This window comes from Populus trichocarpa, chromosome 2, assembly GCF_000002775.5.
Source record: "Populus trichocarpa isolate Nisqually-1 chromosome 2, P.trichocarpa_v4.1, whole genome shotgun sequence".
Lineage (NCBI taxonomy): Eukaryota > Viridiplantae > Streptophyta > Magnoliopsida > Malpighiales > Salicaceae > Populus > Populus trichocarpa.
The window spans coordinates 22,157,947-22,302,125 of NC_037286.2; the positions used below are offsets into that span (position 1 = coordinate 22,157,947).

The window sequence follows — 144,179 nt, forward strand, 5'->3', positions numbered from 1 at the left end:
AGCTGAGGGAGAGAATAGAGGAAGCAAATCATGGCAGAAACAACTCTCTTCTTCTTCTCTGTAACATTCTTTTCTCCCTATTTTTGTTAATTTTTCAACAGCTATGAACTAAATTTTAGTTTTTAGTTCAAGAGGAATACACATTATCTCCATTAGCAAGTTGTGAGAAGTAACGTTATATCATTGTAATTCTTTTAGATTCAAGTATTTATTTTTCCTTATTCAAAATTATGCTATTAATTTTCATTCAAACTTATTGAATTGTTTGAGATGACATGTATGCTTTCTAGTTTCTTTCAATCTATAATTGTTGTTAGGGACTAGAGTAAGAAGCAAAAGAATTAATTTAATTGCTGGAACTCTCATCTTGATTTATTAAGGAATAATAAACTAAGTTAAATTGTCAAGCTTTTTAATGTTTACTTAGAATAATTTCATAGACTTTACTCATAAGGCTACTGCCGAGTGAATAAGAATTGCTTTCAATACTAAATTCGCTTGATGGTAAAAAATTAATTAGAGAGCTTTGTCTAATTAGTTTACTCGTAATCTTATTGATTTTTCTCAGTTTTAAGGGATATCAAATTTATTTGCTTGACGTGAAAGAATTTTTTTTTATGATCAACAAATTTATAGGAATAGATGTGTGGACCCTTTAACTAAGTTAGTGACATATCAATTTATTATTTTTATTTTTAGAATTTTGTTTCTTTAATTTTTTATTCAAATCTCTCGTTCTTTTTTATTCAAATTTATTTTGTTTGTGATAGTAAAGTCAGAATTATATTTTGGAGGTTCTAATGACCGACCAATTAACCATTATCCAAACACCGACTAACCTCATTCCTAAGCATGTTAGATTTTGGGATATCATCAGTCATGCATGACATATAAATCGAACATGTATCAATATATTTAAGTGTTAATAAAAAAATATATATATATATATAGATATTAAGTTGAGAAAAGAAAAAATATAATGGAAGGTTTCAATTAAATACTTTGAATCACAATCTCTTAATTTAGGTTATTATAAATTATTTTTACTTAAATAAGTAGAAAGCTCATATTGTAAGCTTTATTTGAAGATACATACTGAATATATTTTTCATAAGATATAAAAGGAAAAAAAAAATCAAGAAACTCATCTCTTATTCTAGATGCTAGATTCAAGGTCTTTCAAGTTATTTAAAAGATTATGATAGTATAGGATTTCAGTTATGCATTACCTAGTTCCTTATTATTTTTCAATTAAATTATTTTTCTTAATAAAATTATGCAATCAAATGATATAATATAATAGTGTTACTTTAAGAAATTAAAATAATAAAAAAATTAAATTAGAAAAAATATATATTATATAGTTTTATTAACTTTTGATTTTAGTTTTAGGACAAAAAAATTATAAATTCAATTTCGATAAAAAAAAAAAAGAATTGATACTAAGTTGAAGAAAACAAAATGCTATAAAAATTATATAAAATTTAAATTAAATATTTTTATGTGTAAGATATCTATTAATATTTTTATTCAAATGTATTAACATAAAAAATATTATGATAATATAGTCAAATTAGTAAATAATTAATCATATTTAATCCTTGTAATATGCATCATCGACGTCACAAGGAATAGAGTGTCATCATCAAGAAATTAAAATCGAAAAGTATATATATATTCTTGGATTCAATCAATAATTCGATTGAATCATATTGAAATTGAATCAGTTCATTTATTAAATTCCAATTTCATCTTCAAAGTTATAAGAACTAATATTAATTTGAATTACATTTCATCAACATGATTTTAGCAGAAAAATTAAAAATGGATTTTACAAGAACAAAATATGCATGAAGGCTTTCTTTTTTCTTTTTCCTTTTTGGATTCGAGGAAACCCCACCCCCCGGAAAGCGCATTTTGTGGGCTTAGGTGAGCGAGTAAAACTCCGGCTGTCCAAGGCTCTTACAAGAGGTGCACACCCTGACTCGAACTCGAGACTTGCTGTGCAGATCTCAAGCCCTTTACCATCACTCCACGCCTCTTAGGGACGTGAAGGCTTTCTTCTTTCACTACAAATCCGATGCTTATAAAAAACAAATGCAAACCTCAAATCTCCGGCTTTTAGATCAAAACCTATAAAAATTGTTTGGATTTCAATTACTGATAAAGCCTTAGGTTGTGGATTAATTGTTTAAGTTTAAAAGGTAAAAATTGGAAATTTTGGATAGATATTCAAGCTTCATTATTTATTTTATTTTAGATTTTTAGAAAATTTATGATTCGAGTGATGAACTTTATTAAATTTAAAAATTTTATTTTAAAAAATTAAATATAATAATAAAAAAAAATACTTGTAAAATCAAACTCAAATCAAATCAAGTAAATGTTGAATGATTATTCTGATAAAAAAAATAATGAAAAAAAAAAAACTCACCTGCATGAACAATGTAAGTGAGTTGAGACCTATGTTGGGTAATTGATGGGTATATACGAAGACAACATTGCATGTACTAGAGTCAAAGTTACTGTGCATAGCTATTGTTTTCCCCTTGTGTTGAATTTTCAAATCTTTTAGATAATTAATGTAACAAAAAACGAAGAAAATGTCGCATCTTTACAGCATTTTAGGAGATGAACGAGAGCTTTGTAATTTTCTTCTCTTTTTTTCACAGATTTATCATTCTTGATGAGTTAGTGGTAGGCAAAAGCTTTCAATTTCTGTTTATACATGTATTACGTTGCTTTGAAGATCGATGAATGCAACGTAACATGCAAGTGCTTTGGACAAGCAAAATTAAGAACGTAGCGAGTACTTTAATTTATACTTGAATAAAGTATTAATGCTGGACATGCTTCCTTGAATGCCATTAGATATAAGAAAGGTGTTCTGGTGGATGATTTATTTATTATGAAATTGAATCTTCTTTTCTTCATTTAATGGAGAACAATGGGAAAAGAACATTTCATATTCTCAATACCACTTGGGCTTTAATGGAGAAAAGGATTCGGGCATTTTTAGCTCACATTAAATGTTTGCATCAAAATGTGCTGTAAATGTATAGATGAAAAGGAAATAAATAAAAAGATCATACCGAAACTCATGATCTGGATCATAAGTGAAGGGAGTTAATCCAAATACATCAAAATAATATCATTTTAAGAATTTTTTAAAATTAAACTCAGCTTCAAAAAAATTAATAAATTATAAAATGGCTCGATAATCCATCAGATTAATTTTAGATTATATTTTTTTGAAACTCTATTTGAACTAATGGCCTAATCTCAAGTGCCGAGTTAAGTCAAGTTTAATAAAAATGTGTTTTTTCTTTCTTTTTTTACCCACTTCTTTTCTTAAAAAAAAAATGATATTAAAGCTTGGGTTAGGCTTGGGCTAAATTAAACTAAATTGAGTGGAGCAAGCATAGAGAACAATCTTGAGTAAGATCAACCCAGCTCACATGAATTAAGCCCAGTCAAGTGATAATGTTGTAGGCACAAACGATGCATTAATTGGTAGAATCTACACCTATGCAATGGGCCAAGTAGTGCCACCAACACTTCGGCCATATATGACAACGTGACATGGCTCCCCACCACCAGATGTACAGATAAAGGAGAACAAATCTCCAAGATCATAAAAATTATTAATGAAGAAAAAGTTTTTTTTTTTTTTTTTTTTTGACAAAATCGCTAAATTTACTTCTAGTAACAATTATTCATTTTTATTTTTAATTTGATCAATTAGTCCTTATATTCTTTAAATTTATCCAAATAATCTAGTAATTAACTAACCTTTGTCAAATCTCAATAACATTTACCCAAAAGGTCCTGGCGTAGCGGTTAGGCGCGCTCTCGTCGCTTACGAGGTCTGGAGTTCGACCCCTCTCTTCGTTTGCAGCCGGTCTCTTGGGGAGCCCTTGCCACCCGGGGCGGGGATTAGTCTGGGCGAAGCTTGGGATACCCTGGTTCACACCAAAAAAAAATCTCAATAACAATTATGTATATAGACATGATATTACTAAATGTTTTTTTATGATAGAGAATGGTTCAATTTTTTATATAAAAATTGGTGGAAATCAGTTTTAAAACAAAAACTATGCCAAGTTGATAAAATAATAAAATAGTTTAACCAAGGAGTTTTTATTTCCAAGAATTTTATTATCTTTCAAGTTAATTTATTCAATGATTTAAACCCCATATAAATATAAAAATTTATCTCATATATAAAAATATTTAATAATCCTATATAAGTAGCTTTTGTAGTTAACATTGAGAATAGATGAAAATTAGTAATTTGATTAATTGAACAGTTTAAAAAATACAATGATTAATTTTACTAATAGGATTAATTTAATAGATTAAAAATATAAAGATATAAATGAATAATGGACACAACACATAAAAGGAATGTTATGAATCATGTTTTATATATAATATAGAAACAAATAAAAAGAAAGAGTTGACACTCAAGACTTAGAAATTATGAGTTTTGTGTAGCCCTTTATTAGAGACCAAACAATTAAATAATTTGTGATTTATGACAACTTAACCTTGTAAAATTAATCAAAGCTAAAAAATAAAGAATTTATCTTCATTCAAACTTAAACAACCATAGATTATTTAATTTGAGATCCTTGAATTCCTTAAAAAAAAATTAAAATTATTATTTTTATTATATCTATGTGTTTCTGAAAACTCAACAAGATATCTAGATATATCTCGATCATTAAACCCCATAAGAAAAGGCTTGATATTCATCCACAAAAAGGATGATTAATTAGTGGATTGGCGATACCAATTAAGTGAAGCTTGGGAGAGCAATGCTATAATAGGGTTTTCTTGTTTAGCAGCAATATTATTCTTTATCTTGTTTAGTAAATGAAGAGTAAAAAATTAAGACTTGATACCTAAATCTTATTTTAATTAGCTTGCTGACTATATTATGTAATTCTGATAGAGCATCAAATCAAGTAGTTGCACAGTCGCATCGAGGTTTGTGGCCCAGCGGCAGAGGCAAGGTTGGCAGAGGCAAGGTTTCCTTGTCTCTGTCACCTGGGTTCGAGCCTCAGCGTGCACGCCTGTCATCCCCGCGGTGTTTTACCTGCCTACTGGGCTTGCAGGGTGTTCAGTGGGTCCGGGAATTAGTTGTGGTGCGCGTAAGCTGACCCGAACACCCCGGGTTACCAAAAAAAAAAAAAAAGAGTAGTTGCACAGCCAACTTCATTCTACAGACCATCTCATCAAATTATGAAAGGGATGGTGTATATTTGATAGCTTGGCAAGATCCAAATCATGTGAAAGAGTACTCGTTTTGGATTCAAAACAATCAAATCATACAATGGAGGGCCAACCTTTTAACTATATGTCCATGCATGTGAAGTCATTGTACATCAAAAAACGTCTAGTTTATGGAGATTTAGAAGCAAATATAAACAAAAACTTAATGGTTGAGTTGTATATATTACATATAAATTAGGAATGAAGAAGAATTTGAGGGACTTGGGCATAAAGACTGACCTAATTAGATATGATAACTTAAAAGACTTTTTGGCTTTAACTTAGGGCAAGAAATTTCAAAAAATCAATCATTAGCTTTAACATTTTAATTGTGGGTGTAAATCTTTCTTCTTCTTTTTTCAAGAGTATACACATTAAGCTAATTTTGACTATATATAGTTACTCAGCAGCTGCATACAGCACAAGTTGAGCTGCAGTTTGCAATATCCTGGCCCATGTATTAATTGCACATATATCGATTGAAAAATTGCAGTCGAAGCACAGAACTGTGGCCTGTCTCAATATGTCAAGCATCTTTTGTATGTGTGTGTGTGTGTGTGTGTGTGTGTAAGCTGCCAACAATGCTCCTAGCTACTGCAACTTATATCTTGAAAGGAATCTCTTCAATTCCATCTCTACGAATATTCGTAGGAGTTCTTAATGAATACTTGCATTATCATATTTAGAACTAATTTTCTACTGCAATTAAATTAGTTATTGTGTTTAATTTGATTTAAATTAATAAATATTTTGAAAGAGATAGAATTCAATTTATTTTGTTTTTTATTTTACTCTTATCACCTTCACCTTATTTCTTTAAATATCTTTAAGAAAATAGATAAATAGATGGATATATATTTTGGAAAAGTAGTTTTAACATTAATCTTCTACTTTTTGGAATTGTAAATTAAAATATCTAATTTATTTTTGTACCATTTTTAAATATTGAATTCTTTTTTAAATTTATTTCTTGATGCTCTCAAAATTATTTTAAACATGAGATTCATTATAATCTCTGAATTAATTCAATTTAAAAGGTTTCAAAGTATTTGAATGCTTTAATAAAAGAATTAAAACAAAACCATGTAATGTGCTACTTCTTGATGTCGATCATTAATCCATTCGTAACTAAGGCATGCAAAGATAAGCGTTCTTATTGTTAAGACTTACATATAAAGAATATTATTGAACTTGTTCTTCTTTATTATTGAAAGACCTCTTTATAAAGAATATACAAGAATGTAGTTGATACAATTACAAAGACTTGACGAGTTTTTTATTATTATTAAAATATAAGTATATATAACAAATTAAAAATATACAAGGCTGGAAGACCAGCGAGTTTGAATACAAAGATATACAAAACGGGAACAAGTTCCTTAATAAAACTATACATCAAAGTCAAGAAAACAAAACTAGCAAGCTAAAAGAATTAGCTAACAATGGTTAGGAAATGAACAAAAAGGATAACAAGGTTCCCAACCTAACACAAAGCAAAAGTCAAGGCAAGGAGTCGCCTTGAGCAACAGCCAGAGCAGAATACACACAAAGAAATTTGAATCAAGAGGCAAAGCTACAGTAAACACCATGCACAACAGCCAAGACCAGCAATAAAGATCCATAAAAAACATAAGCGTAATCAGCTGTTGACCGAAGGGAGAAGAGCATCCCACAAGATTATTCCTAAAAAAAGCCACCAAAGCAATCATCCCACATGCATTATATAAGGTGGTTGCTATCATAAAACTACAGGATCATGTAAAATAACACCTGAAATTTTCGAAACAAATAGGCAACCAGTGAACAAGTGTTCTCAAAAACCCTTCTATTCCTTTTTTTTTTCTAAATGAGGTAGACAACAATGCTGAGGGAGACCCTTTTTATTCTAGCAACAACAGTTTCCCCCCTGTGATTGATGCCTCTAATAGCACTAGAAATAGTAGACATGCGCCTGTTAATCCAAAGCCAAGATTTAACCTTCAGTTTACCAAGTGATAAGTTTATAGTAAATCTACAAGAGATAAGATCAGCAGGTTAGTTATCTTTTAAACTATAGATCATCTTTAATACGCTCCCTCAAGATAGGCATGCTGGTGGTTAAGCCTATCTTGTTGACTATTGTCTGAAATTTAACATGAGGAAGAGGTTTAGTTTGAAAATCTGCAAGCTGATCTTGAGTACTAACATGGGAGAATTCTTAAATACCTTTCGAGATAAGATCACGAACAAAGTGCAGGTCAATAACAATGTGTTTCATTCAGGAATGCATGACATGATTGAGACTTAGTTGACTAACACCAATGTTATCACAATATAAACTTGGACACTTGGACAAAAGTTCTTCAAATGTAAAAGAAGTATCACAAGCCCTTATTGTAGTTGTTATGTCTCAAAAATTAGCTTTGATGCCATTGAATATGTATAGAGTTACATCATTTATAGAGATGATAGAATCAATGACGACAAGTTCATTCACTAATCTTTTGATATTATTGAGATATTCTGAAATTGATTGAGTCCCTCATTGAATAAGAGTTAATTTTTCCTTGAGTTGCATGACAGGAGTGCGTGAATGATTAGCATACACTCATTGTAATTTTAACCACGCATCGCGAGATGTAGAAGAAATGGTAATAAGTGGCAGAAGTGGTTTAGAAACAAAGGCAAGGATTGCATGAAGAATCAAACTATCTTGCCAAAACTAACGCCAAAATACATGATTTGAAATACCCATGGAGGATGATCCAATTGATGGATCAAACAGTGTTAGTGATGGACAAACAATGGTTGCATCAAGATATCCTTAGAGGTTATAACCTATAAATACGCACATCAATTGAGCACGCCATGAAGGAAAAATTGAGGGTGTTAGTTTCAAAGAAAGTTGAGAACTGGCATTGAAGGCAATAAGGTGAGTGTCATTATTGCTATGAAGATCAATGTTAATAATGACAAAATAAGAAGTCTCGTTAGAGAAAGAATAAGCTCTGATACCATAAAGAATATAAGTGAACTTGTTCTTCATTATTATTGAAAGATATTTTCATAAGAAATGTACAAGGATGTAGTTGATACAATTACAAAAGACTTGAAGAGTTAGTTTAACAAGTGATAAGTCTAAAGTAATTCTACAAGAGATAACATCGGCAGGTAATTATCTTTTAAACTATAGATAATCCTTAATAACATAGACCATGCACCATCCCTAGGCAACTGTATTTTTTAGATTGTTGCAACTGATTTTTTTAGATTGTTTATACATTTAATTAATATATGTGAATCAATTAGGAGGATAATTGATTTTTTTAAATAGATAGTTAAATCTATAAAAATATGATTATTTGTAGCTAAAGATTTTATATATGAATGTACAAACTAGCAATAAATTTTAAATAAGAAGTAGCGAATAATTATTTGAATTATAACTTTTTATTTAAGATTAGTTAATAAGTCTCATGTAGCTTTTTTAGAAATAAATACTTAAAATATTGAACAATTATAAAGGTTTAAACAATTATTGGATACTAGCGTACCTAGTACATTATTAGATAAGTTTTTCTTTTTTCAGAATGTTGTTTATAAGATGTCTGTAACTTAATAAATAGATGAAATTCTTTTAATTGATTGATTGATTATGTTAAATATTAAGCAATTTTATAAATGCTTTTACTCATTCATATTATAAGGATATATTTAATTAAAACTATATGGTTTTGCCAAATAATAATCAGAAGTTATGACTTTGTGAATATTCACAATTGTCTATCTTTCGTTTCTGTTTCAGGCAGTTTTAATATAGTTTTTTCTTATAAAAAAAGAATATATTTAATTAAATAGTTAAAAAAACAAAATACAATATAATTTTTATTATATCAATTTAACATTCATATCATTTTTATGTTAATGATTATATTTAATTTTGAGAAACAATGAGGATACAATAAACTAAATAAAAAAATTCAGTATATAATTTTTCTTTAATAAAAAGACCTAAGTTAGGCAACCTTTTCGGGTCGCATACTCGAGGCACTTGAGCACCATACGTATCAACGATGCTCTTCGGCTTTTGGCATCAAGACACCTTAACAACACATCCTAGCATGAAAGGAATGTTTATTTTTGTGGTTGATTATGTTTTTTAAAGTATTTTTTAAATGGTTTTTTATTTAAAAAAATATTAAATTGATGTTTTTAAGGTATTTTTTATTGTTTTAATAAACTAATATCAAAAATAAAATAAAAAATTAAAAGATCATTATTTTGATTTATTTTCAATTAAAAAAACACTTTTAAAAAGTGTTATGTATCATATTACCAATTACACATGATAAAAAAAAAAGTATGGATAAGAAAGATAAGAGTCAACTTATCCAATTGAGAGTTTTGAAAGTTTCAAAGAAAAAGGGGGAGAAGGATAAGGGTCAATTTATGCAATTGAGAGTTTTGAGAATTACAAAGAAGAAGGATGAGAGTCAATTTATATAAATTGAGAAGATTAAAAATTAATTATGAGAAAGAATTTATTTAATAATTTCTTTTGATTCTTATCACAAACAAAGAAGACATATAATCTCTCATCCTTAATCTCTTCTATCATCCATCTTTTTCTTGATTCCACTTGATAGAAAAAGAAAAAGAAAAGTAGAAGGAATGCTCATGACTCCCTTTTCGTTGTTGGAACAATGACCATTGTGCTTATGACATCCAAGAATCAAAACAAGAAGGTGTTCTTCCATGGACCCCCCAAGATGGTCAAAGGCAAGGATTGAATTATAAGAGCATCTTAGGGGCTAATAATTGTAACAGCATCTTAGGGCTAATAAGTGTATAAGGTTTTTTAATCGGTGTTTAATTACTATCTCATGACAAAAAGATAAAGATAATGAAGATAAAAATTATATATAAAATTATAATTAGTAATGATATACAAAATAAAATAATTATTTTTGTGTCTTGTTTGGTTATAGTGAACAAGACAAAATATAATAAGAAAAAATCTATTTTACCCTTAATATGTATTATTATTAAATTTAAATATTTCAAAAAATAATTAGATATGAAAATAATAATAATAATAATAACAGTTATAAAACAAGAACTGACATAGCAGGTTGACCCGAAACCAGACTGACCTGGGGCATGGACTGGTTTAAGTTTAAAAAAAATAGAGGAATGATTGACTCGACCTGACATGGTTAAAAACCTAGGTTAACTCAAGATAAAACACGGGTCAACAACCCGTTGACATTTAAAAAAGAAACTTTTTGTCAAAATAAGGTTGTTTTGATTATTTTTCAAAAAAAGATTTTGGTCAACCGGGTTGACTCTCTTGACCCGTGACTTGAACCTTGCCTTATGTCAAATCTCAAATCAGGTTTTAAAAATATGATAATAATTATTTTTATTTTTATGTTGACTCTTCCGATATGTGACTTGGGTCTTGTATTGGGTCGACCCTAAAGTCAAATCTTAAAATTATGATAATAATCATTTTTCAACCTCACTTGTGACGTGGGCCTTGCCACAGGTCGACCCTCAAAATTGAGTTTTAAAAATATGATAATAACCATTTTTATTATTACGTTGACTCAGGTGGACCCGACCCATGACCCGAGCATGTACTAGTGACCTAGACTTTGCCTTTGATCGACCCCGAGTTGGGTTTTAAAACTATGATAATAATCTTTTTTATCATTACATGTCTTAGTTAGAAAATTTTAGAATTGAGAGTTTTTTACAATGATATTTTAGAAATGAAAAATAATAAATACTTTCTCTAAAGACATGTCCCATCTGCACCTTTTATTTTAAAAATACAAAAATTCACTCCAAAATTATCTCAAAGATAAATTTATTTTTATGTCTCTATTTCTATCTCTATTTTTTTTATATCTTTTCAACCAAATATGTTTATGTCTTTATTGTCTTTATTTTTTTTATTTCAGGATAGTAATTAAATACTACCATTGAGAAAGTAAATTATTTTAGTAGAAAATGATACTCCTTCTTTTTCAAAGAAATTATCTTATTTGACTCTTCACGAATAAAAAAAAATATCATTGAATTGATATATATATTATATCATTATTTTTTATTCATATTTTTCAAAATACCCAATTTAATTATAATAGTATTACAGCAAAATATATGATTTAATATTTGACCAAACAATTATTTTAATAAAGAAAAAAAATAGAAATTCATGCAATCTCCTTCTCCTTAAAATAGATGGAGTAATAGAAGTAGGTGTCCATTTGTCTTGAGACTTTTTGGGGATAAAAATACCTAAGCTCGTATCAAAAGCGTACCTTATCCTACAACCTTCGCTAACCCATTTTCAAGTTCAAAATCTGTTTTAATTTACTTTAAACCTCTAAAGTTAACCAAATTAAAATTTTGTAAAACTTCACTCCCGGCCTTGGATCTTTAGTTTCCGATCACCAAGGAGTTTGCCATTACCATCAATCAACTCTGCTCAAAAGACCAAGGCAATAGGGACATTTCTAATGAAAAAAAAAAAAAAAAAACAAGAAGAAAAAACAACTCTTAAATAAGAAGTAAAAAAAAGGTTGGTTTTAATGGCTTCTCTCCCCTCAATTTTCTCATCCCTCTCCGTCAATAAAGTTTATGAATGTAATAGAATATACACTATAATGGCTTAAATATAAAAAACAAAAAAATATATAATTCTTAAATCCACCACAAAAGCCAAATTACTAAAGGCATGAGTCAATTTAACTATTCATATAAACAGTGAATTAATTAAATATAATATTTTAATCATTTTATAACAAAGTCATGTCTTAACCTAGTTTGTTGAAGCATGTGGGTCCAGCTAGAGGTCGTAGGTTTGAGTCCCGCTAAACACGTTATTTTCTTTAAAACAAACAGATATAACATGTTGTCTTTTTTTTTCAAAAAAAAAAGACAAGAAGATAGGGCCAAGCACGTGAGGTAGACAAACCCAGCTCAACGTGGCTAGGCTCTTTTTACTTGGCCTTTTTTTTATGTTTGGTTTTTTTTTTAATTTTATCATTTAGTGTGAGGTTTTTATTAAATTTTATCCTTCAGTATTGGATTGATGATAAATCAATTTTTATATTTTTATCATATAAAAAACTAATATAATTAATTCAGCCTACTAGAGTTCATAACACTAGTCACGAGTTTGGTAATTTGACTACATGTCAATCAAATTGTCGAGTCGGGATTTTTTGGCCTTTTTTTATTTAATTTGGTTTTTTTTTTCAATTCTGTCATTTCGTATGAGGTTTTTATTGAATTTAATCATTCAGTATTTGATTAATGGTAAATTATTTTTCATATTTTTATCATATAAAAAAACTAATATAATTAATTCAGCCCATTGAAATCCATAACTCGGGTCGTGGATTTGACAGGTTAACTAAATATTAATCAAAGAACTGGGTCAGGAATGTTTTCCCTTTTTTATACATATTTTTTTCAATTCATTATTTATTGTGGGGGGTTTTATTGAATTTTATCCTTCAATATTTTATGGATGGTAAATTAATTTTTATATTTTTATAAATTAAAAAAAATTAATTTGACCCAGTGGAGTCCATAACTTAGGTTACGGGTTTAGCATGTTGGCTAAAAATTAATCAAAAAGTTGGTTCGGGATTTTTTAAGTTTAAACCATTGTATCGAGTTTAACGACAATGCAAAGTAATTTATAACAAAATTTAGATAGTATTTTTTTAACTAAAAAATATATAAAAAGCTTAAGAAAAGGAACTCATAAAAAGCTTAGATAAACTAAAAAAAACAACAAAAAAATATAAAAAGAACCGTACATGAGCCTATCTAGATTATTAAACAACTCATTGCTAACCTCATATAAGAAAAACTTCAAAACAATAAGAAAATATAAGCTTAAGAAAAGGAAAAAAACCAAGAAACCTCAAGCAAACCTCCCAAACCTAATCTAATCTTAAAAACTTGTAACTTTTTGAATCATGGACTTGAGTTCAATCAAGAAACTTAAATTTAAAAAATTTAATTTTGAAGGATGAAATCGTTAAAAAAATATTAATAAAAGGCTTGTAAAAGAAAAACAAATAACAAAAAGAATGAGGAAAAATTTGAGAGAAAAACAACTAAGGAGGATGAAATTTGAAAAAAAATAAATAATCCCAAACATAATAAATAGCAATTAAAAGAATGAGTACCAAATTTGAAAGATTAAAAAATCAAAGGGAATGAAATTGAAAAACATTTGTAATTTGATAGATTATTTATAGATAAAACAATTATAAGGTTAACCCAATAGAATCAAACAAAAAAAAAAGAAGTAAAACCCAAAAAAAATATTAAAAATAAGAAGAATAAGCTCATAAAAAGAGGAAAAAAACCAAGCGAACCCAAGCGAACCTTTGGAATTATGGACCTGCGTTCAATCAAGAAACTTAAGTCTCAACAAATTTAATTTTGAAGGAACAAATTGCATAAAAAATATTAATAAAAAAAACTTGCAAAAGAGAAAAAAAAAACAGCAACAAAAAGAATAAGGATAAAATTTCATAGAAAATAAATTTGAGGAAGTTGAAATTTGAAAAAAAAAATTGTAATTAAAAGAATGAGGACCAAATTTGAAAGATTAAAAAAAATTATAGGGGGTGAAATTGAAAAATATTTGTAATTTAATAGATTATTTATATATTAAAAAATTAGAGGGGGTGAAATAGAAAGAAATTGTTGAGAGCTAACCCAATAGAATCAAAACGCAAAAATATAACAAAACAAAAGCCAAAAGAAAGATGATAAAAACAAACCAGTTTATAAAAAGAAAAAACAACAAAGCAAATCAGACGAATCTTTTAAACCTGGTCTAATCTCTAAAAATCGCAACTGTGAAATCTTTGGCCCGTATTCAATCAAGAAATCTAATTTTCAACCAATTCAATAAAAAATAGTGATGATAAAATTTAATAGAAAAACACTCTAGGAGGATGAAATTTTTTTAAAAAAATGATGCCAAATAAAATAAACAACAATCAAAAGAATGGGAAACAAATTTTAAAGTTAAAAAAAAAATTATTGGAGTGATATTGAAAAACATTTGTAAAAACCAAGTAAACCCGAGCAATTATCTTAAACTTGGTCAAATTTTAAAAACTTGCAACTCGTGAAATCCTGGATCTGGGTAAAACCAAAAAGTTTATTGTGAGCCAATTCAAAATTTAAAATTTAAAAACGTGTCAAAGCAAAAAAATAGCATTAAAAAAAATAGAGATTAATTTTGATAGGAAAAAAAACAAAGAATGATGAAATTATAAAATAAAATCATTTATGATTTAAAACAAAAATTTGTCAAGGCTAGAAAATTGATTATAAAAAGATGGATTAAATTTGATTGAAAACAAAAGAGCAAAGGAGGGTGGAATCGTAAAATAAAATCAATTGAAAAAATGATTCCAAACAAAAAAAATAGTAATAAAAAAAAAGAGAACCAAATTCAATAAACTATTCTAAATAAGAAAAATTATAATAAAAATAAAGGGGACCACTGAAGAACCAACAAATTCAAAGGATGTTCTTGATTTTTTAAGGGATTGACGCGAAAATATAGATGTGGGAGAAAGAAGAATAGAAAAAAAAAAATGGTTGTCATCGTCAAATCACGATGAATCTTTACACACAAATCATCTCATCTAGTTCAAGACAGCAAAACCTTTCAAATGTCACACTAAAATGTGGTATTTGATGGTCGGACAGCCCCTACACACTGCTCCAAAAAGTTTATTTAATTATATTTAATAAATGTAATTTATAATAATGCCCCTAACACCCTTGAAAACTATAATAAAAAAAATATAAAATGATGAAAAAAAGCTTTTAGGTGAGAGCTAGATTAATTTTGTCTTTAATGACAACAAAGTAATTATACTAATCTATAAAAATTAAAAATACAAAAATATTTTTGGGTGTTAGGTATTAGATTATTTTATTATAGGTTTAAATTTATAATTTTACTGTATAAAATAAAACAAAATTATCAATCTAACCCATACAATTTTTTTTAAAAAAAAAACAACCTTAATTAAGGTTAATTAACACTATGTTAATACTGTTATTATTGAATAAAAGCAAGCCCATCTACCATGGCGGCATCCTGGGCTGCCCTTTTTTTTCTTCCTGCTCTCAATCCCAAAGCTAATACCGAAGGCAATCCACCATTTCATTGCCGAAGCATTAAGACAATAATTGTATATGGTTGAAAGGCAAGTCATGAAAAAGAAGCAATGATGTGTTGCGAATCCGATTTGAACCACAAAGGTCAACTCTACACACCCAGTTTTCTTTATTTTCTCCTCTTGCACGTTCTTCTCTCACTATTTCAAGTCCCAAGTCTTTGCTTTTTCTTTTTTCTTTTTCTTTCTCTTGAGCCTTGTTCTTGTGTTGCAACTGCTAATTTTAACTTCCACAACTCCCCTAGGCCCACATGGCAAAACCAAGATTCGACATTATTGGTTCCCTTTTCTTGCGTTCCTTAATCAATCATCATCATCATCGTCTCCTTTTCCATTATAAAACCCTTCTTTAGAAAGGTTTCTCAAGCCCTGCAGGTGCCATAACATTTTACTGCTACCACTACCTTGCTAGCAAGCTACCGTCTTGGTTAATTCTCTCCTCATTTATTTTTGTCCCGAGAGATTCTGATATATGGAAAACTCTAATAATTATACGTCCATTAATAAAGCTGTTGTTGGTTCAAAAGAAACAACAGTCTCTGATCCTGCTGAGGAGAGTGGTTGGACGTCTTATTTTGAAGATTTGTCTAATCATAAAGAAGAAGGTCAGAGTTTATGCTCTAGTTTTGATAGCTCCTCAATGGTTTCTGATGCTGCTTCTTTTCCTCCATGGAAATCATCTCAAACAAATCATGTTGTTGCCTGCTCTTCCTTTGGGGCCTTGCCAGAAAAGTTAACTTCCAAGAAAACAAGAGCCGAAGAGATTTCTCTTGATGATTCCTTGGAGGATACTGCTAGTTCTCCTGTGAATAGTCCCAAGGTTAGATTAATTATTCTTTCTCTCCATCTCTCTCTTTTTTTATGGAGAAAAAAAAGTTCTGAAATGAGCTTTTCTAACTGTTCCAATGTTTTATGATCACAGGTTAGTGATTTGAGACAGATAGTTATGAATCCCAGGAAGACAAATGATCGATATTTTAACAGTTCTCTTGTAAACTACTGGTTCTTTCTACTTTTCCAAAATCTTCTTCCTTTTTCTATTTTTCTTCAAGTAATTGATACATATTATCAGTAGTTAACTTGCATAGTGAAGTCGCGTATATAATTGATTCTTATGATTTTGTAGGGTAATATAGAAAGCATTGGTTTAGAGCAACATGCAGAAGGGCTCGAGACAAGTGAAAGATGTGAAATGAATTTCAGTACTGTGAAAAATGACTGCATAGACTTAAAGAAGAGAGGCTTGTGCTTGGTTCCTTCCTCCATGTTAGTTAACTATCTTGGTTAAACTCATATATATAATCTCTCTCTCTCTCTCTCTCTATCCCTCTCTCCCTCTCCCTCTCCCTCTCCCTCTCTCTCTCTATATATATATATATATATCTATGTCTCTTCCTTACAGCAGAACTAATAATTTTCAAGCTGTATGAAGGGAATTGTAGTTCATCCATATATATATATATGGATTATCACCAGGTGATCTAAATGTATTTCTGTCTCTCGAGCTATCTTACGCATAATATCAGTGTTGTATATATTCAAATCCACTCCAAATCTTCTGTGTTGTATATATTCAAAAAATAAAGCGAAACGTTCCTCGGCAAATTAAGCAAATGCATGTGAATATCATTTTCATGAGCATGTAACTTAATAAAATAATATCAGTATTAGCAGAAGGAAAGTCATATATTAACCCTATAAAGAAATAAAATACGAGTAAAAGGCTAAAGTTATGGTAATTTAATAGTAAATGAAACAGCTAGATAGGCCAAATTGTGTGAAGTCATTGCCTGTGCATGTCAGAATAAATCTGTTTGACAGATGAACTTCGATGCCATTGTTAACATTTGTCTACAAGCATAAGAGAAAAAACACCTGCGAAACCTTGATCCTACCGCACCTAGATTGTTAGGGCTGCAATATGGATATTGTTGGACTCCAATGTGATATACTCAAGGCAGAATCACCTAGTGTTTAATTTACCCTGAAAGCTTCTTCATTAATATGTTAATTTCTGTTCATTTTTGCCATCAATTTTGTTTTCTTTGAAATTTATTTTGGCAGCATAGTTAGGTGAAAAATTGTCGTCTGAATTCCCTAACGTGGAGCTTTAATTAGGTCACAAGAAAGTAAAGAACTCGGTACAATTTTCAGTATGAAAGAGAATGATTTGGCCTTGACTGGACGTGTATATATTAGAGATAAACCTCTAGTATCGGCTTGAAATATGTCAGTAACCTTGGATGCCATTGCAGACATTTGTCTATCAATACGCATAGAGATGAAGCAACTGATATTTTTGTAGAAGTAAACCAATATGCCAGAGATCAGTCTATTTAGAGCCTTATAATGAATTAGACATTGTTTTTAAAAGTATTTTTTATTTAAAAATACATAAAATAATATTTTTTAAATTTTTAAATTTTACTTTTAACAATAATACATCAAAATAATTTAAAAAAACTTAAAAAATTAATTTTAAAATCCTACAAAAACACTTTTCAACCATGAAAACAAACACTACCGACAGCTTTCATTTTTAACAATTGGAATTACTAAATGCTAATTCTTTTAAACAGAAAAAAATCATGGGTTTAACTTATATATACAAGTTAAAAAGAACACTTGGCAGGTATTCCAGTTAATTTATCTGTGCGGGTGGCAGCAAAGAAGGGATAAGTGTAGAAGACATGAAAATTCAGTACTGGAAGCTTGAAAGCGTTAACGTTCCACCTACCTGGCATGGACATTATAGTATATATCTTCCTTAATAGTACCATCTAATAATAATGATATAGCAATCATAGCAACATTTCACGTGTAATGTTTAATAAATATGTTTATGAGCAAGATTAATAGTTTTAAGTAAAAAAAAAAAAAGTTCGAATGCATTAAATGAGTTTCTTAATAAAAACATTATAATTCTTTATCTGGGTTTTTTTTTTTTATCATGAATTGAGTTGAAATTTTAACACTGTTCTACATTTTATTTTATGAAATTAGATTTATAAGTTGTTTTGGGATTTTTTTATTTTTTAATTATTTATATCAATTTATTCACTATATAACCATTTGTGAAGCTTCTTTTCATAATAGATTTGATATTATGAACATTTAGAGATTATACAATCAGGTTTTTCTCTCTAATTTAGAACTATAATTTTGGTTTAAAAAACCCTTTTTTTTATCTTTCATTATATGCATTATACGTTGCGTCAACATTAATAATAATTTTTTCTAGAGTTAAAATAAATAAATAATAATCATACTTTGAAAGTGGGAGGAAACATGGTTGGTCATCTTCTATATATATTGCAAACATATTTCATTGGATTTTGTTAACACTAATAATTAAGAGAAATTGCCTCGCAAGCAAGAGAGATTTGGTTAACCCTGATTAAGAAATTAGGGAGCACGTCTTAGGTTAAAAAAGAGTGCAAATAAATAAATTGGGAACGCAATTTTATGGCTATACATGCATGCACTAATTGATGGTACATATCATATTGTATAGATATGTTTTAATTATAATTAATTAATATTTAATTAATACCACATACTTCCAATATATGCCAGCAACTAGTCAAACAATACCATTTCAAAAATTTCTTTTTTGCTCGAAGAAAAAAAAAAATCAATGCATTTGGCAGGATTTAAAAGCTATTATATTTAGCTAGTTGATAATTAATATACACTGACATACTACTCTAGAATTTTATAAATATTTACGCCATTAGTCTTTATGTCGCAATGAGAATCACAACCGAGTCTCAAAGGTTTTGAGTACCATGCATCTTAAATTCATGTTTGTGATAATGGATGATTATAAGTAATAAAATATAGGTATGTTATAGTTAGATAAGTATTTATTTTAAATATATTATGTGAATGATTTAACAAATATATTTATAGATGAAAAAATAGGTTTAGGTCCAAGAAAAAATCTAATCATACCAGATCAAAATGATAACTTAAAATAACCATAAATTTTGATCTGATTATTGGAACGCGTTTAAATTGTCACAAAAGTTTATTGTAGCCACTATATTGTCATGTAGACTGTCAAATCTTTAGCTGTCAAGATTCTCGTTCAGATCTTTGATTTTGATGGTTTTTATGATTTTCCTTATTATTTTCGGATTTTCAGATTTGCTGCTTTTTTTAATTTTCTGCTTTTTTGTTGTAATTTTTTTTGTTTTTTTTCTAGTTGAGGTAGGATTTATAACCTATTTAAGGCTTTGTAAATCTCCTAAGAAAGGAGAGTTCATTATTATTATTATTTTAAAGAGAATAGCTTTTTGAATTTAGGGTTCATATTTACAGTAATTTTTACTCATATAAAATTATCTGTTTTTGCTTGTTGCTATATTTAGCTAATGCTTGCATCACCCAACAGATAAAATTATAATGAATTGAAATTAAAAACAGACCAAAGAAAACAAGGGTTAGATTGACTAGTTTAAAAATTAATTGATCTCCATCCTCTTGCAGGTCATCCATTTAAATTATTCAGAAATGGCTGCCATTGGAAGACCCCTCCATGTGCATAAGCATTAAAGTTCGATGTGTCAGAGAGAGAGAGCACACACATTGCTAAGGACATTCTAATAAATCACAACCTTTTTACATTTCCTTCTGGGTTGACTCTTTTAACTTTAATATATATATATATATATATATATATATATATATATATATATATATATATATATATATATATATATATATATATATATATTCTTCTAGATGATTTTCCATTATAATTATTATATGAGTAAATATTTAATTAATCACTATGCAATCTTGAGTAAGATGTTAATGTTGCCATTATTCTCGCTTTGATTGCGTAAACAGCAAAGAATATTCATGAAAACAATATGATTACTTCCTAGACTTCAATTCTTCTTATTTTGGCTTAACAAGAAATAATTGCTAAGGGTTGTTGATAAAAGGAGAAGTGTATTTAGTTAGACAATACTTGTTTAGAGAGAGATAGAGAGAGAGGACATGTTTTTTGTTGTTGTTTAAAGCACTAAAAAGATATAAATACTAAAAAGATGTATTTATCTGTTTTTTCGTTTTAAAAATGTTTTTGAAAAAAATTTAAAATTTTTTATTTTTTTCTTTGCTTTAAATTAATATTTTTTTAGTGTTTTCTGATTATTTTGATGGGCTAATATCGAAAATAATTTTTAAAAAATAAAAAAAATTATTTTAATGTATTTCCAAGTAAAAAACACAACCAGAACCGCACTATCAGAATACTTATTTCTGTCTAATATAATTTATCATGCAAGAGTGAAATGAGAAATAGAGTCGCTGATGCTACCCTTTTAATTGTCAATTCCGGTATCCTTGGCTTTGGTAAAAATAGAAAATTAATCAAATTGCGTTTTTATAGTGTAGAGCATGGATGAACTGCATTGCATGTTTCAACGCAAAACAATGGTAGTCATGATTATCACGAGAATTGTTTCTTGCAATATGAACTTAAAATTAACGATGGGTTTTTGACTAATCGAGTCAAAACAAAGTTCATCATAGAAGAAGAATCTCTTGCCTAAGAAGTTCTAGATATCTCTCATAGGCATAGTTGATGTTTTCAAAAGTCATACCTCAATTTTCCTCTTCTACACACCCATTAATTATTGTAATCAGAAGCAAGATTTTAGCAAAAGTATGTTAATTGGATAGACGGCTGGTAGTGGTTCGAAGCAAGCGTTGGTAGAAACTTTGGAATTCTGTATGTGTTCAGTTTCGTAGCTTTTGTTAATAGAAACAGGAACAGTTTAATGGGCTGTTTAGAATTGTGGTAGTGGTGACGTTTTAAAGTGTTTTTCGCTTAAAAATACATCAAAATAAAAAATTATTTATTTTAAAAAAATTATTTTTGATATCAGCACATCAAAACCATCTGAAATCATTAAAAAAATTCATTTTAAGTTAAAAAAAATTCAAAATTTTTAAAAACACGGTCTGCACCGTGTTTCCAAACACATTCTAAATGTCCTAGCAATACAACTTATTCTAAATAACTCTTGATAAATGGTGGTTGATACGAGATTCAACATTTTTTTAACCATGAAATACTAGGTGATTAAGATTGTTTTTCAAAATATTTTTTGTTTAGAAATATATCAAAATAATATTTTTTTATTTTTAAAATTATTTTTGACATTAGCATGTTAAAACGATCTAAAAATTAAAAAAAAATAAAAAAATCAAAATTTATTAAAATTCCGGTATAAACATAGCTCCGTTCTAGACAGTAATCAACTTCCTTGCAAGGATGAGATACGATGGTTTTTCTTTTCTTTTCAAGTTAAGTGTTATTAACAGAGGAAATGAAATGACTACTATATCTCAAACTATAGTCATTATAATAATGCATGAATATGTTGTGAACGAGAATATAAAGGTATTTGATGCCATTATATTAGCGTTTGAAATATAAAGAAATTTCTTTTCAAATTTATTTAGTGATTTTGTGGTTAGACCTTATTTGATTTTGAATGATGACTTAATATGTAAAGTAATTTTTTTAATTTAATTTTAAAATAATAATAACTTTTTTTATTTGATTATATTATAGAGTAATATAAAGTTATTTATTAGACTTCATTAAATAACATAATTTTTTAGGTTGAGATTATTTTTGAATATGGTATAAAAAATTTAATAACTAAAATAATCAAAACTCGGGAGTTCAAATATCATCATTTTTGTTTTTAATTAAATTTGTAAAAGTAAACACCAGACAATATATATATATATATATATATATATATATATATATATATATTGATTACTAACACATGGTAGAGAAAAATTCAAAAAAACATATTCCTAACCATTTGGACCAGGAATAAATGATCGACATCTTAGTTATTAATGGCTAGGAATTATACAAAATGAAAATGCACATTTCTGCATTGTCGGTGCACAATTATGAACATTTCTCTCCAAAATAAATATATTATGCATAGCTAACCTAAATGCATTGACAGATCTAACGACCACCAAAGAAGAAGCAAGAAGATCTAAAGGCTGGGTTTGTAATCAGATCTAGTGGGCCAGAGAAAACGGGAAGCCACCACCTAACATAATTCAATAAGCTTCACACAACAAGATTCAAACACTCAACATTTGCATATACACACTCTCTACAACTTTATTCTATTTTCTCTTCCTATATATTTTTTTCTCCTTCTATATTTACCAACTTAAACATCGAAGTTTCCCCTACTTCTAAAAGGTACTTGTTTTATAAGTTCCCAGAGAGTAAATCTCTTATTTAAACCAACATCAGACATAGTCTAAAAAGCTTATTCTTCTCTGAAGTTTTCACAACTTTATTAATTGCATCATTTGTAAAAAATTAAAAAAAAAAAAAACTAGTTCATTTCTATTATACTTCTTACCAAAAAAACTTTTCATAGGTAACAAAACTCTAGTAAATAGAAGATTAATTAATCTATGTACTAAAAAAACTTCAACTCCCCAGATCTTCACCAGCTCTCACATCAATTGCAAGTGCTCAACAATGTTATTCAAGCTATACAAGAATAACTTCTCACTCTTTCATTACATCAACAGAAAACACAACACGTAGCTCCATTATATGCATTGGTACAAAGACATTGCCAATTCTATAAAGGAATGGTATAATATGACATGCAAAGTAATCACTATACTCTATCTCTCTAAAGAAATCATTATGAAGAGCACTCCTTAATAGGCCATTTCCACAAGCATGACTATTTCCATCAATCTTCCTTTGAAACCTACTTGTATACTCCCAACTGAAAAGGAACAAGAAGCAAGATAAGATCAGTAATTAGATGAGTTACTAAGAATGAACATCACTTTTACCAAATGGGAGACTCCACTATATCATTGAGTGTTACACAGAACATCACTTTTACTAAGTGGAAGACTCTTCACTATGTCATTGAGTGTTACACACTCGTCTCTTCAAAGATTGTGTCTTTATTAAGACCAATTTGGATAACTATATTGTTCTTACATATCTCAAAGAGCTCATATAAAATATCAGAAGCATCATAGATCTTGTAACACAAAAAAGTGATGTTATATGTAAATTTTTCTCGATAATATTTTGTGGATCTACTTAGGTGTGGTGTCACAACCTTGAATCTAGCTCTACCTTTGATCTTCACAAACTTTATGTTCTCTCACTTTAGCACTAGTATACATGTTGAAAAAGCATGCTTGAGCTCTTTGACATCACCAAATGAGAAAATGAAAGTACTAGAGCATAACTCCAAATATTTAACAAGAAAATCTCAAACATAGAAAATTGACTCAAACTCATTTTCGTTAAACTCCTGATCAGTGAATATTACAACTACTCTTTATAAAAATGCCAGTATACTCTAATTGACAAGACTTTTCTCAACATGAAATAAATAATGAAGAACCATATTTGATTAGAAGAAGCAAATGTGACCAGACAAAGATACCTTCGTTTCTAGATGGTCGAAACTACACAATGCTATTAGTCTCCTACCAGGGCATTCAAGAGGAGCATTAAGAGGTCCATTCATGATCTTCTGACATTCCCTGAACTTTTAAACGCACCTCTCACCACTACTTGTGTTGAGGCATTTGTTACTGTTTAGCAAAAAAGAATTTATATGATACATATCTCTTATGAACAGTGGCACAGGGAACCCTTACAAATTCTACTAATTTCACCATAATCACACATGAAGCTGAGGAAGTCATGCCCTTAAAAAAAGAAACAAATATTAATCTCTAAGCGCTATCTCTAATAATTTATAAAGACGAAAATGCAACTTGAACAAACAGGAAAAAAATCCCCATGATGCACTAACCGAGATCCGATAATTTTTAAAAATTATATCTCCATTATCTTTAAAACTTTTAAATAAAAGCAGTAATATTTCTTAATGTCTCCAATAAAAAAATCTTCATGGTCAGATCTCAATGTCTCTATTGAATTGTTCATGTCTCTAAAAGTATCTCCATGTCTCTAATGCAAAATCTCCATAACGAGATCTCTATATCTTTATTGAAATATCCATGCTTCTAAACATGTCTCCAATATCTCTAACAAAAATCTCCACATGAGATCTTCATTGAAATCTTCACATGTTCATACAGTATCTCTTCACATGGTTGTTTAATACATTTTTCTTTATCATTCTTCATTTTCTAAGCAATAATGTTCTCTACTCTAATAGGAACTTATAAACTAATCAAACTCAAATCTAGGCAAAACACTCATTTTTCTTGCAAGCATATTAATGAAAGCATAAAAAATGTAACATTTATACAATAATTACTTTCTTTCCCGCACTGTTGTTGGTCAAAGTCTTTCGAACATAATTATTTAAAAGACTTAAAAGGGCAAATAATGGTTAATAATAATAATAATAATAATACCCATTTGGGCCAAGCCTAAATGGTTAGACATCCTAGTCATTTAAGCTAGCCTTAACAACTAAGATTCCTGATCGTTAACAGTTAAGAATTATGCAGAATAGAAATGCACATTTCTACATTTCCCATGCGTAATTATTCATACTTCTCTCTTAAATACATACATTTTTTCATAGTAAACTAAATTTTATAGACACATCCAACGACTAAAGAAGAAGTAATAAGATCTAATGGCCAAGAGAAAAGGTGAACCAACCACTATTCAACATAATTCAACAAGCTTCAAACACAGAACATTTTAAAATACACATTTCATACAACTTCATTCTATTTTCTCTTCCTATACATTATTTTCTCCTCCTAAATTTATCAATTTAAGCATTAGAGTATCTTATGTTTCCTTAAAGGACTTGTTTTGCAGGAAACATTGTGCCTTGAGAGTAAATCTCATATTTAAACAAGCTCGAGACATAGCTAGAAACGCTTATTCATGTATAAAGTCTTCATGACTTCATCACTAACCATCTAAGTAATCCGACAAAAATCATATACTCGTTTTTTTTCTTTTCAGTTTGATCATTTTATGTTGATATATTTTGCAATTAGACTTGGTATTTTGTTTCATTTTCTATCTATAGACTTCTTGTGTCATCAAAAATCTAGGCATTTGATTTTCATTCGACCATGCAAACAATTGCTCAATTTTTTTATTTTCAAAGAGATTGAAACTAGAGAGACTAAAATTGACAAAAAGAAAAATGAGAGGTTGTAATGGAAGATAAAAACAAATTAGATTGCGGAATTCAAAGAATAAAAAAGAAAACAAGAAGAAGAAAATAGAGGGGTAAAGGTCATCAGCGCCATGTCATAGAGAATTATGCTCCACGTGTCGTCTAGGGAAGATGTGGAAGCCGAGGTAGTTCTAGGAACACCAAACAAGACCATCTTGGGAGGTATCAAGAGCCCACATGTACCACTCAAATTTTGCAGTGCTTTTTACACGTTGGTCTGTACTATGCATGTGCTAGCCTTTCCTTTTCCTTTTCTTTATTTTGGTCCTTAATTTTATAGTAACTCTTCAATTAAGCCTCAAATCTCATTTAACCTATATAATTTAATCCTTAATTCACTAATAACTCTTTAATTAGGTCCTGACTTTCATTTAATGTAATCTTTAATTTGATAATACATCTTTAATTAAGGCCCGAATCTTATCTCACTCGAGCCAAGTCCTTTTCTTTCAATTTAGCCTCTTATTCTCTATTAATATCTTTGATTTAATATTGATTTTCATATGATCCAAGCTCAAATAAGGCCAAAAAATTATAGAATAGAGAAATAGAAAGGAAAAAGATAGATGCACAACTGAGTTAGCGTATTATAGTCATGTCCATGATAAAGGTCGCACATTTGACATTTACCTTTATTGACCATGTGTGATCTAATATTTCATCATGTCAGTATTAAAACGACAGAAAAATGTCATCTTTTTTGTTGTAGGCCAACCCCTTTTTTTTCTAGTCATTCGAGTTGACTTTGAACTTTCCAGATCAATTGGCTCACTTCGTAGCAACTCTCACATGATAGATTTGAATATCGATCTAGATAAGAAATCAGGTCAAGAGTTTTCAAGGTTAGGTCATTGGCCCATGTTTATTGATATTGTCATTGAGTTCCCCATAACTTGCTCTTTTTTTTTTTTTTTGTTCTAATGAGTGGAGTTTGACTATCATCGACTTATAGTTTTTTAATTATACTAGGTTTTGATCGAGTCAACCTTATACGTTATGGGTTTACATCATTTTTCTTAAGTTCATGAATCTATTTGTTATGCCTTGAATCCATACTTGTAGTGAAGCAAGGGTAATGAAGGCTATTTGGAGATTTTCCACCACTTTATAATTGATAAATCCCTATTAATAGTTGGAAACGACTAATGCATATAATCATCCACTCATCCTATCTAAATTAGAAACATAACCTTGAAAGATCAAATTTGTGCATATGTTCAAATTTTAATTATGAATGTACTCAGTATATAAAATATTTTAAGTCAGCATCATAGAGTGGTGTGATATTAATTAGTATTTGGCTTAAAGCAACTTACTATAGCATTTTTCGAACGTGTGTGTTGCTGCAATGACCCTTCCCGGACGAGGTCTGAAAAGTCTTTTGTTTGGTTGGGGAGTCACCACTCACCACCTAGTATTACGACTGAACCCTAACCGTTTTCTTTTCCAAAAATTCTAGGCAAGGGACTGGTTGCGTAAATTGAAGGTATTGGCACCCCTAGTACATCTTACTTGAGGTAAGTTGCATTGTTTTTTATTATTATTATTATTGTTTGCTATGATCTAATGATGTCTATCTCTACTAAGTTACTATAGAGGATTTGCTATGATGAATAAACATTGACTTTCTAGGTCAAGAACTCGGTTTGATAAGGCAAAGTATCCTCAATTATTGTTTAGGCTTCTTTTGAGGGTAACACTAGAATTTTTACTACCACGTCATTCCAAATAATATTTCAAATAAAATTCCTTGCAAATTTTATCCTTATATTAGACGTGAATGAGTTGTATTATTTATAATAATATTTTGGATATTAACCTCATACATGATTTTTTATCCTTATATTAAGGTGAGAAATAAAATTATTTTTCCTAATAATATTTTGGATATTAACCCCTTTTAGGGTTTTTTTATCCTTATATTAAAAGTAAATAATATTTTCTTACAAAAACATTTTTAATTTTTTTTAATATTGGCCAAAATCCTTGTTGTAAAATCCATGCAATATATTGTTTTTAGAAAAAAAAAACATGCCAGAGTATTTTAAATTTTATTTGGAAAAAAGACATTCAAATAATTTTAGAATTTTTTTGCCATATGCAAAAAAATATTTTATTTTTATTTTTTATACTTTTATTTGGTAAAAACCCATTTTTTCTTGAAACAAGACTACCCAAAATAAGCCTAAAAGGTGTTTGTCAAACACACTCTTAAACAAAAAAAAACCCTTTAACAAAACATGGCAAACCAAATAGGGTATTAAACCCTTTGTCCCAATTTTTTTTTATCCAGCCCGACCGAGTTGACTTGAAATTTTTTGTTCGACCATAAACTGAACCTAAAATATTGGTTTAACTCGAAAACAATCTAAAAACAAAACCAAAGCCATAAAATAGATTATACACCCAAAAATACAAAAAAAAAACTTGAACAAAACGAATCAAATACCAAAAAAAATAAAGATCACCAAGAACAATCAAGAACACCGAAACGAACCTAGCAACATGGAACCCAAAACAAACCAAATTTGGTCAAAACAAAGGAACATACATGTTGGAAATCATGCAAGGATCAATAATATAACATCCATTCACTTCAATTATAATTTAAAAATCATGATTTTATCAAAATCGTTTTTAGTTCAAAATCAAAGCTCTAGAATTAAAAACTATCTAAACACATTATTGATGCGAATAAACACTAGATTATTAGTTAATCATGTGTAAGAAAGGGTTCTGCGCAAATAAATAAACTGAAATTGATCCAAACCTAGGAGATAAGGCAATGTTCTTCTCAACTACACGAAAAACATTGCCTAAAAACCTAGAAAAATGCCCAGCCAAGGCAGCCATTGCCAAGCCCAAAAATAGGTATTTTTGGCGTCTAAAATATGATATTTTTATCCCAACAAGTCATAGTATTATACACAAATATGTTTGAATAAAAAACTAACAAAAAAAACATCAAAATCAAGCCTGCGATACCAAATAAAAACCTATCATCTTAAAACAACCTATATGTTCATGCAACATGGATTCAAAATTGATTTTCTAAATCCATTTTATGCATGAACAATCCCAACAAACTCATGGTAAACACTCTTGCTTTAACATGCATAGCTTAAATTAAACAAAAACTAAAACAACATTATATATCGAAAAAACAAACTTAAACAACAACTTTAATATATCAAAAATATAAAAAGACTTCAAAAGATCATTAAATAAAAAACATATAGCAACAAAGAGGTGAATGCAACATCACTTGTTAAGCATCTCAAACCTTTTTTCTATACTTGTAAACATAAATATAAAACAAAACAAATAAGGAAAAAAAACTAGAGTTTTGGGAGGTCTTGAATCCATTTTGATCCCTTGATCTTGAGGGAAGTGTTGTAAACCCTTCATAAGAACTCATTGAGGAGCCTTTGTGTGTGAACCCACGTAAAGCAAATCGATTCTTGCTTGATGGTTGCACTATCGGGGTTGACTGAGTTGCTCACTTTCGAGACTTCATCAAAGCAATTCTGACATTATCGTTGCCTAAGGCCACCTGAAGTTGGTAAAGCGGGTGCATACCTTTCATTTAAATCCAATTTTGCTCAATTTAGAGGTCAGTAACTTCATATTCATTCGTTTGAAATTATCAACTCGATCAGTCAAAACTGTCAAAACATAGATGCAAGCTAATGAACGACACGTCATTCACCTTCTCTTCATTAAGTCTGAACGACACATCATTTAGTGTTCTTAATTTAGGATTGACTAATGTCAATTGAATCTATGTTCTTCCAATTGCTTTTAATTATACCCTTAATTGCCTCTAGACTTTTAATTTCATATAATTTTACCCTTGTCAAACTCAATTATCAGCCCCAAAGTTGACTGTTATTTTCATTTTAGTTATTGGTTTTGAATTTGTATATTTTAACCCTCAATTGACCAACAAACTTTTAATTTCTTCAATTTGACCCCTAATTTGATTAATTTCAACTCCTATATTCACGTTTTTTTTTTAATTTGGTCCTTGGTTTTGGATTTCTTCAATCAAGCCTCTAATTGCTCGTCAAACTTTAATATTTATACAATTAAGCCCCTAATTTAACCAAATTAACTCTTAAAAATTACAATTTTACCCCTAGACTTTAACTTCTTCGAATTAAAGCCTAAATTGACTTTAAAAATCAATTTTTCTTGCAATTAAGCCCTCAATAAATTCAATTAAACCTTGAAGAATTCCAATTGAGTCCTTAAACATCTAATTTTGATTTTTCCTCCTTAAATTGAATTTCTTTCTACCAATAGTGCCTTCATCAGTCGAAAATACGCTATTAAATTTTTCAATCTTGTATAATTTGATCTTTCTCTACCCGTCTTCGTAAATTTCCTAGGCGTTCTAGTGTATTCTTCTCATTGATATATTTTTTTATTTTCGTCCAATATTTTTTTGATTTTTTTGTTTATGGAGAGCTCCAAAATAATAACAACATTATCAGTGACAATGCTTGTGTTCCATTTTGAAATGAAAGGTCACCATACTTGGATTGCATTGTTGGATTAGAGCAATAATACATAACAAATTGATTGGATAACCATTAGAATCCAAATAAGCTACAAATTATTTGAACTAATCGCTACGAATAGATTAGGGACTTGAGTTAGGTGATCAATCAAATGAGTTAACGACCTCTGGTGATGTGATTTGAATTTTGTTGGAGTGGTAGATCACAGGTCTTTGTTGCATCATTACAAATCAACTTGGTGCATCTTTTTAAATTTTTTTAGCAGTTTTTTTTCTCGAAGATGACTCGCATCATTTGACCAGCTTCTCCCACATCATAAAAACTTAAAAGATCTCACGTTCAAAATTTAAGAGATATTTTATGGAAGTTCAGAAATTATGTGAGGGTGTCACCTTTGTCTATACCTAATTAAAAGCTGCTGGCCATTTCATGGAGAGAAAAAAAAATCAGAACAACGAACAAGAGTAAAACCTTTTTTACAACTTTAAGAGTAGGTTTGATAGCGGAAGAGATTTGCTAATTCTCTTTATTTTATGAATTCGAACTTTGAAATTATGTTTTTTAATGTATTAAATTGATGTGAAATTAATTTATAATATTTTAAAATTGTTTAGAAATTATATATACTCACACCACACGAGAAGCCATTTGGATCAATTCATTGCATAAAAACGTATCAATAGAGAGATTGTGGAGTATTATTTATTTATTTATTGATTATTATCATTATTATTATCAATTTATTATATATAAATAATAAAAGATTGAGCTCAGATTAGTCTCTCACCTATAACCCTTTTCTCAATCGGGTCCTCAACATATATATTTCTAACTAATCAAGGTCCCCAACATATCAAAAATCCTCAATTGGATCCTTTCTTCAAAAGACATGTATATATACTCTCAATTAGGTTCCCAGCCTGTAGATAATGGTGGGCATATCTGTCAATGTAAGGATCAGATTGAGGGCTTTTTATACATTTTGGACTCGATTAGTAAAAATATAGTGTAGGACCCAATTGAGAAAGGGTCAAAAGTTAGGTACTAATTTAGGCTATCCCAAAAAGTAATAAATAAGTAAATATTGAGGTACGTACTCATCACATTCATGACCCCTTTATTTTAAGTTCTTGAATTACTTGCGGTTTCTTAGCATAATTTTATTTGCAATGGAGCAAATTAACAACTTCATGTATTTTAGAGGTTATAATTAAATGAGTTGACTTGACAATATAGTTATAAATCTCGGACTGGTTCAAGGATCGACCATGGACCTAGTTGGTTTAGGTCTAGACCAATTTGTGTTAAAGAAAAAATATGAGGAAAAAATTAGTTCATCCTATGAAAAATCCAAGTTGATACATGACTTGGTTGATTTAAAACTAATCCTGTCAAATCCAGTCCTTTATTTATTGATTTTTAAAAAAAAAATTAAAATAATATCATTTTAATCTTTTAAAAAAAAAAAAAAAGAGGTGAGACTTCATCACTTATCTGGTTTTATAACTATTCTTAATTATTATTTCACTTTCGTTATTTCCATGGGCGTTTTTGGATGGTACGAAGAAGAGGGAGGAAAAGGCATCCTGCCAAGCTAGGCTCATCACTCTTCTCACTCCATTTTCTATGATTGAACAATAACTTAACAGCAATAAAGCCTCGTCCCAGATTAGCTGGATTTGGCTAATGGATTCTCCAACAATTCAGTCATAAACCAAAGCCATGTCAATATCTGAAAAAACCATAAAATACACGATTTTCACGAGCTGCATCCCGCGTAAACAAACGATCCCACTCCGGTTGAAAAAGAAGACAAAATTAAAACACGATGATCTGAAATGATGATACGTTAGGTCATGATGTATGTTATATATATATACATTACAGGTCGCATTCAGTTCAACAGAAATGATGAGTCCAGTCTGTGGAGGAATGAATTCCCGTCCTCATGTGCGTGCATGCTAGCTAGTACATATGGAGACTTCCTGCCCATCTTTACTTGTTACCGTTGAACTATGACTAGAATGTCCAAGCCATATATGCGATGCCAACATTGTGTTCAAAACTTCTACGCAATTGACATTCCAAAGAGAAGTGTAAAATTCTTACCTACCCAAATGTCAAGCCATATATCTCCCTCCCATCACGTACGTACTTACTTCTCGCAAAACGTTAGGTCTAAATGGAAAGTGATTACTGACTAGTATACAGCACAATTGCACGTTGTGTACAAACAGTAGCAGAAATGGCAAGTCCACAGGTCTAAATGGAAAGTGTTAGCTAGCTTGCAGTATGTTATCGTTTTTAGACAGCACAAAATTGAGCGGTATATTTTATCCCGAATGCAGTATATTCATGTGATTCAATTCTATTTTATTTTACTATGACAAATGTTCATTCCAATCTCTAATATTCTTAACATTTATAGTTTATTTCTCAAACTTCATTTACATTACACTTCGGTCCCTGGAGAGTTATAATAGATGTTTAATAGAGATGATTATTTTTGTTGAGAATCTTTATTTTTTGTATGAAAATAAAGGATCAGATGAGAGGATATTTTGATTTTGATAAAGGGAGAGAAAACATTTCAAAAGAAAGGGTCCAATTATGAAATTTTAAATGAATGAGCTACGTTTCTTCTTTTCATAAATAATGAGGACTAAACTGCAAGAACTTTCCGCAACATTCCACATTGCTAAACAGTTGTAAGTATAATTTTAATTGTAGTACCTTCAAGTTATAAATTATAAAAACTTGTATTTATCATGTCGTAATAATTTCTCATATCACTCAATAATTTAACTCATTATCCAAGTAATTTTAAAAAGACCAAAATTATAATCACAATTTCATCAACTTTCGAGTTGTGAAGTAATTTATAAAAAAAAAAAAAGCAAAGTTGTTTTATATAATTATCTTTTAAATGTAAATTATATATATTATTTTTCTAAATGTAAATTATATTCAAATTGTGTTATAAAATTTACAACTTCAGTTGTAAAGTAATTTTAAAAAGAGTAAAGTTTTTTTATACTTACGAGTTTCAACTGAAAGGAAAAAATAATATCAAATAAATTAGGGTAAGTGATAATTTAACAGACTTATTTAAAAAGTCTTTACCAGCCTCAACTTTCAAGAAACTTGTCCATAATATTGGACTGTGTCATCTTAAAAGTTTATCATAAAACACATACTTTTGAGGTGAAGTCAATACAAATTGTACTCTTTTTCCTTCGCTTAGGTTTTTTCCCATTAGGTTTTTCTTTGCAAGGTTTTAATGAGGTAATTTGATATTTTTGTGAATCCTGAAGTACTCAAATATAGATCTTGAAGTATCTATATAAAATTTTCTATAGAATTTTGAAATATTCAGAAATCACATAAGAATGTTGTACTCTTTTTTCTTCACTTAGGTTTTTGCAAGATTTTAATGAGATACATTTTAGTACATGGCAATTCAAACGAAAGTGTTATAAAACCTATAATTATATATATTGAATTTCCATTAGAATCTCTTGGATTTCATGACTCTTAGGTTTAGTCTCTTGGTTTTTCATGACATTTGAGTTTTCTAGTATCCTTTAAATGTTCTCAATTTTTTCTTCTATAAATAAATTACTTGTCTTGTATTCTAAGCATTGAGAAAAATATATAAGAAAATATATTCTGAATATGTATGTACAAGGGCGGAGCCAGAAATTTTTCCTGCCCTGGGCTATTAAATAAATATATAAATTTTTTTAAAGATAAATTATTAACTCATGTACATGAATTTTTAAAGTTAACAGTAAAGTTTTAATTCAAATACATTATCTAAAATATTAAAAAATAAATTTGAAAGTATATAAAATTAAAGTGAAAGTAAAAATAAATTCACTATTAAAGTTACATCCTTCGATATTTTGTGGAATATAATTCATCTATAATCGAATCTGAATCGATATTGTAATAACCCCTCAACCGGGATAAAATAACAATCTCATGTCAACTGAAAAACAAAGTAATTAAATTTTTTCCCTCTCTCAATTCTTCCTTCCTTCACTTGATTCTTTCTTAGATTAGTATTTATTGGACTTTGTAAGTTTACAAGGTTATTCTCTCACTTTTCTTATTTTGTTTTCCTTGGATTTTTTTTATATTTTTCCCTTACTTTTCTCTCTTTCTCTCTCTCCTTTTCTTTTCTTTCTTTTTCTATTCTGCTCTACCCAGTCGGCAACATATAAAAGGAAGAAAGAACTTATTTGTTTTATTTTTTAATAGCAAATAATCATTTTACCCTTAATGAGTCGTTTTGTTTTTATTTGACTCTTTTTTTGTTAGCACTACCAAAATCTGTTCATTCTAAAATTTTAACCAGATTTTATTCAATATATTTTAAGATCCCTCGTAAAATTTCAGCTCAATCTGATGGTCAGATTGAAAATTACACCCAATAACGTAAAATTGATCAAATTGTGATTTTTTATCAAATTTCTGAATTTCTTCAAAAATTCTGAAATTTTAACCCAAGCTAAAACATTATATTAAAAGGCTCCACGTAAATTTTCAGAATTTTTTGATACCTCAATTGAGAATTACAAATTTTCTTTATATAAAACTAGTAAAAAAATATTGATAAAATCTTGACATAGGCTATAGCCCACCCTAGCCCATGCATGCATCCCCCCTTGTGTGAGTGATTACTTGTTTTTTATTTTTTTAACAAATTGTTATATTTAAAAATAAAATAAATACTATTCACTTTAAGAAGTAAATGATTATGAACTGTTTAGTAGATTACGTATTATACCCTGAAAAATTATTTAATCTCTTTGTAATGTTGCTAATGCTATGTAATTATTATAATTACCAACAATTAAATATTTGCGCTTGTTTCATCATAAACATTATTTTATTATATCCCATAATCTTGAAAACACTATAATTACATTAATAGCTTCAAATAACCACTCAGTCAACGAGTAATTATTCTATTTAGAATTATACTCTCTGAACTATTAACAACTCCTTGTTTCGATAGAATAGGTAGAAATTATACAGCAATGACTTGTATGAAAATTACAGCAAAATTATTAGGGAACGGTAGAGCTGCATGCTTTCCGCCTAACGGGGTGGAAACCATCGTCCAAGTTCCAATTCCAAAAGGTACTAATGTGTCATATACAGCCTGCCGGCCGGCATGCCATGGATGGAAAAATATTATTTTTATTAGAAAGTAATATAAATTATATTTTAAAATTTTATTTTATAATTTAAATTATTAGATTAAAATGATTTTTTGATATAATATCAGAGTCTTAATAACCAAGTGGTTAAGAGTTCAACTCTCATCATCTTTATTTATTTCATAAAAATTAAGCACAAAATAATATGAATTTGTGCAAATTTTAAGTTTAAAGAACTTTTACTTGAGGGGATGTATTATAATAATATAAATTATATCTTGAATCTTATCTAATAACTTAAATTATTAAATTGAGATAGTTATTTTAACTGTTGTTAAAGTCGATATATACACATGGAGACTAAAATAGGGTTTTGTCCAACTTGATGTCCTAGGTAGTTATTGCTTCTGTAAGAATTAAGGTCCTGATTGATGAAAATGGCTTAGCGTGATTATCGGTCAAGGTACACTACATGCTGCTGGAGACTGCATTGACCCTAGCCGATTGACGAAACATGCATGGGTCGGGAGGAATAATTGATTGTTGAACATTTTCTAAGCCATGGTGTTAATATCATTTTTGAATTTTTATAAAAAAAATTAATAAATTCTCTTTAATTTTAACCCTAAGATTTCAGCCAGTGTATTTTCATTAGGCGACCCTTTGAAATTGATACCCTAAGATTATAGCCATGTGGTTTCAAATTCAAGTCATGAGTTCATTCTTCACCATGAAGAGAGAGAGCAGTGATAGATATTAATTTGGTGATGCATTTCCTGTTGACTTTATAACCAAGAAAACATGTTGCCAACATCTCGTGACATATGCAGGAAATAATTATACGTCTGGTTTCGTTTACAACATGCCCCGTGATCTCTAGAGAGAATGGATTCTAGCAGCTAGCTTCCTACGTACCAATATATAATCTTAATTAGTGGGCTAACAGTGTAACGAGGAATATTAATTAAGTTGCAATTACAAGCCATAATATATAATGCCAACCGATGGAGTATTTGGCTATTTGCTTTGCTTGCAACATTGTATAAAGAACTTTGTTTATTCATGAACTTCTTTCTTCTTCTATTTTGCCGGCCCGTATATAACATTACAAGAAGAATTAAGAATAGCATAAAATCATTTTGCCGGCCCGTATATAACATTACAAGAAGAATTAAGAATAGCATAAAATCAATCTTGAGGGATGTAGTTTAACTAGACAGATCCTAAATTTGCTCCCTTGAGATCACAAGTTCGAGTCCTATAAACCTTAGGGTCACTGGAAGGTTACATGATCTAATTCAAGGCCCGTGGGATTAGGTGCGCTCTAACTAGCCTAGACACTTATGTTAATAAAAAAAACATAAAATCTTGTAACTGAATCTCGTATCTTCAAATATGACGAGAAAATATTCATAAATATAGGTATTGATTTACAAGAAAGCAAAGTTGGTGCAAGATATGGTATACATTCAGTGATGCATTCACCACCACACAATTATAATTAGGTATTGAATACATGCATTCTAGAATATCAATCTTTCACCTCACACAAAACATGGAGACGTTTTAACACATATTTGTAATAAAAAATAATATAAATTATATCTTAAAATTTTATATAACAGTTTAATCTTTTAGGTTGAATTGATTTTTTGGTATTGGTATCAGAACCTTAATGATCAAGCAATCACGAGTTTGAATCTCATCATTCTTATTTATTTAATAAAAATTAAACATAAAATAATATAAGTTTTGTGTAAATTTCAAGTTCAAAAATCTTTCACTTAAGAGAGTGTGTTAGAAAATAATATAAATCATATATTAAAAACTTATATAACAACTTAAATTTTTAAATTGAATTCATTCTTTGACCATTCATCCAACACCTACCGATTAACTCTAAATACATAAATAAATACAAGAATTCTTAACGTACAAATAGGTTGATCGTATGCACGGCATATATGTGTGAGCATATATAGAAACCCATCGTTTTTTTTTATGGTGAGTTTTTTTTTTTTTTTTTAGTTAGTTGTTTCATTGTGGACATTAAATTCTTATAATTGTACAAGTGAAAGACAGGGTGTTAAAGTTGCCTGTCTTGGATTGTAGAACCTACGTAGCAAACTTGCCAATCACTCGTTCATATGGACATAACATAATCCTAAAATCTAAACGTGAATACCCAACAAAATATTAAAGTGCATGTTCTTGTTTCCAGAATTTCAGCACATCGTTGAATAAAAGGGTGTCCGTTCATTTGTACTTGATTGGAATGCCGACCACAACAGCAAGTGTGTGCTTGGAAAATCCTTTCACTTGCACATGGATGTGTTGATGATTCTGCAAATCTTGGAATCGGGTTTGTGTCAATGTCTTGCAGGATTTTATGGTAGTTCTAACAAGTTAAAGATGTGTCTAGTTGTCGTCCTGTCCATGCTATAAGAACGTTGACCTCGTAAAAGACTTTGAATTTTTAGTGTTGTTGATGGGTACAGCAAAATAGTTTCTGCTCATTTTGATCATTTCTAGGCCCAAACAGAGGGTAAGGATTGGGTTCAGAGAAACCTAAAATCATCTCTTCTACTCCTATTAATTGTATTTGGGCAAGCCCAAACCCAATTAAATATTATTGGATCCAACCTTTTAAGTCTATTTTATTATAATTACCTCTAAAATAGACTATAATTAGATGTTTTGGCAGCACGAGGTCTTGTGGCATACTTGTGCGTTGTTGTGAATTTATAAAAAAAATTATAAAAAAAAAATTATATGGAGAAAAACTGTTGCAATTCATAATATTTTTAAGGAAAAAACTATAAAGTTGAATTCTCAACCAGTTTAATATTTAAAAAGTAAAATCAACAAAGATAATTTTCAAAAAAATCATAAAAAAACAAAAGAAAAAAAAATCAAGCAGGGAAACACTGTAGCAATCTATAGTGTTTCATGAGGAAATCTAAAGTTGTAATTCTCAACCAGCTCAATATTAAAAATAATAAAATCGATGAAGATAATTTTAAAAAAAATCATAACAAAAAAAAATCATGTGGGGGAACACTGTAGTAATCAACGGTGTTTTAAAAAAAAAACTATGAAGCTAAATTCTCAACAAGCTTAATATGAAAAAAAAATAAAATCAACAAAGACCATGTTAAAAAAAAATCATAAAAAGAAAGAAAAAACCATATATAGAAATATTGTAGCAATCCACAATGTTTTAAAGAAAAAATTACATAGCTAAATTCTTAACCAATTCAATATTCAAAAAAATTGGTAAAGATAATTTTGAAAAAAAAAAAAAGAATAAGTCAATTTTAGATAGAAAAAAAAACATGTGGAGAAAGATACGGTACTTTCCCCATGTTTTTTAGAGTATTGATTAATATATCCTATCCCTACAAGGATCCATCTTGGGTATATAAATTCATCATTTATTTTAAAAAAAATATATATTGGGAATCAATCCTCCCAACTCATGATCCGCACATGGTTTGGATCTTATAACTATAATTAATATAAATGTTTGAGCAAAGCACTTATGAACACTGCAATCCGGGTACCTGATCACGAAAAATATTTTTTATATATACACACAACAAGTTTAGCAACTATAGCTTAATTTCAGACTTGCAAGAGGAGTCAATACTCAGAGAAGTAACAAAAAGAGTGATGTCGCAGGTGCTTAAAGCCGTTGCATGTAGTTTCAAGATTTTGATCACTTCCACTTTTCCATGTAAAGAAGATGTCGATACGAAGTTAAATCTCCCAGCTATAAGATCTTGCAAGAAATAAGGATTTTTTATCAACGCATCGGCCATAAGATCAACAGAAGTAGTGATGTTAACCTTGGAATGTGCTGGGATCAAGTCTGCCTGAATCGGAACTTCTGCCACAATGACTCCATGGTAATCAACATAAGCTGTGCTGTTGGTGAACTTGAAGCTCCCATAATTAGGATTGTCAATGGTGACAACCATGCCTAGGGTGACGTTCAGTGTCACATTTGGAGAGCCACCGAATTGGATGTTCTCGAGACCAACAGGGTTGGCTATGATACTGGGATTTTTAGGCTTGAATACTGTAAGTGCTAAGGTTGTGAAAACAGCAGCGAGAATTATGATGAAAATTGTCGTCACACCACAGCAAATCTTGAAGCCTCTCATCCGAGTCATGGTGTGATGAGATTGAGATCAATATTGACCTGGCTCTGCTCAAAGAGAAGATTTGGCAGAAAAATATGCGACTATGGAGATTGGAAATGTGGTGTTATCTAGCTAGAAACTGTGGTATTTACACATAGAGGGGTCATGTTGCTGTCGATTAATGCTATTTTGGCAAAGGTTGAATGCTAAATTTATGCCTTTAATGTGTAAGTGCATAAGAATCTGTGTAATTTGGACAGACATATCTGTATGGCCAAAAGCAGTCATCATGCTCATTTTGGATCAATGGAAAAACAATTGGACAAGAAAAAGAAAACAAACAAGGAGCCCAAAGTTTGTCGCAGAGAAATTTCTTTTAGATTTCGAGAAATTCTGCTAGTTGTAGGCTTGTAGTGGACTGCAATTCATGATTCAAGGGGGCAATAAAGAATGTTAGAATAATTTCTAGTCCATTGGACTTCTAAATCGGTGCCCCATGTTATCAAAAATGGCTTTTTTTTCTCTTTTTTTTTTTTTTTTTTTTTTGCTATTTTTATTGATAACTATACTATTAGTACACCATCTTTATATCTTTTCTTTATTGGGTATATGAACTTTAATTGTTCCCTTTTTTCTGACATGTACTTTGACATTTGCTAAAGAAAAATTGCAATGTTGGTGCACCAACTTTTAGTTTTTCTCAATTAAGTACATGAACTTTTATTTTTATTTTTTTCTTTTGATATACCAAGTTTTCCCATTATTTCAATCAAATATTTTTAGAGCATGATCTTAATGATCTTATTGCATGATAGAATCAAGTGAGTGCTAAGCTGGAAACAAATTGTAGGTGTAGAGCTGAGGTTTGGTCTTCAGACAATTTGTTTAACTTTAAACATTTCGACACTAAATGAATTTCTCCCAAAATTAAAATTCAAATATATTCGAGAATTTGTCATGATACGGCACAAGAGATATGAGTGCTATATATATATATTAAAAAAATTAATTAAGAAATAGTAATTGAAGTAGGGATAGAATGATGGGATAAGGGTCTTTTGTTTTTGTATTTTAAAAGCATTTTTAAAAATATTTTAAAAAATTTTATTTTTTTCTTTACTTCAAATTAATATTTTTTGGTATTTTTATATCATTTTAATATAATGATGTCAAAAATAATTTTTAAAAAATAAAAAATATTATTTTCATGTATTTTTAAACGAAAAACACTTTAAAAAACAACAACTACCATACTCTCAAACACCCCCTAATCAACTTCATATAAAAATAAAAATCCAATCTAAATAGAATGATATCGGACACATGATAGGCCACATCCAATTGTCATTCTTAAAAACTAAATTGAGTTATTTTGTTTGTTTTGATGAGTTTGTAAGAATTTTTAAGTTAATAAAAAAATCCAAGGTTCTAATCCTACTTTAGCTTTTTTTTCAAAGTCAATTTTTTAACCTAGTTGAAAATTGATCAAGTAAATAATTTAAACGATTTAATTAAAAATTTAATTTGGATTAGTTTTAAATTAATCTAACAAATCAAATCAAGTTTAACAAATATATCATTTTGCATTACTAGAAAGAAAAAATGGAAATAATAACATAAATTAGCCTATCAAGTTTTATTTTAATCGGATTAATATCTTAAACAATCATATTAAGAATTACTTGGTCTCTAAAAGGGGTCTCTTGCTGTCCCAGTGATTGCCCTCGTGGAGGCAATATGGGGGCTTGTAGGCAATGAGATGGCACATGTACCAACTATTACCAGTCTAAGCACTCAGCGAAGAGTTGGGGTTTACACAAACTTAAACCTTGACTAACAGTCGTAAGGTAAGCTGCTAGTCCCCCACTTAACTTAAAGTTTGTGTGTGCTCTCAATAATCAAAGTATGTGATGCATGAGACAGTTCTATATAATGTATGAACAATGTGTAAAAATATTTAAAGCATATACGCATGAGACAGTTCTATATTTAACAATAAACACACGAAAACAAAAACAAATCAGACAAAAACAAAGCTTAGTCCACAAGGTCCCCAGTGGAGTCGCCATTCTGTCGCACGTGAGCGACGTCGCGGCGATCGTCCACCCACAAAAAAAAATGTAATGTAATGTAATGGGGGATACATCTGGTCAATGTGGGGAGACAAGGAATTCGTTGTCTCTTAGTAGTGAAAAATGGTGTGGGAGTCGCCACCTAGTATTTTGGTCACTAGGAACCCTAACTGGTCTCAGAGATCGGGCACGGGGACTGGTTGCGTAAAGGGAAGGTATTAGCACCCCAAATACGCCCTACCTAAGGTAAGCTGCATTGTTTATTTGTCTGATAAAATTCAAGGTCTCGTTGTGTTTCCTAGTTGTTGGTCCGTCTACGGTTCAAGAAAAGTCCTCCTCAATAAGAAGGTCCTTATCTTATCGGGTAAAACCTAACCGTTCTAATGTCTATGTATGTTGGTCCGTCTATGGTTCAAGAAAAGTCCTCCTCAATAAGGAGGTCCTTATCTTATCGGGTAAAACCTAACCGTTCTAATATCTATGTAAAAAAACCATATTTTTAATATCAGGAATACGTTTTATGTATAAATTCATAATCCTAAATACTAAAAGAAGACAAAAAGATTTTTTTAGAATTTTTGAAATATTAGCCTAGTTCTCATGGCTTGAATAAACTGGTTATTAAAGCCAAAATGCATGCTAATACATATATCGTTTTGAAATTTCTTTTGTTGTGTGAAAATATGATGTTATAATATTTATATATATATATATTGGAGAGACTAGGCCGTATTTTAAAACAAAACATTTTTTAAATATGTATTTTTTGTACGCTTTGACGCAAATCGGGTATTTTAATATTGGGTTTGTATCCTTACGGTATAAAAATACAACCAAATATTAATCCACTTTGATAAAAATATGCAAAAAAATCAACCATATTTTTTAGATTTTTCCAAATATATATATATTTTTAATTATCATATTTTGTATATATATATATATATATATATATATATATATATATATATATATATACACATATATTATAACAAATTATAATATATAATATATAATATAAAAAACAAATCGGGCTGGGCCGGCCCAGATAAATGGGCCGGACTCAGCCCAACAAAGAAAGGTTGGGCCGATCTCGGCCCAGACTGGGTTGGGCCGATCTCGGCCCAACAGGCCATCATGCTTCTTCTGTGACGGGATACTGTACACAACAGTGACGGAGATACTGTACACAAATAGTGACGGGGTACTGTGCACAAATAGTAACCGGGTTACTGTACATAAGCACAGTAACCCGTTAATTAATTAGGTGGCTACTGTGCACCTGCACAGTAACATGTTAATTAATTAGACCTGCATAGTAACCGGGGGAATTAATTAGCCGGTTACTGTGCCCCTGCACAGTAACCAGCTAATTAATTTCTTGCTTGCAGAACGTGCACAGTGCACGTTCTGCATGCAAGAAGATGAACAGGGGAAGAGTTACCTGCGACGATGAGCTTGGGTAGAGGAGCTGACAGTGGTGCTGGTGGTGGTTTTGCTGGTGGTTGCTGCGACCTTCTTCCTCCTCCCTTTGTTTCGGCACTGCTTCTTCTCTTTGTTTCCTTTGCTCCCTCTGTCAACAACGTTCTTCTCTCTCTACAGTGGCGTCGTGGAGGTGCTGGTGGTGGTTGCTGACCGGAGGATGGCTGAGATGGTGGTCGGCCTTTGGAGTGCGGTATTCAGCCTTTCTTCCTTTTTCTTCTCTAAGTTCCTATGTTCTCCTCTGTTTCCCTTTCTCCTTCTGCTTCCAACTGTGCTGTTGTCGACTAGGAAGACAGTGGCAGCTGGTGGTGGTGGAGAGGACGTGCGCTGTTCCTGGTGGTGTTGTCGCGGCTGGGAAGAAGATGGGGGGCTGTTCTCAGTGTCGGGCAGTGCCTTGCTGCTGCTTTCTTCGCCTGCGTAGAGGTGCAGGCTCCTGTTTTTTCTTTAATAGTGGCGCGGCATGTGGCTAGAAGATGATGAGCTGATGAAGGATGGTGGTGGCGTGGGCAGTGCTGCTGTGTTCCCGATCCAGGTGGCGTTGGTGTGTTTGTATTTCCCTCCCTCTGTTTCAGAAATCCTTTCCTTCTCTTCTCTCCGTTCACTCTGCTCTCGTTCAACTTTCCAAAGGTTCCCCTGCTTTCGTTCCTTCTTCTGTGTTTTTCTCCCCTTCTTTTCCTATCTCGTTTCCTCTCTTCCTACCCTCTCACAGTAGCTTTCTTTGTTTCAAAACTTCCCTCCCCTTTCAGTTTCAAAAGATCCCTCTCCCCCCTTCAAAACTCTACCTCTCCTCCTTCACATCTCACCTCCCTCTTGTTTTAGCGTTGCTTGGCCCCTTGGCCCCTTTCTTCCTTTGCTTCTTTCCCGTTCCCCTCTCCTTTGTTCAAAAAAAAACTTTCCCCCTCTTTAGTTTTCCAGCCCCCTCTCTCGTCCCTCTCTCTCGTTCTTTTTTAAAAAAAACTCCCCCCTCCTCTCTTTTGCTAGTGCGCCTTGGGAGCAAATCATGCTGCGGCTGGTCGGCCATTGGGCGCGACTGTCGAGGTTCAGCTCCCTTGATTTTGGCAGGGCCCGCGGCGGGTAGAGGAACAGTGTCAAAACGACACTGTTCAAATTCTTTTTTATATATATATATATATATATATATTTATATTTGTGGGGACCCAAAAATGGGTTACAAACATCCAATTGTCATTCTTAAAAACTAAATTGAGTTATTTTGTTTGTTTTGATGAGTTTGTAAGAATTTTTAAGTTAATAAAAAAATCCAAGGTTCTAATCCTACTTTAGCTTTTTTTTCAAAGTCAATTTTTTAACCTAGTTGAAAATTGATCAAGTAAATAATTTAAACGATTTAATTAAAAATTTAATTTGGATTAGTTTTAAATTAATCTAACAAATCAAATCAAGTTTAACAAATATATCATTTTGCATTACTAGAAAGAAAAAATGGAAATAATAACATAAATTAGCCTATCAAGTTTTATTTTAATCGGATTAATATCTTAAACAATCATATTAAGAATTTAATATAAGCTAAGCCATTAAGTTTTTAGATTAACCTGTTGAATCAGATCGATTTGAACCGCCTACCTATCAAAGAATTATCTCAACCCAATAACTTAAACTGTTATGTGACGTTCTAAGATATGATTTATATTATTCTCTAACATTATCTTTAAGTGAAAGTCCTTTGAGCTTGAAACTTGCAAAGACTCACATTAACTTGTGCTTAATTTTTATCAAATAAATAGAGATGGTGAGATTCGAACTCGTAACTGTTTAGTTATTAAAGCTCTGATATCAAGTCAAAGAAATATGTAAACCTAATAATTTAAATTGTTAGATAATATTTTAAAATATAATTTATATTATTCTCTAATTCTATCTGTACGCTTTTAATTTGTTAAAATTGGATCAATTTTAACAAGCATGCCCATGGTTGTTAAAAACGAGTTTTGACTCGTAAAATCGCCGATTTTACGAGTCAAAAGGCATAAAACGTGTAAAATCGGGTTTAAAACTCGAAAACTGGTAAAATCGGTCAAACTCGCATAAAATCAGGTCAACCCGTAAAAAACGTAAAAACCGGTCCGAGTTTACGATTTCTGCTAAAATGAAAAACAATGTGAACTATCCTTTTCTGCTTTACCCTTTCCCCTGTCAACGTCTCCATTTTTCTTTTCTGCTTTACCCTTTACCCTTTTCCCTTTCCCCCCCATCCAAATCTGCAAGAACCCCAAAATCACCAGCAGCCAAGCAGATCAAGAAATCAGACTGAGAAGTGAGAAATTGGTTCCACTCTCCACTCACCAGCAACGCCTTTGATTTTACACGTTTCGACTCTTCACTCACCAGAATGTTCTTGGCAAGAAGAAGGTAAGAATTTATAAGGATGTTGTTGTTGCATGAGAATTGTTTCCTTCTTGTTCTGTGTTCTGTGTTTTATTTTATTCAATGGTGGTTTATTTTGTCATGTTCTGTGTTCTTGCATGAGAAAGAAATTAGTAACTGAACTGAGAAGAGTACCTATCAAAATACTTGGAATTTGCTTTACCTTTTGGCCTGTACCTAAAAATTACCAAAAGAAGATCAAGATCATCAAACTATATTTCATTAAAAAAAAATAACAAAAAGCAAGTCAGTTGAATCTCTGTCAATATTATGGTGATTATGGATTTATCATAGTTTTGAAACCCGACCCGGTCAAGTGATCGGGTCACGGATCAGATGGGTTGACTCGGGTTGACCCGGATCAACCCAAAAGAATAAGCTGATGCCAAACAGCCCATCCCTTTCCTTCTCTCCCTAAAAAATCCTTTATTAATGAAACTCTCCAATCACTTCATATCCATTAAAAAATCCTCGATTCTCTTCTTCACCACCAAACCACCCTTCTCCACCTAAGCCATAACAAAACCCTTTGATTCACACTCACCGAAACTCACTCCTCCAGCTCGCTAGTTTCAATAGTTTCTTAACTAAAAATGAAAAGGATAAGTTGATGCCAAATAGCCCATCCCTTTCCTTCTCTCCCTCAAAAATCTTCTATTAATGGAACTCTCCAATCACTTCATATCCATTAAAAAATCCCTGATTCTCTTCTCCACCACCAAACTATTCTTCTCCACCAAACCACCCTTCTCCACCAAAGCCCTAACAAAACCCTTTGATTCACACTCACCGAAACTCACTCTACCAGCTCGCTCACTCCAACTCGAAACCTTTAAAGCCTTAGAATGGAGTTTCCTCTGTAACCAACTCACTCCCTTCACTTCAACTTCGATGGGCAAATTGATCACTCGAAACACAAAAATCCTAATTGGCAAGAGCAAAGAAGAGAGCCAGAAGCTTCTAGACCAGACTGCAGCTGCATTGGCTGTGATGAAATCTTTTGTTAATTAGGTTTGCTCTGTGGTCAGTGTGTCCCAAATTCTGCTTTGTTATTCTTCATCGTTTTCGCTTTTTAAAAGGCCAAAACGGCGTCCTTTAACGTCTATATATATAAGAGACCGGGTCTCAGCCGGGTTTAACCGGGTGGCCCGGGTCCCGGGTCGACCGGGTTTCACCGAGCCAATTCCCAAGCGGGTTTTTGCCTCCACCCGGACCAGTCCCAGGCCCGGGTCGCTCGGGTCAACCCGCCGGGCCGGTCCGGGTTTTAAAACTGTGGGATTTACTATTGGTAATGGTTTCCGGGTTTTTTCTTTTCTTTCTAGATATTATACTAACCCTCAGCGATTTTAGCATCTATGTATTTCGTCTGGATCCTGCTGTGTGCATGTATCTTGGTGATTTCCTTCTAGGAGAGGAAGCAGATCAAAGATATACTGGGAAATTAATTATATTATGTTTCTGTTTGGGAGCTGAACAATGTCATCTAGTAATGAATTTCTTTTTATAATTGCACTATGTTGTTGTCGGGATATGGGTAGGCCTTCTACCTTCCCAAATGCATCTGTCTCCAATTAGTTTCATCATCAAAGTGGGCATCATAAATTTTTGAGACTTTTGAATTTAACTGCGGAACCATCACAGCTATGCGATTCTCTGCTTTTCCTAGCATTAAGAGGATGCATTCCTATCAAACTGCTCATAGGGTGTGTATGTGCCTCGTAGCATAGGACTGGCTTCCCATCAATAACTGTATTATGATTCTATTCAATTATTTTAATGCTCCAGATATTGAAGGAACAAATATAAGCTACTAAGGAAAACAGAAACTTATTTGAAAAGGAAAAACAACATCATGCCTGTGCATCAGTTATATGCTGTAAAATTCCATGATAATCTCGATTATTTTGGTTGTGATTTCTATGGCTAAAAAAGCTTTCTTTTATTAATTAATTGAACTTTCTTTTTTTTCTGGCACTGCTGCTTGCTTGTGTGTGAATTTGAAACGACGTTGGCACTAATGTATGTCGCCACTGCTGCTTATTTGCGTAGACATGCATGTTGTGGGAATTAAGTACATTTTTTTAGTTGTTGTGTGATTATGAATTGCTTTGTTTTGCACACTTATGGATAATGTATTTGCTTATTTTTAGAAACCTAACCTGTTTGAAACAGATTGCTTGACTCACTGTGAATAATACACATTTGCTTGTGGAAGTTTGGTGGGGCTTTGTGATGCTTGCAAAGGAGAATGGCATAGCAACTCTGCTGTATAATTGGCCATGGAAATCATTTGGTTGGGTTGATTACAAAAGATATTTCAGGGTTTATGGCTAGAAAAAGAGTCTTTTTATATTCTTGCTAGCAAAGAGAAAACTGTGTAATAGTTAGGAATGTATTTTTCATATTCTTAAATTTTTATTTGTGATTTTATAATTTTTAGTTAAAAAATTTTATTTATGAATTTACAATTGGAGTTTATAATTTGAGTATATATATTACATGTTACATGTCGTATAAAAAAAGTGTTTTTAATAACTTGAGCATGCACCTTCCTGCTACAAAAAAAGGCGTAAGTAGAAATAATAACAAGAGCAAAACGACGGTAGTGGCAGAAGTGTGAAGAAGTCTCCTACCACTACCACAGTGGAGAAGTAAATATCAGAATCTTTCGCATTTGTGGAGCTGTCGAAGTCAACGATGGAAAATTAAAAAAAAGTAAAAGACCAAAACCATGCATTATTGTATTGATAGGTCAAAAGAGAAAGGGAGGGGCAATAAGGGCACATTACGCGGCTAGCTGAAGCCTTGTCATTTCATAAAAGCGAGAGAGAGAGAGAGAGAGAGAGCAATAGGCTTCCTCACCGTTTTAGGAAAATTAATTAAAGGTCCAAAAGTAATTATTAATATAACAATGCTTTGCTTCTTCTTCTTCTGTTTTACTATTTTTAGTCTACTTTTTTTCTATGCTCTACCCACCCCCATATAAGTCTTTGTGTGGCCTAGATTCTAGTTCTAGGTTTAGAAAGTTAATCTAAATTAATTTAGGTTTTTATTTTTATTTTTTTAATTTAATATTTTTTATTTTATTTTTCAGTATTTAATTGATTATTAGAAATTAAACTTTATAATTTATTTTTATTTGTTTTCTATAGAGTTATCCCTATCTGGTTCATGAATTTATTAGGTTAACTCGAGTTGATTCAAGTCGATCTAATATATTATTATCTTACTATTTTTTAAAAATTTTCTTTCAATATATTATTATTTTAATATTTAAAAAATTATCTTCCAATATATTTCAGATTTTGAATTCATAATTAAAAATAAAATTTTATTAGAAAGCATGTTAGCAATGCTAAGAAATTATTTTTTATATTGAAAAAAAATTTGACCCGAACTGTTATACAGCGCAATTAAATAATCATGAACTATACTATATAATGATAAGAAATTATATGCGTTTGATGGAAAAAAATAATAAAATTAAAAATAATGAGAATGGGGCATGATACATGCCTTCCATATGTAGGAATCTGAATCCAAAGAAGCATGTTATATATATATATATATATATATGTTATTGCATTGCCGGTTTAAATGAATTAATAAATCGGTGTGGATACTTGAAAGGGGTAGGTGTTGAGGAGAAAGTGCTGAGAAGAATGGTGCCGAGCGGCCATTGCCGTGCATGTCGGCTGCTGCAAGCAAGATATGACACAAATCGAATGTTTTGAAGGGGAAAAAATGTTCCTTCTGTCGGAGCTCCTTGTTCCCTTTTTCTTAGAGAAAATAAAGAGGACGGACGTTGTTAAAATATAAAAAATAAAGAAAAAGCTTAAAAAGAATTTTATATACAGCATATTCCTAATTAAGAATATATGCCCCCTCCACGGATTTACAACCAAACTCAATCTAGTATATGGTATACATAAAATGCTTTCATATTAAGCTTTTTAAAAAAAAAACTATTTGTAAATATTAGGTTTTTTGGATTTCTTTTGTCATTACTTTTTCTTTTCCATGTAAGGTTGAAGTTGGAATTAATATTGAATAATTCCTTATCTATAAGTACTAGAGGTAATTATTTTTGATTCGATTCGGTTTTTATAAAAAAAAAATAACCAAACCGAAACCGAAACCGGTTCAAACCGACCGGTTTCGGTTCGGTTTGGTTGTTTTGGATAAAAACCGGTTTAAACCGGTTTGGCTCAGTTTTTTCCTGTTTTGGCTCAGTTTTTTCGGTTTGATTTTTTCAGTTTTTGACTTATAAAACCGAAACCGAACCAAACTGGTCGGTTTTTTTAAAATTTTAATCGGTTTAACTTATTAAACGTATGTTGACAACATTATTTTACAACTTGTTATACTTTTTTATCGGTTAAGTTAAGGGTCCAAAATGTAATATATATTTGCATCCTTCCCATCCTCTTTCATCTATAAATCCTAATATTTCCAATAAAAATATACAATTAATTATCATTTGATCCTATTTGAAAACAAGATTAGTATTTTTTTTATTACAAATAAGTGGTTCGAACTCAAGACTCTTAGAAGAGGAGGCAGGATTTAATATTCTATGAGTCAATCCAAATGGGACTCATTCTAGTTTTTACATGGGAAATTCTATGAAAAATAATAAATAACCAATAATTTCTTTGGATTTTTTTTAAGACCAATAAATTCATCATTAAAGTTTTCTTTTTAAATAAACTCACTTCCAAACTAAAAGAAAAGGAAGAATAAATAAAAATTATTTGAATGGTATTTTAAAAAAAAAAACATATTAAGAAACGCATTGTGAATAACACAATTAAATATGATTTTTCAAAAATACAAATTATAAAAATAAATTTATTAATTTTAAAAATATCATATAATTTAATAATAACTAGGTAGTTATTCACGGTCCAAGCCAAAAACAAATTACATAAAAAAGGATAATTTGTTTTTGCAATTTAGGTTATATACCCACATAGACAAGATAAAATGACTTCATCTAATTATATGATATATAAAAGAAAAAACACTATAAAAAATAGACCAAATTAAAAAATAAAAAACGATCATGATGACATGCATAAAAAGAATATTTTTCAAAAGAAAAAAAAATTGAAGCTTAATTTCTAAACAACCTAATGTTGGATGATAAACTTTTAAAAAAAATTAAAAAATAAAAGTGATCCGAGTCAACCCGAGTTAGTATGCAAAACATGTGCCCGGGTTGTGAAGCTAGAATAATCTCATAGAAAGAAAATAAAAAAATTACGATACCTAATTTTCAAGAATTCAAATGTAGAAGGATGAAATTAAAAAAAAAATTAACAAAAGGATAAGAAAAACACCAATAAACCCAGGTAAGGGAGCTAAACCCTATAAACCAAATCGTGCAAATATAATAACTTAATAGAAGGTAAAATGAGAAAAGTTATACCTCAATTCTCAAGCTAATTTTAACCTAATATTGACACAATGTTAAATGACCAAACAAAAAGAAAAAAAATTGAGGGAATAAAATGAAAAACAAAACTCAAGGAAAAAAAATTCATTCACAATGAAAGTTCTTCATGCTACATTAAATCACTAATGCCTCTTAATTTTTTTACTAATTAAATTATCTGTACTTTGTCAAATATAAAACTTCCTCTTAGCTTTAACTTTATCCCTTTTTGACAAGTTAAGCTTCGAGGGGATGGAAGGGTGTGGAAATAGTCAATTTTGCTTAGCAAGGAGAAAAAGAAGCTTTCTGTCCTTTTTGCGAACTCTATAGCCAATGCAAGCAGAATCATCGGTCAAAAAGATTATCATGAAGCTTTGGGCCTTTTTTTTTTAATTATTATTATTAAAAAAGAAAGTGGTGGCGTATTCCCATTTTGTCTACTCTTATGTGGGGCATACATTAGTTTATTTACGAAAAATTGTTTTTTTACGAGTTAATTATTAATAATATTCTCTGATTCGGTGATCAATCTAGTGGGTTTCATGTCAAACTATATAAAAATTAACTTAATTAAATCTGAATAATATAATATGTCAATTCACAACCTCATTCATCCATTCAAGTAAAATTGATCTTAAAAATTTTAAATGATATCATTTTATTTATAAAAAATCTTAAAATAAAATTAATTTAGATTGATTTATATCAAAGTTGACCTACTAAACTAATAACTGAAATCTCAAATAATATAAATATGCTTCACTCAATAAGCTAAAGTTTCTCCAAGAAGTAAACTTAAACATTCCCACTACCCCTCTCATCTAGTGGTGGTGAAAGCTTTAAACTTAAAGATGATGAAGTTTTAAAGTGTGTTTTTTTGTTGGGTAATAAAATAATATTTTTTATTTTTAAAAATTTATTTTTGATATTTTTGTATAAAAACAATTTAAAAATATCAAAAAATTAATTTGAAGTAAAAAAATAAAAACAAATTCAATTTTTTTTGAAAAAAAGGTTTTAAAACACAAAAACAAGAATTCTCTTTATGGTTTTCAAAGTGCTTGGGAGTGTGGTTGTGGTTGCCTTTCAAAATATTTTTCATTAGAAAATGCATCAAAATAATTTTTTTAAAAAAAAATTATTTTTAACATCAGTATATTAAAATGATCCAAAAATACTAAAAAATATTAATTTAAAACAAAGAAAAAAATAAAAAAAATTAAATATTTTTTAAAATACTTTTAAAATATAAAAATAAATAGGGATAACTGTTCCACTAGCTAATAATTATTGCTGTTGTCGATGGGTAATACAAAATTCTTCTATATAAAAAAAATTAATTAAAAACGAGACCATAAAGTCAACTCTTTATGTGGATGCATGAAGGGGTAAGAGGTGGATGTTTATGTCTCAAAATAAATAAATAAATGAGTCCCTCTAAGCCTTCTGATCGACGTCCAGGTTAATAATGGAAGTTAATATTACTCTAATACGTCATTTTTGCTAATTAAATCACAAAAATATTAAAATATTTTCCTATATTTTTAAGAATAAATTAGAAAGATGTCTGGCAATTTACAGAAGAGCGAGAATGACATTACTCATCATTGTAATTTTTTTTTAATGATTAGTTTTTGAAAACATTGATAATATTTTTAAATCCAAATCGATAAATCTAATGACTTGATAATCTAAAATTTAAATTAATTTGAGTTTTAAATTAAATAAAACAGTAGTTGATTCATTCCAATAAATTAATCTTCTTGAGATAAGAACTGTTTGATTTTTAAAAAAAAAAATATAATTTTAATTTAAAAAATTATTGTTTTAAATTCATTCATATCAAATCATAATTTAATCTTCAAAATAAAATAACCATTATTTTAAAAAAATCAGGTGTCAAAACACTATTGATTAAAAGTTTAAAATTTAATCGTTAATTTTAGAACTCGTAGATTAATTGAGATACATGCATGCTAGTCCGAATATCTATATTAATAAAAAAAATTACAACCTGAAATACGATGGATAATTATATCAATTGAAAACCCCGAATTTTAATTTTTTGGATAAATAATTTATAATTATTCAATTGATTTAAAAATTCAAAAATCTCTTGTACGTGATCTAAAATAGAAAGCAAAAAAACAATACACTTATTCAGGGAAGAGAGTTGAGGCATCAAAATCGCCGAACCTCTTTGTTTCCCTCACTCTCTCTCCCCAAAATTCAACGGCTGGAGTGAAGTTCCGCACAGAACCCGGGAACTCCAAACAGCCGTTGGTTGATCTTGATTCTCTTTTTGTTGGAGCAAATTCAATTTGGCAAAAAAACCTCTCTTTTATCACTTTCACTATCAAGTCACCTACTCAAATTCTATCACCACCATCATCACCATCACCAACCACGAAACATTGTATTCTTTGGCCTTTCCATCATAAAAAAGATCAAAACTGAAGAGGGTTCTTGTTCTTTTGCTAATTCAATCCCTTTGAACAGAAAAGAGTTGGGTTTTTTTTTATTCTTGAACCACCTAACTGGTTCTTGGAAATTCCTTGTAGATTGTTTTGCGTTTGTGTTAACAGAAGATTGGCAAGAGTGAGAAAATGTTGAGCTTTAAGGAGTTTTGGACGAAGAAAACATTGGTGGCTCTTGGGTTGGGGCAGTTTCTCTCTCTCCTCATTACTTCTACTGGATTTTCATCCTCTGAACTTGCTAGAAGAGGTGCAGCTCCAGTTTTCTTCTTTCTCAAGCATTTAATTTTTATGTCTTTTGCTTGCTCAGAACTCGTTTCCTTCTTTCCCCCCTGCGTTGTTATAGCTGTTTGTTTAGATGATGATGGTTGTCTTGTGAAGGAAATCTTAAGTTAGAATGCAAAATCTCAACTTTGTTGGTGTTTTTTTTATATATATACTGTAGGATTCTAACTTGGTTCTAATTCAGGAATTAATGCACCAACTTCTCAGTCCTTTCTAAACTACGTCTTCTTGGCCATTGTTTATGGAAGTATTATGTTTTATCGGAAGCAAGCACTTAAGGTGAATTTCTTTGCTTAATCTTCTTACTTCAATTTTTTCTTCCGTTATTTAGTAGATGTAATTAGTTTAGTATATAATTTAAGTGCTACTGAACTCATTTTCTGAGTTTACTTCTATCATTGGAGCTTTCATGAGGGCTGGGAAGTGATTGATTAGAATTAATGTCTTCATTGGATGTTCGTATTTAAGCTGCAGGGATGCAGTGGATGGGTGTAAGAAGTTAGGGACATAAAAAATTGAAGGAAATTCCGCTTGGTCTTTTTTTGAGGTGATAGGAGAGTTCCTGATGAAATAATTACTCGGGGTAGATTAGTGATGCAGCTGCAATATAAACCAATTTGAGTTGACAGCGAAGAATTTTTGGCTAAAATTTCTTTTTTTGTTGAATGGTCTTTTCTTTGTTTTCATCTTTCTTGGCTGCAATTTTAATATTACATGTTGATGTTTTTGGATCTCCTTTTGGAATTTGTGCAGGCAAAATGGTACTACTATGCTATTCTTTCATTGGTCGATGTAGAGGCCAATTTTCTTGGTGAGTCTTTACTCTACTGGTGCTACTGACTGGGTATATAGGTTATTTATTTTCTGCTCTACTGTTGACTTTTTAGCTAAACATTTGTACTAACTATATTTTTCATTTGATTGTAATTTTTTTCTTTTACTGATCCTGTATTTTTAGTATCTACGAGATTAAAAAATCCTGAAGATGTACTAGGAAATTGCATATCTCTTGATTATAAAGCAAATAATCAATTTGGTACTGGTGAACTTTCACCGAAGCCTGTGCATTCTCTCTGATTAGTATCTAGTTGTGATAATATAAACGAGAGTAAAGTACTTCAAATAGATATTTTTCACCTTATGGTGGTGTAAATCATGAAGCGGGTTACTTCTCACGAGTTCTCAGCCGTATGGAGTTGCATCTGCTGCTGATGTATCTGTTCTGCTACATGTTTTAAACAATTTGTAGAAGAATTGATAATGGGAACAAGTTATTCTACCTTGATGTCACTGACCTCACTGGCGCTTGCATTTTATATTTTCAAAAGAAATGCCACTTAGGCCTTTCATTAGTGAAGTATAAATAGTGAATTGTGATTGTTAAAGTGACTCATGCTTATGATAATTGATCTCATCTTCATTCATGGGCAGTGGTGAAGGCCTATCAATACACATCGATCACAAGTGTCATGCTGCTGGACTGTTGGTCAATCCCTTCTGTTATGGTTCTTACATGGTTTTTCTTGAGCACAAAGTACAGATTCAAGAAAATAGCTGGAGTAGCTGTTTGTGTTGCAGGCCTTGTTATGGTTGTTTTTTCAGATGTTCACACTGGTGATCGATCAGGTAACTTTGCCCTATCTCTTTAATTAATTTTTCTTTAGTGTTTGACTGATGTCTGTTCCATGACCTTAAGTTAAATCTTAATGTAGCTTTTGGATGGAATATTTTCCAATTTCATTGAGCTGTCTTTGAGGATAGTATGTTATGTTCGTGTTTTGATAGTTTCACTCGCTTGTAAGGTAGGCAAGGGTTGTTTGATTTTTCTCTCATTTCACTCTCTAAATGAATGTGCTAGATAGGAGAATAGTTTTACTATATACATGTGTGCTTTCGTTCATGTTCATGAATCCGTGGTTCCTTCTGGGATGTGGCTATTGATATATTGAGTGCAGAAAGATATTGAAAACAGTATTCCCTACAGCTATAGGCCAACATGTTCTAAGGTATTATCAATTTACCTTGTATGCCTTGATTCTCCTTTCTGGAGATACTGAATGTACTTAAACTCTCATATTTGAGATGCAACTGTAGCATTGTTGTTTTGTATAACATTTCGTAACCATTTCCATTGTCTCATAGAATTGAATGATAATCTCTTAACAAGTGGGCTTCTTTCTTGTAGGTGGGAGCAACCCTCGTAAAGGAGATGCTCTTGTTATTGCTGGAGCAACGCTGTATGCTATCAGTAATGTCAGTGAGGTAAGCCAAATTGCGTGCTATAATTTTGTCTAGGTGAAAATCAGTGCTTGTTCTCTGATCCTCCATGCTGCTTCCATTTGGTAGTTGTTCTCTCATGATTTTACTTTTTCAAAGAAGTGTTACTGACTTTTTGTTTAGCTAATTATAGCGTGTATAAATTGATAGTCTTAATCCAACTTTTGTTTTAAGTTTAGGTTTTCAGTTTGGCCTTGGAGGCAGGTTAAAAATTTGTCACCCTTCCTATTAATATGTGCTGCATAACTTTTTCATATAAAAAAGGCAACCAAAAACAAAAAGGAAAAGGAAAACACAGAGAAACATAGTGCTTGGCTTTTTTCATTTGAGGTTTAGGTCTGAATTTATTTTTTTTGGAGAGTGATTTAGGTCTGAAGTTGATTTTCCAGATATCGGTTAGAAGTTTTCTTATTATGTATTGTAAGTAATTGTTTTCTTAAATAGTTTAAATTCTTAGTTTTTATTCATCATTTCAAGACAATGGGGGCTTAAAGCAACACAGGTATTAAGGATATAAATTGTTATACTTGTCACAGTAAATAGAAAAGGTTTATCTTCATTTATTTCCTTCTGTTATGCAGGAGTTTCTTGTAAAAAATGCTGATAGAGTTGAGCTCATGTCACTTCTGGGCTTTTTTGGTGCCATAATCAGTGCCATTCAAATGTATCCTTAACTTTATGGCTAAGGTTGATGGCTATGAGTAACATCAGCCTTTCTACTGATGAGTTACTTTAATTTATTCTGTGTAGATTTTCTACAATCGACTTTAAAACTTCATGATATCCAAAACTCATGATCACTTGGCTAACTTGATTGTGCCATTCAATGTTGGTAAATTGTTTAATTGTTTTTGGCAATTGTATCCCTTAGTGATATCTACAGAAGTATTCTGGAGCGCAACGAAGTTAAATCCATTCACTGGTCAGCTGGGGCAGTATGTTTCTTGTCCATCCTCTTCTTCTGAAGCATATGTATCTTACACTTCTTTTTCCTTTTATTCCTGTTCACATGACTCAGCAATCACAATAGAATGATAGCTTCACATCTGATGTTTAATGGTTCTGTATAGGGGTCATCTTTGTAATTTGCTTCTGGTGTTAGATGATTCTTAACCAAAATCAATTCAAATACATACATATAATGGCTCAGACAAAAAACATTCAAGAGAAAGATATGAAAATGAATGTGGGATTTTAAATATTCAGTTATTATCAACTGGTCTGACATTGTTAGAGAATTGATTTGTCTTTAAATTTCATACATATAGAAGTCTTGAGGATTATTCGGTTAGAGTTTAACTTTTCATGTTTGCTTTATGTTGTTGGTTTCAGGCTCTTCCGTTTTTTGGATTTTCAGTGGCAATGTTTCTGTTCTACTCTTTAGTCCCGATCTTGCTTAAGGTATGGATATGGGTTACCATAGAACTAACTAAAACTTAGTAAGAATGTGGAATGTGGGCTGCCTTTGAATTCAAGAACTTGAAATTGTAGTTTGAAGGGTGATGAATAATTGCAAGCTACCTCTTTGAATTGAAAATCTTTTTCAAAATCTGTAGCTTACATGCATTAGATTAAAATCTTCTTAGCATCTAAAACACCGATTATATTTATTGAAATCTGCTTTTATCCCTCGTATACACTACCAATGGTTAATTTTGGTATCGCTCTTTTATTAGTCATTAATCACTTTCTAAATTAATGGTGCTTTTCATTTGTTACTTTATCATCCATCGATTTTTAGCACAAATTTGATGTTTTGTGAGATGGTGCCAAGCCAACCATATGCATCAGTTGTGCTTCAGTTATCTGTGATGGTTTGGTGCTAACATGAAAGGAGCTAATCCATATGCATCAGTTGTGCTTCAGTTATTGCTTCAAGCCTGTACTTCTTAACTGATTTTGACATTAAAATTTTATTCTAGACTATCAAGCTGCCATCACCTTCATCCAATGTCTTAACTTCAGAGGATTTGTATTAATTTTTTTTTTACTTGTTTTCACCAGCCCAGTAAGGGTACCATCTTATAATTTGTCATAATTGTTACTTTTTAATACTTGCAACGGTAACTTTTGGACAAATGTGAAATTCAGTGTGATTATCAGAGTTTTATTCAATGCTAGAGGGCAAGAGTTATTTAGACTGACCTCATGGATGGTTTATAATAGTGCGTGCGTATGCTCACCTAAATATTCTGACTCCCACTATTTACAGATTAGTGGTTCCACGATGCTCAACTTGTCTTTGCTGACATCAGACATGTGGGCTGTTGTGATTCGCATCTTTGCTTATCATGAGAAGGTTTGTTAACTAATAACATTGTATGAATGTGAGAATTCAAGTATTATGCAAGTTCAAATGTTCACACATGGAATTTTCTCACTGATGGGAATATTGATCAGGTTGATTGGATGTACTTTGTGGCCTTTGCTGCTGTTGCTGTTGGGTTGATCGTTTATTCTGGGTATGCAACTTTTTGGATTTTGCTTTGAATATTTCTCTCCATTTCATATGATAAATTCATAAGAAAAACAGAAATCTCTGGCTTTGCTGTTTACCTAAACTCCTTCATCAGGAGCACTAACTAGCAAATGAGCGAAGTTCTAGTTTGAATGAACTGTATGTCCTTACAAAGCTCAACCCTGTTAGAGTTACAGAGGTTAGATTATGGAAAATATTTTGGATGAAGCAGGTCTGACAGACTTTTGATACAAGGTTCAAAAAACGGTAATATTTAGCCATGTTAGGTTTGTACACTAGCTTTGCGTAGTTAAGGCTACATGAAACAGACATTGATGGTGTTTGAGTGGTTAGGCTATTCCCAATTCTGTCATGTTAAGGATGCTCCATTCATTTTAGCTCCCCTGGTCCATCATTGTAAGTTACTTTTCCATGAAGACACTTATCTGCAATATTCCTCATGCTTTGAGGATAGGCTAACGTGTATTCACTGGAATTGGAGGTTAGATTTTCCAGGTTTTTTCTTTCTTTTCTTTTCTTTTCTATTTTTCTTTATATTTTTTTGGCATTTTCTTAGCTTGTGTTTTGTTCATGGTTAAAATTGGAGGTTAAATTTTAAGAGGTCAAGTGTCAAGGGTTTAAAAAAGTAATTGAAGGGTAAAGGTTAAGGATGTTTGGTAGATGCGTAAAAATTGTGTAATGATGGGACCCAATTTATTTTAAATATAAGTTTAAATTAAAAGAATTAGTTTTCGTGAAAGTTTAATAGTGTCACAATCTATGATTGCAGGATGGTCTCTGTTCACTGTCTATATCTATGAATGCTGCTATTCTTTATATAATGTGATAAAAAGTGTGTTTGTATGGAAGCCCTATGCTTCCTAAATCACTACTTTTTCACGGACAACTCAGTTTTGGAAAATGACTCGCTGGCATGCAGTTGAAAAATGTCTGATATCTCTGAAATTTCACTCTGGTGTACGGGAATGAAAAATGAATATCACCATTCTTGTCATGTGGTCTCCATCTCATCCTTTGGTAACATGATGATAGGTCATTTTATCTCTTCTGTGAGCAAACCATATCACATGTGCCCAACTCTTATGTTGTTTATGCAGGGGTGACAAGGAAGAGGATCAACACCATGCTGATGCTGGTGGTGAAGATGCAGAAAGAAGTAAACATTTCGACGAGGAGGCATGTTCTGGAAACCGCGGTCAAAAAACTATCCCTGGGAGCTCAAAAACCTGGGATAGTAGTAAGCATGATCTTGCTAGCACCAGCATTGCAGATGAGCAAGACATTGAGAGCAAGAATGTGGGAAAAGATGTGTGGGGGAAGAAATCATAATAAGGCACTAGATGCAGACAAAAACTTGAAAAACGAGCACATGGGAAAAGTCTCAGGAGCTAAAAATCGTAATGCAGGATCTGCTTTCAGGGGTTAGAAAGAGCGCACGTCTCACTGCTGCTCCAACAAGCTATAGGTGTCAGCTAAGTTGGGGGTAATGGTTAGCAGAAAAGGAGGGGGGGTCAATAATCACCAATTTGCAGCTTGGAAGTAATTTTTTATGCATAATTGCAGTTCTTATTTTCGTTACTTTTTACGTTGTATTACACGTTGTTGCCTTACTCGTATCATCAGTCATAATCTAAAGTATGTTCTTAACCTCTCTTAATGTTTAAAATGTTTTGGGATTTGTTTCACCAACTTGACAAGTTGTTTATGTCAGAAAACTTTTTAGCTATTTTTGTGGGGCAACTGCACAGGATATTGAACTTAAATGGCTAAAAAAACCCAAGAGAAGCATACCAATTTCTCTAGATTTGCTTCCTAGTCTCACCAGCATGTGTGGCTAAGCTCAAACACCGTAAGTGCACAACCAAAGATTGTCGCCACCACTCCCTCGTTCCAACCTTGAGTTGTTCGTCGAGCTTGAAAACTTAAAGAATGCTGGATTGGGGTGCACAGCATAAAGAAATTTTATCATGTTAATAAGATTGGATGAACAGAGTGGCCCCATCTGGTCCTTTATTGAAATAATGTACAAATATGTTAGTACAACGACCTTTTGCTGACAAATCTCCAGCAGATTAAAAAACAAACGGACGAAAAGCGAACCACCAAGCCTGGACTTTATTATAAAAATAAATCTCTTGTTCCCTCGTCAAGGTTAGAAATATGAGGAGTCCCCAAGCTCATCTTCGTGAGTTTTAAACTTTTTTCGGCGAGCCCTAGGGAACAACAGCTGATGAATCTGCTTTTGTGCAGCAGTTTTACAGGTAGCCTGCAAATTATATAGACAAAAAATATTAACAGACGGGCAAACTTTGGTCCTGGATACAGTGTCAAGACATTCATCAATCCATATCATCAATCTGAAGAACAATGAACGCCTCTGTTAACTTCCAAAGGACCAGAAAAACTTAAATTTTCCTAGCTTGTACATGTGATCGGTACTTGTTTTCCCGCATAAGTAAAAAGGTGGCAAGAAAATGCACATGAATGCAAGCACACATTGCCCTTATAGTACATGAAACGTTCAACTCATCAACCAGTTACATTTCCAGTGCCTCTCATATAAAAGAACTCACATGTGGAGTAAACAACCTTACATCAGAGGGCAGAAGATTGTACCACTACAATGAATTCTACAGATGTGCTCAAAGGTCAAGTTTTAGGAGAAACATCCATAGTTTCCCACAGCAGTGAATAAAGGAATGAAACAAAAGCTTCTGACCCAGGCTTGGAAATTCCAGCAAATGATGTTGAAAAATGAATGAGGCACATTCCAGCAAAAAGCAATAGCGAGAATGATGTTTAAGAAAACTTAGAGAGCTATATGGCACTTGATTGGTACCGAAAACACAAATATGCATCTAGCTAGAAGAAAGGCACTTCAAAGAAAGATTTGCAAAGAACTTTTGAAAAGGTCAAGAGGAGTGATGGACAACTCACAAAACGTATCAAGTGATGTGAAATTTTCGAAGACAAATAATATGGCTAATGCCGAGGGACATTTTTGGAATGAGAAGTAACTACTATGCAATATTTCAAAAGAAGTGTTGTACTTTATGGACCAATTTCAAAAGAGATGAACATGCATTAAACATGCGCATAAAATACCAAAGGTAAAATTGGTTTTCCAGCGAAAATTTAAGCAAATAACACTACTGATTTTTACAAATGCATGATGCAAAAGAACTTATTTAGCATATTTGACACTGTTTCAACTTTGGTAGGAACCAGACAATTTGAACAGTTACAACTGTACATTCAGATAGGCTTTCACATCAGAAAATCTATTACCTGACATAACCTGGATAAGTCATTTTCTATTCTACACATCTCAACTGTGCCTTAGATTACTTACCCGGACTTTGAAGGGAAACCGATGAGTTCGTGCTTCCACCCCAGAGAAAATTCTAACATCCATGCCAAGGCTATCAACCCCAATCAAATTAGCTCTCTGTATAAGATCAAAGGGATGCGGACAGTAAATAACTGACCAACTATAAATAACTGATCTTAAGCAGGAATGCAGACATAAGTTTCTCATAAATGCTGCAGAAGTGTCTTAAACAGGGATACACGAATGTTGCAAATGAGACTCCAATCACATCCCTATTTCTAAGTTTCATCACAATGATTTGATAGACTGGTGTGGTTTTTTTCAGCAAGCCTGATATGGTTTACTATCAAACAAGACCTGATTGAATAGTGCACAGGCAAGATGTATATTTTGACATCCACTTTCATTCCAATTAGGTTTTTATAGCTTATAAATGGAAACACAAGGCAAAACGAGTTAATTTCCACTAATAAATTTATAGCTTATTGTTTGATAAATTTTGCCTCTCTTACAGGCTCAATTGCATATTAGATTGTGTTTTGCTTTTGTTCTATGTCAGGAAGCAATGGAATAAGATTTGCAAGTGATTTTAAGGCATAACATGGAGCTCAAAGAATTTGCAAAACTGGGGATAAGGAAGAGATGAATCGTTCAAGAGTCCTATTATGGAATTGTTACAACAATATTTTTTGCGGTCAGAATATTTCTCATAGACAATCTATTCATATATGCATTCTTGGTTTTCAAGAATTTTCTGACTGCAAGTTACTTGACAAAACATTTTGTAAGTGGTTGTCAAAACTTGAAACCCATTGTGAGTTTAATGAGATTTCTGAAGATCAAAGGATGAAGCTTATTTGCAAACTTGACGATGATGTGATAGAATGGTTAGATCATATTCAATCTTGTTCAGTTTGACAAGGCAATTTTGTTCTGCCTCAAAATGTTGAAGCGTGTACAGAAGAATGTGAATATAAGGAAGCAAATTCAAGATTTCAACAATAAGTTGAATGGTTGAACAAAGAACTGTTTTGCTCCAAATTGTTGTTAAAAACAGATTTAACAATCAAGAACCTGTTATCATAGCCATCCAGGATACTTTTCTGAAAGAGTTTCAAGAAGGAGAGAAACAGAACAAAATAAAGTTTTGGGCTCAAGTCAATAAGAAATTGAAGAGCAAAAGATGCTGACTTTATTGAGAGAGAAAACAAATCAGTAGTGGGTCCTATTAGATCTGAAGCTGATCCTGTGACCAATAATTTTGATTTTCTGAATATCAACAAGCCACCTTGGTTTGGAATTTTCTTCTCCATGACCATCCATTTATTGATTTTTCATGAAAGGTTTCAAGTTAAGCGATTTTATAAAGATGTTTTAAGTCCTTCATTTGATGTTTAATGTGGAAAGCTGTAATTATTTTTCTGTCACTAATGAGAGTGCAAGGTTTTCTTTTTCAAGTGAAGGGGTTAGAGAAGTGTTGACAACCAAAAGAGAACTAAAATAATGCTACTTACCTTTGAGTAGTTTGGACAGCATACAAAGACAAGATAATGAAGTTGTTATCTTTTTTATCAGAGGTTTGTTAGCAAGTACCTATGACACAATTTCAACACATCCAAGTGAACAAGAAATGTGTTCTACAGATCATAGAAAATAAACACGCTGTGTACAGCTTGCACAATATCTGATACAAGAAACCAGAAATATAGAGGGATAGAACTCGAAAGCATTTATTTACCTCAACATGAAGACCCTTCTTCTTGCAAAGAGCTTTAAGAGCAATATTGCATCTACTTCCCTTTTCACTAAAGTGCTCTAAAATTGCTGGAGTCGAGTGTGCAAGGACATCAGGCTCTGCTTCTTGAAAATCTTGTAAACTAACCGCAGACTGCAATATCCAAAGAAATGCACTGTTGTAATAGAACAACGTTGAATTGTTGAGTGTGGAAACCACTGCATAAACAAATTATAAAATGCTTTCCCTCCAAATAGAATTTAGTAATGGGTGAAATAATCTATCATTCCAAAACAGATGCCTTAATTAAAAAAGCAATCATATGTTTTGTTTTTTGTTCACGTGTCTTAATTATATTTCAAAGTAAAATCTATTCCCACTAACCCTGTGAGCTGGGCTTCCAACCACCGACACGAAAACATAAAATGTCATGCAGGTTATGATTTATGTTCTACAAATATGGTTATAAGTATGTACCTGAGATCCATACAATGAAAATAGCTCTATTCTCATGATCTCCAAGCAATGGAGAGTTGAACCAGAGCTGCTTACATCACTTTTGGAGTTAAAGCTCAAAATTTCTGTGTCTACAGAGGCAAAAAGGATATATGTGTGACGGAATAATTGCACAACAACATCACAGGTATGTTCTAATGTAAATGAGAGATGGCACCAACTGAAAAGGATGTTCTTGAATGCTCAGGTTTACACTAAATATCTAGAGCTGCCCTTGATTGAATAAATACAGTTCATATTTTTAATTGGTGAAAAGTTACATGAGAACCATCAATGAAGAGTGTTGGCTGGGAAGCATTCCATTCCAAAAATCAGCTTGGTGCAGCTACACAATGCAATTATTTTGTTCCTTAAATTATCCATCTGATTTTAGTATCCCCACCAGCCCCACTCCACCAGTGTGTATCAACTAAAGGTAGGTAAATTACGTGAAGAGTAGGAATGAAGAACAGTAAAAACAGCATAAAAAATAGAAACATAGCTTAAGCATGAGTAGAATTGAAGTTGGAATAAGGGAATGAGATTTAGGTTTGATGAAAACCTCTAACTTGTGTAATTGATTGATAAAATAAGTTGTCTGGTAAAAATCCTCCTAATAGCTGATCTGCACTAGTTCAATGTTCTCAATCCTAATTGTTACAAAAATAAATTAATTCTTATCCTAATTGACTAATATTATTAAAAGTCAAATGCTAGTAACTTGACAACTAGAAATCCTATAAGGATTCCTAACAAAACAAAAATCAATAAGCAAACTTTAGAAGTTACATTAGATGGTGTAGCAAGGTAAGCATAACCACAAGATACCTTTCCGGTCTGAATTATAGCCATCACTATCCCCACAGTGAAATGACGTTCTTAAGTATAATTCTTCATCAGAAAAAGCTGGTCTCAGACAACCCACAATAGAAACACCATTTGATGGATGGTCCATTTTTCTATAGTATTCCATATTGATTGCCTGTGAGGATGCAGCATTCAGTAAATTAAAGCAGTAAAAAAATAAAATAAAAGAGTAGGTCTAATTTCCTACTGCCCTTTTGCGGCACTGCCACCCTTCTAAAGTTGATCTATATCATTTATCATGCACCCAACTGAATCAATTCACTCCTGACCTAATTTGTGGCACAAAAAGAACTTTTAGATGCCTTCTCTATTATTATTTTCATTGCTTCCACGTTTTCTTCACATGTTTCCTTTCGAGAGATTTATGGGGAAAATTTCTCTTAGTATCCTCAAATACTTGATTTCTTTACTTTTTTGTGTATTAAAATCTCTAACTTGATCAAAGGTTTGGTTTAGTTTATAGAACTTTTTCACTTAAATATTAGTCTTTGTTGGAATCACAATTTGTTTTCCAATGAGTTAGATCGACCGCTATTTGTTCTTTGTATCTTAGGTTTTTCGTTGTGCAAAGCTGGGCACATGATAGATAATATAGAAAGGTTTTGAAAAGGTGCCACAATTTCCTAAAATCATTGTCCTATAAGAATATATAGACCACAGTTACAAGCTATATATAGTTACAAAATACACTAAACCACAAAAGGAGTATTTAACAATAGAGGTGGCAAATGGATGGGTATGGATTGGATCAAAATGGTTATGGATTATGTTTTATCCATTACACATTTATGACCTTTTTATTTTAAAGATATAAACATGAATAAATATTTTATGTTGCCTTTCAATTAATGAGTCCTTTTTCATGTCAATAAAGTTTGTTAAAAGATATAAATTCTTTCTAAAATCATCAAAGATAACACAAGAAAATAACTAAGGTCCCTTGTAAGAAAATAACTAGGGTCCAATTTAATTTGCTGAATTGGTTTTATTAATTTTGGAGTTAATTATCTGTGGGGTGAATATAAATAAAAAAATACAGGCATGAATTGAAATTTTAAAATAGTTTTTCTTTTTAAGAAATCTTCTATAATATTTGTAGCAACTGTAAAAAGGAATAACAAAAATTTTATGGATACTTTCATCTAAAAAAGTCAGATAAGTAAGACAACAACCAAGGATCCAATTTACTAATTTGATTTGCAATTTCAATTTTTAGGAAAAGAAAAAAAGAAGCAGTGATACAAAATCTGCATGCCACGTGAAATGGGTGTCATAACCCAATGATTGTTCTCTGAACCATACAAATTTAGCCAGTCCCAGACCATTGCCATGGTGGTATGGCACCATGTCTTAAGCAATGACCATGTAGAACAATTACTAATAAAAACAGTTCAACGCCAAATATCTTAAATTGAAAGAAGACTGAAAAAATATTAATAATGATTGCCTGTCAACAATCTTTATTAAGATTTCCAAGAACAGTTATGAATTATGAAGATTTCCATCCAAGTCAGTAATTCGCTATATTAACTAGGAAACCAAGTTGTAATCACCTTTGTCATGCACTTGGCAAAATAAATAGGATGAACCAAGCTGGAAGTATATGGCATTCCCCAATCAACTGGAACTTCAGAGTCTTCCGAATCCATTACCTATTTGATTTTCATGTAACTTCAGTTTGCAGAATAACTCATAAGGATGTGCAAGATTCAACCCAGAAATGAGGAGCAGTGATTACTAACCTCAAAGTAATCCTCATCAAATGGTATATCATCTTCACTGCCAACATTGAAAATATTGTATTCATTGACTACCTTTTTATTCTCGTACATTGGAATATCCATCCCAATCAAAACATTCTGAAAAGAATTCATGAATGCTTTAAGAAGAAATTCAAATTCATGCAACTCGAGCAACAGAAAAGAGGAAACAGATTATTACGGTAACTTACAAAAAGAAAAGAAAAAACATCTTTAAGGGATTACATATTCCACCCTTTATTTTTAAAAACATATGCTTCACACCCTATAATTGCATCCTGATCATGTTGCAGGCCTTCTGTTAGCTGACTGACAGGTTCTCCACCTACATATTAGGGGGCTTTAAAGGGCTGTGTTTCTTTTTTTTTGCCAATGATATTCTGCTGTTTGAACAAATTTTTATTGTGCAAGGAATACAGGTTAAATCTTTAAGATAAACTAACAATTTCATTACAGGGCAGTTATTTTTCTACTGCTTTTTGAAAATAAAATATGCGGCAAGTAACCAGAGCAAAACTTTGAGAGTTTGTAATTTACAGTAATAAATATCTAGGCAGAATCAACCAATTTATTTTATAGCTAATCATTTTTCCATCATTTATTACCTTTTAACTAGTAACAAAATCATCTTTTTAGGGTTACGTATATGAGTAGAAGATATCCAGAAAAAAAGGCTCCAAAGGGGACTAAGCATTCACAGATAACACCAACTGCATAGCAAGTGTGTAACAGCATCACTTCAGTCATCCAAAAGTTTTCACTGTATTCCACAAGTGTCCAATAATCTGATAAATAGGATAACAAGGAATAACCCTTGAATCTTTTTTCTTGCACTTATTCCAAAGAAACTAAAAATATAATAGAGGAATACACTTCTATAGTTCCCTGTTCACATGCAAAAATCTCCACCTCTCAACATTGCTTCTCTAGTTCTAGTAGTCTTCTTTTTCCCTGTCACCCTAAATTTACATGCTAGGGTTCAAATAACATCTTATTGAAGAGCTTTTTGGCTTGTTGGACTTCTAAACGTTGAGTGTACACGAAAATTCTCCCAAATTTTGCGTTGTTATTCAACTTGTTCACCATTGTGCTACAATGTTTTTGCCTTTTTGGTTCAGTTATCAACAGGGACATTTTTTTGTGTTTTGGCAGGGGGCATAAAAAGAATATTTCACTCTTGCCCCTTAAAACATATTTTGGATTCATCCAATGAAACATAAATACGTGTGACCTCACCACAGGGTTGCTAGCTCCTCGATCTTGTAAGATATTGCTATTGTCAAAAATCTCAAAGAATATGTCTGAGAAGAAATTCATAATAGAAGAGGATTAGGTCAAATCAACCAAGTTGATGTTTTACGTATGATTATTCATGCACATTACAGCTAGAGTATACCTCCATAGTCATCAATGATATACTGAAATTCGGCCCAGGAAATTTGTCCATGTGGTTCACAATGTACGGATCCAGGAAAAACCAGCAAAGCACTAGTATTAGCCTAAAACAAAATGAAAGGCACGACTATGAATTCTTACACAGAGAAAAAATCATGGCATTTATAGCAAGTAGACCTATGACACTGAAATTTTAATTCTATGCTTCCATAAAACTATCCAAACACCCACCTCAACAGTTGTCCTTGCTATTTCAGCAGAGGTGAGCTGAGTTTCACGAGTCCTTTTGCTAAGTTTCACCTCTTCTAGTGGATGATAACCTCGATGACTTGTGTAATTAGATGAATCAGGAACCGAATCAGAGTAATCTGCAGCAACTGAAACTTTCTGAAGGCAAAGATTACGGCCCACAGATGACCATTGGAACTGTGTTGATCCAAAAAATGGATTTCTGTACCTGAAATTTAACATAAAAAATACTATCTTCATAAAATATTCCAGAAAAAAACAGCTAATAACAAGAGACAGGATTGAAGGAATATCAATGCCTTGGAATTGTATGAAAAACTTAAAAATATTCAAACATGTAGCTAATTTAAAAAAAAAAAATTATATGAAAGAACTAAGTCAATCTCATGCTTTGAACATGATTTCCAACTTCCTGTGCTGCGTATCTTTATCAAAAATGAATATATTCACCTTATGCTGGAAAGGTCACAAGGTCTGCAACTGTCAATAGGAGATTTGTTCCAGCTATTTGTGCCCCCGTGTGATGTTGAGCAGCAAAAGGCATCTGCCTGGCATAGTTGACAATGGGAAGTACCTGAAAACAGTATACATAAACATCAAGAAAAACACCTTGAATGAAAAAAACATGGAGTTTAAGAGGAGCAAATTCGATGAACAGAGATGCTGAAAAGGAAGAATTAAAAAGCAAAATCCTCAGTCAATGACAAAAGTAGATTAATGAAATTTATTACTTATTTCTTTCTCTCTTTTTTCAGGTTCCAGAAAGCTAATTCCCCATCAACCCATCCCAACCAATGCATAAAATGTATTTGTACTGCAACCAGAATTTTTAGAAGAAAAAGGAAAAGAAAGAATTGAATTCATTCACATTCATTTCTTGCATTCTCAGCGAGAAAACAAATTAATAGCAAGCTGATACCCTTCAAATAAAAGTCTTTATGGAAAAAGGGTATCAAAAACTGAAGTGCCTTTCCTAATGTCTTCATATTAATACGTTCTTCTGATTTGCAGTGGACTAAGCAAAGAGGCATCAAAACAGAGCTAAGAAATAGAGCCTTTCTCCAAAACACAAAATGGGTTTTCAAGAAAAGAGTCGCTCTCTTTTGGGTCGGGTTCGATTCTTGAAATCAATGGGGAGGGAGCATGCACGCAACGCACCCTAATTAACAAAGAAAAAGAAGAAACAAAAGCATTAAAAGAAGGTCATAGTAATTACCGAGTGAAAGCGAAGAAGCAATAGCTGCTGCCGCTGCTGCAGCGATCACCATGAGAGAGAGAAGAAGATGCGATGGGAAGAGAGGAGGGGAGAGGAGGGATATGAAAAGGATGGTGTTTGTGTGTCGTTTGTGTTATGTGTTATGTGTTAAGTGGAGGGATTGGGCCATCAAAATCTGTGTCAGAGCGGTCGTGTCCAGAAGACTAGACTTTCACTGACATACATTAGATGTCCAATGCATGACATGTCAGTGGCATCTATTTTGTGAAATTCGTTGGTATCCAGAATTTTATTTTATTTTATTTTATTTTAAAAAGGCAAAATTAAATAATAATAATAATAATAATACTTTTGTATTTTAGTTTTCAGTTTGGCAATAAAATGAAGTTAGACATTCAATTTTTTTTTCTTTTTTACAAGAATTAAGAAAAAATATCATGAAACTCTAAGGACTAAGGAGTGCTTTAATAACAATGTAATTCTTCTCCTTGATTCACATTGGAAATTATTTGGTGCCTGTTTAGGAGTGTGGTTGTGGTTATTTTTCAAAATATTTTTCGTGCTGAAATGCATCAAAATAATATTTTTTTTATTTTTAAAAAATAATTTTGAGATCAGCGCATCAAAACGATGTAAAACATATAAAAAAATTAATTTTTAACAAAAAAAATTTAAATTTTTATGAAACGTGATTTGCACCACATTCCCAAACGGTGTCTTATTAATCTCACATCAAAAGTCTTGAAGGTTTTTAAGAGTTTTTTAGGAATATGATTGGTTATTTTTTAAATTTTTTTTATTTAAAAATATATTAAAATATTTTTTAAATTTTTAAATTTTATTTTTAATGTTAGTATATCCAAATAATCAAAATACACACAAAAAAATAATTTTTTAAAAAAATTAGAAGCACTGTTTGTCCACCATCCCGAACCACCCTAAAGATGGTGATAAAGATTGTAATGTTGCATCAAGACGTTTCATGAATTCAAATGTTAATTATATAAAAAAAAAATTGCATTTAATAATGGAAATTTTATGAGATTAGTATTGTTTTGTCTAGAAAAAAAATTTGTCGTACAATTATAATTATGAATAATCCTTTATTTATTAGAATTAATATTATATTCTTGTAAATATGTGCTTAGTTTTTTTTTCTATGATCATCTTGAGTTTGTGGATTGATGTTGGATGCCCTTGAAATATCTAAGAATTCTCTAAAATTACATTGATTCTGACTATAATATTATTTTTCTTCATTTGTGAACATAATTCAAAACATATAAAATCATTATATTATATATTATATGATTATTTCTTTCTTTATTTAACTATAATATTCTTAATATATACGTGTGAAATCTTTAAAATTTGTGAACATAATTCAAAACATATAAAATCATTTTATTATATATTATATATTATATGATTATTTCTTTCTTTATTTTACTATAATATTCTTAATATATACGTGTGAAATCTTTAAAATTTTGGATGCCACAATTATCGAAGGAGGAGATCCAAATTATGAATGAATTTCACCGGTGGAGAGCTAGAAGCCGGTTTGCGGTTGAAAACACTCTATCTATCTTTTTAGCATTTTTTCAAAGATGCGAATATCTTGTTTGTATAAAAACTATAGCCTAAACACAATGATGATGATTCATTTATCTTTTTTTTTACTTTTGATGTATTGGAAGTGACATAAGCGCACACAACTTTTATTTTATTTTATTATAAAAAAAATATTTTAATCATAGTTAATTAAATTCAATCCGGATGGATTGAAAACAAAGTATATATTACAATTTGGTGAGTTAATCTAAAAATTAATTAAAAAATAATAGGTTTTAACTAGATAATGAGTTGAATTTTTAAATTAACGTTAATTAGATTTAGATTAGTTGCTGGTCAACCGAATCTTGAATTTACCCATTAAACAAGTTTAATAAACAATGTTTATTTAAACATGAGATTTCTTAAGAAAAAACAGGTGTGGAAGCATGCAATTAAGCTAAAGGTTTATTGATTTTTCTTTTTAATTTTCTTTTTATTCAATAGTAAAGTGAGTATTTAAAAAAGCATTACAAATTAATAAATTTATGATCTTCCTGTTAGAAAATAATATAAATTATATTTTGAGATCTCACTTTATAGTTTAAGTTTTTGGGTTGAATTAGTTATTTAACATGGTATCACAACCTTAATGATCAAGCGGTTATCAATTCGAATCTCATTATTTTTATTTATTTAATAAAAATTAAGTACAAGATAATGTGAGTTCGTGTAAATTTCAAAACTAAAGGGTTTTCATTTGAAGGTGTATATTATATAATAATATAAATTATATTTTGAAAAATTACTTAATAATTTAAATTTAAATTATTAAGTAATTTTTTTTTTTTTTGGAACTCCGAAGCAAAGCAGAAAGAAAGATTGTCCACGCCTCGCACATACCCTTCAACTCCAGCAACAATTTCATGTGCTGGCATCGTGAAGGTAAATCACCAGAATCATGTAGCTTAATTATTTTATTTTATTTTATTATAAAACAAAGATTTTAATCATAGTTAATTAAATTCGCATGCGCTCCTCATGAGTAATGATAGATTTAACATGTAATTATCCAAGTTAGAATTGAAGCAAGGTAAAGCAAAAGGAATGATATTAGAGTTTTTTTTAAGTCTTAATATTAGAGAAAATTTTAATTCAATAAATTCTCAATGCCACTGATTCTTAACTTTTTCAAAAAAATAGTGTACGAACTTATTTAAATAGTAGCTAAATAGAATTAATTAATAAAAACCTGAATTAAATGAAATTCTCAAAACTAATCAAGTAAAGAATCAAAAGTTATAAGAAAAATAAAAAAGATTATGAAAATAAATGTTTGAATCTGCTAATTTAATCAATTAAATGTTTCTTTTCTTATTATAAAAGAATAAATTAATGTTCATGCAAAACCACTATTCTTGACATCTTTTACATTGACAGAGTAGTTTATTGAAATTTAATATTCACATGATTTGTTTGTAAGTAAAATATCAAATAGAAAATATGTTTTTTCAAGCATTGTTCCTCTTACACGGACACTAGGCATTGTTCCTCAATTAAATGTCTAAAAATGATTAAGCATAATTTAATCAACATACTTATTACATGTATATAGAAATGAATTGAAATGGATTTTGATTTTGATGAAATTATCCAGAGCTCTTGTATTTCCTTTCCAGAAATAATGAAGCTATTAAAAGAGTTACTTTTAGTGAAGCTCTTAGATATAACAAATTGACTTCTTCAGATAGTCAAAAAGACATTACTCAAGCTGTTGCTGAGGAGATTACAAATGTGATTATCAAAGATCTACGTGACTCATTATTTTTAATTTTAATTAATGAATCACGTGACATATCCATCAAGAAACAAATGGCAGTAGCTCTCTTAATGTTGCAGAGAAAACTCCACAGCGAAGCCAAGATCAAAACAAATGCTTATGGAAGTCAAATGCTTTCCAAGCCCAAAGGAAAAATAAGGCAGCTAGCTATGCATATATTTCATCCCCATGTCTAAGCCGCTGCTGAACACAGCTCCCAAGACATGAAAATGAGCTGTGTAAGCTCATTGTCTCTTGGCCTGTTTTTTCAAATATTTCCAAGCCTTTCTAAGCCTTCAGAAAATCCAAAGCCTTTCTAAGCCTACACAAAAAACAACTCTCTCAACTACAGAGAAGAAGAAAAGACTCACTTGCATAGAGAAAAGACACTGGTAAATTGTCAAAGCATTTAATGCACCATCATGATTTTGTTTATGCAAGTCAACTAATTTCCAAGTCTATAAGGAAAAGCAAGGCAGCTAGCTATAGTGTATCAATAATATAATAATAATAACAATAACCAACAAAAAAAAAATTATGTGGGGGAAACACTGTAGCAATCCACAGTGTTTTGTGAGGAAAACTACAGTACTTTCCCCACATGTTTTAGAGTTTCAATATATATATATATAAACTTGTTTTAGTGACACTAAACTTGTTTTAGTCTCAATCAACTAAATAAGTTGATTTTATTTAAATCATATTAGACCAAAAAGGAGGTAATGATAGCAAATGAGAATATATATATATATATATATATATATATATATATATATATATATATATATATATAATCGATAAATAAGGACGAAACAAATAATACACTATCAACTTGAATTGAAGAGTAAAATTAGAAAGAACAAAACTTTTATAAAAAAGTTAAGGAAAAAAATCATAAGAATAAAGATCAAATTTAAAACACCAATACATGATCAAATAAACTTGAACATGTTGAAATTTTCAACGCGGTTTTTTACATAAAAAATTGTAAATGTAAATCGAGCGCATCCAATTAAATAAACCACTAACCATTGTGTAAATAAATAAATAAGTAATCAATGATAAATAAAAACATAATTGAAAAAATTAAGATACCAATGTAGGTAAAAAATTATATTTAATATTGCAACACAGTCATCTACCTAATTGTGTCTAATGAATTTATTTATGAAAATCAATTTGTAATAGAGATTGACACACACATAAAATTTATTGAACAAAATAAAAGTAAAAAAAATTACTATGCAAGGTTGCACATATTTTCTATATAATAAAAAAAATATTTCATCTATATAAAATATACAAAAAAAATTACAGATGAATCATATTAACCTTTGAAAATACTAAGCATACCCAATATAATTAAAAAATAATCATTGTTCAAGAAAGGCTAAAAAATCCAAAAAAGAATCATAGAGAAAGGGTGTTAATTAAAATTTAATAATTATAAAAATTATTTGAAAAAACAAATATAAAAAGCCAATAATATAAAAAAAATAATAAGGTCAGACACTGCTGGGTCTGGTAAGCCAAGCCTAGTGCTTGACTAATCAAGAAAATGCCAACATGCGGGTTTGCAAGGCTAGGACCATGTGTGCGAGCCTTTAATTTTTTTAAAAAATTTAATGGGGTTGAGAATGCGTCATCCACTCTAGTTTCTTTGAAAAAATTAGACAACATGTTGTCTGAAAATCTCAGAATTCGGCCACACAGGGATATTTGTTTTTTACTTGAAAACTCATTTTCAACTCCTTTTTTACCAAAAACACCTAGGAATCTTGTTAGATCAATTCGTAGCCTCCAAAAACACAAAACACTAGTTCAAAACCCGAAATCAACCTGAAATCAAAAATTTTCCCGAGCTTAAATATGTTTTTTATGTGTTTTCAAGGTAAAATAACACCTAATCGTAACCCCCTTCATCATATGGAACCATTTGACACAAAAAAATAATCATTTTGGTGGCCTAAATCTTCCTCAACGCCAACTTTCTCTTTTTATGCCAGATTCAGGCAACCCCCCCTCTCTCCTCCACCAAAAAGGACTAAAAAGGAGAAAAAATGTTTGGTACCAAAATATATTTTTTAACAATTATAAAGACCAATTAAATAGATAGTTTAAAAAGATGAGGGACACAAATGAACTTTTTAAACCAATTGCAGACATGCCATCTATTTTACCTTATTTTTTCATTCTAGTCATTTTCTAGGGTGGAGAAATGTTTTTGGTTTATGGTTTGAATGTTTATAGGTGTCTTTTGATTTTTTACAAAAATATATTGTTGTTTGTCTTGTGTGCTTCGATCGAAGCCTAAACTTGTACGTTATCATTATTTGCCTTTGATTTGTCTATTAAAGACTTGGATTGGATCAAAAAGTCCTAATTAACTTCGATTATCTGAGTTTAGGTTAGGACTTTCGAGTTTGATTCATGCAAATTACAATTTTTTTCTTCTATTTGATGCATCATTATATTTCAATCTTTCATGTTCCATCTCTCTATGCCTTTGTTTTAGTGTAATCTAGTTTTTATCTTCAGTTGGGATTTTGGGTTCATCCATTATTCTTTGTGTTCTTGAGTGGATTTAACAGAAATTGGCCATTTGATCTTCAATGTTTTTTTTTTTAGCGTGGGCTATATTTTTTAGTTAAATGCTATATTTTACCACTTTTGTTCTTCAATATTGAGTTAATTAAGGATTGAGCTTTTCACTTTGTTTTTTTTTTAAATTACCCCTGTGATTTTTGCATGCCAGCCTAGATTAACCTAATGTGATTCCATTTTAATATTATATAAAAACATCATTAAATTAATGGCTAAAATATATTTTTTAGAAGACATGTTACTAATACCTAGATATTTTTTTTGCGTTTTATTTTTTTTTTGCTCTAACTGCGGTGTATCGCAGGCTAATATATTAGTTTCAACTAGAAGTTGTGCTACTCCTTTAACAAAGAATCCAATGTTTTATATTGTTAGTAAACAAGTTGGCATTAAGTATCACAATTTTTTTTTTATTATTATTACCATGGCTGTCCGGGTCAGCTTGTGCGCACCTCGACTAATCCCACGGGCCCTAAAGTTAACGACCATGTAAGCCTCCAGTGACCATCATATTAGCAACCACAGGGGGAGCAAACCCCTTGGTCCCAAGCTCTTACCACTGAGCCACCTAATAAATGGTTAATATCACAATATTCTTGATTTAATGTGTGTTTGATAATGTGGTACGTGATGTTTTTTATATAAGTATTTTTCAATTGAAAATACATTAAAACAATATTTTTTTTAAGAAATTTTTTCTTAATTTTTGATATTAGCATATCAAAATTATCAACAAACACCTAAAAAATTAATTTAATTTTTTTTCTTCAGATAAAAAGAAATTTGAAAAGAGCGGGTTGAAATGCATCGACAGAAAATTACTAAAAATTAATAAATCATGGTTGAACTTTGTTTTTCTGAAAATCAAGCAGCAATTTTAATTTACTTTTATAAAAAAATTATCATAATTTTATACAAAAATTATTTACTCACAGCAATTTGTTCATAAACCATTTTTCAAAATATTTTGGATATTAATTAATTTTAATATAGGAGATATCTAATTAGATCAATTTTTAAAATATTTTTTATTAAAAAACATCAATATTTTAATTTAAAAAAGGCTAAAACTATAATTCTAACTATCATTTTAAAATTAATGTAATGACAATCCAATTATTTAGAATATAAAACCTGTTTAATTTTGTGTTTTTAAAAAATATATTTTTTATTTTTTCTTTACTTTAAATTTTTATTTTTTAATTATTTTTATGTATTGATATTAAGATTAAATTTTATAAATTAAAAAAATATTTTTTTAATATTTTTTTTTAAAAATATTTTAAAAAACAAAATCTATCTCATTTCTAAATAAAATCCAAAATCACTTGGTTACAAAATAACTTTTGCTTTTTCACTAGTCGGCTCACAATTTCTTTTCAAAACTTAATTTTATATAAAAATTAAAATAAATTACTTTTCATTTAAACTATAAACTTTTTTTTTCATTTATTTTATAAATTTTAAAACAATTTTAACTAAATAAATAGTTTTTAAAATTATTTTTCTTATATCTATTTTTTTAATTCACAATAACAGAGACTAATAGAATGACGAACGCACGCTACACGCTGTAGCAGCTAGCTAGTCAGTAGTCAGTACGAGTGAGCATTGATTCAGTGCGGGGGCGCGCACACACACAAGTCACAGCGGGATACACACAGGCCTCAAAACACTCAGTCAGATGCCATAAATGTCGGATTGATTTCGTTTGGCGGGATAACAACACACACAGTCATCTCCCCCTCTACTCTACAACAACAAAATAATTTCAAGAATTTTTAAACACCAACCCTAGCTAGGTCATGGAGGACCACCCCGAAACTTCCCGAAACCGCTCTGTAAGTTTCAATTCTTCCGATCTGCACTTCCATCTGCTACTTTTATGCACTAATTTTATCTAATTTGCTTAAACAGAAGAGGAATCGGTCTAAGAACGCGACCGAGGAGAGAACAAGTGAGGAGGTGGAGGAGCGCGAGGATGATTTCGAAGAGGTTCGCCCTAAATCCAAGCGTAATCGTGCTGCTAAGGATGACACTCCCGCCGCCGTCCTCCTCAATCCCGACCAAAGCTTGATAGGTGATTAATTGACTCCTAATTTTGTTTAATTTTGATAATTATGGTTTCAGTTTGCTTCAATGCCGTGAACTCTGTATTTCATGTTAATTGATGTGATGAAATTTATATTAGATGTTATTTAACAATATTAGATGTTTTTGCTAATCATGGAGGTCTGTGTTCATGAATATTGTTCTGCTGCAGATGTTATTAAAGGGAATGGGGTACAAATTCCTCAGGCGGTGAAGCTTTGGGTTGAGCGATATGAGAAGGATCCAAAACTTGCAATGGTTGAGCTCTTGACGATGCTGTTTGAGGTAATCATGGAATTTTTAAAAATCTCTTTGTTTGGAAAATAAGGAATGAAGGAGGACAGATACAAATGTGCAAGTATCTTATCATGAGGCTTAATATAATAGTCTATGAAGTTCAATTTCAGTGCTGCAGGCCTCTCCCCAGCCTTGTGACTGTTAAATTGTGTGATTGTTCAGGCATGTGGAGCCAAGTATAGTATCAAGAAAGAGTTGCTGGATGAGACTGATGTTGATGATGTTGTCGTTGCTCTTGTCAATCTTGCAAGAAATGTATGCTACATCTTTTATTTTAATATGTTTCTTGTTTCATTATGCCCATTATTTTATAGTTTCCAACCTTTTCCTAGAACCTTTTGTGAAAAATGCTTGATGGGGTTTTATTTTTTAAGTTCATGCTTTGGGAATACAAGTTTAGAGCACTCACTTTACTTTTGAAACTGTAGGGTGAAGTTGAAGATTATCAGAGTTCAAAGAGGAAGGACTTCAAACACTTTAAAGATAACCTCATCACATTCTGGGACAATTTGGTTACTGAGTGCCAAAATGGGCCCCTGTTTGATAAGGTTTTGTTTGACAAATGCATGGACTATATAATAGCACTGTCATGGTTAGTACTGCTCTTTTTATGAAGTTCAGAATTGTGGTTTAATTTTTGAAGCAGCCCCTTTTGGTTACATTTTCTTTGTGTTGACTCTAATCAGCACTCCACCAAGAGTTTACCGTCAAGTTGCATCCTTGATGGGTCTCCAACTTGTCGCGTCATTCATAACAGTAGCTAAAGCGCTTGGCTTACAACGAGAAACTACTCAGAGACAATTAAATGTGGAAAAGAAGAAACAAATAGAAGGACCTCGTCTAGAGTCCCTAAATAAAAGGTTATCAGCAACTCATGATAAGATACTTGTACTAGAGGACTTGATGCGCAAAATATTTACCGGGTATGGTTTACTTTTAGAGAAGGAAAAGAATTGATCAAATTCCTGTTTCACAATATTGACATTTTTATTAAAATAGTCTTTTGACTAGTCTTATTCCTTGCCTTTTGAAGGTTATTCGTGCATCGGTACCGTGATATTGATCCTAATATTCGAACATCATGCATTGAGTCTCTTGGTGTATGGGTTTTGTCCTATCCATCACTTTTCTTGCAGGATTTATACTTAAAGTATCTTGGATGGACACTAAATGATAAAGTAAGTAATCTTAACTGGTTTGATTTAGTGTCTTTTGATATGTGCTGAACAGTCATAATTTGCTTCTTTTTGTATAATGCCACTTGAAGAATGCAGGTGTCAGAAAAGCATCTGTTCAAGCATTAAAAAAACTTTATGATGTGGATGATAATGTGCCCACTCTCGGTCTTTTTACTGAAAGATTTTCCAACCGGATGATTGAGCTTGCTGATGACATTGATGTTTCTGTAGCTGTTTGTGCCATAGGACTTGTAAAACAATTACTTAGGTAACTGTCTGTCAATTTTTGCTCCATCACATGTGCATGTAGAAACACATCTTTGATTTTTTTGAAATCCAATGCTAATGGCTCTTATACTGGCAATTTGCCTTTTGTGTCCTGCAGGCATCAGCTCCTACCTGATGATGACTTGGGTCCGTTATATGATTTACTTATTGATGATCCAGCAGAAATCAGGCGTGCCATAGGAGAATTGGTGTATGATCACCTAATTGCACAAAAATTTAACAACTCTCAATCTAGCTCAAAAGGTTTCTTTCCTATTTGAACTCTATGATAAGATCTTTGTCAAAATTCCATAAACCAATGTTCATAACGATGTTTTTCCAGGCAGTGATGATGGCTCTTCTGAGGTTCATCTTAGCAGAATGTTGCAGATTTTGAGGGAGTTTTCAGCTGATCCAATTCTCAGTATCTATGTTATTGATGATGTTTGGGAGTACATGAAAGCAATGAAGGTATGTTGTTATTACTTTTGAAATTTAGAATTCTACTTGTGTTTGAGGAAAGGAGTAGGATCATGATGGGGTGGGGTGGAATTTCTGACTTAACCTGTGAGAAGTATTGGGCGTGGGCTCACCTGTACTGACTCCTGCCCAATTTGTATTATAATTTTATTCTGCATTTGACAAGTTTCTGGATAATGGAACTTTTTCTTGGATAATTGTTTGTGATGCAAAAATTTTTCTTTTATAAACCTGGAGCACTTTACTGACAATGACTAAGAAACATTATGCTACAATTTATTTATGAATGTACAGTTCCAATTGCTTAATATGAAGGAAATTCATTTTTCATTTGCAGGACTGGAAGTGTATTATTTCCATGCTCCTGGATGCGAATCCATTAATTGAGCTTACCGATGATGATGCTACAAATTTGGTTAGACTTCTTTCTGCATCTGTCAGAAAGGCTGTGGGAGAGAGGATTGTTCCAGCATCAGATACTCGAAAGCAATATTACAATAAAGCTCAGAAAGTGCGTAATTTTCTGGTTTTAAATCAATTCTCTTCAAAATTGTGTCAGTTTTAAGTGATTGTTTATGGCACTCTGTTAACTCTAAATTCAGTTGATTAATAGTTTTGTTCATGCAAGTAATTTTCCAAAATTCTGAAATTCTAGTTTGATACTTATTTATGCAAAAACATATCAGCGCTGAGATTTAAAATCTCGAGCAAGCTAACTTGTCATAATTCATGTGTGGATATTCATGTTTCAATAACTTGCATTCCTTTTCTGGTTTTACCAGCTACCTTTTCCTTTGAAGATAGTTGTTCTTTCCAGTAACTTGATATTTGCAGCACTTCTGCAGTTATGCCATGCTTAATGTAGAGTATGCTTCACTTCTGCAGTTATGCCATGCTTAACGTAGAGTATGCTTTACATGTCAGGAAATATTTGAAAATAATAGACGGGACATAACTATCGCCATGATGAAGAACTACCCGCTACTTCTGCGCAAATTCATGGCCGACAAATCAAAAGTGCCATCATTGGTTGAGATCATTGTGCATATGAACCTAGGGCTTTATTCTCTGAAGAGACAGGAGAGTGTGAGTGGTAGCATTTCTTTCCAAATGCAAGTTCTTTGATACTGTTAGGAAGATAGTTAGAGAGTAACCACTGATTGTCTTGTGTTTCAGAATTTCAAAAATGTCCTTCAGCTCATGAAACAGTCATTTTTTATACATGGTGACAAGGAAGCACTCAGATCTTGTGTGAAGGCTATCAAGTTCTGTTCCACCGAAAGTCAAGGAGAGCTGAAAGATTATGCTCTAAATAAATTGAAGAATCTTGAAGATGAACTCATTAATAAGCTTAAGTCTGCAGTGAAAGAAGCAGCGGTAGAAAACTTCCAGTTTTGTGTTTTACTTTCTTGATGATGCTAAAATGGATGAGATGTAACATGCTCAAATTTGCAGGATGGTGATGAATATTCTCTGCTTGTGAATTTGAAAAGGTTATATGAGCTTCAGTTGGCATGGTCTGTACCTATTGAGAGCTTATATGAAGATATTGTTAAGGTTCTCCACACTTTCAGAAATGTGGATGATGAGGTGTGTTCAATATAATATTATATGATTTGCGCTTTTCATTTTCTTCTTCCTTGTATTTAATAATTTCTCTTGCTTGTCCAGGTTGTCAGTTTTCTTCTGCTCAATATGTATTTGCATGTAGCCTGGAGTCTGCAGTCTATTGTAAACAGTGAAACTGTCTCTGAAGCTTCGTTAACTTCTCTACTGTTTAAACGCAATGCCTTGTTTGAGGAACTTGAGTACTTTCTTGGAACCCCTTCTGAAGATAGGGAAGGGAATAAATGTGGAAATCAGCTTGCTTGTAGAGTAAGCTAAGCTAATTATTTTTTGTAACATGACTCTATCCAAATGCTTCTTTTGACCTGTTGGCAATATATATTGCATGTTTTTGGAATGACTTAACTTTCAATTTGATGTACTATGCCCAGGTTTGTATTATACTTGCAGAAGCATGGTGTTTGTTCAGAAAGACTAATTTTTCTTCAACAAAGCTGGAACATTTAGGATATTGTCCAGATACATCTGTTCTACAAAGGTTCTGGAAACTTTGTGAACAACAGTTAAATATTTCAGGTGACTCAATTCTTATGTGCTCTCAGCTTTGCTAAATATTTCATGTGATGATTTCTGGTTCATAATCCTGTAGATAGCACCTTTAGGAGTCTGCACTGGATTGGTTACCTTAAATTCAACATCGACGCTTAAAAGCATGATCCATAAATAATTTCATGTTGGATACTCGCATTGTATTTTGTTCTCCCCCTGTTATTTATCTCCAATCTTTATCTCACAGATGAGACAGAAGATGAAGAGACAAACAAGGAGTACATTGAGGAGACAAACAGAGACGCAGTTATGATTGCTTCAGCGAAGTTGGTAGTTAGCAGTGCAGTTCCCAGGGTGTGCATACTACTAAACTGTAAAGATAGTTGTTACTTTTAGCTTGTGATGAACAGGGTTGTTGAATAAATATCATAGACAATAGCTGTAATTTGCTTGCTGTTTGAGTGATACAAATGTGTGTAGTGAGTGGGCAGGGTGACAGAAATGTATTTTGATGATCTACCATTTTTCACATTTGGACTAAATTTCATAATCAAGCATGTGAAAATCTGCAATCTGTAGTTCATAGTTTGCTAACTAGATCTTGTATTTTTAATGCAGGAATATCTTACTCCGGAGATCATTTCTCACTTTGTGATGCATGGAACAAGTGTTGCAGAGATAGTCAAGCATCTAATCACCATCATAAAGAAGAATGATGATTTTCCAGACATTTTCCTAGAAGCATTGAAAAGGGTATGGCTTGTGTTTTATGGTTGGGGGAATCACTTTGGGTCTAAGATGCGGTAATTTTGTTAATGAAAAATGATTTCTCTGGTTATTCTCTTGCATGTTCTTCACATATGCTTTCTTATACAATGTATGACTATTAGTTCTCTTTTATTTTATGCTTGGTTTCTCCTTTCAAATCCCTGGTTATTTATGCTTGTGTCGGTGTTTTTACATCAACATGTTATGATCAGTTAATATATTTCAGGTAATTTCATGTATATCTACCTTGTTGAAGGTGCCTTTTGATATTGTTGTTCAAAGTTTGTGCTCATGCAGGTCATATTTTGAACTTCAATGTTTAAAAACTCAAGGATAATCCATAGAAAACTGTCATCCTTGGATATCTTGCATCAAAAGAAGTCTTGTGTGTGTGGGTACACATGCATGCATGCATGCCAAGATGTTGATGCTTATATTATGTGCCATTTTTTTGTTTGACTAGGCCTATGATCGGCATCTGGTGGATCTTTCAAAAAGTGATGATGAATCTTTCACCAGCAAATCTCTTATAGAGTGCAAGGATCTTGCTGCTCGACTTTCTGGGACATTCGTGGGTGCTGCTCGGAACAAGCATAGATCTGATATTCTAAAAATCGCCAGGGATGGTATTGAATATGCTTTCTTAGATTCTCCAAAACAGCTCTCTTTTCTGGAAGGTGCTGTGCTTCATTTTGTGTCCAAGCTTCCTGTGGTTGACATCCTGGAAATGTAAGAGTTACTTACTTTGACATTGCCATCCAGATGCATTTTCCATAGAATTTAAATAGTTCTTTCCCCTCTCTTCTCCAAAAGCAAATTATTTGGTCATGGTTTATAGATTGCTGTTTTATGGATAGAAACAAACTGGCCCTAACATGTTCTTTTACAAATAGTCTAAAGGATGTCCAGAGCAGGACAGAGAATATAAATACTGATGAAGATCCTAGTGGCTGGCGCCCTTACCACACATTTGTTGACAGCTTACGAGAGAAGTATGTGAAGAATGAAGGTTTGCCAGGTAGCGCTTCTCTTCACTTTTCTTCCAATCCAAATAGGCAACTATGTTTATGTTAATCATGCTAATTTCTTTTTTGTCTTCTGCGCTCTCTCTCTTTCTCAACAGGAAAACAGAAATATGAAAAATAGAGCCCGTTTCAATTAGAAAAGCATTTAGCAGAAGCAATTGCTTTGTCCTGTATCTAATCATCTCAAAAGGCCAACAAGAATAAGAAAAAAAAAAGTAATCCAAATCTAATAAATGAAAGGGAAAAAACACATGTAGTTTACTCAATCAGAAGGCAGCCAATAACTCTTGTTTTTGTGGAAAATATACACTTATAAATAAAAAGCACAAGAGTGGAAATTAAGATGCAAGGGAATGTCAAAGTGAAGTGGGAAGATGGGAACTTTGGAATCAATATGAATTAAAAAAAATAGGATCCAACCTTGTAGACATCTTCTTAAGCATGCTCTTTTATTATTCATCTGGACTGTAGGCTTAATTTCCCAGTTCCTTTGATGGTGCTGCTTTTATATTTTGTTTTGTAAGGCCTCTGTCTTGGTTTGTCAATCAATTTACACGAGCTTGTTTGGGTTTCACAAGATTTGGCCTGTTTTGTCTATTTGCCTTTCAAATGTAAAATTGGTAGAATCATCATATGGCAATGATGCTACTAAACTACTGGAATCAAAATGATGCTGCTACCAAAATAGCCATTCTCTATGTGATTCAGATAATTTTCCATCTATGAGATGGTAAGATTGGAGGATCTTACAAACTGGATCATGATTTAGACAACTGTGGTATGGACATCTATGTTTCCACTAGTTTTATGTCTTGTAATTCTGAAATGGTGGAGCTCTTTGTTTGCTGGGGCGTAGTGCATTGATAATGATGATGGCAATGGCAGTGGTACTAGTTTATGTGCTATTGAGTCGTTGATTGCCTTGGACTAATGGAAATCCTTGTGAGGTGCCAGATCTTTTCTTTTTCAAGATCTAGGCTTCATGCTTTGTTTAAGATCTGTAAACTAAGAATAATTAATTTTGCCAAACAAGATTCTTGGATTTTATGATGGATTGAGGGGACAGTGTCTTGTTTGTATTTGTAGCCTTTTCTACTTCTGGTGCTTTCATTTTCTTTAGTCTGTTGTTTAATTTGGTCCTGCTGCTTGGTAAATCTTACTATATTCAAGCAGTTATTTTATTTTTATTTTTTTCCTTTGGTATTTCTCTCTGTTCTTACGACAACAACTTAATATCTGTAGTACATTTTTTAGCTGCTGCGTTGAAATTGGTTATATTTTGCATGGAAGTAACTGTCATTAATTAAATGCAGTCCTCTTCATTGAATCACATGTTCCATGAGTGAAAACTCTACATAAGGCTGGTTTTATTTAGTGCTTGTTGGTTTTTAAGCACCTTGTAACTGCATTGAGATTAATCAAATTGTTGCCTTTTTTTTTCTTCTCAATTTCATGTTGCAAATGTACTATGGTGCTAATAACAATAGAACATTGCAGATGAGAAAGAGAGGAAACGCGGTGGTCGCCCAAGAAAGCGGCGTAATATTGAGGGAAAGAGATTGTTTGATGAGGACAGTTCAAGCGAAGAAGAGGATTCTATTAGTGGTTCAGATCGAGAAGATGCTCATGATGAAGAAGAGAAGCAGGATGAGGAGGAAGAGGATGAGGCTCCTTTGATACATTCCCTCAGGTCATCATCCAAGTTGAGGTCATTGAAACTTTCAAGAGATGAAAACAAAGGCCATAGAAGGACAGGAGTTTCTGCTTCTAAAACATCAGGTACGAAATGAATTTATGCTCTGCTTGATGCAGCTTGATTCATAAGGTCCCTGTAGAATAGTATAGTTCAAACCACGCCATGCATACTCCAATTATAAAAAACACAATTCTGTAATCTTGGTTGATTCTTCTCATGCTCCATAATGGCCACAAGACCGCAGGTTGTCTGAATAAGGGAAAATAAAAGGAATGTGGCAATCGTGATGATAGATTCAGTAGATAAAACCATATGGTGATGACTTATAATCTTTTCTCAATATCGTATTATGTCATGCAACTAACTGTTTTTTTTCTTTTGTCATGCAGGGGCATCAAACTAGCAACTGTCGCTATCATGTTTCGTTATATACATTAAAAGCATGGCTAACAAGTTTTCGTTAAGATCTTAGAGCAGGTCTGTAATCTTCTTCCCCATCTGAACTAGCTTGCTAGGTGTATATTTCTTGGATTCAACAAAATGTTCTAGAACACCCTTTTAGTAAATGTTTATGCTGTTTTCCTTAACGCTCCCATAATTTCTATAGGCTGGCTGTGTATTGTCTTCTTTTTCCTCATCTGTATCTCACCAACTAAACTCATCCTTGTCAAAGGAGGGCCTGTTTCGGCAATCTTTGCCGCCACCACTGCCTATCAAAACCCAAAACCATCTCAGATAAGCTGGCACCGCTTCCACCTGCTACCCCATTTACAGAGCCACTACCCCAATCAACGTGTTGCTTCAATCTCACGTCGGATAAGAATTATAAGATCTGGAGTTCAAACTTTTAGATCATGCGAGGATAAGATCCCATTCATCGTTTTGTGTTGTCTATAGCCATTTGGGCATTACAATCATAGCAGAACCTTGATGTCAATATCAAGTGGATGATCCAATAGCATGCTCAGGAGAGTCAAGGTGAAAATAGGAATTAAACATCTATGTGCTAGAAGAGTGGAAGAATCATCTCCATGTCTCCATCAATCTTAGAATGACACTTCAGATAATTTAATTGAAATCGTGTTTTTAAATTTTTTTTTTTAATTTTGCTGAAAATTAATTAAAAAAAATAAAAAAATATTATTTTAATATATTTTTAAATGAAAAGTATTTTGAATGATAACATTTTTATCTGGTAAGATTTTTTACTCTTGGGACCTTAAAGCGTGGACAAATTTTCTCCTCGGACGTCCAATTTCAAAATTAATGTTGATTCAATGAATTAACGAACAAGCAGGAGTTCGAATATCATTCTATCGAATTTCAGTATAATCATTCTACTCGAACATCAAATACAATCTGAGGCATTGACAATAAAAGGTGGCAACTAGTTTGCGTAGAAATTGGGGTTTTCACTGTACAAGGAAACAGTGTCAAAAGATAGAAAGCATGCCTCTTTTGCATTTTTTTCACAAATTGCATGGAAAAGTTGGAGCAGCCTCTAGTGTTTAAGTTGATCTCTCATGTCATGCCAAAACCATAATAGATTAGTGAAAAGCAAGGTTTCCAGGATGAGGATCAGCGTGAAAGAAATCAGCTTTCACCTTCTCTGGATGAAGGTGCTGAACATGTTTTCTCTAGCTGCGGCGATGGATAGCTGTTAAAGAAGAGGATTCCGCCATGACCACGTCCAAGATCAGATGACCTGTTCTCACGGCAGAGTTCAGAAACCATGCTGGTGGCGTGGACAATATGAGAGGAAAAGCCACTGATCCATCCGCTTATCAGTTCCATTCAAACCCCCTCCTTCCATGTCGCCGCTTCTTCACAACTATAGTGATCTATAATAATTATTCTATTCATCGTTGAGAATTTTAAAAAACAATCTCCTCAAAGTAGAAATCAAAATGAACAAGTCCGCAGGATTCATAAGGGATCATGCATTGGGTTATTACCTTATTCGGAAAGCAAATCACAGCCTAAATCTTCTTCACAACTATCAGTGGGTTCATCACCATGAACAATCATTGATTCCTCTGGACCAGAAGATGCTGTTTTCTTGTATAAGCCTCTACTTCTATCCAAAAATCCCTTTCTCATCATACTTGCATATTTTCCCCTGATATCAACAAGAGGATGTTTATGTATAAGTTGTTGCCGATCATATGCTTCTCTAAGAACCACAGTCTGAGTATCACTCTTCTTTGAGATGTAAAAAATGCCAGGATGTCGCTCAAACACCCTAGTGAACTTCTGGGGCAGTGACAATGGGTTGCGAAGATTGCTTACATTCTTGCGCTCCGTTCTCTTATGTACAGTAAGGTGGAGAAGCTCATGAAAGACTCCAACAATTCTCTTCTCAGACACATCTGTTCGTGGATCCAAATCTGAGGCATCAGAGTAAGGTGAAGTATATGGAAGTCTCTGCCACTCTTCCAACCATTCCATGCATTTCCTCTTCAATCCAAAGCCCCTTGTAAAGCCAACTGGAAAGGCTAAGCAGCCATTTTTCATGTCTTCTTCCTTCTGTTGAAAAGCAGCATTCTTCTGCAGCTGGGAGACAGCAAGGCGATCATCCCAAACTTGGAGTTTCAAGCCAACACGATCGTCAGGAAGGCGAACTGAAGAAAACAAATCAGGGTGAAGTGGAATCAAGGAATCAAAATAGTCATAAGGCAATCCCATGTCCCATCTCAGCTGGTCAATGGTTTGTAATGGCAGTGTCCTATCCCTTGTAAGCATAAGCAGTTTGCATAGCCGTTCAACCAAATCAATTTGATTCTGCTCAAGAATTCCAAGTTCTTCACGGCGGAGATCTAGGGCTTCAGCAGTCAACTGAAAGCAGGGAACACGAGTGCCTCCACTATCAAGAACATGAGATTCACAGAAAATATTAGGATATCTCCTGATAAATGTAGAGAGCTTAAGATCATGAGGCAGCCCAAGCTGCCCACGATGCAGTCTAAGCCGGTATATAGGAAGGCAGCATCCGCGAGCAGAAGAGATGATCGAAACAAGTATGCAAGCTGCTTTAAGATCTGCCTGATCTGCCACTACAGCATCCAATACTCTATCCTTCACCCATTTTAACTTGACATTCACCAAGCTAAATTTTTGCTGGTAATTGTATCCTGTCCGAAACGCACCAAGAAAATTGGAGCATCCAGCTCCCTTTTTTAACAACAGCAGAAAAACCATCTCTGCTTCATGATGATAAAGAATGAGTTCAGATATCAATCAGGCTCTAGTTTCATCATTTTACACTTTCCAAACCCACCATAAAACAGTAGAAAAAAATCAGCATAGCAGAAGTTCCCATCAATCAACAACATTAGAGACAGTAAAACATGAATTGACAAGTTAATATTTACCCACAAAAAAATCAGCCACCACAATCAAGTTAAATTTGTTTTCCTATCAGTAGTTAAAGAACTAATAGTTTTGACATTTCTCAGTAAGAAGAAGAATTACTTGCACTTGAAAAAATCTTTTTCAAAGAAGAAGGCATAGATTTAAAGAAGAAAAAAAAGATGAGAGGTTTTTAGTTTTTACCTGCTGGTTTTAAGTCGTCTTCTAGGTGATGGGAGAAGATGGGTTCGGGAGGACAATCATGGACAGCAGCAGCAAGGGCAGTGGGAAACTCGCGTTACACATGGCAGCTCCATGCGCAGATTGGCGAAAACGTTGCTTTGCAGCAGCAGCTGGAGATAGACTGTAGCAGAGGCCTTTTATAGTTCTTTAAAGAAAAGAAAAATCGTTTCTCTATTTTTGTATTTTTTTTAATTAATATGAGGAAAGATAAACGTTGAATATATTTATATATAAATAATTGAAAAAATAATTGATATCTGTTAATGATATCAAATAAATAATATATTATTATTATTATTATTGGGATGAGAATTTTTTTCAATCCAGCAGCATAAAAAATAAAAAGTTCATAAAAATAATATCAAGAAATATTTTTTAAAAAATAATATTTTTTTAATAAAATAATAATTAATGCAATGACTCATAATAAGTTTCAGAAATGAAAGATAGAGACCAAATAGGTTTACCAAATATTATTTTAATTTATTTATAAGAAAGATAAAAGACTATAAAATATTAAAATGTTCAAAATTTAAGGACTAAATGACAAAAATTTGGGGAGCTTGCCTTTGTCTCAAATAAAAAAATGAATGATTGAAGAGAAATAGATTCTTTCTTTCTACAGGAGGAGGAGGAGAAGCGCCAGCAAGCCAAGCAGGAAGCAGGGCAGCAGCAAAGCAATCCAACAACATGATGGGTCCAGTAATTAGCAGTAGAGACTGTGGTAGCAGAGCTGCTGCAGTCCCTCTCGTGGTTTCCTCCAAAACCAAAGCTCAAACTCACCCACCAACATCACTTGTTCTTCCCTTTTCAAATCCCAAATCCCAACTCTCTCTTTTCAATATTCACCACAAATTCTACCATAATAGAAGAAATGGGGTGGCTCAAAGCAGCCCCAAAATGGTTACATGCTCCGCCTCCGCTGAGAAAAATAACTCTGCGGCAAAGAAGTTGCGTCTCATCCTTGACTCTCCTGGGGTTCACCAGGGCCCTGCTTGTTTTGATGCTTTAAGTGCTCTGCTTGTCCAGCGAGCTGGTTTTGATTATTGTTTCACCAGTGGTATGTACTATGTTTCTTCCTATGTACTATGTCCTATGTTTTTCTTAAAGACAAAAATAGGTTGTGGGTTCTGTTTGATTGTTTGTTTCTGTAGGATTTTCGATATCGGCAGCTAAATTGGGGTTGCCTGATACTGGATTTATTTCCTATGGAGAAATGGTGGATCAAGGCCAACAAATTACTCAAGCTGTATCCATTCCTGTCATTGGAGATGCCGATAATGGATATGGGAATCCCATGAATGTTAAAAGAACTGTCAAGGGTTATATTAGAGCTGGCTTCGCCGGGATCATCCTTGAAGATCAGGTTTGTGTTATTTTTCAATGAAACAAGAGTGTATTTTTTGTTCTGGAAGAAGAATTGGCTGTTTTCTCAACCCTGTACTGTACTGTAGTGGCTGCTTAGCACTTCAAGTTAACCAATAGTATGAACCAGACTGGTGCTCCAGCTGGTTTGTCGAGAAATTATTAGGTGAACCTAGCTCACCATTAGCTCACTTACATGATTTATGTGGGACTGCCGCTTCTTGGATGAATGTGGGACCACCACTGTTTTAGAGTGGTTCTAGCGATCATGCAATAATTTCTCCAGTTCACGGCTACCCTGGTCCAACTAGCCATTTCAGTACAGTTTTAAAATTAATTGGATGTGGATAGTTTCTTCTTAGTGGATAAGATAGATTCCTGTCTTGATTCTTGTCTAGGAGAGTAACCAGCACTCGTTCTCCTTGTTGCCTTAATGGTGGATTGTTACTTAGCATGACACTCATGGTCAGTGATTCAAGAGTTGGTCTGGGGAAGAGATAAAGTATTTGGGAGAACAATGTAGCTCTATCAGAGGAGTTTCTAGACTTTTCTTGTACTTATGGTTCGTGTGATTTGGGTTCAAGTAAGGGTGCCTAAACCAGGTACTGGTTACAATCCAAAACCATCTAACCTTCATGACACAGGATCTGCAATTTTTCTCTTTAGGTTTCCATGGACAAATTGGGCATTTAGATGGCCTTAACTAATTTCCCAAAGAAGAAAGTAGATGGATTTCCACCCAACTAGTTTAGTATTGAAGCTCAGTTGTTTTTGTAAAGTAGGATAAGTTTTAGCTCTAGCTTCAAAGATCTATCTTTGTTTTAATCTAACAATAATTTAATTGTGGACTATTAGTGTAATGAAGATGATATCTCTTTTTAAAAATAGAGAAAACTAGCAATAGAATCATATCATACAATATGACAAGGAAACCAACGATCAATTTTGGCATAAAATCTGAATCTTGTGAGTCACAAAAAATTGAGATGTCCAGTTTGGAGTGAGCATTAGTTTGTCTGTCTTATGAAGTAGGATATCACTAGGAATTTGAAGATCCGAGTAACACCTTTTGGTGTCTTGTGACTCTTGTTTCCCTTCTGTTAAAATTGCAGCTTAAATCTTAATCCTACATTTCTTAACTATGATGTGTCCTATCATTAGTCAAGCTGCAAATTGCTGCAGTTTAGATTTTCTTTTGCTTATAAACCTGATAATGCAAGGTGTCTCCAAAAGCTTGTGGCCATACTCGTGGCAGGAAAGTGGTGTCTCGGGAGGAAGCCATAATGCGGATAAAAGCAGCTGTCGATGCACGGGAAGAGACTGGATCAGATATTGTTATTGTTTCACGAACTGATTCTCGTCAAGCAGTGTCTTTGGATGAATCTCTTTGGAGGTCAAGAGCTTTTGCTGATGCTGGAGCAGATGTCCTTTTCATTGATGCACTAGCTTCAAGAGAAGAGATGAAGTCTTTCTGTGAAATCTCTCCCTTAGTTCCAAAAATGGTAAAGTTTGTTTTCCCTGATATAACACAAATATGACATGCATCTCAAGTTTAATGAATCATTTTTGTTGATCTATTATTAAATGTCTTCTTTTGAAGTTATTTACCCAAAGAAAAATCAACAGTTTTTAGGTGGAATTAGTATATGTATATGGATGAGTTGTGACTCTAGAAATCAAAATGAGGATTCAAAATCTTTTTTATTTTTATTTTTTTTCCTGTAGTGGCGTCAGCACTGCTTGCTTTGTAGGATTATGCACCTTTTCGCTTTGTTAGTCAATTAATAGTGTGACCAGAAGTGTGCTTTATAGATAAGACTTGTATAAAAAAATCACATCTATCCTTTTTCCATCTGCCTCACATTATATCATATTTTCAGCTTTAGCATTCGTCTTCTAGCCTCGATATTAATGAATTAAACTATCATAGAATTAACTCGAGGATTATGTTGGAATGGTGGGCTTATTTATCAGAATATTAGGGCTGCAAACTAATTCAGAGGTCCATTCAGCTAAAGGCACCACAGGCAAAATTAGCCTTGGTTTCAAAAACTAGATTCTGTACCAAAATTTAAGTTTCTAGTTGCAATGAAGTTTCCAGTTCTAGCCCTGAATCTTACAATGCAAGGTATCTCTAAAAGCTTTTGGTCATTAGGTGTGCTTGTGACCTTTTTAAGTGTAATGTCTAAGGTAGCAAAACTCCCTATAGTAATGCCCCGTTTGATTTAAGATTCTGTCTGTGAATACAAGTTAAATATCATATGCAATGCATGTGACCCCTTATTAGCACCAGTAACGCAACCCTCCATCTCCAAAAACCTTTTATTATTATTATTATTATTATTATTATTATCACTATTCTATCTCTATCCACCACCAACAATCTCTTTTACTCTGATTTGCAGTTTGGTTGTATCTTTGAGTACTTTATGTAGGATCTATTGCCTGCAAAAACATGGTGAATTTGGTTCTTGGTGGATTCGGGTCTTGATGTTAATTGAGTGGGTATTGATTGTAGAGGTTTATTGGGTTTTATGGTTTTGGTTGTAGTTCACTCATGAAGATTGATGGTTAAAATATCACTGCCCCAGGATCAGATTCCTCCTTATAAGAAACCAAATGATTTGGAGAATTTGTGGAAAGTTGGGTATTAATAGCTTATTAAAGCCTACATGTGTCATCTAGTATTGCAAAAATCAGCAGATATGCCTATTAATTTGGTCCTTTTTTTTTTAATTTGAGACATTTGAGCTTTGATAAGACTTATCAAGATGTGTTATATGTTGAAGACATTTTTTTGAAAGGGGATTGTGAGTAAGTACGTGTCTAACTTCGATTTTGATCACTGTCATTATTGGATCAGCTGTGATTTTGGGGCTGGTGGGAGAAATAGGGCTGAGTTTAGGAAGAGAAGAAAGAAGGGTAAGTGTATGAATGTAGATGGTGTGTTTCCAATTTTTTATTAATCACTTTAAGAATTGGAGTCATTGAAGGGCACACGCATCTCTCCAGAATGGTGGATTGGAACATAATAAAATTGTGGTGTGCCAAAGGGAGGGAGGGATTTGTATTCATAGTACTGTCTCTATCAGTCTTTCCAATCTCTAAAGGAGTCTTGTGCATGAATTCTTAATTAATGGTTGATTATTTTCTTCACTCCTTATATTTTTTGAATTTGTTGTAGTTGCTATGGTATTCATGATTCTAAACTTAACTGGAATAATGAGGATATTGTATACTGCATTTAAAAGAGTTTTTCCTAACAAATTACTTTATAAACCAAAATTTTATTGTTTCTATGTAGGCCAACATGCTTGAAGGAGGAGGAAAAACACCAATAGTCACTCCTTTTGAACTTGAGGAGGTTGGATATAAACTTGTGGCCTACCCTCTTTCCTTGATCGGGGTATCTATAAGAGCTATGCAGGTCAGATGTCTTCACCTTTATAAGAAATTGATGTACATATGGTGTTAAAAACTTGTTTAACATTCTTACTCAAGTTGAATAACTTTTCCAAACAGTATGTCGTGGCTTAAATAAATGAAGTTTAGGAATTTCCCAACTGTTAACATATATCTTTTCATGCTTTTGACCTTTTCTGAAAGTAATGCATCAGTTAAATACTTTTTAATACTTCTATGATCAGAAAACCCATGAGCAAAAGCAAACTGCGGATCAAAATCTTCAAAAAATAAACCCTGCCAATTTTGGCAGTGTGCTTTTTCAAGAGTTTTCCTTGATGAGAGGGTTGTTAAAGTAACTCCTGTCACTCATTGCAGGATTCACTAGCTGCCATCAAAGGAGGTCGTATCCCTCCTCCTGGCAGCATGCCATCTTTTGAAGAAATAAAGGATATCTTAGGTTTCAACACTTACTATGAAGAAGAGAAGCAGTATGCAATCAGCAGCAGTCAAATGGCTAGGCAGAGAGGTGAGTGAGATATGAACGTAACACCTAGAGATTCCCATTTGTGTTTGTACTGTTTACTATGTTATTGATTCAGAGATTGGGCAACTTTGGTTCTGACCATTAAACCTTGTTACTTACACCTTTTCTTTCTCTTGGAGAAAATGCAAAAATGGACCATGTGATTTTGGCCATTTGCATTCCAGTCACATTTTTTTTTCTTTTTAAGCATTATGTGATTTGCTCCATTAGCAAGGGCCTTAATACCATTGGTTACATGATGAGGAGGCGTGAAACATTTGGAATGCTTTTAGGTGGATCTATATATTTTTGTCACATCACCCACATAAAAAAAGGCTTCGCTAATTGATTCTTGATTGCTGGAAAATAAACCCATTGGGAATGCAAATATCCAAAAATTACAAGGTACAGTTTTGCTCTCTGGCCTTTCCTGTCTTTTAAAAACTTAACTTATTGGTTATTTGTGAACACAATTGTCTGCTTGGATAAGTTATTTGTGAATACAATTGTCTGTTTGATAAGATTTTTCAACCCAAATGATTAATCCACTACTAGGAGAGGCCTATATACTTGTTTAACCTGCCTAAGAACTATGTGTGCCCTAACATCACCTCTCCAGTGTAATCCCAGAAGCAGCAAATGCAAATGGGATCTTTTGGAACCGCAACAAATGACCTAACAGGCTGGTGTTGAGACAGTTAGGGGTTGAAACTAAAACTGAACTAAATTGTCTTTTCTAGTTTAAGGAGATCAACTGCAGCTAGTTGTTCAACCATGCTCCTGAGCTATTTTTGCTTATAGTACAGTTTGTTGGTTTTTTACTTTGCTTGGATGGTTCCCAAAGACTTTGTTTCGAAACTTTTGAATGTATGCTGCTGTCTTGGTTGTTTCTAAATCAAGCTTTAATATGTGCTTGTTGATTTTTCTTGTTCACCAACTTTCCTGTAAGAATCCAAGTTACACAATTGCTACTTCCCTGTTTCTAACTCTTAATAAAATATGTTATTCATTCATCAGCAAGCAGTAATGTTTATGGCATACAACGGAGGACTCCAGATTATACAGAGCAAAGAAGTCAGAGTCCTCAAGATCCTGTTGTTGAAGTGATCACTCCAGAAGTATACGGTGGCTATGGTGCAGATAATTCAAGAGGTCCTTTTTCTGGGATCTGGTCTCGAACATTGAGAGTCAAAATAACTGGAAGAGATGGATTTGAAAAACTTGATGTTAGGATTCCAGTAAGTCCTCTTCTAATGTAGCTAACATCTAACTGTGCTCCATCTGACCTAATCACACCACTAAGTGCATACCCCAGCTTATAAAACCTGATCATAAAGCATTGCCATCTTAGATTTTTTAAATTATCGAGTATTTCATGGTTTAAATATGAATTCTACTGTTACATAGAGAATCACATGATGGATTTTTAAGTTACCACTACATTTCATGATGGATTATATTGGTCACTTCCCGGCGGACGCCAATGCTTGAAACCCTGTGGACTAAAATGCACTGCTTCTTCAGTAAATGAACCTACTTGGTGAGATTGTTTTTCCTATTAAAATAAATGCATTGCTAGTGTTTTACTGAAATGATCTATGTTGCCAACCCTGCTAATTTGCACTGGAGACTTAGTTTAGTTTTATATCCAGCACACTTCACCATTTCACCAATGTACTTGATCAACATTTATTGCCTCATATATGATTTAAAGATATCATAAAATGTTTTAATTCTGTCCTTTTCTCTTCGTATGCATTTGTTTCCCTCATTCCATTTGACAGAAATCATTACTGATATCATGTGTCTAGATCTTTGACAATTTATGGATGACGCTCTTCCTTATCACTGAAATAAAACTAATTATGCAAAAAGAAACTGCAAGTCATTCACATATAGTAAATTTGTGGCCAACTACCTACCATGCTGAAATCTCCTTTCATTTGTTCATGCTTGAGGAACTTGTGGGATTGCATGTAAAATAATATGATGCATTGTGTTAATGCCTGAAAAAATGTCCCTTTGATCAATTACTGCATTTCTTATATATCCTGCCTCTCATTGAATGATCTTTCTTGCATACGTCAATAATTGGTGCAAGATAGAGTTGCATACAACATAAAATGATGCCCTCTTATTTATGCTCTAAGAGTGCATTTGTCCTCTTATTTATGCTCTGAATGAATATATTGTGCCTTAATTAACTTTTTCCTTCTAAGAATGCATTTGTCATGGATTCTTATCTCTAAGCTTTGATATCTAATCGTACATTATACATCCTAAACTCTCCATATATATTTTACAAAGAAATGCATTATCAAATGAACAAATGAGGCACGAGTAAAATGCATGGAGTAGTGATGCCAGTTCACCATCCCATCTCTCCCAGTCACCAGTAAAATGCATACAGTTTACAATTTTTTTTCCCCTTTTCTTTCTGGAAGCATATGGGACAAGTTCGTTTTTTTATTTTTGGCAACATATTTTGTCTTTGTTTTTGCCTTTTAAAGTAATGCTTCCATTATTCTGCAATCATTATTATGATTTGTAAATACTACAATCTCTCACATGACCAGCAAGACATCTAAGAGTTTGTTTCATGAAACAAGAGAGTACTGGTCTTTCCTTTTTCTTTTTGTTTCAGCAAAACAAGGAGTGATTAAACAATTCATTCTCTTTTTCTTTGTATTCTTTGCAGGCTGGGTTCTTGGAGGGGATCACAAATATAGTTCCAGGTACTTTCTGCATTCAATATACTAATAAAAATTGCTATATAGATTTGAAGGTTGTGAAAAGGTTAAAGTGGTGCGCATATTTGGTACACAGCTTTGGGAGGTGTGAACATTAAAGGACTCTTGGATGATGCAGCTGAGGAAGTAGGAGGCAAGCTCTTGTTAGATTTTAATGATACCGTTGGTGACAGGATTCAAGTATTTCTAGAATAATTTTTCACTAGTTGAATAGAGAAGGTATCTTTAGCTGCAGATAAACATGACTCTTGCCATTCTTCGAGACAGATTTAATATTGCTTGTTTTTTTCCGTCCTGAGCCTAGTTCTCCATCTTGCAGAGAAGCCCTACGTGCCTCAAGACAAATACCAAGAAACAGAATGCAGGTTTGCTAAAGATGATTATATGTAGGGTTTGGACTGAAACACAGACACTTGATAAATTGTAAAGATTGAGGTACTGCAAAAAGATCTCAGGGAGGTGGTTGCGATGCCCCTATAGTTTATCAGAAGGGAGACAAAACTGAAATGAGTATCCAATCATTTGTGAAGCATGTTGAAACTGCTAATTAAAGTGAATTGACAAGCAATCTGGAAAGGTCAGGGGCGTTTTGAGGTGTTTTGGCCCCAATATTTTCAACCTCTAATTTTTATTTTTATTTTTTAAGTTATAATATTGTTCCTCATTTTGCTGCTTTTTAGGTTTCAATATCTTCTTATTGAGATTCGTTTTTAATAGATTGCAAGTTTGATAAGTTGGCTTGCAGGTCGGTCAATCAACCCAAAACATGTTTTTTCTTTTTAGAGAAAAACTATGAATCCAAGGATCAAGAAAAGAAAAGAAAAAAAAAAACAGTCAAGGTTCCAGAAAGATAGATTGACCCATGTTATATGAATTAATTATAGCAATATAACTATGTTATAGCGATGTTCCTCACATTATTGGTTGTATTTAACTTTCGAGATCATGCCTTGTATCTATCTTCTCCTGTTATGCTACACAACTTTGACCTTTATATATTAAAAAACAATACAAAAATTACATGGAAAACTCTCTCAGACAGATCTAATCAAATCTCCAGCAACTGCCGAAAATTATCTCCAGCTACCCATGTTATAACATCTCTAAGCCCACAGGCCATCAAGCCTATAAGCTGATCCTCTCTCAGCCTAGTTGTGTTTCTGCATATCTTGTAAAGCCTTGAAGTCGTGCTGCGCATGCACCTGTTATTCGAACTAGCTTGCCTGATACACAGCAATTCACTTGCACTAGTCAAAGGTATATTACATGAGATAATTGCATCCAGCATGGCGTATGCTACGACTGTTTTTATTGATACGAGTTCACAAGATGATTTCTCAACAGACAAATCACCAGACGATGACACTATCCTTACTCCACCTGTCTTCCCCCTGCATCAATAATTTAGACATTCACACCACAATCATTACAAAAAAAAAAAAAAAAATGAATTCTGAGATTTATTGATCATTCGGTAACCAAGCATAGTATAAAATCCCTGATGAGTTACAAAAAAAAATATATATGCTCCGTGAGAGGAGAAGGGGGTGAAGACAGCCTGAGAAGGGTTATCTTCACCGTATTACAAATTCACAACAGCCGAGTCAGCGACGCAACTAATCAATATATTCTGGCTCAAAATGAATGATAATGCAACCAATGGCGAGATATATGGATGATGAATACACATAATCACATCAAGATTTGTATCGGAATATTATGACTATCAAACAAAAATACATCTTCAAGACAAATACATCTTTAAGAGACCCCATGGGGACGGGAAAGAACGAGCATGGCAATGGTAGCACTTGGGGTTAGCAATGCCATCCCCTTTTACCTCCAAAAATCAACAGGTATTCGTTGCCCTTCAGTATGGTTGATCCATCTCATCGATATCCGCCATAATGTTGTTGGGGAGTGTAACCACCAGAACCCATCATGGGGTTATAGCCACCAGGCATGGCTGATCCAGGAGGCATCTGGCCACCTGGCATCATTCCCATGTTCATCATCCCCATTCCCACACCCACACCCACACCCATGGGCTGGTGCACTCCTCCATAACCTCCCATGCCAATGCCTGAACCAGGACGACCACCCATACCAATGCCCATATTCACGCCCGCACCCACACCCATTCCCATACCAGAACCAATCATAGGGTTTGGAGGTGGGCTGAGAACACCTGCACCAGGTCGGCCCATCCCAGTACCAGACCCCATAGCTTTGCCCATGGTGACAGTAGATGTAACTGGAGTCATGGGCTGTTTTTCCATTCTCTTTTCCTTGCGATTAAGGGCATCAAAATCAACTCCAATGTCAGCCAATGGATTGGTTTTAGCTGCATATGATAAAAAAAAGAAGGTAAAAACCAAGTGTACAAATAAATTACGATTTCACAACCAAAAGACCATTTAACAAATTTGGATAACTTTCAAGTATTGAATATACTCACGTCCAGAAATATTCAAATTGACCAGCCCTCTACTCATAGTATCTGCCCACACTGTTGACTTGGTCTCAAATTTGTCTTTGGATGGTAGAGGAACTATAGCAAGCGACCCTGTTGAAGATGGAAGAGCTGTCTGAGATGACATGGAAGAGTTCGATCCTTGAGAAAACAAATTACCCAGGACATCTTTCTGTTGAGGAGATGAAGCGGTTGGAGTTTGGTAAGTAAATTGTGAAGAAACTGGGACTGTAGAGCCACGTTGTGGGTGAAAGTTTCCACTGTTAAATTGTGGGGTTGATCCAGTCAGTGTATGGTGAGAAAATTGAGGGACAACTGGGGCTGCAGAACCTTGTTGTGGAAAGTTTCCATTGTTAAAATGTGCCACTGGTCCAGCTGGAGGTTGTAGAGCCATGTTGGAAGGGTTAGTAGCTGGGAATCCTCCCTGTGGAAGGAAGTTTGCACTGCTTAATTGTTGGGTCTGAGGAGCCATGTGTGGAACTGCTGGCGGTACCATATTCCCTGCTGGTGGATTGAAGTTCCCGTACATGCTAGCCCCTAACTGTGGAGGTTGGCCAGAAGGAAATGAAAAACCTGCCTGTGAGGCTGCAGCATAAGGACCGGATGATGAGAGAATGTCTGCCAGAATATCAGTTTCTGGATGAGAACTTGACATTTCTTGAGGAAAAAAGTGTGAGTTTGTTGAAGGAGGTTGAACATTGGGTGCTGAATAAGTCATGTCAGAGAATGCATCACCATTTGGTGGTGCAGCTGCATGGGGCATTTCAGCATTTTGATTCATAGTAGGCTGGAAAGGGGCAGCCGAAGCAGTTGGCTGTTGGGCTGAGAAATTGTCTGTAGGAGTAGCTTTAAAAGGATTATCACCAAATGGATCTTCGAAAGCCTGCATCAAGGAAATGTCATTTTATATCACAATTGCTATGCTCCATCACCTACATCTTGATACTAAAGATTATAATTAAGAGATAAAAACCACATATTAGGTGAGGGAAGGATGGTGGTTTGCAGAAAATGCGATCTTCATCCCTCCTATTATGAGACAATTAAAAAGCAGGAGGTTTGTGACCAAGGCCAATATTCAACCTATTCAAGCATCTAGATCTAGTCTCCACATCCCTAAGAGATATATTCCAAATTTCAAATGAATATGACGTTTTTTTTTGTTGGGCTATGCTCCAAAACACACTTCTTTTTTTTATTACTAAACCCTTCAACTTAGTTTACCACTGCCTGACAATTTTGTACAGCTATGGGAATTGCGTGACATTCCAAACAATGGAACTTGACAACAGCACATGAGTCCATGTAGCGGCAAATAAATGTGCAAACTTTAGCAGCAATACTCTCTTTAGTAATAATTCCCATAAGAATTTTCTTTAAAAATAATTGTAATAAGCAATATTCAGAATGCATAATGGAATTGAGGGGTGTTTGGTTGTGTTGTCTGGTGCTCCTTAACCACAACAAATTTATAAAACTTGTATAAATGATCAACTCAAGAAATATGGAATTTTTGGTTTACAAGAAAAAAATTTAGAGACTCCAATCCTCAACCACAAAGTTATGCTCACCTGGTTCATAATATTAGAGGCTGATTGTGTTGAAGCAAAAGTGGATCCAGAAAAGTTTGCCTGGGCATCAGCTTCAGAGGATGATGTTGCAGAAGTGACTGGCACAATGGCCAATGGATTTGGAGCAAAAACATCTGATAAAGAGCCGAGTAAATCCATTTCAGCATTGTTTGAGGTGGTAGGGAAAGCAGAGGCAGTTGGAACAGATGTTGCTGTGGGGGAAGCTGTCATGAGAAAAATGAAAAGCATCAATTTCCAATAATGATGGATGTTGATGTTTATTGCAAAAGCTGCAGCGGTACCAAAAAGGCCAATCTAAGTGCCTCATAAAATTTCCTATTTTTCCCCACAAATACATCAAATTCCACCCTATCACCAACCATGGTGGAACATCACATGAAGGGATCCTCATAGGCATTTTTTTACGGATCATCATGCATTGCAATGCAATAATTGCTTAGATATTTTAGTAAACGAAGCTGAATTCTGCAGTTGTCCACATGAGTGCCACACAGGAAAGTGGCCATGTCATGATGGGTCTAACATGCCATTTTTTCATAGAACCAAAGCATTTAAGGGAACTGAGCTCCAGCGATAATTTTGGTTCTACTTAGAACTCAAGTTCATGCAGACACTGAACATGTGGACACAAACACCTCACCATTAAGAACATATGCACCCCCACAAATAGACAGACAGACACTTCAGAGAATAGCCTGAGCACTTATTTTTTTCATCTCACTTGCAATGCAACTCTTAACATCAGCAAATAAACGAGTATCACACTCATTTTGATAGTCACTTTGCTTAGTTCAAAGACCACCTTGCAAACTTAAGTCCAACATGGATTAACACCCCAGCCAGCACCCCCCTTATTAGGCAACTCCATCTCAACATATGCAGCAAGATTTCAGATGCAAGCGAAGGACTGTGCAATACAGTACAACACAAGAACATTGACATTAGCAAACAAGCAGAAATACACGAATTAGTGTACCTGAAACAGGACCACGTGGATCAAATTCATCAGCCACCTCAATTTCCCGGTCTGCAGGAGATGGAGACCTCACATCAAAAGTGTTTGCTTGTCCAGGATTGCTTGGAGGTGGAGAAGCTCCAGGAGCAGGTGCTGCTAAAGTTTCCCCATTCCTTTCATCAAGAATTGATCAAAATTAACCAGATAAGTCAAAGTGATAAAGATCAGAATCATACTACATATCAGTTGTACAAAATCAATACCTTTCACTGTGAGCAGGGCTTCGGGATTCACTTATAGTTTCTTCATAGCTGGGAGGACCACCAATATTTTGCTCGGAAGGTTTTCGCTCAAGCCGCCTGGCAGTGGTGAGACATTATCATTTCAGTTTTACATCATTGATCGACCTTTATACAACTAAAGCAGCAATTAAGAAAACATGAAATGAAATTTACCTTCCATCCTGAGCCCGATCATCAGCTCTAGCACCACTGCCGCTGCAGAAAATGACAAAAAGCTCAAACATGATTTTCAGGTCTACATATAATAAAGACATATAAGGGAAAACAGAAGTTCAGAGAGAAGCATGTTCACTTTTTCAGACATCTTTAACATGGTACAATTCAATGGATCTTCTTTCTCACGCATCAAGTTGGGGCCATTTCATTTTGCTCTTTTTTAAAAGGATACTTTTTTTCCAAAATTATTTCTTATATAGACTTTCCCAACACCAGCACCCTCCATTTGATTATCATAAACTTGCTTTCTCCATGTTTAATTTAATAGCCAAATTAACTTATGAAATAATTCAAGATGAAAAGATTAAAAATCAGACATAACCCCAAGATCAATATGGTTCTTTCCTAACTACAAAAGGTAAGTTACAAATGACCATTTCACCGAGACAAGGATTGTCCTGCGGAAGGTCTGTTATGATTGATCAAAAGTAATAAAGAACCCTATAAAGAATTCAGAACAGTTACCGAGATGAGGATTGACCATCGTCATCAAAAGCCCGATCTCTATCTCTGTCGGAGCTCCTGCTTCTTGACCCATAACCATCAATGCTTCGACTTCTTCCCTGATAGTCATCATCCCTATATCCATCTCTGCCATACCGTTCTTCACCGTAACGATCAGCATCACGACCATACGAATCCCCGTATTTACCATACCGGTCATCATCCCTATAATTGTATTCTCTTTCTTTGCCATAACCATATCCATTTCGATCCTCATCCTTATAGCGACCATCGTCATCATACCCCCCTGTACTTGAATAAGAGCCAGGTCTATACATTCCACCAGGAGATGTGCGAAACCTACCAAACAAAGAGTTAAAATACAATGGTAAATGTCAACAATTATCAGGGAATCCTTCTGGAAAAGGGTTATCTTTCTATTCAATCACATGTTTGTGTTCTGAAATAGAAATTGTTTTGCAAACTAGATATCCTTAAAAATCAAGCATTTTCTGATGCCACCATGACATAAATCATGAAGTTAAAAAAAAAAAAATAGCATATTCAAAATGCATCACAATAAAGTATTCAAATAACTGTCAACTGGGTTCAAGAGAAAACTTACTTGTCCCTGTTAGCAGCAGCCTTCTGTCTAACTTCAATTATCCTTTCTTTATCATTCACCAGGGCCACAAGACTCTGGGATTTCTTCCTGACATTATTACCCTGGTCCTTTCCACTGGAGTCAATATATTGGAAATTTGACAATGTCTGCAACGTAGTAGAAGAAAAATATTATTACAGGTGATCAAAGAAGCACGAAACACACATCTCATTGCCAGCAGAATTAAGGAACAGAAAATTACCGATATTTGATATGAATGTTCCCTTATCTCATCTATGACACGCTCTGATCCATGAGCAACCAGATATTCCAAAACAGTCAACGCCTGAAACCCAACACACTTAGTTTTCAGTCTCTTGTTACAGTACCATTTCTTGAAATAAATATTGCACGTGCTCACGATACATGATACACGTCATTTAGTAATGTACATATTCATAAAGAAACTAAAGAGCACACATCCAACTAATGACAGGTCACAAAAATCAAACCATTATATTATCTACATTTTGAAGAAGCATAAGCATACACCATTCATCAACCAAATCCATCAAAGACAAAGCAGACCTTGTAGACATGCCGCCAATTCCTGCCGGTATCATTAAGCCGTTTCCATAAAACTGCCATGATCATCTGATATTCATGACTGCACGAGATGTTTAAAAATGAATTCCTCTATACGAAAACAAGCACTGGAAAGCATCCACAAGAAAAATCAATCAAGCTCACTAATTTCTAGATGCCTGTGCAATATCTGCAAGAAGTGTTCCATGCGGACCCCAAGGCTCATTACTGGTAGCATCAAGAACCTGAAACAAAAAAAAATGGACAAATTTTATTCCATAAAATCTCTTCCACTAACTCCTAAAATCAAATGCCATTGCTTTTGAACACAATCTAAAAACCAATTCGCACACAAATAAGCTTTAAATCATTATAATTATCATCGACATACAAGTTCGAACTACAACATCACATAATAACATCAAAATGAATTGTCACGATGCCACTTAAGTTAGTATTCACATAATAACATCAAATGCCATTGCTTTTGAACGCAATCTAAAAACCAATTCGCACACAAATAAGCTTTAAATCATTATAATTATCATCGACATACAAGTTCGAACTACAACATCACAGAATAACATCAAAATGAATCGGCTCGACCCCACTTAAAGCTTTCACATTTTCAAAAGAGCAAGAGAAGATTTTACCTTCTGTTCTATCGAAGGAACTTTGAGCACTTTCTTATTAACCTCTCTCTTGCTGTAAAAAAACAAAATTATATATAAAAAAAAAACAGAATACAACGTAAGTAAATGGCGTAGAAAGCACATGAAATGAGCCGAACCAAGTGGATACAATCAAAGACAGCTACGAAGCAGACTTACATGTCCCTGACAGTTTGATCAAAGGCCTTCTTCATTGTCGGAGGACGAGTTGAAGGGCAGTACTGTCGATTTCACTCTTTACCAGCCGTCCGAAATCGAATCGACGAAGAAGAAACTGTCAAAACAACAAAAATTACAGATTAGGTTTTCGGAAGGAAAATTGAATTTAAATAGAAACAATTTTATTTTGTAAAAAATAAAAAAAAATCATCAGATAATAACTTATAAATTATCAAATCGAACAAAAACATTTAATGTGGATAGTAAAAATAAGATCCGAAGAATTATTTGAAAAAGGAAGCAGAATGATAATAATAAAAAATCTAATAGAGGCATAGAGGGGATGCTTACGGGATTTAAAAAGAAGAGAAGATGAGATCCGATTGGATTGAATTGGGTCCGATCCGGTGGAGAGAAATGGAATCAAGGCTTGGAGAGATGAGATCTGATCAGCTCTGTTATGCTCTTCGGAAATTCACAGAGAGAGAGAGAGAGACAAAGGCCAAAGCTCCTGTAATGGAGTTGATGGTTTTGGTGTGTGTTTTTTTTTTTTTTAATTTTCTTCTGTCTGTCTCAAAGCTATAAATTGGGAGAGAGGAATCGAACGAAAAAAAGACAGCGCAGCTTACTAGGAGGAAATTAAGGTGATTGATTAATTAATTAATTAAATATACACGATTATGATATTTTCGTTGTTGTTGTTATTATTATTTTGTAAATTAATTACTGCTGTTTTATTCTAATATAAAACCACTATGCTATAGGATTATGCTGTGGATTGTACATATTAACCCACAAATCAGTGAGTTAATTCGAGTATATTGATTTTTAATAAAATGATATTGTTTTAAATAATAATTAAAATAATTAAAATAATTTTGTTTTTGATAAATAAAATATAATTGATGGGTTACTTAATTTGATCGGATCAATTTTATAAATAATTTAAAAATAAACTTAGACTCTAGCATATTCTAGATTAACAAGTAACTTAATGAGCCACATTTTATAATGATAATTATGGTTATTATTGTTGAAATACTTGTTTTTTAACAAAAGTTACTTTTTGAGTTTTTTTTACCCAACAATAACATTGAAGAGCTAGAAAGTTGATTTGCATGGATTATTAGGGTTTTAGTGTGGTTGTGGTTGTGGTTGTTTTTAAAATATTTTTTATGCTAAAATATATCGAAATAATATTTTTTTATTTTTAAAAAATTTATTTTTGAAATCAGCACATCAAAATGATTCAAAACACACATAAAAATTAATTTTTAACAAAAAAAGTTTTTTAGAATATAGTTTACACCGTGTTCCCAAACTGTACGTAATTGTTAGGAGGGCAATAGATCTAGTGATCATTTATTTTTAGTACATAAAAAAAAAAATTTCTATATAGTAGCAAGAACCATAAAATCAGCATGAAGAAGATGAGAAATCCAGCAGATCCATATATATATATATATATATATATATATATATATGTATGTATGTTTGAATTAATTTATATATATCTTAATTAATTTTACAAATTCTGAAATTAATAAATATATAAATCTCCGGTAATCTATAATAATCTCTATGTAGTAGCAGGATAATCTCTCTCCCTGCTAAAGTTTACATGCTGTCATCCATGAAAAAAAACACTTATAAAAGAGGTATAAGATGACAAAATAAACCAGCTTTGTTCAGGTTTTCTTACACGCAATTTCACTAATGAAGTCACACAAAAATCTTGCTATTGGGATTTTTCATGGGGGATAATGAATTTAAAAAATAAATTCAAGCTAGGAGTTTTTGAAACTCAAAATAATCATCATTAGAGTATTAAAAAACCAATTTAAAATACCTTTAAATTAACTACAAACATAATTTATTCGGCTATCAACTCTGATTTACTTTTTTTAGCAATATAATAACTAAAAAACATTTTAATAGAAATCTTGTTATCAAATAAAATTCATTGACACAAAAACCGACTCTAAAAAGTGATGAAATGAAAATTCTTTTTTTTTTCATTCTTTTTTGACAAATTTCTCTTCTTTCTCAAACTTAGGAATTGATGCAAATAAAATAAAATTTTAGACCAAAACATATAAAAGTTAAATAAAAAAATAAAAGCAAGTTTTTTTGAAAAAAGCATTAAATGAACATTACAAAAAAAAAAAGCTTTTATTTATGTCTGGGCCAATTTTGGTCCCCTCATTTTTAATTATTAAAAAAAAAAAAAAACCGAAACATCGATCACAAACCAAATATTAACATCTTTTTTTTTACACCACCATATTCATATAAAAAATAATTTAAAATAAATTATAAAGTTTAATTATCTATTAATATAATATACAAGAAAAAAAATCAATAACAAGAGAAAATAATTAAATAATAAAAAAAGAAAAAACACTATAAAAATCTATGTTGTTTTGTAAGGCAATAAACAATGAAATCATCGCCTTAATATGACAAGTTGCATGATAAATAAGCTTTGTTAGAGGGTCATTCAGCTACTAATCTACTCTTCCTTACTCGTAGATGCTGAGAAGGGAATGGAGTTTTGGTAAGAATAAAAGTCATTCATTTGAAAGTCAAACCTAGCAAGCTCAATAACGACGACAAACCATACAAAGATGGTAACCATAATTGAACCTTCGGTACTAGGATGCAATAATCAAAGATAAAGATAAGCTTCAAAATACTTAGATATATCTTTTTCTCTATTGTTTTAAAAAACTTGTTTAAGAGTGTTATTACGATTGTTTTTTAAAGTATTTTTTATTTTAAAATATATTAAAATAATAATTTTTTATTTTATCAAAATTATTTTTGATATCAGCGCATCAAAATGATCTAAAAACAAATCAAAAAATTAATTTAAAACAAATCAAAAAATTTAAATTTTTTAAATGTGTTTATGAAATAAAAAACAAATAAAATATAAAACTTGATTGGTTGGTATCAGAACTAACTAATTGTGATTTGAGTTAAAAAAAAACCTGGATTAACATGAATAACCTTGAACATTAACTTATTGATAATTTTTTTAAAATTTTTTTATTAAAATAATTTCATTTTAACCTATGATGTAAACCTTACCTCGTTATATTTTAAAACCTATGCTTTTCTCACATTATTTTTGAGAGAGAGAGAGAGAGAGAGAGAGAGAGGGGAAGGCCAAAGCTCCTGTAATGGAGTTGATACGGTATTTTTGTTTTTTAATTGTTTTCTGTCTGTCTCGAAGCTATAAATTGGGAGAGAGGAATCGAACGGAAAAAAGACAGCGCTGCTCACTTGGAGGAAATTAAGGTAGTTGTATGTTTTGCATATAATATATTGTTGTTTTTTAAAATATTTTTTATTTTAAAATATATTAAAATAATAAATTTTTAATTTTTAAAAATTATTTTTGATATTAACACATCTAAATAATTTAAAATATTAAAAAATATTAATTTAAAATATATAAAAAATTTTAAATTTTTTCAAAAAACACTTGTGAAATATAAAAATAAACAGGATATAAAATCTGATTGGCTAGTATCCAGAACCAACTAATTTTGATCTGAGTTTTTTTTTTAAAATGAATTAACTAGATTAACCTTGAACCATAAACTTATTGATATTTTTTTAAAATAATTTCTTATCAAAATAACATCATTTTAATTAATGATCTAAACCTTATTTCGTTAGATTTTAAAACTATGCTTTTCTCCCAACATTTTTCTAGTTTTTTTAGGCTGCGTTTGGAAACACGGTTGTACCCGTGTTTCTAAAAAAAATTAATTTTTTTTCTAAAAATTAATTTTTTATATATTTTGGATCGTTTTGATACGCTGATCTCAAAAATAATTTTTAAAAAATAAAAAAAATATTATTTTGATAAATTTCAACATAAAACACACTTTAAAAAGCAACTATAACCACGCTCCCAAACAACCATTTGGAAAACATACAACTTCCTAATTCTTTTGCCTAGCAAAATCGGTTCATGATACAAGTGTAGGCTCCTTCAAAAGTTCAAAACTCCCGAAGACGTTTTCTGATTTTGAACCCTGTAATACAGATTTCCATGGAAGAAGATGGAAATTCATGTGGTTAATTCTCTCGTTTCCTTTCTAAATTCCAAGCCTTGATTCTTCATCTTCAGCCAATTCAGCACTGCTCTCATCTTCTCTGAGACACACTGGTAGTTCAAGATGGCTTTTTCACAAAATCAAATCTCAAATATCATCAGAAAGAATCCATCAAAAACCTCTTGGCAGATGCATCATTCAATCCCAGCCTTGAATCGACGGAAGAAAACAAAAGGAACAAAATTTGTGTTTTTGCAAACTTGTTGTGCACGCGAAAGAGAGTCAAAGCAACTGGGTCTCGTTGCAAGAGTGTACATGTGAGGAGAGAAGGAAAAACATTTTAGAATATAATGTCAATTGCTGCCATCCAGCTGTTATGGAAAAGAACCAGCCTAGAGAAATGCATCAACACCTAAGAATTTAAAAAAATTAATACCTTAATTGCATTGCTCATGAATTAACTGGAATAATTCAAAATATTTTTATTTTAATATTTTAGTTGGATCAAGTCGCTGTTTATGAATTTGTGTAGGTGTGTTTTTATACTCATGGTAGGGTACTAAGCATCGATTGAAACAAGTGAATTAACCAAATCAAGATTGATTTCTATGTTAAATCCATTGGTCGAAAATGAAAAAAATAAAATAAAAATGAACAGTGGTTACAATTCAAGCAAGATGGCAACAAAGTTATAAAACTCGGACCGGCTCTGCAGGTTGACCCGATGGTTGGACCGGTCCAAGTAAGGTGAAAGATCGGCAAGAACAAAAAAACAGTCAAACTCGATTGATCTGCCAGGTCGACTCGGCAAAACCTGGTAGAGACCCATTTTTTTTTCAAATGTGTTTTTTCTTCTAGCTAAAAACCCCTCTTTTTATATATATTTTTTTACTTGGTTAATAGCCCTTTTCAAAGTTTACTATATAAATACAAGAAATTATGTTTTTTTAATGTGGGATAAAAAACCTTTTTGGTTTAAATATTTCAACTTAAAATAATAACATAATATTTTTTCAATGTAGGATAAAAAACATTTTAAAATAATATTTTAAACTTCATTATTTACAATATATATAGCTTATATTCACATATATTGTTTCTTAATTTTTTCACATGAAATATTAAAACTTCAAATATTTTTTTTAAGTTTTTCCGGGTTGACCCGGTAACCATTGACCCGCCTCCTTAGCCGGGTCAACTCTCAAGGGTTTAATACATAATTATTAAACCCAAACCGGCTAGACAGGTCGATCCGGAACCCGGCAAAACCCGGTTGAGACCTTTTTTTTTCAAATTTTATTTTTTTATAATTTTTTCAAATTAATTTATATAACTTAAGACCCGATTTTTTATCCGGATAAACCCTCATGGGGTATGATAAATATGGTTTAATAACTATGGATGGCAGCAATTTGCACAGGTTTCTGTATCTTTGATTTCTATAGTGGCCTATAAATCCAGAAAAGGACAAGCAAAGCCTTTTCAATTGTGATATTATAAAATGAGTGGATTTATTACCCCCTGATTTAGGTCACTTTCGATGACTATTATTCAAGATTTATTTTCTTCTCGTGTCTCTGACATGTTCAACATCTTGAGTGGTGACTGTTCTTCGTGGCATAGTTACTTAGGCCGGGCTCATCTGATAAGTCCACTTGTCGATTCAGGCTTGATTTTGATTTTGATTTTTTTTAATTATTTTAAGAATTAACTTAATTAAATATGAGTTACTTAGCAAGTAAACCCGTAACTAAATTGGTCAAGGTAAATTTGGGTAGGACAGAAATTATAATTGAAACTCATGACTCGGTCTTTTGAATTTAGGATTTTGGAGATTTTTCTTCCAAGACCTGTTCTTCTGGTACGCTTGACTATTAGTTTGATTGTGAAGACAAAAGACAAAAGTGTTGTTTTTAACTAATTTTATGCTCGAAGGGACAGAGGAAAACTACACTTCAAAACTAGAAAAATATGAAAACTAGATTGCATTCCAAGCCCAATAGTGATTGGACTTGGTTTCAAGTACAAATATTTTATGTGTGTTTTTTTAATTAATTTATTTTTAAATATTTTTTTATCACACATAAAAATATATTATTTTTTTATTTTTTAAAATTCCTTTTAAGAATGTATTCGCATTAAAATTATGGTTTTTCCATTTCATCAAATTAATATAAAAAAATCAATTTCTCAAGATAAACAATAAATTATTTTATACAATTTAATAATTTGTAATGGAACCATAATTTGATACTGCAAGTTTCTATTTATTATAAATAATATAAATAAATTTCTATTTATTTTTCAGATATTACAAGTTTAATGATAATACATATTAAAAAAAACAAACTTTTTTGCGTTTTGTTCTATCTCGTTCTTGGTCAACTAAATAGAAAACAAAATATTTATTTTATCTTATAAATCAATACTAAATACAACTCCATTTTCTTCTCCTATTTCATCTTTTTTTTTTTATATTCTAGCTATCTCCAAATCTTATATTTCAATATTATAATCAAATACTTTTTTTTTTTTTTGAAAAACTTTTGACAACAATATACACCCATCAAAAGACACGCTCAAAGGATTTGGATGTTACGAGGGATTTCCTAAACCCTATGCTATGCACTTGACAAAGTTTCAATATTCCTCTAAAAAATAGATGAAGCACCCACCCTTTTGCTATTGTGTTACAGATGAAGTTGGGTAAAATTTAATTTTTTTATTTTTTAATTATTTTAATATACTGATATTAAAAATAATTTTTTAAAAATAAAAAATATTATCTTAATATATTTTCGAGTAAAAAACATTTTAAAAAACAATCATTACCTCACTCTAAATACTTAAAATTATATAATTAAGTTTTGGAGTACAAGACTTAATTGGCTAAATCAATTAAGATAATATTAAAATTTAATTTAATTTGATTTTTATTAAAAATCTAATCGGTCGAATGGAATTGGCCAAATCAATATTTTACCTAGTTCAACTAGAAACCTTTTAAGTTATCCAAGTTAATCTACCAGGCCGATCGAATTTGAGGTTATGGTTCGATCATTTTAGGTTTACGGTGATCAATGACATAGTATATTGCTAAATGTGTTCTTAGTAATTCTTTTTTATTGCTGGATCAGTGTAATTGAAAACTTATTAAATTAGAGTGTGTGTGTTTTTGCTTTTGTTTTCGAGCTTGTTGTGGAGTACAACTCTCTATAATAAAAAGATACAAAAATAAAAATATCAAATTTATATTTCTGTTGTTATATTTTTTGGTTTTAGTAATAAAAAAACGAAAACAAAATCAAACATAATGTCTTGCGAAGTAAACTAGAAAAAGTTGTAATAAAAAGAAAATTGCAACAACTAAGATTGTTGCATTAAATCATAGCTCAAAACTCCAACGGAATTCAGAACTCCTAATCTTGTCAACTCCTGTTTCTGATTTTTAATTGGATTCTACCATAATCTGAAAATCTTTGGTTCTTCTCAATCTCCGGGAACTGCAGATTCATCGTGGCGAAGTCTTCCTGCTTGTCCAGGCGTATGGCTGCCATGACTGGTAGAATTTTCCAAGATGCTTATCGTTCATTATTTATAACGGCTATAATCTCTTGTTTCCCACCCCAAGCCCTTGGTTGGTGTTGTCTGTGAATTCTTTAAAAAATATGATAACATCAGGAGTCTCAACTCCAATTGGTGTGCTTGAGAGAGTACCAACAGACTGAACATCATCCTCCATCTCCTCTTCATCGAGCTGTTCTTCCTTTTCCTCCTCCTCCAAATCACCCCACGTTCCATGAGGTATCTAGCAGCAGGACTGTCCCTGTGAATGCTTCCAGCTGGTGAAATGTGATGAGTTGTAATACTGTCCCCGAAGTTGAGCAAGCGGCAAGCGTCCTTGACACCATGTGGTCCTGGCGGAGACATGGTCATGCTTTTGAAATACGGTGGCTCATGTATCATGTATGCATGTTGATTTGGAATCCCAGTCGTACAGAGTGCATGAAGGAACAGATAATTGATTCCACATGGGATTTCCCTTGGTGATTGCCTGATATGTTGCCTTAAACATACCAGGCATGACACTTGAATGAATGGGGACAGAATTGTTAAATTGTTTGGACTTAATTGGGAATTGATTACATGTTAGGGGCTTATTGAAGTTTCCCCAGAAAAAAAGATATCTTCCATGATAGAGTCCCACCGGGATCTCATTGCCTGGGCATGCTTGGCAGAATGGTAGAAGCTAGAGGCGTGCTAGATTGAATGGCAATTATTGCATTTGCTACATATTTCTACGTAGCCTCTAGACTAGATTCATGGTGTAATGCAGATGCTTCAGAATCTGGTGTTGCCCGGTGAAAAATAAAAGAATAAAGAGAGAAAGATGTGTGGAAGAAGAATTACAAAAAATATATTTGCTTGAATATACAATACTGTTACATCATGGTCCTATATATATATTATAATCTATGATTCAAAAATCCTATCATTAAGAATGCAATGAATGATAAGATATGCACTTAATTCCTAAAATTTCTGTTGCAGATATGAATATCATTATCTTCAGTATCAGTAATCTCTTATGCATATATGATCAAAGATCACGATTATCTTCAGTATCAGTGATCCCTGATCATGATCTGTTCAGTATCAGGGATCCCTGATTATGATTGTAATCTCTGATCATGATTATCTTCAGTATCAGTATTATCTTTAGTAGATATGATATTATCTTCAGTATCAATAATCACTAATCATGATTATCTTCAGTATCAGTAATAATCCCTTGTGCAGATATGATCAGAGATCACGATTATCTTCAGTATCTGTGATCCTTGATCATGATAGTAATCCCTGATCATGTTTATCTTGAGTATCAGTATTATCTTTAGTAGATTTGATAATATCTTCAACACGCCCCCGCAATCTGAACGGGAGGTTACGAACGTTGAGATTGGAGCATAGAAGATTGAACCGTGTAGCAGAGAGTGGTTTTGTAAGGAGATCGGCTAGCTAATCACAACTAGACAAAAAATTGACAGTCAATTTTTTTTTGAGAAACAAGATCTCTGATGAAGTGAAAATCAATTTCGATGTGTTTTGTGCGTGCATGAAACACTGGATTGGAGGATAGATACGTGGCACCAATATTATCACACAAAAGAGTGGGACTTTGAGATAGGTGCAAACCAAGTTCTGTAGCTAAAAATTGTAACCATTAGAGTTCAGCTGCAGTGTCTGCGAGAGCCTTGTATTCAGCCTCGGTACTATTACAAGCAACTGTAGCCTGTTGTTTGCTACGCTAGGAAATTAAATTTGAGCCAAGAAACACACAGCAGGCACCAACAGATCGACGATCATTTGTGTCCCCTGCTCAATCTGCATCAGAGAACGCCTGAAATGTGAAGGAGCTGCTGCAAGATAATAGTAAACAGTAGGAGATGGAGTGTTTAAGATAGCGCAGGATTCTCTTTACACATATCTAGTGGGACTATTTTGGTTGATGCATGAATTTGCTAACGCGATGAACGACGAAAGCAATATCAAGCTGAGTGAATGAGAGATAATGAAGGCCGCCAACAATGCTTCTGTACAAGGTAGGATCATCAAATTGTTCAGTATCAGTTGCTATCAATGCCACAGTGGTGGACATTTGAGTGGAACACGGCTTGGCACCATCCATTTTGGATTTTGTAAGAAGATCAACAATGTATCTGCGTTGAGTGAGATAGAGTCCTGTAGCATCACGTATAGCTTCAATGCCTAAGAAAAAAACTGAGAGGGCCATAATCAGTGATAACAAATTCCTTATGCAGCCGCTGAATGATATCTATGATAACGACATCATTAGAACCAGTGATGATAATGTCATCAACATAAATGAGGATGTATATGATGCTAGAGGTGTCAGTGTGCACAAAGAGTGACAAGTCTGTCTTGCTGCCAACAAAGCCGAATTGTATCAACACAGCTGCAAGGTGGAAAACCACTGGCGAGGCACTTGTTTAAGGCCATATAAGAAGCGGTTAAGCTTACATAGATGATCAGGAAATTGAGGATGTTTGAAGCCTGGAGGTTGATCCATGTAAACCAATTCTGTCAGATTGCCGTGAAGAAATGCATTTTGGACATCCAGCTGACGAACTGTCCAATTGTTGCAGACTGCAATGGATAAAACAAGCCAGATAGTTGCATGTTTTACAACTGGACTGTAAGTTTCATGAAAATCCACCCCTAACTGTTGATGATAACCTTTAGCAACTAGCCAGGCTTTATATCTTTCAATGGAGCTATCAGCTTTCCTTTTAATCTTGAAAATCCAGCGACAACCAATGACATTAAGATGGCGTGATGGAGGGACCAGTTCCCAGGTTTGATTACGGAGCAAGGCATCAAATTTAGAATTCATTGCAGATCGTTAGTGAAAAGATTTGGAGGCTTCAGTAAATGAGGTAGGTTCTTTGCAGGAGGGAGAGGCAGAACATGCAGTGCTCGGGGCAGAGGATATAAGGTGTGTCCATCAGGGGTTCTTTTTGGTTTGGAAATGTGATTTTTGGATTTTATAACCATCGAGTGAGTATTTGAAATAGTTGGGATTGTGTCTGTGGGATTTGGAACTGGTATGGGAGGGGAGGCAGGGTAGTATCTGCTGATGATTGAGGTGCCGGCTCTGGAGTTGAAGACGATGCTGGCAGATGAGTGTCAGTCAGTGTGTGGTGATGGTGAAATTGCACATGTACCTGCAGCTGTTAGTGACAAAGAAGAAATGGTATTTGAAAATGGAACTACTGTGGAGGGTGTGTCTGGACAGATAGAAGGGTGGTGATCAGGACTTTTATATGGAAAATAGTTTTCATAAAAAACGACATGACAAGACACATAAACTTTACCTGTTGCAAGATCAAGACATTTATATCCATGATGCTCCAAGCTATAACCAATAAAAATACAGTTTTTAGATCTAAAATTGATTTTGTGTTTGTTATATGGTCGAAGATAAGGCCAGCATGTACAACAAAAAACTTTAAGGAAATGATAGTCAGGAGTATGACTGTAAACAATTTCGTATGGAGATTTTTGATTGAGAATAGGGGTAGGGAGACGATTGATAATATAAGTGGCCGTGAGAAAAGTATCTTCCTAAAATTGTTGTGGAAGTTTAGAATGTGAAAGTAATGAAAGACCGACTTCAACAATTTATTTATGACGACGTTCAACTGCACCCATTTGTTGATGAGTGTATGAACATGCTCTACGATGATGAATGCCAATTTGAGTTAGAAGTGTAGACATGCGGCGATGTTCGCCTCCCCAATCATATTGAATGTTTTTTATGGTACGATTAAATTGTCGTTCAACAGAAGTTTTAAAGAGCAGAAAAGCTTTCTCAATATCAGATTTGAGTTTAAGAGAAAACAACCATATGAATTTAGTGCAATCATCTAAAAAGCATACATAGTATCGAGCACCACTGTTTGACAAGATGGGTGCTGGTCCCCAAACATCAGTATGCACTTTGTCTAAAGGATTAATAGATTTATGATTGCTGGTTTTGAAAGACAATTGACTGCTTCTAACTAGTTGACAATCTGAACAAACTAGAAGCCTTTTATTTGCAACAAGTAATGTAAATGCAAAAATAGATTTTTGAAGAACTGGAAAGGATGCATGACCAAGCTTGTTGTGCCATATTAATTTGGTAAGAAGCTCGTACAACAATGAGTGCATGAGGAGGGAGTGTGTCTGACAGGCTGGAGAATGAATACAGACCATCTTTAAAGGTGCCACGATGAAGGATTTTCCCCGAGTAGTCATTAATGAGAAAAAAAACGATCATGAAATTCAAAAAACACAAGATTATCATTGCAAAACTGTTGAACAGAGATTAGATTTTTTTGAATTTCAGGAACAAGAAGTAATTGTTTAAGCACAAACGGTGTTTTTGAGGGAGTTAAAATAGAAGAACTAATTTGAGAAATTTGCAAACCTGCACCATTGCCAACAAGGACTTGATCTGAACTAGTAGTCTTCACTCTGTAGATTCAAGTTGGCCATGTTATTGGTGAGATGGTGTGTAGCACCTGTATCAGGATGCCAATCAGTTGCAGAAACAACACTTGTTGTAGCCATCAGACCATACAGATTGCTGGATTTGGTAGCATTGTCACGATAGGTAACGTCAAACCGATGATAGCATTTTTTTGCAGAATGGCCAGGTTTATCACAGACCTGAAATATCATAGTATCTCTATGAAATGTGTTCCTGCCATTGAAGCCATTATAGAAGGCGACTTCTTTGTAATTCCAGCCTCTGCCTCTATATGAATTTCGTCCTCTGTAGGAAGAAGAAGAGGGTTGACGAGTAGCAACGTGAACAGTGGGCTGGACAATGGGTGAATTGTTGTGCAGCAGACGTGACTCTATGGTGAGTAAAAGAGCATATACTTCCTCTAAAGTGACAGGATCTGTGCGGGCTGTGATGGTAGTAACAAAAGAGTCATAATCATAGCCAAGACCCGATAGTAGATAGGAGATGATTTCATCACAGTGAAGAGTATGGCCGGCGACAACAAGCTCATCTGTCATGTGCTGATTGTGCACCTTTACGAGTGTTAACGAGTTCAATACGGAGTTGAATAACTCGAGCGCGTGATTGAGAGGAGAAGGATTTGGCTAGAGCACACCAGATTGCAGCAGAGGTGGTGTGAGAAACCACTTGAATAAAAATGTTTTCTGAAATTGTAGAGAAGAGAATAGCAACTATGATGTCATCTTGTCGCTGCCAATGTTCATAGAGAGGGTTGAAGGTGACAGAGAAGGTTTCAGCCATGGAAACTTCTTTGGGTGGGATGAGAATGGTTCCATCAAGGTATCCAAAGAGACCTTGTCCACATAAGAAAGGGATTAATTGAGCTTTCCAGACATGATAGTTGTCTTTTGAGAGTTTTGTAACATTTATGGCTGGAGGAGAAACAAGTGGAGGTTTGACATTAGTAGCAGCATCTGAGGTGTTTAGTGAAGAAGAAGCCATTTGTGTGACGTGAGTCAATGGCTCTGATACCATGAAAAATAAAAGAATAAAGAGAGAAAGATGTGTGGAAGAAGAATTACAAAAAATATATTTGCTTGAATATACAATACTGTTACATCATGGTCTTCTATATATTACAATCTCTGATTCAAAAATTCTATCATTAAAAATGCAATTAATGATAAGATATACACTTAATTCCTAGAATATTTGTTACAGATATGATTACCATTATCTTCAGTATCAATAATCTCTTGTGCAGATATGATCAGAGATCACGATTATCTTCAGTATCAGTGATCTCTAATGATGATCTCTTCAGTATCAAGGATCCCTGATTATGATTGTAATCCCTGATCATGATTATCTTCAGTATCAATATTATCTTCAGTATCAATAATCACTGATCATGATTATCTTCAGTATCAGTAATAATCTCTTGTGCAGATATGATCAGAGATCATGATTAACTTCACTATCAGTGATCCCTGATCATGTTTATGTTCAATATCAGTATTATTTTAAATAGATTTGATAATATCTTCAACACCCGGGATACAATTCAAAACACAACCCGCAGTGTCACGGAGGAGTAAGAAGCTAGGCAGATTCCTGGTGCACCGAGGAAATTGCTTGGGAGGAGATATTGAAGCTTGGTGTTTATTTGCATGTTCATTCATCTAAATTTACTTGGAATATGTCTTGAAACATATTTCTTCTACTAGTGCAGAACTACGACAAGAAACGCCAAGAAGATTTTACATTCAATCAAAGGCTCACAGGGCAAAGTTATGTTTAGAGGCTGTGTATCAAGGAAAAGGTGAGGGCACAGTTATTAAACTCGGTTTAACTTAGCCTTTGGTTGGTGTTGTCTGAGAATTCTTTAAAAAATATGATAACATCAGGAGTCTCAATTCCAATTGGTGTGCTTGAGAGAGTACCAACAGACTGAACATCATCCTCCATCTCCTCTTCATCGAGCTGTTTTTCCTTTTCCTCCTCCACCAAATCACCCCACTTTCCATGAGGTATCTAGCAGCAGGACTGTCCCTGTGAATGCTTCCAGCTGGTGAAATGTGATGAGTTGTAATCTCCCCGAAGTTGAGCAAGCGGCAAGCGTCCTTGACACCATGTGGTCCTGGCGGAGACATGGTCATGCTTTTGAAATACGGTGGCTCATGTATGCATGTTGAATTGGAATCCCAGGCATACAGAGTGCATGAAGGAACAGATAATTGATTCCACATGGGATTTTTCCCTTGGTGATTGCCTGATATGTTGCCTTAAACATACCAGGCATCACACTTGAATGAATGGGGACATAATTGTTAAATTGTTTCGACTCAATCGGGAATTGATTATAGATATCCCAGAAAAAAAGATATCTTCCATGATAGAGTCCCACCGGGATCTCATTGCCTGGGCATGCTTGGCAGAATGGCAGAAGCTAGAGGTGTGCTAGATTGAATGGCAATTATTGCATTTGCTACATATTTCTACGCAGCCTCCTGACTAGATTCATGGTGTAATGCAGATGCTTCAGAATCTGGTGTTGCCCAGGAGACAATTCAAAACACAACCCGCAGAGGAAGCAAAGTCATGGAGGAGCACGAAGCTAGGCAGATTCTTGGTGCACTGAGGAAATTGCCTGGGAGGAGATATTGAAGGTTGGTGTTTATTTGCATGTTCATTCATCTACATTTTCCTGGAATATGTCTTGAAACTTATTTCTTCTACTAGTGCAGAACTACGACAATTTATTTGAGAGAAACGCCAAGAACGGTAGTTTTTACATTCAATCAATGGCTCACAGGGCAAAGTAATGTTTAGAGGCTGTGTATCAAGGAAAAGGAAAAGGTGAGGGCACCCTTAATGACAAATACATTTATTAAACTCGGTGTAGCTTATCGCGTGATGACCTGATAAATTTAAGATTCAGAACCTAACTTGAATCGGGTTTGTAATTAAATGGGATAGGATATTAATTCGACCAAACCTTGTTATTCTCGTTTGGGTTTTTAGTGATCCGGTTGACCTAGTTTAAATTTGATCAAGTTAGTGTCTTGTAAAAAAATAAAATATTGTCATTTTAACAAAATAATCGACCTAATGATCATCCAATTGACCCGACAATCCAACAACCCATGCTTTTTTTGGAGGTCAATCTCGATCGGACCCGACATCTATATTTGGGAATTTGGTAGAGATAGCCATTTGCACATACTACCCCATGTATAGTTATTGTTTTGTTTCCGTGAGATGTCCAGAAAGATAGAATTTGTACGCCTGAGTTTTTCTCCATCTTCTTGGTTCAAATGCTCGTTGAAACTTGTGGTCACCTCCCATGGTAAATTAATCTTATCTCTTATAATTTAGACATACAGAAGCAGAAGAAAAGGAGATTTTGCCCTAGCTGCTCTGCGTTGCATCTTTAGAAATATCTGTTCGAGTGTCTGCCATTAGAAAGACACTTATTCAAATTAAGTTGGCATCACATTAATATTGTATAGAGTACACGAAAGAAGGAAAGGGCATTGTTACATTATTGATGCGGGATGCATTAACTATAACTAAAAGGGATTGGTGTTTTACTGTAGCAGGAATTACTGTGAACTGTGAATGTTTTTACTGTGGATTGCACTGTATGGTACTGTAGCGAAAGTTACTGTCGACTGTGAGTGATTTTACTGTTTGGTGAGGGCATGGTGAGGCTGCAGACCCGCTCCCCTAGGTCAGCTCGAGTTTTGGTGAGGCTACAGCCCCTAGGCTGCAGACATCTAACGCGGAGACTAGCAAGCCTTGGGCGCCCACGTGCCAAGTGGGACTGCAGGCCCCGGGCTGTAGACACATGGTGCTGGGACTGGCCCGCGCGCGAGGCTGCAAACCCGCGTGCCTGGGGTCTGTAGACCCACTCGCGGTTTGCAGACCAACGCTCCTGGGGCTGCAAACTCGCTCGCTTGGGTCTGCAGACCCCACTGGGAAAAATAACAATTTTTTTTAAAAATGAAAACAAAAATAATAACTAATAACAATTATTATTGTTGTTGTTGTTATTATCGTTAATAAATTTTATAAAAAAGATTATTACTATAAAAACTTGAACTAGACAAGTTTAAAATTATTATTACTACACTAAATATTATTATTTTTATTATAATTAAAAGTATTAAAATTATTTATCTTATAAATAATATTATTTTTATTATTATTAATATTAAAAATACTATTATTGTATTATCAATATTATTATTTTGAGTATAATTAATATTACTAATATAATAATTAATAAATTTGAAAAAATTATTATTATTATTATTATTGAAAAACAATAATAGATTTGATTTCAAGGGTAAAATTAAGAATTATTGTTATCATTAGTTAATTGAAATTGTTTTATAATTTATTGTTACCATTTCAGGTGGAGTTGAAATTTCTTATTAAAGTATGTTTGGTTTTGGTTATCAAAAATGCTTTGAAAAAAATTTAACAATTTTTTTTATTTTAAATTAATATTTTTTTCCTTTAATTCATATTAAGATGTTTTTGTATTATTTTGATATGATTATATAAAAAATAGATTTTAAAAAATAAAAAATATTTTAAGAAATTTTCAATTTTATTTTTTTACCTCTTGAATTTTTGTTTCTTTTCGCTTATTGATTTTTTTTTCATACTATAAAAAGAAAATAAATTAATATGATTTTTTTATATATTATACAAAAGTTGGGTGATAATATTTTTTTTTCATTTCAGGTTGAGTTGAATTTCCTTATTAAAGCATGTTTGGTTTTGCGACTAAAAAATGCTTTGAAAAAAATTTGAAATTTTTTTTTATTGTTTTATTTATTTCAAATTAATATTTTTGATGTTTTTGTATTTTTTTTAATTTTTTTTAAATATATTGAGATTGGGTTTGGCTGCGCAGTCACACCCAAGGAGAATATATTAAGTTGGGTCATGCCCCAAGAAAACCCAAAATAACTTTGGGTCTAGCCGTCGCTGGACCCATCAGTCTTGGCTCCTGCTGCGAGCATGACCCATCAGCGTGGGTCCTGTCCCTAACAGGACCCATCAGCGTGGGTCATGCCCCTAGAACATAGTTTTTAAACCCAGCCCGGGTTCCAGGTTTTGACCGGGTCGGCCAAGTCAATCCCTATTTTTTAAAAAATTCAAAACGACATCGTTTTAGTAAAAAAACAAAAAAAACAAAAGTCAACGGGTTGCAACCTAGTTTTTGACCGGGTTTTACCGGGTCAACCCGCCTGGTTGGCCGGGTCACACCGGGTCATGGATTTTTTTATTTTTTCATCAACCCCACCCGGTTCCAGCCCCTGGTCGGCCAGGTCCCCGGTCGACCCGACGAGCCGGGCCGAGTTTCAAAACTATGCCCTAGAAGGACTCATCAATAATTATTTCTCATTTTTTTTCTTTCCTCTTGGGTTAGGCACTCTCTTTCAAGCCCAAGAAACTTAAGACATGAAAAGGAAGCCACACCCAAAGGAGCTTGGGTGTGGCTAGGCCGCTGACCCAAATCCCTTGGGTCTGTAGTCTCGCCTGACCTAATATTATTGGTCCTTTGTCAGGATCCAATCTCTTGGGTCTTTCATCAGGATCCAATTCTCTTGGGCTGTGTCAGGACCCAAAGCTCTTGGGTCCAGCATCAGGACTCAAGGTTCTTGAGTCTTAGATTTCTAAATATAATTATTTATATTATTATTAAAAGTATTAATATTAAAAATAATATTATTTGTGTTATAAATATTATTATTATTATTATTATTATTATTAATATTAATAAAATAATTAATAAATTTGAAAAAAAATTATTATAAATATTGAAAAACAACCATAGATTTGATTTGAAGTGTAAAATTAATTATTATTATTATTATTATTATCATTATCATTAATAAATTTTAAAAAACTATTATTACTATCGAAGAAAAATTATAATTTTTTTTGAAAGATTAAAAAAATAAAAATTTTGGTAGACATGTTAAATATTATTATTAATATTGTAAATATTATTATTGGGTTTTGCATTACAACTAGACTCAACACTCTTGGGTTTGACGTTACAGCCAAACCCAATGTTTTTTGGTCTTAAATCCTTATGATATTTTTTTATTAAAATAATAGGTGAGCCCGCGGCGTAGCGCGGGCCACCTAACTAGTAATAACTAATGAGCATCATTCATGTATCAAATCAACAAGTGTAAGTCCCGTGTGTTTACTGAAAATTAATTTTTTTAGAAAGCGATTTTCTTGGAAAATAGATTCCTGAAAAGTGAATTATTTTCCGATGTGGGGTAGTATCATGGAAAATAAGTTGGAAAACACTTTCTAGTGTTTGAGTATATTATGAAAAATGAACTAGAAAATAAAGTGTTAATATTTTTTTTTCAAGTTTATTAAAATAATGAGAAACAAATTTTACAAATTAAAAAGTTGAATGAGAATAAAATTAAATGAAATATATAATTTTAGAAATTATCTCAAATAAATAAATAACAATCAAAATAATAGAGATCAAATCTAATAGATAAAAAAGTTGAAAAATAATGAAATTAAAAAAAAAACACAATTTCATAAATTATTTGAAATGAAATAAATAACAATCAAAAGAATGAGGGCCAAATATGATAGATAAAAAATTTCAAAAGTATGATTATTTTTTTTATACATTTCAAAAGTATATTTTATTTGAAAAAAATATTAAATTGATGATTTTTTAGTTTTTTTTTTATAGTTTTGATGTCCTAATATAAAAACAAATATTAGTATGAAAAAAATTATTTTAATATATTTTCAAGCAAAAATTACTTTTAAAAAGCACCATACACCATAATATTAAACAAGTACTAAGGAAAAATTTGAATGCGTCAAACAAGCTTTTTTTAAAAAAAAATAAAACAATCATAACTTTTTATATAATCATTGGATTTAGTTGGAATTTTGCTAGTCATTTTACAAGCTTGTTGGATTGGGCTTTAACCAACTAAAGTTGTTTTCATACCCAAGAATATTTTTTTATAATTTTATTTATTTTTCTAGTTATTTTTGGATTTTTTTAATAAAGTTTTGGAATTTTTTTTATTCAACTTTCATTCCCTATGTAGATTTTAGCTCTTATTTAAATAGTTTTGTATATTATTTTTCAACAATATATAAAATTCTCATTATTGATCTTTAAAATTTATAAAAACAGAGTTTTTTTTTTTAATTATAGTTATAGTTTTAGCACCGAGAAATCCTAGTTAATTTCTGAGCATTAATTGTTAATGTAATGTTAGGTTTCCAAGCAATCGAATTTCCTTCCCAATGTGGATACTTGAACTCTCAACCATATAAATAAAAATAAAAATAAAAATGCAAAGCTGTAAAAGTACTTGTATACTCAAAATTCTAGATGCCCCTTCAAACAAGGAAGCGGTGGCATTTGATATTCAAATAATTTAATTAGAATCAACAAAAGAAAATAATAATTAAAAAACAATATATATATATATATATATATATATATATATATATATATATATATATATATATATCTCTTCCAGCTCTTTAGCCATCGGAAATTATTATTTATGTTAATTCTTCATGTACGACTTATTCGCTTTGGATGAATCCGTTGAAATACTTTTCATATTGAAAGTGTCTGCCAGCTAAAAACAATATATATATCTTCCACTCATTATTATTAGACCAGCCTAGAGTTTGATTAATTATATTAACATGAATCAATTGTTTTTATTGAAAAAATATTATTTTATTTTTCTAAAAAAAATCATTAACATTAATGTATCCAAACTACTAAAAAATTAACTAGGTCAACCAATTTTTAAATTTAATTTGAAACTCATTCATGTCACAATTTTTTTTTTATTAACATGGATGTTTGGACCAGCTTGCGCGTACCTCAACTAATCTCACGGGCCCTGAAGTTAACGACCATATAAGTTTCCAATGGTCATCATATTAGCAACCACATAGCTTAAACTTGAGACTACATGGATAGCAAATCTCTTGGTCCTAATCTCGTACCACTGGACCACTTACTATATGGTTTGAATTACATATTTTTAAAGTTAATCTAATTAATAAGGCGTGGTAGGTTTAACCATAAAAGTTTTTCTTTCACAATATTTAAGAGAATGTTTAGTATTGCGGCTGCTTAAAATTTAAAAATTTATTTATTTAAAATTTATTTTTTAATATTTTTAAATCGTTAATATACTAATATCAAAAATAACTTTTTTAAAAAAAATTTACGTGCTATTACAGGTGATAATAATAAGGGCGAAACAAGAGGTTTAGATTTAAATGAATTAACTAAGTTTTACTGATTTAATATTTTTTTTTTTAAAATAAAACTCGACTTAAATGAAGCTTTAAATTACAAAAGATTTTGAATAACTTATCAAATCGGTCAGATTCAACGATCATACTTAATTATTGTGCTGTCCAATAAACATAATGGCGCTGTATAAATCTTTAAAAAAAACAAAAAAACAAAAAAAACAAGAAAGAAGCAATTGTGAAGTGTTAATATTAAAATAGCGAGATAATCCCTCACATCTCCATCAAGGCCTCTAGCATATATGACTTAAGTGTACGTTTGAAATTGCTACCAAAACATAGGTTAATTAAAATTTATTTATTTTATTTAAAATTATTTTTTATATTTTTAAATATTTTAATATGTTAATCTCAAATATAAATTTTAAAAATAAAAAAATATTATTTTAATATATTTCTAAAAAAAAAAACTGCTACGTACTATATTCTTAAACGTCTTCTCGTAAAGCTTTGGTGGCCTAAGAAAAGAATAATAAAAAAAAATAAAAAAAAAATATTCTAAGAGGATAGAATCAACTAGAATGCAATTAAATGAAAGACAACAAATCCAATCATTATCATAATCTAAATTTTGATATCAGATGGACCGACCCCTTGAACTTTAGGCTTGGAAGCTAGTGAATTGTGATGGGGCGCCCAGATGATCAAGATTGAGACTTCCCAACTCTCACTTCACCTGCTCCACAGTTGCCCGTGACTTAGTCCCTATACTTAACAAAATTAATTAATTAATTAATTAATTAATTTTCATGGTTTACGAAACCTTAAACCCACTAATTAAAACCCAGTCGTTCATCGATTTTACAAAGAATTAGAGAAGGGATTTTTGTCAGAAAAACCAGTAAATTAATGATGGACGATGCTAATTAATAAATTACTTAATTATTTGTCATACTTAGTGGATTATTTTTCATACTTGGTGGATTAGTTAAGTAGTTTTATTAAACTACAGGGATTAAATTATAATTAATGCCCCATCACCATGGAACAACCAGAGCATATGCTTCGATTTTTATATTCCGTGAGTATAACAGGATACCTACCGTTTTAAGAAAGGAACGAAACAGAAGAACATGTGCCTCTTAAGTTCTTTCGAGTGGCCTAACATTTTTTGTCTGATTCCAGGAAGGTTCCACTGGTTTGACCACTAATTTATAGAGGAGACTAATTTCTAGAGTGGTGTTTGGGATTTTCACGGTGGTTGTTTTCTAAAGTGTTTTAGTTTAAAAATGTATTAAAATAATATTTTTTTTATTTTTAAAAAATTATTTTTAACATTATCACATCAAAATAACCTAAAAACATAAAAATATTAATTTAAAATGAAAAATAATATTTTTTAAATTTTTTTACAAAAAAATACTTCAAAAACACCAAAACAAATGTAATCCAAGCAATCATTTTCATGGGATTCGTTCTTTAATAAAGGATAGGCTTCCTATACTTCAAACAAAAAGAGTTAATTTTTCGAGTTTCTACAATTAATCAATTATATTGATGTCTCAATCACTTAAGTATACAGGGTCCAGCATGCATGCGAAGGCTTGTCATCTCCCCTTTGAACACTTGCACCTTTGAAAGAATCAACAGAAAGAACGAGGCAGCAAAGAAAAAGCAGACACCCACTCAATAATATGAAAAGACATGAGTAGGACATAAACTTGTAATTTCTTTATCTCTTTCTTCTTGATTTTTATCAGTAGTATCTCCCTCTGTTTGTTTTGCCAGTCAACTGAAGTTGTTTGTGCCTTAGCTTGGATGGTCTGGTTTGCAGAGGGCAGAAGGAAGATAGCCCTAGCTCGCTCAAGTTTCTACAATTAATCAATTATATTGATGTCTCAATCACTTAGTATATAGCTTTTAAGGTTTTTGAATTAACATGGGTCCAGCATGAATACGAAGGCTTGTCATCTCTCCTTTGAACACTCGCACTTTTGAAAGAATCAACAGAAAGAACGAGGCAGCAAAGAAAAAGCAGACACGCACTAGCTACGGCACTCAATAATTTGACAACACACAGGACGATAAACGTGTAATTGCTTTATCTCTTTCTTCTTGATTTTTATCAGTAATTCCCTCTGTTTGTTTTGCCGGTTTGTGCCATGGATGGTCTGGTTTGCAGAGGGCAAAAGGAAGATAGCCCTAGCTCGCTGCTGCCATGCTACTAATGACAGCATATAAACAAAAATAATTGCGACAGAAGAGGAAGGTGGTCTTTTATTACGAACAACCTCGTTGCAAAGCACAAGAAGGTCCAGGAAACAACAACTGCCCACAATAAATAGAACCCAGATGAAACTGGGCTGTACGGTAGCACAAACAGTAAATAAATTAGATGGAACCCCCCATTTGATCAATAATTTAAAAAGAAATTAAGAACAAACAAACAATTTCTGCTAATTAAAAGCCCACTTCCAAATCCGGGTCTCCTTCTTCTCCCATCTCACTTCCTAATCTTGAGAAGGCATAGATAGGGAACATTTTGAAGCCAAAACCAATATTTGAACATAATAAGATGATGATGTGCAAGATTGTCACGTTGAAGTTTGAGACTGGAGAATGGTAAAACTTGTAGCTTTCTGACGCAAAACTTAGACCCTTATTGAATGGATTTGGATAGGATGCTTCGTATCTACACATTTCGCTATTGGAGCCTTCCTTTATTACGTTGCTGAAACTAAAACCTGAAAATCAACAACAATGGGAAATGTGAACTGATTAATTATACTGCACAGATTGAAATGTTTTGGCACTAAATGACATGGTGAGAATTGACTAAAAAGAAACTTCACTTACTTGATTTTCTGTGATGAATGGAGGAGTTTTTCGAGCCTAGTAGTGTGTTGGTGGTGGTGGAGAAGCATAAATGTAAACCGGGGGTGGAGGTGATTTCACTGGTGGGGGAGGTGAATGGTAGTAGTAGGGAGGAGGTGGTGATGGTGAAGGGGGAGGTGGGGACTTGTAGACATATGGAGGAGGGGGAGATGAAGATGGTGGTGGAGGAGACTTGTAGTAGTAAGGTGGTGGAGGTGATGGAGATGGTGGAGGAGGGGATTTGTAGTAGTATGGGGGTGGAGGAGATGGTGAGGGGGGAGGTGGGGATTTGTAGTAGTAGGGTGGTGGAGGAGATGGTGAGGGAGGTGGGGGAGACTTGTAATAGTATGGAGGTGGTGGTGAAGGAGAGGGTGGTGGGGGAGACTTGTAGTGGTAGGGTGGAGGAGGAGATGGCGATGGTGGAGGGGGTGACTTGTAGTAGTACGGTGGTGGTGGTGATGGTGATGGTGGTGGTGGTGACTTGTAATAGTACGGGGGTGGAGGGGATGGGGATGGAGGTGGTGGGGATTTGTAATAATAAGGTGGTGGAGGAGATGGCGACGGTGGAGGAGGTGATTTGTAATAGTATGGTGGTGGTGGTGATGGTGACGGTGGAGGTGGTGACTTGTAGTAGTAGGGTGGGGGAGGAGAGTGAACCGGCGGGGGTGGTGACTTGTAGTAGTATGGTGGGGGAGGTGATGGTGATGGTGGAGGCGGTGACTTGTAATAGTAGGGTGGGGGAGGAGAGTGAACCGGTGGTGGAGGTGACTTGTAGTAGTATGGTGGAGGAGGAGAATGAACCGGTGGAGGTGGTGACTTGTAGTAGTATGGTGGTGGTGGTGATGGAGATGGTGGAGGCGGTGACTTGTAGTAGTATGGTGGGGGAGGAGAGTGAACCGGTGGTGGAGGTGACTTGTAGTAGTATGGTGGAGGAGGAGAATGAACCGGTGGAGGTGGTGACTTGTAATAGTATGGTGGTGGAGGAGAATGAACTGGTGGTGGGGGTGATTTGTAGTAGTATGGTGGTGGTGGAGATGGTGGAGGTGGAGACTTGTAGTAGTATGGTGGGGGAGGAGAGTGAACTGGAGGTGGAGGTGATTTGTAGTAGTATGGTGGCGGAGGAGAGTGTACAGGTGGTGGAGGCGATTTGTAGTAGTAGGGTGGTGGTGGTGATGGAGATGGTGGTGGTGGAGATTTATAATAGTATGGAGGTGGTGGGGATGGTGAAGGAGGTGGTGGTGATTTATAGTAATATGGTGGTGGTGGGGAATGAGTTGGTGGTGGTGGTGATTTATAAATATATGGTGGTGGAGGGGGTGACTTGTAAAGATAAGGTGGAGGTGGTGGTGACTTATAAATGTAAGTTGGAGGAGGAGGTGGAGGTGACTTGTAGTAGTATGGAGCAGGAGTGGGCTTGGACTTCTCACACTCCTTGTAAGGGGTCTTAGGAGCATAAGCAAACGGTTTAGCTGAGAGCACAACTTCATACTTTGTCTTGGACTTCACCTTTAGAGAGGCACCCTTGTTACCCCAGTGTAGTTTAGTTGGGATGCTGCATGGTGAACCCTTTGGTGCCATGTGAAGTTTGGCTTTGCATGCCTTGCCTCCATATTTGCTATAATTGAAACCTTTCAGTGTGATGCTGTATTTTCCATTGATTTTGGTTTTACCATAGGCCTTGATCTTTTTTGCACCTTCTTTACATGTTACCTCCACCACGGCACCTGTTCCATTTACAACAAAAAAATGAGCATGTATTGTCATTACTAACACAATAGCAATAAGTTTATTATGCACATCAAACTAAAATAAATAATAGTATTCCTTACCCTCTCTAATAACTACATTTATTCTTAGTAAAGGTACCACAATTCCTTATTTGGAATGAAAATTCAAACATGGATGTTCAAATTAATGTGCATGTGTGCATTGGTGTTAATTTAAATAAAATAATTAATTAGAATTAGGATCTTTTTAATAATTAATATCCATAATCAAGTTATATGCCTAATAAGTTGGTCGCCATTAAGCACTAATATTATTGTTTGGAAAATGGATCAATCATATAACTTAGAGACATTCCTATAAATTAGAAATATGAAAAATATATGCATGATATGCAAAATCAAGAAAACAAACATGGGGATATATGTGAAAATTTAAGGAAAAATATTAGTAAAGCTTAATCAATTTAAAACAAAATGTACCTTTTAGATGCTTTTTATCATGTGACTTCACTGGATATCCCCAGTCATAACATTTGTAGCAGTAAACCTTTCCTACCACTTTGACCATTAAATCATGGTGGTGGGGGTGAGGGTAAATGACAGGTGGAGGTGGAGAAGTGTAGTGGTATGGAGGAGGTAAAGCTTTAGGTGGTGGTGGAGATTTGTAATAATAGGGTGGTGGTAAAGGATGTGAAGGTGGTGGTGGGGATTTATAGTAGTATGGTGTTGGAGGAGGTGGAGACTTAGTTGGAGGTGGGGGAGACTTGTAGTAATAAGGAGGTGGAGGAGATTTAGAAGGTGGTGGAGGAGATTTATAATAGTATGGTGGTGGAGGAGACGGTGAAGGAGGAGGTGGAGACTTGTAGTAGTATGGAGGAGGAGGAGATGGTGAGGGTGGAGGTGGTGACTTGTAGTAGTATGGTGGAGGTGGTGAATGTTTAGGTGGAGGTGGGGACTTGTAGTAGTATGGTGGGGGTGGTGATGGTGAGGGTGGTGGTGGTGACTTGTAGTAATAAGGTGGAGGTGGTGAATGTTTAGGTGGAGGTGGGGACTTGTAGTAGTATGGTGGGGGTGGTGATGGTGAGGGAGGAGGTGGTGACTTATAGTAATATGGTGGAGGTGGTGATTTTTTGGGTGGTGGTGGAGACTTGTAATAATATGGTGGGGGTGGTGAGGGAGAAGGTGGTGGTGGTGACTTGTAGTAATATGGTGGAGGAGGAGAATGTACTGGGGGTGGAGGTGATTTATAGTAGTAGGGAGGTGGTGGTGATGGAGAAGGGGGTGGAGGAGATTTATATATATAAGGTGGAGGTGGTGATGGTGAAGGTGGTGGTGGTGACTTGTACATGTATGGTGGTGGTGGGGATGGAGAGGGTGGTGGTGGTGACTTGTACATGTATGGTGGAGGGGGTGATGGGGATGGAGGGGGTGGAGACTTGTACATGTATGGTGGTGGTGGGGATGGGGATGGTGGGGGTGGGGATTTATACATGTATGGTGGAGGGGGTGATGGGGATGGAGGTGGTGGAGACTTATACATGTATGGTGGTGGTGGGGATGGGGATGGAGGTGGTGGAGACTTATACATGTATGGTGGTGGTGGGGATGGGGATGGAGGTGGTGGAGACTTATACATGTATGGTGGTGGTGGGGATGGTGATGGAGGAGGTGGTGACTTGTACTCATAAGGAGGTGGTGGAGATGGAGAAGGAGGTGGTGGAGACTTGTATAGATACGGTGGTGGAGGTGGAGAACTGTAAACATAAGCATCTCCTGAGACTGAACCTACATTGCTCGCAACAAAGAGAATAGTCAATGCCACTGCCAATTGAGGCCAAAGACGACCCCTTAGGGGGCCGCCACTAGAACCTGTCATTCCTCCCCCTGAAATCCCACCAACTATCGGCAATGTGTTGGACTTAATTTCACACCACCTCTCTTTCTTACTGGATTAAGAGAAGGTGAAGGAAAAACTTGTGCTTTTATTTTCTTTTGATGAGAAAGCATGCATGAAACACAAAGTATATATAGCACTTATGGTCGTTGAAGGAGAGCTATCATCGATCATGGACCAGTACGAATTGGTCTTTGGAATATTAATCTAGCAAATGGGGTTTTCAAGCTGGCCTTCCATGCTATTTTTCTTTTTTTAAAATCAAACACCGTTTTGTGCTCTTGGATTCCTCTATTCATTGTGAACTAATATCTAACTAATCATTTAATCATGATTTAATTCGCTATTTCAAGTCGTTTTTTATTCATTCCACTCCGCTCCCCTGTTCATTTATTTATTGCTGACCTCCCATCACCTTATGATTCATAAGCTTTCCATATTTTTGAAGTCCAAATTTGATTATTAGTGCTCTGAGAAGATCACTTATAAAATATTGTTCTTCCTCTAATAGTTGTCAAAGAAGGCAGGTGGCAGCTCCAATATGCTTCCAGCCCTCACACTCAAAAAATCACGACCTGATCCTAGCCTTTCCCTTTCACATTCTCATGAGAAAATGCTTAACCAATTAATTACTAATTTCTAGCCATCTTTAATTTCTTTATTATTATTATTATTTGAAAGATCGTGGGTTTTTTTCCCTCTCTCGAAACCCTTACAGTTCAAAAATACTTTAAAAAAGCAGTATACAGGTTCATGGACTGCGCTGTGGAATTTCTTTAAATATTCTTAAAATTGTGCTATTTTGGAAAAAAGAAACTCTGGGATCTTGAAGAAAACAGTGCTATATTAATTAAAGATTTATGAGAGAAATATTGAGAAGAGTCAAATTAAGAAAGCAAGATGTTCACGTTACTGGCTGTCATGGCTTTGCAGATTGCAAACCTAGCTCTCCCTAATTCTTCAACGATGCACGTTAATGGGGTATATCACAAGCAACTTCTCTTCACGAACGAGAGGCTTAATTTTTATTTTATTTTTTATTTATTTGGATGCCATGTTTTAATCAATATTGCATGTGATTTCTCAATTATGAGTTGTGGATCGCTATAAGTGCTAGTGCAGCTTTTGTGGGTATTTTGAGCAACACACCATGGAGAGGGCAAAAAAAAAAGGAAAAAAAAGAAGATAGAGACACATCAAGGACATGCTTGAGTGGGGTTGAATTAGGTTTTTAAACAGTTCTTTTTTTAAATATATATTAAAATAATATTTTTTTTTTATTTTTTTAAATTTATTTTTAATAACATAACATCAAAAAGATCCAAAATATTAAAAAAATAATTAAAAAAATATAAAACTCAAAATTTCCTGAAACTTTCGGTGCAAAGACAGCCGAAACAAGCATATTATAAGCTGTAAAAGAGAATAGGGTTAATTATTCTGATTTCTGAGTGCAGTTTCATTTTGTGCAAGAAATAATGATATATAGTGGAAGCCAAATATTTCTTTCTTTAGACATCTGCATGTCCCCTTACTGTCCTGAAAACGACCTGGCAAGAAGAGTGATTGAGGCTGTCCCTCAATTAGCTATAATCAAATCAATTTGGTTTTTGTTTTAGATAAGGTTAGTTAAAGGTATATAAAATTTCTTGGTATTTTTATTAGGCTAATGAGTTAAAAACTATTCTGAATTTTTTTATTAACAAAAGAAGATTGGTTCCTTTTTTTTTTTTTGTTTAATTTGAACCTAATTTTTTTTATTAACAATATAGTCCTTTCATCAAATCTAAGCGGTGATGTGGTCATGTAAAAAAAAAAATTAAGTATGTGTGTGTCTTTGAGGTGATTGAGAATACGATGTTTTTTGTTCGGAAATACATTAAGATAATATTTTTTTATTTTAAAAAAATTATTTTTGACATCAACAAACATTAAAGAAAAATTATCTGAAACAAGGAAAAAAAATAAAAAAAATTAATTTTTTTTAAAATATTTTTAAAATATAAAAACAAACTATGAAGGAGAAAATAATGGAATGAATACACTATTACTAAATAATAAAAAAAGACTCCAAACCTAAATCATAACGAAAAAAAAATGTTAGAAACTATTATTATTCAAAAGACAAAATTGAATGATTTTATTTATTTGATGGGACATTTACCATCATCAGCATGAATTATTTCCATTAAAATTCTTAAACGAGAGGAAGTCTACGATAGAGTAGCATAGTTACATATGGTATGCACATGGAGCATGGCATGATCTCTACTTTCCATTTCATCGGCCGACCGTCCTCGAGAGGCCATTTGCATAAAAGTCATCGTCTTTAGAGTCATCCCAGTTCATGCACACAGCTGTCAAAAATTAATCAGCATGATAATGATGAAAAATCTACTACATGTATATTTATTAATTTGACCTAATGAATTCCTATTCTTGCTCATGACAAATGATCAACTACCCAGCAAGTCTAGTACTAGCCCATTCAACGAAGCATTTATGGAACATCTTCTTGCTTGTAAATCAAACCATGGATACGAAACCAGCCCGGCACAACACAACAGGTGTGTTTAGGACTCGATCAACCCGGTTTGGGTTTCACTATCAACAAAGAAGGAGTTGATCCGATATAAATCTTGGATTGACCCATGCACGATCCGAGGAAAACCCTATTGATGTTTTGTATTCCTTACATCATTTTAATCTATTTTAAAGCAATTAAGTTAACCTCGAGGACCCATGATGAGGGCTTACCCCCCATGCAAACCTCCAAATTGGGTTTAATAAATATGAATGGAACAACTCTCATTCTGAGAGAGAGAGAAAATGACTATACGAACATGTTGCGAATTCTTTGAAATTAATGGCACCTAATTCCCAGCTCTCTCTCACTCCTGGGAAATCAATGCCGTGTAATGCATCACCTCTAAAAGTCTACCTTTAGTTTCTGTGTTAAGTATATATTGAAAATAGGGCATGAGTTGTTAGTGATGAAGTAATATATTAGCATTATCTACACTGTTGCCTGCCCTTTTTGTTGCCATGTTGCCTGGAAGAGAGAAGGGCTGCTGGAGGGCCAGGCTGCCTGGCTGGCTGGCTGGCTAGTGGAAGACACTGAATTCGAAAGGGAATATTAGGAATGAAAGAGACAATATTCAAAGTCCCTGTCAAGGCTTCTAATTTGAATCATGGAGTGGCCAAGAAAGGCAAATTACATCGACGAAAGTCTTCTACCTATTTGATTAGCTTTTTATCCATAGAGTCATCAACTTCATTAAAAGACATCAGCTATACTTACCATTTATTTCCCAAGATTTCTGTTTTGGTCTTGCTTAATTGTACACTCAAGTCATCTTCATCTAGTAAATCCGTTTCCAATGGTGTTTCATAAGAATTTAAATTTTTAAATTTTTATTTTGATATATTTTTAAATAAAAAATATTTTAAAAAACAACAATCATTCTATTTTCAAACACCTTATGTATATGAGATTTTCTATTAATTAATTAGGTAACTACTTGCTTATTTGTTAGGTTGTGCGTTATTTGTGTATGCAAGCATTTGGCTATATCTCAATAAAAGTTAAGGGAATTAATTAATCGCAATATTTATAAATCTTGTTTTTATTTTTAATATATACTTATAAGGGTGCTATTTGATCATATTTCAAAACCTCAGGGATTGAAACATTCTTTTTCCTTCAGAATTCATAATGGAGGCTCACTGGTATGCATGTGGAAAAAAGAAAAAGAAAAGAGAGAGACATTTATTTAATGGAAAGTACAAAAGGAAAGCTTGAACTACCTCTAATCATCTAAGGGGCAAATTGAAATTAATCCAAAATAAGTACACATCAAGAGATAATGTATACAAAGAACTAATATAATTAACAAAAAATAAAGATCTAGATTCATATGTATCCGGATCAAATGTATCTACAAAAGATTTTTTTTTTTTTTTTTTTAAGTAAGGGAGGTGTAGGGTGGGGGGAGAGATTGAGGGTTTTTTTTTTTAAATAAAAAATTAGATTGAAAGTTTTATTAAATTTTAATAAGCAATGATATGCAAGCAGTCAATGTCCCAATGATATTTATGTATATGATAATGGTTGATTTTGTAATTTGTTTTACATAGAAAATGTATTAAAATAATATTTTTTTAATTTTAAAAAATTATTTTTGATATCAAGAAATTAAAATAATTTAAAAATATTAAAATAATTAATTTAAAATATATTTTTTTAAATTGTAAAAAGCATGTTAAACATATAAATAAGTGAAAAAAAATAAAAACGTGCTGCAGAAAAGTGTGATGGCTTCGGGTTCCCTCAGGAGCTGTCAAATTAGACCCATCATTAAGCAGTAGGTGAAGCAGCTAAGAGCCTCTCATTAATAATAATCCCCCGGGCGTAGCCACTTTCGTTCGCAATTCGCAAGCAATTCCATCAATCAAACAAAAGTGTGATGGCTGCTTCTGGCTCTTTGTTTTATTAATGCTGGTTAATTTAAAAAACTTTAATAAATTAGGTAATAAATTGATCTTATCAGACTTGATTTACTTATCAGGTTTTTAATGATGTGTAAAATATAAATATTTTACTTGCATGCATACGAGTATTAGTATATAAAAAACGATTTAAAAATATTAAAAAAATAAATTTTAAAAAAAAATTTGGAGGAAAATTAACTGGCACCATCAGATAAAAAAAGAAAAATAACTCCCTAATTATGAGGGGTATAACTTAACTGATCAAGCACTAAGTTTGCTCCCTAGAGATCACCAGTTCGAGCCTTACAAACATCAGAGTCACTGGAGGCTTACATGATGGTTAATTTCAGTATCCGTAAGATTAGTCGAGGTGCGTGCAAACTGTCCTGAACATTCACGTTAATAAATAAAAAAAAAACTCCCTGAATTATATAACTTAATTTGTGTCTCATAGTATCTCCTTAGATGAAACCAAAACTGAATATGAGCATCCCTACTTCATTCATTCACTTAATGGTAAACAAATCTTGAGAACGCCAGCAATAATAACATGTCAATAATTATATTCCAAATGCCATCTTCAGTACACCTCACCACGTTAATATTCGACATAAAGTTATGGAAATCAGCAGTACAATTTATTTATTTTTTTGTTTCCGCGCGATGACAGTTTAAAATATGTTTTTATTTAAAAATATATCAAAATAAATTTATTTTATTTTTTAAAAATTATTTTTAATATCAGTACATCAAAACTATATAAAAACATAATTTATTATTATTATTTTAAATAAAAAAATTTAAAATTTTTAAAAACACGATTTGTACGGAGTTCTAAACACACCCCATTCTAGTCAAAAGCCTTTTAGAAGTTCGAACATTCAAAAAGAGAAAAAGAAGAAAGAAGGGAGGACTTCGTAAAGTTATTGCTTTATGATCAACATATTAAATTTTCTTTATTCACATTGATCTGGTCCAGAAATGGGCAGTGACAAAACTTCAGCTACTCGCCTTTAATTTAACCCTAGTCTCATTTTATGTAGCTATTTAATTATCTTCTCTCTCGTGTTTAACTCTATTCAAAGCCTTGATTCTTTTTTGGATAGGTTGATGTGCATATCAATGGTCAATTTAGGTTATAATTTCTTTTTTTAAAAAAAATCAAAACAAAGATGTTTTAGTTAAGAAAATATTGGTTTGAAATAAAGCTCGGTCTTACCTGTCCAGAGTGTGGTTGCGGTTGCTTTTCAAAATACTTTTCGTGCCGAAATGCATCAAAATGATATATTTTTTTATTTTTTAAAAATTATTTTTAACATAAACGAATCAAAATAATTTGAAAACACTAAAAATATATTAATTTGAAGTAAATAAAAAAATAAAAAATTTTAAATTTTTTTCAAAAATGTTTTTGAAACGTAGAAACAAATAGTAAAAATATTAAATTTTAAACAGAGTGATTATTGAGAGGGATTTAAGCTTATCAAATTAACTAGTTATTAATTTGTCCATTTACTTTATACTTACATTTCTATTTGAGAAAAACCACCTCGAGGGACTACATAATAAAATATTAGTATGCAAATTACGTTGAGAATAGATCAACCTTCATCTATAATAATCTTGGAAATCTTTAAAATTTAATGTTAAAAAATAATATAAATTATATTTTAAAATCTTACCTAACAACTTAAATTTTTAGATTGAATTAGTTTTTTGACATGGTATTAAAACCTTAATGATTAATCAGTTACGGGTTTGAATCTCACTATCTCCATGCAAATTTCAAACCCAAAAGACTTTCACTTAAAGGAGAGTGTTAGAAAATAATATAAATCATATCTTGAGACCTCACCTAACAGCTTAAGCTTTCAAGTTAAATTGATTCTTTAAAGACACTCAATTATAAAATTTAATAATCTTTAATATGCTTCTTTAGTTAGTCTTTATGAAAGAAAAAAAAAAGATTAAGGTGTGTTTGGAATTGTGGTAGCGGTGACGGTTCAAAGAGCTTTTCGCTTAGAAATGTATCAAAATAAAATTTTTTTCATTTTTTTAAAATTATTTTTGACATCAACGCATCAAAACGATCTGAAAACATAATTTTTTTTATTTTAAACAAAAAAATTCAAAATTTAGGGAACGCGGTTTACACCACGTTTCCAAACACATCCGATGAAATTAAATCCATTTCAGTAGTTATGTTAAGAACTGGGACATTCAGACTAGATCACATAAAGGATATTATTAGCCTCAAGATTTGATTCAGAAAATTAAGAAAATAAAAAAGAGAGGAAAATTTCTTTGATCGACAAACCAGACCACTTGCTTAGAATTACATCAGGGCCAAGCTCATGATATTGCATTCCATACAAAGGCTCGACAGATCTTATATATATATATATATATATATATATATATATATATATATATATATATATATATTAATTAATTAATAATCGACAGAGGATTTATAATTAAATTAGTTTATTTTCTTGCTATGCGTAGAGAGCATACACGTTTTGTAATTTCCCACTTTATTTATTTATGAAACTCAAGACAACACCAGCAACAAGATCCGACCGGAACATTCGAATCAACTAAGCTTAAATACGTGCTACTATTCTACCCACATGGAGTGAGAGAACAAGTTGCTTCAACGACCCCACACATCTACTTCCCTATTGTTTAATTGACTTTATTTTTTTATTTTTTATTTTTTATTTTTATTTTGCCCCACCAACCGATGGCTCCCTTTATCGCCGGTCCTTGGCATGCTTTTGGCTAGGTTTATCTGTAAAATCTTCGTGGACTATTCCTCGTCATCTGGGGTGGGCTCAAATAAAAATCTATAAAAATTTAGATTTTTTATATTTTTAAATTATTTTAATATAATAGTGTTAAAAATAAGCTTTAATATCAATTAAAAAAACGTTGCGTTAATCTAGACACCACGTCAAAGAAAAAAAAATGACATTTGGACTTACTATAAAAGATAATTAATTGGAAAGGTTAATTAATCATAGGTCATTTATTTTAATATAGGAATTAACCATAAGCTGACATTTGGCCTCGGCAAAAATGTGTAGAATGATAGCTTGGCAAAATATAAAGAGGATTTCGGCTAGTTAACTGGTCAGATTTTAAATTTATTTTTTTAAAAAATCATTTCAAATACTATAAATTTCATAATTACTAAAACTTTATATAATAATTAATTTTAAAATTTATAAAATTAATTAATATACACATAAAAATTAGCTGAATATTTATATTAATAAAAAAAGGGAGAAAATTTCTCTCTCTCTATCAGATTTGACATGCGGTAACTCCATGGGTTGTGCATGCTTCCTTTCTTACTTTTCAATAAGACAGTACAATTTGGCTGCTAGCTAGTCATTTTCACCTTTACTACGCATATAATTACAATTTTGAAAAAAACAAAAGAAAAAGAAGACAGTGGGACAGAGGTGTTTTTATTTAAAAATTACAGAAAATACTATTTTTAACTTTAATAATCATTTAATTACTGATTTAAAATAATAAAGACAAGATAGTGGGATAGAGCGGACATGATTTTTTTTTTATATTTTTTTTTGCTTTAGAAATACAAAAGATTCACTTCGAAACCATGTGAAAAATAAATTGTTGATTATCTTTGTTTTTTATTTTTTTAACTAAACAACTTTGGTTTCTTTGTATTTATCTTTTCTGTTCTTAAATATTAATTAAATCCCATCTTATAGCTATTCCATTTGATAAATCCATCATGAAAACCTAATACTTTACAATATTATACTGTAAAGTATTAGTTAAATATCATCACCAACATCTTAACAATTAACAAAAACTAAAGTAGATAGGTTAAATACTATACTATTTATTATTTCATAATTCATTGTGAATTATAATAGGAATTTTTTTAAAAGATTTCAATTTGATCCTCAAACTTTTTTCTGGCATGAATGGACCATTTTGAGCCTAAATTAGCACTAAATTGTATGTTTTTTTAGAAGGAAAGATTGAATTGAGAGAAAGATAACTGAAATGAAAAAAAAAATAGATGTTAATTTTAAATTTTATATTAAAAGATTATTTTAACCCTCCATCTTTTTAAGCTGTTAAGTAATCAGTTTCTTTAGTTTTCAAAAATTAAATTTTAATATCAAAATTTATTTCTCTCATTTTCAGTCTTATTTTGATTAGAAAAGAGAGGAAGAGAGAATCGTTGACGACGATTTCAACCACCAAAATTGATTTTGATACCACTAGATTGCATTTAATTAGAGAAATTTTACCTTGATGTTTTTTTAATTACACCACTACCTATCAATGGCTTCAGTCAACTCCTCATTCATGTTGATTATTGAATGTCCTCCTCAATTTTTTTTCTTGCATGAATGGACTATTTTGAACCTAAATTAACACTAAATTACATGTTTTTTTAGAAGAAAAGATTGAATTGAGAGAAAGATAACTGAAATGAAAAAAAAAGTAAAATAGATGATGGTTTTAAATTTTATATTAAAAGTTTATTTTAATCTCTCTATCTTTTTAAGCTGTTAAGTAATTATTATTTTTTTGTTTTTAAAAATTAAATTTTAATATCAAAGTTTATTTTTCTCATTTTCAATCTTATTTTGATTAGAAAAGAGAGGGAGAGAAAATCGTTCACGACGATTTCAACCATCAAAATTGATTTTGATACCACTAGATTGCATTTAATTAGAGAAATTTCACCTAAATGTTTTTTTAATCACACCACTACCTATCAAAGGCTTCAGTCAACTCCTCATTCATGTTGATTATTGAATGTCCTCCTCATTCATGTTGATTATTGAATGGGATATGAGAGATTTAACATTTGGGAAAAATTAAAGGAAACAAAGAAAGTTTTATCTTACTCTTTCAAAAGTTTTTTTGAAAGAATAAGATAAAATTGGAAACATTATCGAGTTTATTTTGTTTTTTTAATTAAATATTTTTTTATTTTTTTATTTAATATTAAGTTAATTTAAAATTGAGCTTTTCAATTTTTTTTTAAGATTATCTCTGTAAATTTTACAAGTTACCTCAATTTAATTTACATGTTTTCTTATCTCAATATCATTTTAATTCAAGATTGAAATCTTTTTTTTTTAATTAAAAAACTCATTACCAATGTGTATATATTTTTCGCACTTAATTTTTTTTATCCGTGGCATAACGTGAGCCAACTTGCTAGAAGAAAATAATAAACAAAACTCCATTTCCCAAGTCAAAAGCAACCTACAAAAATATGGCTCAAATGATGCCACCACACTAGGCAACATAACATGTGATGATCTTGTTAATTAGATTAAAAAATATGTTTTATATGAAGAAATTATCATGTATTTTATTACTGTATAATTAAATAAAAAATAAATTTTTTAATAAATGTTTTATTAAATCTAATAATGTGTATGATTTTTTCTAAGAGTTTGTTTAATTGACTCGAGTTCACTTTATTTCTTTTTAATTAAATATTTTTTTTATTAATTTTATCATTCAACATTAAATTAATTTACAATCAAGCTTTTAATTTTTTTTTTCAAAATTATCCTTATAAATTTGGCAAGTAGATCCATTTAATCCACGTTCTATCTTAAAATCATTCAATTCAATTCATGGTTAATTTTTTTTTTTAAGAAAATACAGTACCAACGCATACATATTTTTCACACTAAATATTTTTTATTACGACGTGTGGCATAACATGAGCCAACTTGCTAGAAGAAAAAAAATAAACAAAACTCCATATCCCAAGTCAAAAGCAACCTACCAAAATATGGCTCAAATGATGCCACCACACTAGGCAACATAACATGTGATGATCTTGTTAATTAGATTAAAAACATGCACTGAGTAATCAAGATAAGTTTTGACTTTTAGTTTCTCGAGGTGAAAAACATCCCGTAGTAAGGCATATCCGTTTCATCTCGATCAGCAAGAAATTGCAGTCAAATATTCCTCCGATCATGCATTATCTGTTTTTAATTACACCTCTACCTATCAATGGCTTCAGTCAACTCCTCGTTCATGTTGATTATTGAATGGGATATGGGAGATTTCACATTTGGAAAGAATAGAAGGAAACAAACAAATAAAAAAAACTATTTGTATGTTACCGGTTCGAGTTCCATAAACTTTATAATCATTAAGATTTACATACTTGTTAACTTTAGAACTCGTGAAATTAATTAAGGTACGTGTAAATTGATCCGGATATCTACATTAATAGTAAAAAAAATTACACATTTATAGTATAAGCCACAAATATAGAACCCATTTGGCTACGAGGTAGATGTTGCGTTTCTTCAAAAACACATTGAGCACATGTTTGGTTAAGAAAAAAAATTGTTTACTGTGCATGGATCCTACAATAAATTGCGTGCAAAACGCAGGCAGATGGAAAGCAGAAAAATACTGCTTTCTTGTGCGGCTCTCAATTCAACCATGCTACACTGTTCATTGAACAGTGTATCATGCCTCCACTATTCAGTGAACAGTGGAGGCATGTGTCCACTGTTGAACAGGGGAGGCATACTCCACTGTTCACTGGACAGTGGAGCATGTGAACAATGCGAATTGCACTGTTCACGTGAAATTCTTTTGTTTTAGTGTGTTAATTTTTTTAATATTTTTTTTTAAAAAAACACTAGTATAAAGTGAATTAATTAAATTCACTCGTACTATAATATCAATTTTATACATGATAATATTTTATCTACGCTCAAAAAATTATGAAAACTGTAATTCTTATCGGATGAATTTTGTACGTAATGGAATTATAAATAGTTTAATTGAATAATAAAAAGTATTTTTTTATAAAGTATTTTTTATTTCTTGATGTAATAGGAGTAATTAATTCTACAATATTTAAATTTAAAACCATCAATATTAATATATATATTTTTAAATTATTTTATAACTTCAATTTCAAAAGCATTCTTAACCAAACACATTAAACTATTTTTTTTTCAACTTCAATTTCAACCACAGTTTTAACCAAACATCTATTTTTTTCAAACCAACCTCAACTAAAAGTACTTTTATAAAACAACGTTTTTCAAACCACAACCACAACAGCTACCACAATACCAAACACACTCATAATAGGCTTCTCAATAATTCGAAAGACAAAAATCTAATTAATAATGGAAGATGTGTGTTATATATATGGAAAAAATTAGAGAGCAAAACTTTTTTTTATGCATAATTTGTTTTTTGTGTGTATGTAAATTCACTAAATTTAATAACTAACCACTGACTCAAAAAACAAAAAATAAATTGAGTCTAGAGATTTTTATTTTTATTTTAATATTAGAGAAAAACTTATGGAAATATTAAATCATATAAAGTTAACAAAACAAATGAAAGGGATAAAATAAAGCTTTGTAGATATAAAAAAAGAGAATAAAAATATATTCATTCTCCTTCTATATCAAATGTTTATAGTATTTTTGCCCTGTTTCACACTCTGAGATACTATTTCAATTCACGAAAGCTGTAGGGTTTTCCGTGTTATCTGCCACTTCCACTTCAGCCCCTGCTTCTCTAATATTAAAATACTATTTTAATTATTTTTTTATGTTTTGAATTATTTTGATGTGCTGATATTAAAAATAAAAAATATATATTTTGATTTATCTCAGCACGAAAAGCATTTTAAAAAACAACGCAACCACACTCCCAAACAGACTTACATAACTTAAATTGTCCCACTTCAGCATAATAAAGAAACTTTTCTC

At 32.4% G+C, this 144,179-nt stretch overlaps 9 protein-coding genes and 1 non-coding gene across 30 annotated transcripts; 4 read left to right on the forward strand and 6 right to left on the reverse strand.

Moving 5' to 3' along the window:
- The first annotated feature begins 15,546 nt into the window (after window positions 1–15,546).
- Window positions 15,547–17,038, forward strand: LOC7466174 (vascular-related unknown protein 1). Of its 2 annotated transcripts, XM_002301593.3 has the most exons (3): window positions 15,555–16,311; window positions 16,414–16,482; window positions 16,618–17,038. In XM_002301593.3, exons 1-3 carry the CDS (start codon window positions 15,964–15,966, stop codon window positions 16,777–16,779), a joined length of 579 nt encoding a protein of 192 aa, XP_002301629.1. In that variant the 5' UTR covers window positions 15,555–15,963; the 3' UTR covers window positions 16,780–17,038. The 2 variants fall into 2 exon arrangements, with proteins under 2 accessions (XP_024452059.1, XP_002301629.1); XM_024596291.2 differs by lacking the exon at window positions 16,414–16,482 and having other exon boundaries at window positions 15,547–16,311.
- Window positions 17,039–39,010: 21,972 nt separating this feature from the next.
- Window positions 39,011–39,574, reverse strand: LOC7489908 (uncharacterized). Its single transcript, XM_002302845.1, has one exon. It carries the CDS (start codon window positions 39,572–39,574, stop codon window positions 39,011–39,013), a length of 564 nt encoding a protein of 187 aa, XP_002302881.1.
- Window positions 39,575–53,066: 13,492 nt separating this feature from the next.
- On the forward strand, window positions 53,067–60,127 carry LOC7489909 (uncharacterized). The gene is made up of 11 exons (XM_002301595.4): window positions 53,067–53,647; window positions 53,867–53,961; window positions 54,436–54,493; window positions 55,114–55,308; window positions 55,868–55,944; window positions 56,541–56,623; window positions 56,843–56,894; window positions 57,292–57,360; window positions 58,172–58,258; window positions 58,360–58,421; window positions 59,536–60,127. The coding sequence occupies exons 1-11, from the start codon at window positions 53,530–53,532 to the stop codon at window positions 59,765–59,767; spliced, it is 1,128 nt and encodes a 375-aa protein (XP_002301631.2). The 5' UTR covers window positions 53,067–53,529; the 3' UTR covers window positions 59,768–60,127.
- A 290-nt stretch (window positions 60,128–60,417) lies between these two features.
- On the reverse strand, window positions 60,418–69,652 carry LOC7489911 (uncharacterized protein At3g49140). Of its 3 annotated transcripts, none has more exons than XM_024594527.2 (12): window positions 69,487–69,652; window positions 68,721–68,844; window positions 68,253–68,478; window positions 68,023–68,044; window positions 67,863–67,927; window positions 66,609–66,725; window positions 66,420–66,518; window positions 64,828–64,981; window positions 63,982–64,091; window positions 63,508–63,657; window positions 61,791–61,886; window positions 60,418–60,704 (listed from the first exon to the last, which is right to left on the reverse strand). In XM_024594527.2, the coding sequence occupies exons 1-12, from the start codon at window positions 69,536–69,538 to the stop codon at window positions 60,591–60,593; spliced, it is 1,329 nt and encodes a 442-aa protein (XP_024450295.1). In that variant the 5' UTR covers window positions 69,539–69,652; the 3' UTR covers window positions 60,418–60,590. The 3 variants fall into 3 exon arrangements, with proteins under 3 accessions (XP_024450295.1, XP_002302882.1, XP_024450296.1); XM_002302846.4 differs by having other exon boundaries at window positions 68,023–68,125; XM_024594528.2 differs by lacking the exons at window positions 67,863–67,927; window positions 68,023–68,044.
- Window positions 69,653–77,049: 7,397 nt separating this feature from the next.
- LOC7466176 (sister-chromatid cohesion protein 3) lies at window positions 77,050–85,967 on the forward strand. Its single transcript, XM_002301616.4, has 22 exons — window positions 77,050–77,304; window positions 77,381–77,543; window positions 77,727–77,839; window positions 78,014–78,106; window positions 78,280–78,443; window positions 78,538–78,774; window positions 78,885–79,029; window positions 79,119–79,297; window positions 79,415–79,560; window positions 79,640–79,767; window positions 80,114–80,287; window positions 80,701–80,862; window positions 80,953–81,153; window positions 81,232–81,366; window positions 81,448–81,651; window positions 81,774–81,918; window positions 82,139–82,245; window positions 82,510–82,644; window positions 83,123–83,388; window positions 83,553–83,677; window positions 85,182–85,463; window positions 85,770–85,967. The coding sequence occupies exons 1-22, from the start codon at window positions 77,269–77,271 to the stop codon at window positions 85,781–85,783; spliced, it is 3,354 nt and encodes a 1,117-aa protein (XP_002301652.2). The 5' UTR covers window positions 77,050–77,268; the 3' UTR covers window positions 85,784–85,967.
- Window positions 85,968–86,635: 668 nt separating this feature from the next.
- Window positions 86,636–89,125, reverse strand: LOC7489912 (protein WHAT'S THIS FACTOR 9, mitochondrial). Of its 5 annotated transcripts, none has more exons than XM_024594443.2 (3): window positions 88,933–89,125; window positions 87,336–88,580; window positions 86,636–87,211 (listed from the first exon to the last, which is right to left on the reverse strand). In XM_024594443.2, the coding sequence occupies exon 2, from the start codon at window positions 88,576–88,578 to the stop codon at window positions 87,337–87,339; it is 1,242 nt and encodes a 413-aa protein (XP_024450211.1). In that variant the 5' UTR covers window positions 88,579–88,580; window positions 88,933–89,125; the 3' UTR covers window positions 86,636–87,211; window position 87,336. The 5 variants fall into 5 exon arrangements, with proteins under 5 accessions (XP_024450211.1, XP_024450210.1, XP_024450209.1 ...); XM_024594442.2 differs by having other exon boundaries at window positions 86,636–87,221; XM_024594441.2 differs by having other exon boundaries at window positions 86,636–88,583.
- A 389-nt stretch (window positions 89,126–89,514) lies between these two features.
- LOC7466177 (uncharacterized) lies at window positions 89,515–97,688 on the forward strand. 2 transcript variants are annotated; one of them, XM_024595657.2, is made up of 8 exons: window positions 89,515–90,031; window positions 90,126–90,337; window positions 91,557–91,838; window positions 93,641–93,763; window positions 94,117–94,267; window positions 95,282–95,502; window positions 96,963–96,999; window positions 97,334–97,688. In XM_024595657.2, the coding sequence occupies exons 1-8, from the start codon at window positions 89,662–89,664 to the stop codon at window positions 97,402–97,404; spliced, it is 1,467 nt and encodes a 488-aa protein (XP_024451425.1). In that variant the 5' UTR covers window positions 89,515–89,661; the 3' UTR covers window positions 97,405–97,688. The 2 variants fall into 2 exon arrangements, with proteins under 2 accessions (XP_024451425.1, XP_052306864.1); XM_052450904.1 differs by lacking the exon at window positions 97,334–97,688 and adding an exon at window positions 97,091–97,233 and having other exon boundaries at window positions 89,516–90,031.
- Window positions 97,689–97,854: 166 nt separating this feature from the next.
- Window positions 97,855–105,588, reverse strand: LOC7489913 (clathrin interactor EPSIN 2). Of its 2 annotated transcripts, XM_002302848.4 has the most exons (15): window positions 105,367–105,588; window positions 105,016–105,130; window positions 104,839–104,890; window positions 104,351–104,430; window positions 104,189–104,267; window positions 103,863–103,946; window positions 103,622–103,767; window positions 103,018–103,356; window positions 102,490–102,531; window positions 102,298–102,393; window positions 102,056–102,207; window positions 101,059–101,282; window positions 99,473–100,370; window positions 98,855–99,358; window positions 97,855–98,405 (listed from the first exon to the last, which is right to left on the reverse strand). In XM_002302848.4, exons 2-14 carry the CDS (start codon window positions 105,048–105,050, stop codon window positions 98,904–98,906), a joined length of 2,682 nt encoding a protein of 893 aa, XP_002302884.1. In that variant the 5' UTR covers window positions 105,051–105,130; window positions 105,367–105,588; the 3' UTR covers window positions 97,855–98,405; window positions 98,855–98,903. The 2 variants fall into 2 exon arrangements, with proteins under 2 accessions (XP_002302884.1, XP_024451424.1); XM_024595656.2 differs by lacking the exon at window positions 97,855–98,405 and having other exon boundaries at window positions 98,453–99,358.
- An 11,920-nt stretch (window positions 105,589–117,508) lies between these two features.
- Window positions 117,509–117,647, reverse strand: LOC112326708 (small nucleolar RNA Z247). The gene has a single exon (XR_002980638.1). It is a non-coding gene; the product is annotated as a small nucleolar RNA Z247 (small nucleolar RNA).
- Window positions 117,648–127,672: 10,025 nt separating this feature from the next.
- Window positions 127,673–132,024, reverse strand: LOC112326567 (extensin-2). 12 transcript variants are annotated; one of them, XM_052450928.1, is made up of 5 exons: window positions 130,503–132,024; window positions 129,339–130,019; window positions 129,060–129,152; window positions 128,278–128,915; window positions 127,673–128,165 (listed from the first exon to the last, which is right to left on the reverse strand). In XM_052450928.1, exons 1-4 carry the CDS (start codon window positions 131,896–131,898, stop codon window positions 128,314–128,316), a joined length of 2,772 nt encoding a protein of 923 aa, XP_052306888.1. In that variant the 5' UTR covers window positions 131,899–132,024; the 3' UTR covers window positions 127,673–128,165; window positions 128,278–128,313. The 12 variants fall into 12 exon arrangements, with proteins under 12 accessions (XP_052306888.1, XP_052306882.1, XP_052306880.1 ...); XM_052450922.1 differs by having other exon boundaries at window positions 128,278–130,019; window positions 130,503–131,543; window positions 131,640–132,024; XM_052450920.1 differs by having other exon boundaries at window positions 128,278–130,019; window positions 130,503–131,543; window positions 131,592–132,024.
- Window positions 132,025–144,179: the final 12,155 nt, after the last annotated feature.

What these genes read in the sequence shown, in the direction of transcription:
- LOC7489909 (XM_002301595.4), top strand. Translation starts at nt 53,530, where the DNA reads ATGTTGAGCTTTAAGGAGTTTTGGACGAAGAAAACATTGGTGGCTCTT. An exon ending in CTCTGAACTTGCTAGAAGAG is followed by an intron (nt 53,648 to 53,866) that starts GTGCAGCTCCAG and finishes GTTCTAATTCAG; the next exon opens with GAATTAATGCACCAACTTCT. An exon ending in ATCGGAAGCAAGCACTTAAG is followed by an intron (nt 53,962 to 54,435) that starts GTGAATTTCTTT and finishes GAATTTGTGCAG; the next exon opens with GCAAAATGGTACTACTATGC.
- LOC7489908 (XM_002302845.1), bottom strand. Translation starts at nt 39,574, where the DNA reads ATGACTCGGATGAGAGGCTTCAAGATTTGCTGTGGTGTGACGACAATT.
- LOC7466174 (XM_002301593.3), top strand. Translation starts at nt 15,964, where the DNA reads ATGGAAAACTCTAATAATTATACGTCCATTAATAAAGCTGTTGTTGGT. An exon ending in CTCCTGTGAATAGTCCCAAG is followed by an intron (nt 16,312 to 16,413) that starts GTTAGATTAATT and finishes TTATGATCACAG; the next exon opens with GTTAGTGATTTGAGACAGAT. An exon ending in GATATTTTAACAGTTCTCTT is followed by an intron (nt 16,483 to 16,617) that starts GTAAACTACTGG and finishes ATGATTTTGTAG; the next exon opens with GGTAATATAGAAAGCATTGG.
- LOC112326567 (XM_052450918.1), bottom strand. Translation starts at nt 131,898, where the DNA reads ATGACAGGTTCTAGTGGCGGCCCCCTAAGGGGTCGTCTTTGGCCTCAA. An exon ending in TGATAAAAAGCATCTAAAAG is followed by an intron (nt 130,020 to 130,502) that starts GTACATTTTGTT and finishes TAAATGGAACAG; the next exon opens with GTGCCGTGGTGGAGGTAACA.
- LOC7489913 (XM_002302848.4), bottom strand. Translation starts at nt 105,050, where the DNA reads ATGAAGAAGGCCTTTGATCAAACTGTCAGGGACAT. An exon ending in ATTGGCGGCATGTCTACAAG is followed by an intron (nt 103,947 to 104,188) that starts GTCTGCTTTGTC and finishes GTTGGGTTTCAG; the next exon opens with GCGTTGACTGTTTTGGAATA. An exon ending in AACATTCATATCAAATATCG is followed by an intron (nt 103,768 to 103,862) that starts GTAATTTTCTGT and finishes ACTACGTTGCAG; the next exon opens with ACATTGTCAAATTTCCAATA.
- LOC7466176 (XM_002301616.4), top strand. Translation starts at nt 77,269, where the DNA reads ATGGAGGACCACCCCGAAACTTCCCGAAACCGCTCT. An exon ending in GAAATCAGCTTGCTTGTAGA is followed by an intron (nt 81,652 to 81,773) that starts GTAAGCTAAGCT and finishes TACTATGCCCAG; the next exon opens with GTTTGTATTATACTTGCAGA. An exon ending in ACAACAGTTAAATATTTCAG is followed by an intron (nt 81,919 to 82,138) that starts GTGACTCAATTC and finishes TTTATCTCACAG; the next exon opens with ATGAGACAGAAGATGAAGAG.
- LOC7489911 (XM_002302846.4), bottom strand. Translation starts at nt 69,538, where the DNA reads ATGGTGATCGCTGCAGCAGCGGCAGCAGCTATTGCTTCTTCGCTTTCA. An exon ending in TAGCAAGGACAACTGTTGAG is followed by an intron (nt 68,126 to 68,252) that starts GTGGGTGTTTGG and finishes ATTTTGTTTTAG; the next exon opens with GCTAATACTAGTGCTTTGCT. An exon ending in CTATAATTCAGACCGGAAAG is followed by an intron (nt 64,092 to 64,827) that starts GTATCTTGTGGT and finishes TTGCCTCTGTAG; the next exon opens with ACACAGAAATTTTGAGCTTT.
- LOC7466177 (XM_052450904.1), top strand. Translation starts at nt 89,662, where the DNA reads ATGATGGGTCCAGTAATTAGCAGTAGAGACTGTGGTAGCAGAGCTGCT. An exon ending in GGATCATCCTTGAAGATCAG is followed by an intron (nt 90,338 to 91,556) that starts GTTTGTGTTATT and finishes TGATAATGCAAG; the next exon opens with GTGTCTCCAAAAGCTTGTGG. An exon ending in TCAAATGGCTAGGCAGAGAG is followed by an intron (nt 94,268 to 95,281) that starts GTGAGTGAGATA and finishes TTCATTCATCAG; the next exon opens with CAAGCAGTAATGTTTATGGC.
- LOC7489912 (XM_024594443.2), bottom strand. Translation starts at nt 88,578, where the DNA reads ATGGTTTTTCTGCTGTTGTTAAAAAAGGGAGCTGGATGCTCCAATTTT.